The sequence below is a fragment of the Lathamus discolor genome, chromosome 1, assembly GCF_037157495.1.
Source record: "Lathamus discolor isolate bLatDis1 chromosome 1, bLatDis1.hap1, whole genome shotgun sequence".
Lineage (NCBI taxonomy): Eukaryota > Metazoa > Chordata > Aves > Psittaciformes > Psittacidae > Lathamus > Lathamus discolor.
The window spans coordinates 100,191,578-100,331,505 of record NC_088884.1 but is presented as its reverse complement, the minus strand read 5'-3'; the positions used below and the strand labels follow the sequence as shown (position 1 = coordinate 100,331,505).

The following is a 139,928-nucleotide window of genomic DNA, read 5'->3' as shown; positions in this document are numbered from 1 at the left end:
TCTCTGCACTTTGCTGGACGTGCAGGGCCTGTTGTGGGTGGAGGTGAAACACAGCTGGAAGGGGCTGATTCAAATGACACTCATAAGTGAAGAAGGAGGTTCTAAATCTGACCCACCCTGGGGAAAAGGGGCTGAGGTCATAGGAGGGCAGAATGCAGAGTACTATTATGATGAATAAGTGAAAAAAAAAATTACATCAAATGTTTGTTTAAGGATCAGCCCCTTCGGTTTGCCAAATATTACATGAAGCTACAAAAAAACCAACTCTAACCTCTTACAGCTCTCCCATTAGGTCACATTAAGCTTTGGCAGGGAGGATGGTCCTACTTGGTGGTTTTCTGATTTGTGGTTTGAATTTGGCCAACCTTACTTATTTAAATTTAGTTTACTTTGTAAATGCTCAATGATAGAGTAAAACTCTAGAGTAAACTTGTTCTGGCCAACATTTATTGTGGAAACATTCTGTATTATCAAGAGATCCTTGCAGAACAGCTAACAAATTAAAACAAAGCGTTTCAAGCACATGTTGAAGTTCTTTTTGTAAATGAAGAAAATGTACTGATGGCTTCAAGCCATCACTTCTGGTGGTTATCCACTTCTAGCCCTCTGGGCTTTTATAAAACTGGTGTCTTTTCACTCTCCCCATGAGGACAGCAGTCCCTTTGGCTGTGGTGCAACCAGGGGAATGAATCAAAATATGTTCTCGTTCTCTTAACTATGTTAAATTTTTAACAAGTTTGTCTTTCCTTCCTTTATGAATAACTTGGTGACCCTGTTTGTTCACATGGAGGCCCAGTTTGACTGTTGCGATTAAACCATGAATAGCTGATTCCAAGTAGGGATTTTCCTAATCTGAAAAATATTAATTACACTATATGTAAGTTATATTTTGTCCACTGGAAATAAAATTTAAAGTGTGGGGAGGATTACCTACTCTTTATGTCTTCTGAATGAAAAAATTGGTTGTTCTATCAGTAATGTTTTCTCTATAAAAAACACCTTAACAGAAATAGGAAAAAAAATCAGTTGCATTTTCCTTCATGAGACATTTTTGATGTGTTAAAAACAATAGAAATGCTTGGTAGGTGACTACTTGTGGTACAGTAATAGTCCTGTTCTTTCTATGATCTTGTGACATACAAGATGTATCTTTATAGCTTTTTTTAGTGCAGTTGCCAAGTATAATTGAAATATAATCTCACCATAGATAATTTGTACTGCATGGAATGCAAATAGCAAGAGCTGTGAAGCACTTGAAGAAGCCTTGCTTATGAACCTCATGCTTTCTAACTTTTGCAACTTGGGAATGTTGAAAATTTCATTTAGATGAAAAACATGCAAAGAAACCATTTGAAGTGTTTGTAATATTATTATTTTTTCTTCAGAACTTCAGGATTTGTGAACTTTCTTGATTTGCGGGGTAAAAATGGCACATTGCTTTTCTCTTTGAAAAGAAGTTTTGCAGCAATTTTAAAGATCAGTGACAGTAGGGCATAGGGACTACTAACCTAATTATGATTTTAAGTTTTATTTCAGAAATATCTCTTAAATTGTTTTAAGGAAAATGCCTTCAGTTTTGATTCAGCAATTACAATTATCTCCTGCCAAACTTTATGGTTTTATTCTGTGTATGTATCTTGTGTAGACCAGCTTTTCCATCATTTTGCATATGAATTTAGGCTCTGTACGTAGCTGTCTGACCGCCCTGTAATCTGGTGATTATACAGAATAGGTTCAATACACGAGGCAGTGTTTGTACAATGCTCCCATATTTGGCACTTAGCAAGGTTAATCACTGCTTTTTGGCAGGATAATTAACCAAATACCATGCTCACTGATACCTCAGCAGACTTGCTTCTCGTCCTGGAGTTAGCTTGTTAAAACAAGTTTAATGCTCTTATACTTCAACTGTAGTGCCGTCAGCAGTGTAGGTTTCAAATATATTATGAAAGTCATTTAAAGAAATATAATCTCTGGGTTTTTTTATGCCCATGGAATCTTTGAACTCTTGGCTGACTTTTCACAAATGCTGGCAACTAGAGCAATAACTTTACTGATATGGTTGATTATCTGCTAGTTACTGTTAAAACACCATTCTGTTCTACAGGAGTCGCTATCACACCAGCTAGTGATGGCCTGACTGGAGGTGAAGAGTAACCTAGAGATGAAAAAATCCTGTATTCTCTGAAACTCCTAAAACATTCGGTTCATCTTAACACTTTTTTCTCTTGATAGTGCATTTCCTGTGAGAGTAAAACCACCTTTAAATACAATGCCATATTGTGATAGCTGTTACTGACACTACAGTTCAGAGTTGGAGACAAGTTTTTACAAGGAGATGTGTCAGTAGCATTTGTATTGTTGAAAGGATGTTGAATTATTAAAAAATTGCAAAGCTGAATATTGTTGCAGGGCAAGTTTTCCAAAGCTATTCATATGCTGTACAAATTGGCTGCCATATCACATTATTTCCATTTGTTTTTTAAGTAACAGGATAAAGTTGGCTATGAAAAGGCCTGTGCAAAATCTCAATAATTTTTTGGATGGAAAGTGCCTGTCTTGTTTGTTAGCAGTAATCTTCTGGTTTTGTTTATGATTTTGCATTTATGAGCTTGTAGGGTTGTTTTCAGAAGTGACAAGAAGAGGTAGTACATGATGTTTCTTATTACAGGGTCAGTCTGTAAATACATCAATTTGTGATTAGTGATGCTTAGTAGCTTGCCAGAGGTTCAGATTAAATACTTAATCACCATTATGCTAAAGCTGAGAAGAGTCATTCCTTCCAGTTGTATGAATGAGTAAAACTGAAGAATCTAAATGAAGGTTGTTTGGGTCAATACTCGGTCAGTACTGGTGACTGCTCCCAAAAACTGCTACAAAATAAGTATCTTGTCAATCTGCTTATATTTGGTGTGGTTTTGGCATAGAAAGCTGTATACTTAATTCCCTCAAAAATTTAAATAGAAATCAAATAGGGAATTATGCAGTTTTTCCTCACAAATCACACTACTCCATTTGCCTTATTACACTGTATTTTGTTTTCTCAACAAGCTTCTATAACAATAGCATTTATACTCATGTTGGCTTTTATTGTGCACTGGCCAGATTTATTAGACACTCTTGCTTTGCTGAATATAGACTGGCTGATCTCAGAAACAACTATCACAGTATAATGGCAGTATCTGTAATTTAGATTTATTGTCACTCCTCATCTGTGATACTCTGCTGTTATGGAGAGCACGTTATGCTATGTCTTTGCCTGCTCGCTTAAAATTCTCTATAGCTAACCTTTGATATTGGTTGATAGGCACATAAGAAATGTATTATAGGAGTAAATCTGACCAATAGAAGGTTGCAATGCTAGAGCTCCCTTTTCATATTTGATTCCAGGTTGCTTCACAATATTCAAGTTATATTCATATAAACATGTAGCCTGTATATTTAATTTCATGATGCTGAACACAGTATAAATCATTCACTGAAAGAAGCTAAAAGAAGTCTCCCTAAATTATAATTAATGTAAAACATATAACAGCAATTAGTTGAACTGGTTGAATAATGCTGAATTTGGGAAAAAGGACTTGAAGAGTTCACAAAAAAAAAAAAAAGCCACTCATTCAAGTAGAAAGCCACTCATTCAAGTAGATGCCAAATTTTGCGTTGTAATAAGATAGACACAGAAGTATTCAAGCCGTTGCATGGATACGTTGCTGTGATGATGTACATCCATGATTTGAGAATTATCATAAGAAGTCCTGGTTTGTTTACGCTGGAGCACTTTCATGCTTTTCAGCTTCAGGTACACGTATCAGTTCAGGTACATGGTACAGTTCAGATCATGAGTGTGCTTTTGAAACAAACCTCACAATGATCTCCACTTGCTTTGTTTTTAGTGTGTATCACAGTGAAGACCCAGAGGCCAAAAACTGGATTCCTTTCAAGCAAAACTTGTACTCCAGGAGTGCACCTAGTACACTTCAAACTCTACTGGTGGTCTATCCACAACCTCAAACTAGAACAATTCTGAAACAGAAACCCTCAAAGGGTATATATGTGCAGGAATGTCAGGTCATTGGTGCTGTCAGTATAGTCACTGCTACTTCAAGGGATACTTCAATGTTAGATCCACTTCTATTGTACCGCATAGCTTCCTAATTCAGACAGAGTTGTAGTATCTCTTATCTTTTTCCTCTTGGTGTATCTGATTTGTTCATCATACGCTCAGTGAGGTAGATACACTGACAAATGCACTTTCCCGTGTAATAGTATTTTATTCTATCTGTCGTCATTCTCGGCAATGATGAGATACCTGCACAATGCTAAGAAACAGCTTGACATCCTACTGAGAAATATTTTGCTCTTATATGAGTTATGTATGGTAGTATTTGCTTTTCCTTTGAATGTCAGAGCTACCACTTTTCCCTTTTAAGACTCCCCTGTGGTGACAGTAAGCATTGCCAGTCACATGGCTAAGATTCAGAGCTGGGAGAACTGCCATAGTAAACTGAATTTGAACTCTGGTCTTCCCATGCCTCCACTGGGATCTATAACTGTCTAAAAGGCAGGTCTGGCCAGAAATTTTTTGTGTTGCAAAATTACTTTTGATGTGCAGCTGGCTGTGTAAAATGCTGCTCATTCGTTTGTCCCAATTCCAAAGCTGATTTAAGCCACACAGTCTAATCGATACTGCAAGTTCTTTTTAAAAATAAAAAATTTTATCTTTTTTTATTAGTTGATTTGATTATAATTGAACACAAGTGTTTTTGAACACTGGATGCTACTGAAGCTCTCTAATTTATTATAGATCAGCTAGCAGGCTGGTGAATTACTGTACAGCCATGTTGGGGAAGTGGCAAGCCTCAGATCAGTCACACTTGTCAGGATTTTGTATGTAATCCTTAAAAATGTATATAATTTCCATATTATCATTTACTTGTTAATTTACTTGTAATAACATTACTTCTTAAAGCACAGTATTTTGTGCACAACATATCTCAGATCTGCTGATATCATACAGTGGAGCTTTACTGGAAGGACAGGTTGGATGGGGCTTTGATCAACATAGTCTAGTGGAAGGTGTTCCTGCCCATGGCAGGGCAGTTGGAACTAGGACTTTTAAGGTCTTTTCCATTCCAAACCATTCTATGTTTCTATGATTCATTGCATTCAAGCATTCATTTGTTTAAGCTGAAGACCCTGTCTAAGCTCCTTGTTTTCAGGAACCTTAACTTAGAAACCAGCTAACACAGCAAGTGAAAAAGTGTGTAGGAAAATTTAAATCAATAGCATATGTAGTAATTTTAATAGTGGATTGGTTGGCCTAATTTTATAATATGTATTCTTGGACAAAATGTGAAAATCTGCTGTTAAAACAGAGGAAAACAATTGAGGTTATTTTTATTTTGGATGTGTTTTAGTGTTCACTATATATTGGTTAGTATACTGTCATTTGAAAGTTGTGAAAAGGTTGCCAATAGAGTCTCACAGTTCAAGGAGCTGTAAGAATTAATGTTACATCATGCAGTCTATTCCTGAAGGACTGCAGCCCACTGAAGGGACCCATGCTGGAGCAGTTTACGAAGAACTGCAGCCTGTGGGAAAGACCCACATTGGAGAAGTTCATGGAGAACTGTCTCCTGTGGGAGGGAGCCCATGCTAGAGCAAGGGAAGAGTGTGAGAGGTCCTCCCCTGAGGAAAAAGGAGCAGCAGAGAAAATGTGTGACCAACTGACTGCAACCCCCATTTCCCTCTCCTCCTGTGTTACTGCTGGGAAGGAGGTTGAGAATTTGGGAATGAAGTTGAACATGGGAAGATGGGAGGGGTGAGGGGAAAATGTTTGAAGATTTAGTTATTATTTTCTCATTACCCCACTCTGATTTGATGGTAATAAATTAAACTAATTTCCCCAAGTTGAGTCTGGTTTGCCTGTAACCTGAAATTGCTGAGTGATCTCTCCCTGCCCTTATCTTGACCCACATATATTCTCTCTCTCCCCTGTCCAACTGAGGAGGGAAGTGACAGAGCAGCTTTGGTGGGTACCTGGCCTCCAGCCAGAGTCAACCCACCAAATATCTGTATGGCCCTTAGGTTCTCAATATCTTTTACTTGTCTTCAGCTATTTCAGATTTGGGGATGAAAGACAGGAGAAGGCTGCAACCATTTTTACTCTGAGAAGATATTCTTGGAAAATATGTTGCACACAAAAAGTAGCTGGAGGCAATTTTAGTTTCCCTGCATTACTATAGGTGTCCCTTGGGCTTTCAGTCTAGATTTTAGACTGGTCAACTTTACTGGGGAGAATGAATTAGAGGTCAGAGTAAATGTGCCTTCTACAGTCAACCTTACTATTCTGCCACAGCAGTTTTGAGCTTTCTGGTTCAGGTATTTGTGTAAATTAAAATGCTATTTTTGATGGAACTTTATAATTTCCCAACAAAGGCATAATTTTTTTCTAGTTTTAAATGGAAAGATCACCATAATACTTAAGCCAAAAAGCATTATCCTCTAATTTTCTCTTTCCAGTTGCTTTCTTACTGATTTTGTAGGGCAAATATAGAGAATCAGAATATCTCTTCTAGAATGTTTTTGTTAAAACTCCAAGGTATCGGGCAGATTTAGGATCTGATTTTGACTTGCTACAATGCTGTGGCTTGACTTCTAGGTTTTAGTTATATTTTCTTTGAATATTTTCAGAATTTTGTTTTTAATTTGAGGCCATATTAAAAAGGGAACTGTGGCAGTTAATACTGTAATTTTAAGGTAACCCAAATGATTTTCTAAATAATTATTTTATAAACTATGCAGGTTGAGGTGACTCTAAATAAAAAGAGAAACTTTCCCCCCAGGGCTGATAAAACTCTGCATGAACATGGGCAACCTCATTTTTTTTTCCCAAACAACCTCATGATTCATATTTTTTAAAGCTTTTTATTTATTAGTGCATTTTTACATTTAGCAAGTAGGAAATAATTGGTGAGCCACCCATGATAGTATGAAATACTTGATCATGTTATTCATAAACTAGTTTTCCTTTTAAGTTTCCAGGGCATCTCTCTTCCACTTGAATACTGTACTACATCATTATAAACCTGACCCTAGTAGGACCCCTGAAAGGTACCAGCATGACTTCTGAGCTGGTGTTGGAACTGACTGCAATTTGGTTCAATACAAAACTTGTCCAAAGAAGGTAAAAAAGACACACACCCCCCAAACCCTGTAAGTATGTGGTTGAGAAATGCACACAGCTGCAGGAAAGAACTGCCAATTAATGTAATTTACAACAGGTTTCAAAGTCTTGACTTAGATTGCGAGTTGAATAGTGGGGGAAAACACAGAAGGGAATGGTGTAGCAGTTCAGGCAAGGGATGCAATGTGGCAGGGAAAAAATGGGTAAGCAACAGCGTCTGGAAACTTGAAAGAGGAAACAACCAAAAGTGCAACTAGCAAGTGAGAATCCAGACTATAACAGATTGGAAAAGATCAGAAGTAGCCGAGAGGAGAGCTTTGTGGTACTGTGGCACACAGCAGGACGAAAACATGATTGTTTCTTTTGACTTGGAAAGCGCTCTTGCTTTCTTTAAGTATGACTCCTGTGTAATTAGTTTGGCATGTTACACTGGTTGCAAGGTATGAGGTGAATAAAGATTTGTTTTCAAAGGTGGGAAGTGAGTAAACTCCACTGCTTTCCTCACAGTTCTGCTATCTGCGATTGCCTCGTGGCTGTAAAAGTTCTTTCCTTACATGAGTATCGAGGTGATTTTATAATCGCCTTACTAAACTATGTGTTTAACTACCGTGTGATGTGCCTCTAGAGGAGCATCTCTGGTTGTGTACACGTAATATATTGCTAGATAAATAGTTTTTTTGGCAGGTTGCTCATAAGTCATGTTATCATCACCTTTACTAGTCATATGGAGCCAATCACAGCTTTCACTGTTCATTGGGAAAGAATGCAGAGCAACCCATTCAGAGCAGCCCATGAGCACTTGCTTTAACTCTTACCAGTTGCCTTGCTCATCTCTTGTTCTTTACTAATGGATGCGCTGGTCCACGTTTACTGTAATGTGCGTGCATGTGTCTCTCACAACACATGCTGACTGTGGGGACTGACAGTACTGGGCAACTCAGGACAAATCTATATGAGGAAACATCACCATGATTGATTTGGTGATTCTTTCTCAATAAAATTGGCTTTTCGTTTTTGATTATAGGTTTTTTTCAGCTCTTACAAATTTGAGGAATGTGTCATTTCTTGTGGGAGAAAATTGAGATGCACTAAATTCCAAAATACTGGGGATCTGCTTATACTTATCAAACCACTGAATATTCTTATGAAAAGAGAAAACCACCATTTGGCAGCCTGAAAGCAAAGGAAGTTAATCTTCATGAGACTAGTTGGGTACTTTTGCAGCTGTCATGATATTATATTCATATTTGCATTTGCCTAAGGTGAAACCATTTTACCTTTTTCATCTACAAGTTATGGTCCTGGCAACAAAAGCCCATAGGCCTTTGAAGACAGGAGGAAAAATAACAATCTGAATTTATTTTTTTACAAGAAATGGCAAATTATTTTTTTTCAAGAAATGGCAAAGATAGGCTGGTTTTGTTCCCTAGAACATGCTGTATCTTGTGGGGGGAGGGTGTCTTACCAAACAAAACTGACCTTTTTCAGGGGTTTTCTTTTTACTTTGGAGTGTGAAAGCACTCCCTTGCTTTTCACTCACTGGAGTCTTTTAGACTATCTGCCTGCATGGCAAGAGTAGGTTTTTTTTCTGTTTGTTTGGAATAATGTAGCTGCAAATCAAATTGAGTGTTTGGGCTCTACCTTAGTATAGATGGTAAAAATCTCACTTATGTTAATTTTCCTCAGCAGGTGCTTAATATCCATTCCTGTGATCTGAACACATGGATGTTTTCTCAAATGCCTGTTTTTTCCTGTTATCATCAAGCCTAGTCTGTTTGCTCTGGACGAACTACTCCTTATCAAAGCGCAAACAAGAAGAATTTAACAGAGCCCTGACAGGGCTTGGATCTGTGTTAAAAACTTGTGCACTGCAGTAAATTTCTGACTGGTAAAGGAAATATCTATACTTATGTAAGTGTATAGATGCATGTGAGAGTGCACATCCACATACATGTGTACATACTTACACACCTTCTGAAAAGTCACAATTACAACAATAATGTGTTGGACTGGAGCCCCAGGTGGTTTCGTGTAGTGCTTTGTAGAGGGTAGATTATGTTCCTTAGCTTCTTCACTGCTTCTTCCTTTGCTCTCTTCACTTCCTTTGCACTTCTCTTCTTTTTACTGACAGCTTATTTTGAATAGGAGGGGAAAAAAATGATCTATAAGTGGCTATTCTAAGGTCTATATGGATCCTGTTAAAAATGCACAGTGGTACAGCTGTGAGAATCTCAGTATGTAACTATTTTATATTTCTCTGGACTTCTTTTGTTACTTCTATTGAAATTTCTTAGATTTATTGTGTACTGTACCTTCCACTACACAAAATACAGATACTTAAGCTAAGAAAATTCTATGCAAAGAAGAAAGTGTGGTGAAATTACACCTGACCATCAGTTAATTTTAGTACCCTTAAGTTCTGCTGTAGTTATTAAAGTGGTAAGGGCACACAACAACTTTCAGAGTCTTTTAGGGTCTATGAACATCTTACATGTATTGATACAGCTCATAACTTGCATATTTTGGGGTCATGTAATTTTTGTTTATTCCTATATGCCCTCTATGCTGGTCTATTCCTATAATTTAATACAATTACACTTTATAAAAAAATCCCACTGTGAAATTACAATATGAGATTAAAAGAATCCATGTGATATAGTATTAAAATTCAAGGAAAAAATCAATTATTTTTGTTGAAAGGTGAATTTGATTTGGTTTGCGATGTAGATTTATAGGAGCAATTAGCTAGTACTAGCTGAAAAGCTGGGGGGTTTGTTTTGTGAAAAATAGAGTAATCCACTGGTAAATTACATATTGAAGTAGACTTTATACTCGGAAGTTACTCTTTCTAGAGAGCTGAAATTGGATGTTATTTGGTCTCAGCTCTCTTTTTCATTTTCCAGATTAGTTTTCCCGGTTGTTTCCAAAGGTGTATGAGTTATGTGTGTCTGTCTTGTTGCTTAGCAGTGGGTAACTCTTTTTTCAATTGTACATTGCTGTTGGTTTGGGGTGGTGGCGGAAATCAATAATATCTATATTGGAATAACATCTCATGCAGATTCCATTCTTAGCTAGACAGCAGAGAAAGTGCTGCATTTAATTTTACATGTTTACACATTTTCTGTACTCAATTATTTTTGGTTTTGTTTTAGGTTTATGTTTTTAGTCATGAGTATTAGGTATTTTAGAAGTCTACATCTTAAGCAAAGCAAAGTTTTCAGGGTGGGCTAAGGAGAATGGGTGATATGCAGTGTGAGAAATGGTAAATGTAAAGCTATTCTTCCACGTGAGAGCTGGAAGGTTAGCAGAAGACTTTACTAGGCGACAAAGCCTACACTGGCACAGAGCTGATTCCTTCTACATTGTAGAACTTACTGATATGCTCCACTAGGTGGCACGTTTTAGGAGACTTGGTGACATGGTGGTGTCAATACACCTATAAAATTGTATGGAAAATTTTTTCTTTAATCGATGTATAGCATGTGTTGCATGCTTTTACAAGTCATAAATTTTATTCTGGGAACAAATGTTCTAATCCTTTCTTTCCTCCTGTGCAATGGAGGCTTCATTTTCAGAGGAGTAATACATTTAGAATGTGCTCATACTCTTCAGACTGTAGGACACTGTCCAAATTAAAATGCCAGCTATTTTAATATCTGATCTTCAGCGTGAACCCTCTTTTCTTTACAAACTTCTGCGGCTCCACAGAACTTTAGCAATGCTCCATTTTAGCTTTTCTTCATTTGGAATTTGTTTGGAATGGATAGCATGCACAATTTAGGGTAAAGAGGTACAGTGCTTGTTCTTGGGTTTTTTTTTACCCTCAGAACTTTTAAAAACAGAATCATAGAATCATTTAGGTTGGAAAAGGCCCTTAGGTTTGACTATTAACCTAACACTACCAAGTCCACCACAAATAGTCCTCTTGAACTCCTTCAGCTTTAGATAATTCAGTAAATCTTGTATATGGCATAGGAATTATTGTTTTAATCACATCAAGTGAAGTTTTAAAATTTTAGAAATTAGGATGATTTTTTTTTTAACTACTTCTGAAGGCAAGAAATTTGTGGATTACTATTTGCAATTAATCTGAATGGAACTGCTTGCTATTAAGTATCTTTTTGAACTCAATCTCAGTGCCAAAGTGTCACACCATCTTAAGCATGAACTGATATCCACTGTTTTGTTGTATATATATTAAAAGTCAAATATCATGATCCATGATATAAGAATGTAATTAAATAATTACCTTAAAATGCATGCATCTTTTTAGGAAGTTATACCTCACTGCAATTGTTAATCAGATAACTGAGAGTAAGTTTTGTTAAACAGGTTAGCTGTTGGGTGGTCTTAACAATATTAATATTAAAAGATAAAAATCAAAGAATAGAAGCAGATAGAATGAAACTGGTTAACCTCCCACTCTGTTTAGAGAAGGATTCTGTTTCAGTAGAAGCTAGTTTATTTTAAGACCATGACAGGTTTTGGATATTTTAACAGGCAAATAGTTTGTGGACATAGGTATGACAAACTTCCATAGATGTTTAGAAAAGCCTTCTGGTTCACCTGAGGTTTCATATTAAACTTATTGTGAAGATTACCAAGGTGTACAAGCACAAATTAATAAATACCTCAAACCTTCTTCCGTTAAGTCATGCAGCTGTGCTCTGGGGAACCTGCAGAGTGGAGTGGGACAAGTTTCTGCAGAGAAAATGGATAATTGTCAGATAAAGAGGGATTGTACCACAAAATCTGTATGTGAGTATATATACTTGAGTATAGAGTAATGATTAAAATAACACAGAGAAGGAAAATGTTACTGGATAATGCCAATCATGGTTTTTTTCTCTATTGAGTATATTTTTCAAACTTAGAGATTGTTATTCAGAATCTGTATTCATAATCTTCCAGTAACAGAAATGGCATGTTTTCAGAGGTTAGAACACTCAGCACTGAAACTCAGGTTCAAATTTGTTGTGCCAGCTTTCTTTTTGGTTCCTTTTCTCTAAGATGTAGCTAATATGTATTAAATATGCAGAGAATTAATTACCCATCTCAAAGTTATCTGCAATGGTGGGTGGAGGGTAATATAAAAGTACAAATTATGAGTGTGAATATTTAATTTTAGAATATCAGTGTTGGCCAAGAACTTTTTTGGTAGCCAAGTACAAGGGAGCAATAGCAGAGAGACAGGGTAGTCTTAATGGCCATACTGTTGAGGAATTGGTCCAGAATGGATGTAATGTTAACTTAGGGGAAGAACGTAATATTACGTCAGGAAGTTGCAACACTACCTTGACCATTGCTGAGTGAATTCTTATTTAAGGGATGTTTTATTTGATGTACATCACTATTTTTTTGGTCTATTTGTGAATGAGTTCAAAGTAATACTCAAGATTTAAGATATCCTCAAGCTTAGTATTTGAGGTAATTTAATAATTTTTATACATTTAATTCAATTAACGTGGTTAAATAAGGGATATAGAGTTAAAGATAATCAACCAACAGATCAGTGCAATACCTATTTGGCATCATATTCCAACTTAGTTCTGGCAGGTGATATAGCCAATAAGAGAAATTTCTAATCTAATGGATGAATAGAATTCTGAGAATCTGGTTTCTTGTTAAAAACACAATTCACTTTCTGGGTCTGTGCATCAGTATCTGCTTAATTATTGTTTTCTCTAAATCACTTCTGCAAGTAAAATACCAGAATATTTGCATCCAGTATCCCCCACACACTGTTGATGAAGTAAAATTGGGCAATAACATTTATTAGTTTATTTTGAAGTTTGAGTTAATGATGTGGAAATGTTGAGCTTTTCCTTATATTTGATCTCTTCTGATTTTGCCCTTTTTTGTATTGAAACAGTACAGCTATTTAAAAAACAACAACAAAACTGTCACAACAAAATTAAAGCTTTGTTTTCATCAAGATGTAACGTGTAAATTGCAGCACTTGCTTTTCTGTGTTCTGAGCCTGCTGTTGCTTTCTCCGCGAGTTGAGACTCCAGTACTTAAAATGCTCCTCTTTTTCATACATAAAAATGTGCGTCCAGCCCATCAAACTATTTCCTTGGGAAGTTGTGGTTCACAGCAGCATGACCAAGTTCGTATTCTAACCTGGAAATGAAAGGAAAGCAGAAGCTGAGCTGTTTGAGAAACCTTGGCATGGCAAGGGATTACCCTGTCTCATTTTCCCCAAACCGCATTTTTCTGGAATTACGCTCCCTGTGAGAGTCCCCACCCAGGCAGTCCTTCTCGCAGATGAGGTAAAGTAAGCCACCATCAAGCTGAGCTAGGAGCTGTGTTCGGCTTCTCAAAGTTGGAAACCTCTCTTCATTACATCACAACTGGCCATATTTCAGAGATTAATGAACAGCGTCTTGTCAGTTTTAATATATCGCAGTGCTTTAGTTTACATTGACGATGTAATCATAAATTCCCTGAGCCGTGAACTACACCTTAAGGACTAGCATGGAGTTCTAAGAAGGCAAGAAAAAGAAATGACTATGAACTAGAGAGTGTGCCAGTTTTGAGAAAAACCTGCAGATTTTCTAGGACATTAGGTTTCAAAAGAAGGATTACACACAGACTAAACAGAGTAGAAGTCATAAAAACTTAAAGACATCACAAAAATAAGATCCTTTTTAGGTATGACAGAATACTAAAGGAAATTTATACTGAATTATACCACCCAAGCAGACCCATTAATTAACGTAATGAGAAAATATGTTCCATTTCCATGGACCTAAGCGTGTCAGGAAGCATTTGACACTTTTAAAAGGAGGAGAGGTGAAAGCATGCACTTCACCACTCCTGAGATTCTCAGATTTTAGCTTATTTATTAACATTTATGTTTGGGCTGCTGAGGCATTCGGATACGTACTAATCAAGAAAGAGGAAGAAAAAATTACTGTAAGCGACCAGTAAGCCTAAAAAAATGTAAACACACTTTGTACTATCTAACTTTTGAAGTTCCATCTCTTATCTAGAACACTGGAGGGATTACCATATCACACTAGGAAATCATGAGTGAAAAGAAGCTTTCTATTGCTAAGATGTGGTTCTGAAAATGATATATATGTGAAACTTTTAAATCCATCAGCAGATGCTATGTGTACATTCCAACTGCTTATACTCCTAAAGCTGGCAATTAGGGCATTTTGCAGGATCAGGAAATAAAAGCCAGACTTTCAGGATTGTTGAAACGTCAGTTTGCATGCAAATGATTTTAAAAATCAGGTTCTATTTCCTTTTCTCAGAGTTTGATTCCCTTCCTGTTGTTAAAATATTCCCCTGAATATTGCTTGGAAATTCTTATGGTCATTCCTTAATAAAGCAAATGGAAAAAATCAGTCTGATACTTAATTCTCTTATGATACAAAAAGTCCCTGTGATATATTCTTTCATTTCATACCTGTGATGTAATAATGGCCACTTGAATGGGATGTTGTAGGTATTGTCTTCTGCAATGTGTATGTGATGTCACTTTTTGATTTGGAAAGCACCTCGCACAGGTTTCCATTTCTATTGATTTGAAGAATTTTTGACAGATATGACTGCCTTCTGCAGATACATTCTTAGACTTAATATGTTGATCCAGCTGGATTCAAGTGAGGTATTGCTGTAGTGTATTTAATAAATGTGCTAATAATCCCACTACAGATAATTACTAGAAAACTCCTTCTGAGCATCTAGCTTTCAAAATAGGCAGAGGAAGGAATCTGATTTGTGTGGGTTCACTCTTTATAAAGGGTTTAATGTTAATTCTTTGTTAATCCCTCTTAATTTTCTGACCTGTGGAAGGTTTTACTTGAGCCAGTACTGATACTGAAGATGAGTCTTGGGCTGTGACTGTGCTGCAGTTACTAGTGACTGCAGCACATAGTACAGACTTCTGAATGAAGTGTCAGTAAGCACTTGAGGAGACTGGTTGCAGTTACAAATGGTCATGCAGAGCTTCATAGGCTCTGAAAAGCCTGTTTCAAAGAAAACCGAGATGTTTCTTTGCTTCCCTAGACTTCCTGATGCCACTACTAGATTGCTGCTGACACTCAAGCTGACTAAAAGCTATCTTCCAGATTTCTGTACAGCTCAGTAGTCACCAAAAGCTTCAGCAAAGACATGTCTTCTCATTATTTACTTTTGTAAGGTAGCGAACGCTTCAGCACTTCCTGTTACTTGTTCAGAAGATGCATGCCAGGTTGGATGTGGTGTTGAGCAACCTGGTCTAGGTGCCCCTGCCCATGGCAGGGGGAATGGCATTAGATGATCTTTAAGACTCCTTCCAACCCAAATCGTTCTATGATTCTCTGAAAGGACTCACTGAATCTTGTGGGTTTTAATGTCTCAATGTCATAATATAACAAATGTTTTGTTTTGAGCTTTTCATAGGGGTGTTCATTTGTCAGGGAGGTGAAGCTTGACACTCACAATGGTAAGCACATGCTTCACTGAAGCCCATTGCTGCCTGAACTTGCCTTCTTAAAGACTCTCTTAAACTTCATCAGACTTTAATCTCTCCGTGGGTTGATAGGCTGGCACCACTGAAATCACAGGCAGAGCTCCTGTGGACATCAACAGATCTGGATTTTCTCTGTGATCTTTTTTGGCAGGTGGACTTTGAAAAAAAACCCAATCCAAAACCTAAAAGAAATAACTTCTTGGATGGTAATTTTCATGTTGGGGCTGTTTTCTTAGCAATTTGTGTGATAGCTTTGTGCTTCTTCTGTTTAGTCTTCTCTTCCTTTTAAATCAATGCCTGCAACATGAACTGAGGACTCTGTCATTTGTAGCATAGAACCAATTAAAAAAATCCATGATTATTCCATCTGAAGAAATACTCTGGGTCTTGTTCCTAAGTTATTTTATAAAACTTCCTGGAGATTTCAGAGGTGCTCTGCCACAGTGAGGGGTAAGGGAAGAAGTGCAGAAGAGGAGGCATTCTCAGTGCTGCCTGTTGAGAATGGAGCAGTTGGAAAAGCATGGCATAGAGGCAGAAAAGGTAGTCTGACTCACATGAAAGGAGGAAAAACTGGAGCACTGGGTCCTGATTCCTGGAGTGTGTATAACTAAATTGCTAGGCAGAGCTAATTTAGTGGGTCTTCCCACTTTCAAATGAGCTTTCTAGGCCAGAAGATTCTGACTCCGTTCTTTTTTCTCTTATTTTGACCCACTGATTTTTATAATTTTTGGTTGTATCATAGCTTGGATTTAACTAGGAGGACTGCAGTCAAAGCGTTTTCTTGGGAAGTAACCAGAAGGGTTAGATCCACCTTTTTCTGAATCGTAATAGTGTTCTTACCATTACACTGGCACCACCACCCACGAAGTTAATTGAGGAGCTGACTATGACTAACTTTTCAGGATTCTCCAAGGTCTCAAAGTAAGCTTTGGCAGTCGTATGTCTTATCCTGGATTGCTTTTAGGAGATAAATATCTATCTCCATATTGTTCAGATAATTCTGAGGATGCATGCCAGCCAGAAAAATTTCTAGCCAGATTAAAAGGTACGTAGTGAGTTCAGGTGCCAGGAAATTTAAGTAGTACTGGAAAGTACTGGGTAGGTGGGATTGTTGTTTGTGACTTGGAAAAGTTTTACATAGCTAGGATGTGCTTTGGGTAGACATCAATACCATGTAGTTTGAACCTGCTATGTTCTTGGAAGAAAAAGTGATCTTGAGCAAAACAAAAAAATCCAGTCCAATCTGTGTCTGACAGACATTAAAGGGAAGATATTAAGAGTGTTATATCTGGGGTAATTTCAGGTGAATTCCGTAACAGGTTGAACTGCAGTCTCAGCAGTCACTGCTACCTGAGTATTATGTGATGTATTTTTATTTCCGGGCTAATGAAGGAAGTGAAGAATTTGCAAGACAATAATAAGTTTAGAAAATATTTAAGCAGCAGTTTATCTGCATACTGAATATCTGATAATGCCATAGAAGTTCTGGCGTAGACGAAAAGCTGTAATTGTAAATGCAAAGTAAATATGACTCTGGTAATTCACAGGGGGCCTCTTAGACATGCATTCATGTTACTACTAAGGTATTTGAAGAAGAAAACTCAGAAAATCAGACAGCTGTTTTCTTTGGAATAATTTTAATGAGCTAACGTGGTAATTAGTTCACTGGTTGGATCCAGTTACCCATACTCAAGTCTCTGCAATTCCGTCACTTCACTATAATTTTTCTCTTGCATAACCATCTTAAAAACTGCCTGATCTATTGTGTACCTTTTCATTCCTTGTTTGCATTGATCTAGAACCAAATAGCTTTGAATAAGCATACAAATAATGCATGAGGTATTATGCGCATGTGTGTAACTGCAGGTTTCTGTTACAGATATAACAAGCAACAGGTATATGTAGTCTGTACAGTTAGACATCTTGGAGAGCTCAGGGTTAGGCTGACATAAGTGCCTTTTGATGGCTTGCTAGGTAAGATCTAGCATGAAGCTCTCTAGGGATGAATTTCTTGGAAAAATAAAAGTGGGTTCAACCATGTTTATTTGATATTACATTCATAGGTGTAAAATAGCAGTTTATAGTTTCACTTGCCCATTTCCCTTGCTTGGGATCTGCCCCCCTGATCAAGAAATTCAATAGCTATTAAAAGCTGCAGCTGTACTAACAGTCTTATGCTTTATAGGAGGCATTTTGCAGCTATTACTTTAGAACAGGCGTTCTGTGCCAGTACAGATGTTGCATGCACCTTTTTCATAAGCACTTTATCTGCACCATGGGCATTGCATTTCTAATGTTCGCTTGAAATTGCTAAACATGCTCCATAGCTGTAATTTATTTGGGCTGGTGTAGTTTAAAGACCTGAAAGTTTTATCTGCACCTGTTTTATTCATCTGACCAGGAATGCACTCATTCCACTGCATGAAAGTTTGGCTCTCTTCTTTATAAAACTCCTGAACCAAATGCAGCCTTTTGATTCACACGTATGTTCCCCTTCTGTGAAGTGAAAATAGCTCGCATATGTATTACCAAACATCAATTTTCTAATACTGAAAGGAGAATATCCCCCTTGATCTAATGGAGGACTGGCACATGACTCCTCCATTCCCACCCTCAGTCAGTCCATCTCTGAGTAATCAAATATACATAGTGAAAGGTGAAGCATGTAAATACTGTGCATGTGACTGGAGTAAACTCTGCTAGTATGACAGTAGTTTCATTGTAGAACAATATGACAAACACTTCTGAGTGTAATTTATTTAAAGTGATATAAAATAAGTGAGAAGGAAAAGCAACTGCTTAACACAACCTGATTCACCTCCCAAAAAACGCTGATATCAGTGAATTTGTACTAATGTAAGGTAAGGAACAGTTGGAAAAGAACAAGGCAATAGCCTAAGGAATAAATGATAGATTTTAAATATTGAATGGTGAACCAGTATAAGAACCATTCATTCAACTGTTTCAGGCCAAAAGCTTGGAATTCAGGCAAAATCCAGGAATCCTAGCTTTGAAGGAAAAAAAAAAAAAAAGCAACAACCCAAATGCTAAAAAACCCCACCAAACTAAAAAAACCCAGAAGCCACCCCAAACCAAGCAAACAAGAAAGCCACTGTTCAGTGAGGTTTTTCAAAACCAAAGCTATGTCCCACTTTGTCCAATTCTGCCAGAGATGTATGTCATCCGTAGACATGTCATCAAATATGACTCAAACCAATCCTTTCCCTCAAAATAAGTAAATACAACCACACAGACCAAAATGGTTCTTTGGCATTTAAAAGATTCTACTCTACTTACTTGTGGTGCATTTTTAATTTAGAGTTAAACCAGAGGCTGAGCCCTTTCTTAGTTTTTTTGATAAAACAGAAAAAAAGCACTTGTGCCATAGTCTGTCTTGTTTAAAACTTGTAAATATGTGGTAAATTCAGGGCAATAGAACGGAGACACAGCATCTCTATACAAATAAAGAACAAAAGACTTGAACAATAGTTATACATGGAAATAGAAAAGGCAATAAAAGGACAGAAGCTTATTTGAAGTATATATTCTGGAAAAGGTGGTTAGATACTGAAGCTAAGTAAGGATAATACTAAAATAAAATGCTCCAGAATTGTGCATGAATTCCTTTTGAATGTTCTGATGACTCTGGCAAACCACACGAGCCTCATTCAAGAGGCCAAGGGTACCTCCTCTGATTAAACTAAAGACAGAGCAGAATTCGGCTCCTCAGGTTTAGGATGCCATTAGATGCTTTAGGCAGAATTACAGTCTTGCTGTACACAGCTGAGCATATATAATACTTTAAGTAAAATTCATGTCTTATGTGTTGTAAAATAAATGAAAGGTAGCTGTTAATTCCAAGGCTTATAAATATGTCAGTGGGTTTTCATAATTTCTTAATAAATTACAAGAACAAACTCAATGACTCATAGTGTCATCAGAGCCACATGCTGCGCTGTATTTATTCTAATTATGTACTATACCTCACAGAGCTTCTACTTTCATGAATATAGAGGTCTCGCTAGAAAAATCAAACCAGTCCTCATTGATGTCTTCATTTTATTTGCTCTTCTAGTTGTTTTCTTGTTCTGAGCCCTTCCTCAAATGAGAATTTTGAAGAAAATGTATTTAAAAGAACATTCCTGCGATTGCTATATTTATTGAAAGGCAAAGTAAAATACAGTTTCCAAATATCCTCAATTTGGGTGAAGTTCAAATTTTCCTTGGATCCTAGTCATCTGGCTGGCCACCAGCCCATATCACTAATGGTATAACTAGCTGAAAAATGGAAAAACAATTTCATGAAAATTTTAAGATTATTTTGGCTTAGATCTGAAACGTAGAGATAGCATTAATATTGTAGCGTCAGTGATGCTTCATTCTTTAGTCTAAAAAATAAACACAGGACAGGCTAAACACTTCAGTTAAATGTGTAAGACTAATTCAACAGCATTTCAAAACCACTAAGGTAAACTTAGTGTGTGAAGAAGCCCTTGGTTCTTTAGGGCTCCCTGTCCAAACTGGTTTTTACTCTCACGGATGGAAACTGCAAGTGTAGTTTGCATTTATGTATCATGATTAAATGCTCTTTTGTATTAAAATCCATAGTGAGGTGATATATTGAGTTGGCCCTACTCCCATATATATGGCTAGGTGTTGATTTCCATGGAACAGAACCTTGTTACTTAAGATGGGGAGAAATGGAAAGAATTCCATGCTACATCCTTTCTTATGGCCCTTATTTAAATCACTGGCAAATGTATATCTGAATTTAACATATGTTGATTTGATGACATGCTTCTCTGAAGATATTAAATAAACCAAAGAAATGTCCCCCAATGTTTTTCCCATTGCTACCAAATGATTCTCCAAGCTATTTATACTTGAAATGCCTGTATATGAAATTCCCTCATTCAGGCTGTAGTGCAGTCCTGTATTGCTTGCAATGAAATAGGTATCTTTTCAATATGGAGATCTTAGTTTTCACTCTCACTTATCCAGAAGCAAACAGGAAACCCCATTCCAAACTTTCCATTCCAAAAATAATAGCAGTGTTCGGTCACATTTTATGAAAGCATCTTAGAATTTATATAAATAAAACTAGCGTACATTTCAAAGAATATACAAAATGTTGGCTTTTTTCTTTGACTGCAAAGATCAAAGAGCTGATTAAAATGTCATGATTTTTAAACTATGAATTTAGTCATAACAAAAATATTTTTAAAAAATTAAACCAGCAGGTGAACCTTATATAGCAAGATAAAGTTTAATATATTTTATTAGCTTAAGGGACACAGAATAGCTATCTATCCAGAACTTCAGGCATGCATTTACATAAATATATTAAATTAAGAAAAGCAATTATACACTTAAACATCCTTTTGTCTAAAAAAAATCATTAAATCCACAGATTAACAATAAATCCAACTCTATGCATTTATCACTTCCAGATACAACTGTTCCATTTTCAGATATTACACAAATACATTTGTTAGAATTTATATGCATTATACATATATTATATATTACATAATAGTGTGTATACATACATGGTCTTCAATAATATAATAATAATTTGTAGTTTTTATAGCACTTTTCATTTGAAGAGCTCAAAGCGCTTTACAAGGATTGACTTCACTAATTTTCAGATGGAAAGTGGAGGCACAAAGACGCAATTATTTCAGGTTATATAGGATTTGTGACAGGCCCTAACTGAATTCTCTCATTGTGAGCTTCAGCCATGTCTCCCTAAAAAGAAATACACATATAGCATGTGTAGTCTACATAGGTAGACTTGCAAAGACTTGTAAGGTCTCAAACTAGGAAAGCACTTATATTAATAACATTAAGCACATGACTTCAGTGAGGCTCATATGCTTAAAATTACTTGTGTGCTCCAGTGCTCTGCTAGATTGGTGCCTGTATATGCTTAGTAGTATAATACAGTTTATAGAAGATACTTAAACATAGTTTGAATGATATTTCTAAGCTATTTCCTGACATTTCAAATGTACATACAGTACGTGACAGCTACTATAACATAAAATTATTGAGCAGAGGAATATCACAACAGTAATGTTCTTAAGTGTGAGAATTCTGTTGTTTCTTTTTCCTTTTCTGCTTGGCTCCCATTACAATCTAATTGTTCTCAAAGGGGAATTCTCAAATTTCTCAAAAGAGAAAAAGTTGTAATTCTGCTGTATATTTTGTGGGCAACAGCTAATAGCATTTCTGGATAATTCACAGAGTAGAGTTACTGCTTCTGGTATTAATGAAGATCACAACAAGATACATCTGGTGACTTAATACCATATGGTTTCTGATCTCAGTATATCTTGATAGGAATTAAGTTCATTCTGTTCACCAGTTGTGACTCTGCCTAGAACATTTTCCTTTTAGCTGTTCCTCCTAGGAACATTCAGAAAGTAAGACATCTTTGTTACTGCCTTGTGATGCAAACCACCTTTTTGTCCTACAGCAAAATACATCCTACATTAAAAAAACCCAACAAAACCACAAAAAAACCCTTCCAAAACAGCCAGATCTCTGCCTTCTTTTCACCCAAGAATATTGTGAACACAGCCACTGCATATTCATGTGCTTTAGCTTGTGCCTTCTTTCTTGAATTTCCTGGGAATTTCAGCATTTTTTTTCACTTTTTGCCTTTTTTTTTTTTTTGTTGTTGCAAAATGAAAATAAATGGGAAAATCTCACAGAGTGTAAAAGGAACTTAACTATACAGGATACATGGGACCCTATTGATTACTTATAACAGATGGAAAGTTGTTTATCAGTGGAACTAAAACTCTCCTCCAAGAATGCAGCTTGCTGTTTGTCCACATTCTTTCTGACATTTTGGATTGTGTGGGTACAGTAGGCAACAGGTGATGACATACATTAAATGTGTATAACACAGAATATTATTTTCTGGTGAATTCCTGTAGTGTGAAATGGTCACTCGAATGATGTGTTTTCAGTACTGAGAGCTCTGGTAGGCAGGTGTGTCACTTGGCTTTTAAATCAGTGTAATGTCAAGAAAAATTTTTTATGGAAGCCCATGGGAGTTTTCTTTGGGTTATGGGACAGCATGATAGTCCTTTGCTAATATACAGACCAAATTAGTAATTATTAATAAACTCATGAGTGAAATGAAGGAAAAAGGTTGATGTGTCTGTCAGTTGAACCGTTTGTGCAGTGCTATAAAATAGTAATGTTTGTCTTTTCCCAGATAAGGCATTAGTCATAGTATCTGATTAATCATTCTGCCCAGTTGAAGTCTATGCAGAATTAATTGCTGTCCTATGATTTGATGTTGTGCATTTTATAGCACAACAAATTCTGTGTGCAGAGTCATAACTGAAATCAATGAGTGCAAAGGCAAGCAGATATCCGTTTGCCTAATGCAGGTCTATAGAATGCTTGCTTATGTCCCACCCCATAATTACTTTTGTCTGTCATTTCACTACTGAGGAGTCTCATCGCTTTCAGTCTTACTAGTCTTATTAGGAAGGGTGGCAACAATATTTTTGGATTAGGATATAGTCTTGATTGAAATATTACACAATCCTTATTAAATACAGGAAGAAAGGTTTTGAAAATGTGCCTAGCTGCTGAAATCAGCCTTTGTGATACTGGACTCCGAACAGTTGAGGGAGCCCTTCTGTGAATGTTTGTGAGCATATCTGGGGACAGCTATGGGTGCCGTCTTACTATGGCTATTTCAGAAAATGGGACAACTGACTTGGTATTTTAATTACTTTACTGCTTAGTGGCATATGCTTACATATTTGAAATAGGCATATATATGTGCGAAAGAGAAAAATGTAAGCTAATTCCTCAATATTGAAGAAGTATCAAGAAGCCTGGCTGAGTTAATAGACCCCTTGTATAACTGTTGGCAGTACTATAAGGCAACCCAAGAGGATTGGATATGCTCTGTACATCTTTAAGTAGGATATACTCAGTAAGGCTTTATGCAGGGCTGAATCTGCAGTCTTATTCCAGAAACCCTTGGCATGTCTAATGACTGCAGATGCAGACACAGAGAGGTCATGTGTGCACTGATGTCTGAAGTTGAGATCTTCTGCCAACTAAGTGGATATCTTTTAAGGACTTAATCCTATAACTAATGAAGTCAAGAGGAGATTTTCAGTTGACATCAATGGACTTGGAGTCAGGCCCTCAAAGATTAAAGTAATCCTGTACTAAGCTTTCAGGTGGCTTCTGCTGTCTCACACCTATACCCTAAAAAGTACACGTGTCTTATTCCACTGAATTACTCTGCTGTTGAAAACAATGAACATTTTAGCAAAACAGGCTTAAATTTTCTCAATGTTTCTACAACATTTGCCCTGAAACTACTTATGGAAATATTTATTAGGATTTTTTGTAGCCAGAATCCAGATTATTTAGTACATACTTCCTGCAAGTTTGGGTTAGAATAAATTTAAAGCATTGGTTGCCCTTTTGGTGAGATTCTTATGTTTGTGGGTTTTTTTTTTTTTTGTTTTGTTGGTTTTTTTTTTTTTTTATGACAAAAATAAAATGTTGGCAAATTTTAATATTATAAACAGGAAAAATTAGTTTTTATTTACTTCATGACTTCCTTTGTTTTTTCTGAAACAAAGATCACTTTTTTTAAGTAGGACAGAAGATCAAATGGCATAATTCCTAATTAAACTGATACACAGTTAAATTTAGTATATCTGTGTATCAGGATAGTAAATTAAAATGCATTAATGTCTTTTAAAGGATTTACATAATTAAGGAAAAACAAGCAGAGCAGGATGTCCTTGGAGTTGTTTTTTCCTTATGGCTTGAGTCTTATAACTGTCTCTTTCATGGATGTAAGTAAAATAACATGTATGAATATTTATTTTTACCTTAATGGGACTTTACATCTGTGAAAAATTGCTTGTTCATGTTTTCAGAATTTCCATTTTGCATATTTATACCTGAAATGTCCTTGTTTCTAACCCTAAATTAGAGAAAGTGTATACTGAAAAGCAATATTTTATCATCCTAGGAATATTGTTCTGCTTTTTGCTTCAGACATCTGATTGTTGGATTGAATTGGTAACTTTCTGATCAGCATAGTGACTGTGTAGTGACCAAGTGCTTTCTCCCTTCTTTCAGCTTTAGTCTGAGCTTAACATCCTGTGGCAGAGCTTCTTGAGGCTGTAAACTCCTTATCTGTAAATGTCCACACTAAGATGCAGTCTTAGAAGTCACTATAAAATAACAAAGCTCTGTGGAATGATCAAGAGACAAAAACCGCAGCCTGCTGGGAACCCTATTTGATGCACAAGTCTATTAGGCAGTTTCAAAATTCATAAGCATCACCTGCAGCAACCAGGGATTATAGACATTTGCTGTGGTTTTAGAAAGGATGGAGCTGCAAAGCCAAAATGTGGGGAAGTGAATGAAAGAAGGCGATAAACAGAGGTGTCATGTTGGCGACACAGTTATGTCTAACTTGGACTTTGTTTGCATGAAATATAAAAACCAGTGAGGATTTAAAGGTACAAAGGGCTTGCGTCCGTGTCCCTGACTGTTAACGGAAGGGATTTATTTCCTTGAGGGTAGCAGTTTGAGTTAATATTTCTTATTGGACACATTAGAAAAATGAGTTTACTGTTTTTATGAAATGGAGTGAAGCAATTTGGAGCTGATTTTACATAACATCTTTTTGTCTCCCTACATATTTATGGAGTAAAAACTTTTCTTGTATTCTAATCGTATGCCTTCTTTCTGATCAGTGGCATTTAAAAAGAGAAAGATGAAGGTTTTATGTCCCAGAATAATAAAATGAGGGTTGAAAACTAGCAGGCATCAGGAATAGAGTTATGTTTCTTGCAACAGGTATGTTTGTTCTCTTTTAACAGTAAAAAGCCTCAAAGAATGCTTGAAATGTACAATGTGTTGGGAACAGAGAGGCAGTATTTCCGAATAAAGGAAGAAATGAATGGAATAAAAGATTAGGGGAGAGAGAGACAGAGACAGAGACAACTTGAACACATACATAAAGTCCCTTCTGGAGGCCCTTATCTAATTGCCTCATTTATCTAGTTTCATTTATAAGCTCAGTTTTATTCTGGGACACTCTCGGAGGTTGTGTGAGAATGGCTGCAGAATGACCTAACTGGCAACAGGCTTTCTACAGACCCTTTTTTTTTTTGTTTTGTATGCCAATTCTCAGGGCAATTACTGCAGTTGCCCTTTTTATATCAGCATCTTGGGTGGCTGGGCCTGGGGTTTGCTCACTCTTTTTAATAGTGCAATTTCTTTTGATAAATAAGCAGCTAGGAGGTTTTGTGCCTTATTTTTTTTTTTTTTTTTTTTTTTGGGAATACTTCTTTTCCACTGGGACTTCCTATGTACCCATGTGGGCTTACTGCAGAGGCTTGCTTTCACATGATATAAAAGATGATTTAAAAATGAAGCAAAACACTTTCCACGAACTATCTGTCTCCCCTCTCTCTCTAATCTTCACTTAAATTACTTCTTAGGTTTGAAGCTTTGGTGGAATGACTCAAACATAAATTCTTTTTTTTTTTTTTTAATAAACTGAAGTATTTTGCTTAAAAGCTATTTTCTGAGTGCAGCACTGTCGATATGAGTGTTTTCCCATTGATTTAAATGACACATGGATTTAATTCTTAGCTTTTACTGGAGTTCTATTTTCTGATTTCACTAGTAAACTAAATTGTCTTTATTATTGAGATCAAAGCTATAACATCATGGTTATCCCTTCTCTACATGGCTATGACATATATATTCCTGGGGATCTTTTCAAGTCTCTAGGAACTAACCAGTGAGAAAAGAACTATCACATCTCCCCAGCTGTTGAAAATAATGCGTCACAGTGGAGGTAAAGTTGGGTTTATTTTAAAATGTATTTCATTAAAGAAAGTGTTAAAGATATTATCTCTGTCAGATATTTAAACGTTGCTGAAATACTTCAGTGACTTTCTTGCTTTGCCGATTATGAAGAGTGTAATAAAGCTGTGCTATGTGACAGATTTAGACAGCTGGCTCATTCATGAGAAGTTCACATTTTTGTCACCCACGTTGAATAAGGAAAGATTAGATGCTAAGGTCAATTTACAAAAATGGTTGTCACGACATTTTTTAATTGTAAAACTTTTTGTGATGGAATTCAGGGGAAAGACTAAAGGCAGAAAGCAGCGGAGACAAAGAGCTGCTATTAACCTACAGATGCTACCGCAGGGTTCATTTTAAGATTGGTCACACTGCTTAGCCAATGAAGTGTTCGTGTGACTATAAGGGACCACCCTTTTCTGGGGTGAGAGGGCAATTTGGTCTTCATGCTCATTTAATCCCAAGATGTCTTTCAATGGACTGTCAGTTGAATCTACATTGTGCAAAATTATGCATGCACTTTTTAATGCAGGCCATTGTTCACTGAGCACTTAACCAAGATTTCTCAACCAATTTCCATTTGGCATGAGGTCACTCAAAACCCAGGCAAACATATATGGAAGGCAAATGTAATTTTCTGTTCCTCTGAGCTGGAATGCCTAAGACAGGGAAATGCAACTTTCTGTTATGCTGTACTTTAAGATTTAATATGTCCTAAATGAAGACTGACAACTTTCTGTAAAGGAAAACGCATGGCATGTCACTGCCTTAGAGAGGTAACTTTACTACCGGAGAGTAATATGGTTAAAGCCTTTTGGATCTTATTGCCTAAAGTGTTGTAAATCATTGACGAATGAGCAGCTGCTGATAAGAACCATAGGATGCGCACACTGGGGCTACTCTGCTTTCTTTTTGTAGGCAAGATTTTATAACAGCCAGGTAGTGCAAATAAAATCTGTTAGTTGGTAAGTAGTGAGCAAAGAGACTGCCAGTAATGCCCTGGAGCTGTAGATAAAGAGGGCACCAGTTTTGAAGATACATCTACTTAGTCTGGGAATGCTTTAGAAAACCTGACTACAGCATGTACCTGTATTTATTGATACATTTACAAAGACTCAATTTCACGTTAGCTCTTCAAGTAACATTTACATTTGAAACTGCATTTGGTGAGAATCATATGTTTTGTACAAGTGACATCTTACACAGCCAACACATGCTCATGTGAGCTCTCATCCAGGGATGTTCCGTTCACCGTGAAATTGGCAGCAGTCTACTCGTGTATAATCTGGCCTGTCCTGTTACGGTGTGAATCACTTTATGAACACTTTTAACATATGCTGGAATTTTATTATGATTGGTTGGCAGTTGTTTTTTCCATCCGTCGTAAATGAGTACAAGTTGACACAAGGATACATTTCTAGATTAGATCCACAACACATTAAAGAGTGTGATTGCTCTTTCTTTCCCCGTCTTTCCAATTAAGTTGGTGAAAAATGTAACTTTAGTATTTTACAGGATATGGTAAAGCTGTCTCATCTAGGTGATGTCTATATTATAAAAATAAAATAAAATAATATAAATATGTAACATGAACCCAGTGCCCATCGTTAAATAAAATATATGATAAAAAGCAGACCTTCTAGGATGACTGGTTTTGAAATATGCGAATATAATTTAATTATTAAACACTTGAAACAATCTTGATATTAAGCTGCGATAACCAGATTTTTGCATCTATGCTAGATAAAGAAATGCGTAACATTCTGTAATAGAGTTACATTGATGAAGGTGAAGGTTACAGTCTTACAATGAATTGCCTCGATAGGAATGCATTAAGGAGTTCTCAAATATTGTTTCATGATGGAGTTCAGTTCACCTTAGAAACCGTTACAACTGGATTTTATTAAGCAGCAGCTTATACAGCGGAGCTTGAAAACTGCCCTCTCATCGCCATAATCAGATAGGTACAGACATAAGATTTCTGGGATGTCAAAGAATCCATTAAGACACCATGAAAAGTCCTTTGACAGAAATGTGTTTTACAGTGGAATTACTTCGTAAACTATTTCTCATGAAGAAATAAATATTTAAAAAAATTCCACTAGCCATAAAACTGCATTTGTGATAGTGCGTGCCTGTGTGTGCGCGCATATTGGCAGTCAGTACGTCTGGGGAGACGTACAGAAATATTGACACACACACACAAAGAATTTACCTGCACATTTGTGGATATTATACTTAAATTAATAAAGTAAATCAAATCACCAGTATTTGTTGCAGGACAAGAGTCTTTTAAAAATGACAGGATTCAAAACAAATGCCCGTTGAAAGTGTAGTTTCCAAATAGTCCCAGAAACTATACAATATAGCTGGTTAGATCCAGCAAATAGGATGTCATGTCTAGGATCTGATCAAGAATACCTGCCCTTGTCACTCTTCGGATGTTTCTATCCACTTGTTCGCACTGGAGGCCGAGATAGCCTTTTTTACATAAGCATTTATTAGGCCTTACACAGACACCTCCATGTCGACAGGCTGGGTCACATTTTGCTGTGGGTAAAAAACAGTGATTTTCTAGTTTGTTTAGAGCATCACAAACCAAAAATATACAGTACACATTCATTAAAGCCTTTCTAAACTTAAAGTGATAAAGCACATAAATTAAAAACAGACTGAAAAGGATGAAATATTACAAGCTTTGGAAACATATTTTTTTAAGTTTAGAGTATTAGGGGGAGGAAGTAATTTAGATTGTTATATCATTAAAAAAAAAAAAAAAGACATGCAGCACATCTAGATCTTTAAACAGTGGTTGTCTAACATCCCATTTCTAATGCTACCAACACAAAAAGCCCTGGAGTTGGTGAGACGCTTTAGTACCTGACCATCTCCAGCCTAACAAGTACTAAATCTCAGGTCAACTCCTTTGTACACGCAGAGAGTTCTGCACTACATGCTGTCCTTTGCAGAGCAGACTACAATTGACCATAGAGGTACACTCCTTTGGCTCTTGAATCACTTATGTGTGGAACAGAACTGAATTTCCTTTAGGAAGAAAAGAACCAGAGTATTTCTAGAGATTTTAGATTTTTAGAGTTTTTTAGAGATTAGACATTAGGAAGAAATTCTTTACTGTGAGGGTGGTGAAACACTGGAACAAGTTGCCCAGAGAAGATGTGGCTGCTCCATCCCTGTAAGTGTTGCATGGGATACAGTCCGTAGCTTTCTTGGGCATTGCGTTTATTAAATCATCTATCATAGAGCTGTAATTTTTTAAACAAGCCAGATTATTCAAGACCCATTTATGGTCACACTGGAGATCTTTTTTACTTTTAAGTTCCACTTGAACAGGGGCTGTAGAATGAGCTTCATTCTCTAAATGTAGGAAACCTCTGACTGACAAGTGGGAACAACCAAAGTGGCACTATTTGGTCAGATTACCTCATCCATTGCTTTTGTTGCACAGTTGCATGATGGTCAATTCATGAATCTTGCCAGTATGATATATCTTGAGTGATTTAATTAATTTCATTTAATTTAATTCCAAAGTCACTCCTGCTCATCACTAGAAACCAGGAGATTGCTGAAATTTACACTCCAGGCTATAAGGACCTCATAGCTGATCCTGCTTCAGCAGGGTTCTCCTGAGTGCCCTTCCAACCTGAATTATTCCTGATCCATCATTTGAACCTTGCTTTGTCTTACTCGGTAATCCTTTTACACTTGAGTTCTACTGCCACTGCATTAACCTTATCTCTTTGTATAGGCATCGGCATAAACTCACTGGGCAAACATGCTCAGAAGACTGCAATAGTGCACTAATAGCAATTTCTGGTACCCAGGCTTGCTCTGGAAGACCTCCATAGGCCAGAATTATACAGCTCAGACATAACCACAGCCTCTGTGAGACAGTGATAGGACAGCTTTGGCACTGTATGTTCATTCATCTCACCCTTTAGTGTCATATCCAACACCTAGTTTGATTACAGTCACTTTTTCAAGTAAGTGACTTTTTAAAGTTACACTATGGCAACAAGATAGGACTTAATAAAAGCACTGTGATTAATAATAGATTACAGTAATGTTCTGGTTATTAGTTGCTTTGTGATAATTTCTGCACGGAATTCTCATTAACAAACTAGAGCGATTTTATTCTGTAGTATCAGAAGTAAGGATGTACCAAAACTAAAGTATTTACATTACCTTAGCAAAGTGCAAAATACGCAATAGTGACCTGAAGGTCTGATTTGTCATCTTTCCTGACAAGGGACTCCTATATGCCACTGACAATGCTAATACTGCAGGTGAAAGCTTAGTGTCCAAACAGGGAACACATATTGATTGTATTTCCTTTCATTTTACAGTCTTGGTGAAAAAAATAATACTTTTGTCTGTCATATTTATGCTGTTAATTGCATTTTATAATGGTTCACACTGCATTAAATGTTTTAACTGTTGCACTCATCCAAACTTACAGTTCCTCTACAACTCATGAGATCAGTACTCCTTTGTCATTGCCTTAGAACTGGTGGTCAGTGACATACATTGAAAATTTCTCTCAGCAAATAATTAAAAGCAATTTATAACATATCATGGGTTTTTTTCACTTATTGCTATAAATCTGTATACACACCAGTTCTGCAGAATTCTCCTTCCCAGCCTTGATTGCAGCAGCATTTTCCTGTGGGAGTGCAGTGCCCGTTCCGACAATGCCTTGAGCATTCAGATGTCAGTATCTGTGCAGGCTGAGCTGTTCTTTTGCATTCTTCAGGGACTAAAGGCCTGGAAAAAAAATAATGAACCAAACAGTTAAAAGTTGGGGTCAATAAAAAAGGCTTTGGGGTTGTTATTACAGGCCTGAGTCTCTTTTATTGTACTGTCAGGGGGAGAAATCCGTTCTAAGGGGGTTGCTTTTTTTCTCAAAAACACCAGGAAATGTAGACATAGCATGTTACATTAAAGAACAATACAGTGTGATTTTCTGTTCTTTTGTATAACTGCCTTCAGAGGTCTACAAGATGAAATAATAGTCCTTGAGAATTCTTAAAGCATAAACCTAGCGAACAAACTTCCTGAAGACCTTATCACAGGCAGCATATATCTCTGGATAATATCATTATTAGACATGCTAAATTCTACTGATTGTGTGCAATTTCTTCAGCAAGTGCAAATAGTCATATAATTCAGTCCAGAATCTGATGGTGTCTTTTTGCTTTTCTTGCTGATTTATATTTCTGTTTGTATCCTGGAAAGAGTAATTTGAACAGCAAGTTTTATGTCACACGTTATGCAATGCATAATAATTTTGCAAGCGTATTGCCTCTGTCTATGAATTCAGTTTGATATGGCAGATATTTAATTTCCATATTGTCATGAAATCATATTTGGATTACGCATTCTGGATGCTTACTGAAGCATCTGAACATCAGGAAAGACTCTCACTACTGGCACAGGTTGCCCAGAGAGGTTGTGGAGTCTCCATCCTTGGAGATATTCAGAAACTGGACATGGTCCTGAACAACTAGCTCCAGGTGATCCTGCTTGAGCACAGGTGTTGGGCCAGGTACCCCCCAGAGGTCCCTTCCAGCCTCGAGCATTCTGTGGGTGCTTCTGTGAAATGCATGTATGAAGGAAATAGTTGTTCAGTTGACAAAATATTTCTGATACTGTTTTTTTCCTGGGCTTCTTGGTATCAAGTCTTACATAATGCAATTTTTTTCTGTCAATGTCTACAAAATATTTTGGATATCCAGCCTTTTTTATTTGCAAAAGCACAACATTGTCTTCCTTAACAAAGTAGCAACTGTAGTGTTCCTTCTGTAGTGTTAAGTGTGTAAAACACTTAAGTGTTTTAACCTAAGCATTCTCTAACTGTTGATAAGACTTCCAATGCTTTTTAGATGTTAATTGTTTGGAGTGTTTTTGTTTTTAATTTAGCTGTATAACATCATATTGACCACTTACTTGCTGTCTGAGTTCGGCAGCTAGAGACTGATTGGATCATCACAAGGCTACAGGCTCACGGTAGAGGTACCATGTTTTGTCTCTGCTGTAGGTTTGATTGCACAGCAGTAAGTTTTGAAAAGAACATCAGGATCTCCTAGGAGATCTAAACAAGCAATTGAGTGGGAGCATCATGGCAAATGAAGTTAATCAGTGACAAATAAAAATTTTTTTATTCTCAAGCAGATAATCTGAACTACTGCCATACATTCCTAAGCTTGAAATTTGCAGGACAAAGATTGTAATAGTTTCATGGAGAGCTCAGAGAAACCATGGCTAAGTGTCCAACTAGAATCTAAACAAGCCAAAGCAAAATTGTATGAATGGAAATAGAATAGAAAATAACATTGTTCATTATGCTGACATCAGTATTAAACCCCCAATTATATGCAAATAGCTGATACAGCAGCTGATGCACTGATTATCCTGTCAAATATTAAAATCCCAGACTGATAATCCTATGGGGAGAAAAGTATAGTCTTTGAAGTCTGAAGACGGGATATGATGGAGATGTGGAAAATAGCGGAAGAAAAAGACAAGGGAAATTGGGCATTCTTGCCGTTTCAACATCATAAGAAATATTGAGGGAAAAAATAAGCTAAAGAAAACAAAATTGACTAGTTGAACTCATGGCTTCTAAGATACCAATGAAGCCCATGTTCTAGTAGGGGTTTACAAAGATTTTTCTATGCACAATGGGGCCATTCAAAGTAATATTAGATAGAATAAAAATAATTTTAAAGAAAAATAAGTGCTCGTGCCTAATGTTATAGAAGTCCCTAACTAGCTGACTGGGCTTATATTCTCCCTAACCCACCCATTTTGGCATGCAGCTTGTTAATGGTACATTACACGGTTTCTTGCATTTGTCTTTGAAACACACTAGTAGAGTACAGGCTCACTAGTTCGGTTCACTGTAGCATTTTCTCTGCTCAATCTTAATTGCTACCATGACTATTTAAACATCCATACAGAATAACTGGTTCCTCAAAGATGTTAAGGACAGAAAGAATGTGTAGATGCATCTTTAGTGTAGCAAAATTTCAAAAGCATTTCTGAAAATCAGGATTAAGGTCCTGTATTATTTAAGGGCTTTGAAACATTTTGACGCCTTTCATGCAGCATATTTGAAACCCTTTCAGGTTTTATGTTTACGTATTTCCACAGCTGTCTTTTAAATATAATGCATTAGGTTTTTGACCTGTAAGGAATTCCAGTTCTGTAGTAATGGTTAAGAAAGTTCCTACACTTAAAAATTGTGAGATTCACAGGCAATACTCTTTTGGAAACAGTTCTACAAAATGATATGATTTTCAGTGGAGACTTATTCAGATATAAAAAGATCTTTCTCTTCATTCCTATCTCTGGAAAAAAAAAGAGAAAAATTTAAATTTGAAGTGATTTCTTTATAGCCAGCTGCATAGGAGACAACATTCTTTCTTCATCTGTCTCTGTTAAAGCCCATTTCTTTCAAGTTATTTTAAATGGGAGCCTTTTTCTTGCTCAAAAACAAGTACAGTACTGTGTTTAGCAGGAAGCATAACCTCAGGCTCCTGAAGCATCTCTTGGAAGAGAGCTCCAGGGGCATATCTTTAGCAAAGAATGACCTCGTAAGTCACACAGATATTTTATTTGTAAAGATAATAATTTATTTTATGAATAGTGATATAGTATTTATCTATGATAGTGTTGGAATATATGGTTCTTTTATTATTTGTATTTAAGTAAGGAGGTAGAAATAATACTTTTTGTACCCAGCCAAGCATGGCTGGTCACTTTCATGATTTGAAGTTTTCTAGTGCTCTTGGTACTTGTGAATATAAGCTTGCCCCTTTTATTCTACCATCAATCAATAATTTGCTCTCATCATCCTCAGACAATATTTATTTATGGTGGGGTGGAGTAGATACAAAGATGGAAAATATTCTGGTTGGCAGAGTGCCTTAGGAAAAGAGGAATACAAATGCAGCTGCAGCAGAATCCTTGTGTGCGAGAAGAATTACTGGCTTTCCTTGGTTGTACTATGGGAAAAGCCACATGTCTCTTTCAGGATTTGAATGTTGTTGTGGTACCAACATGTATCAAGAGAAAGTCTTTACCCCACAATACTTCCACTTTGCATTCCTAAGGTTTTAAAGAGGTGGAAATTTTCAAGCTTGGCATAAGTTGAACTGAATCTCACAAAGATAATGTAAGTCTTCAAACTGACTGTTGGGATCTGATCTTTCCAGCACTTAGACAAACCTATGGTTTTGTTTATATAACTAGTGCTTCGCTGTGTCTCCTGATGTGGAAAATGGAGGGGAATAGATGGAGCCACGTTGTGGGCTGGAGAGAATTTTTTTCTTGTCTCCCTCAATCTATAAAACTCAAAAGGGTATGGCTTGATTACGCTTACAGTAAGCACTACTTGGTCCACAGAAAGTCAGCCAAAAATGTAGCTGATAATGACTATTTATACGGTCTGTACAATTCTAGTTATCTTAAAGAGCTGTTCATATATACAGTACAGTACAGTATATCTTGCTTGTTAAAACATGCTTTCATGAAACTGTATAACAACTCTAAATGTATGGAACATGGAGGAAAAGTTGTACTGGGGGCTGGGGCCCTCGCTGGGTCCCTTTGCTGACGAGTGCAGTGAACTGGGAATTCTTGGCTGTAGGATGTGTAAAATATTTTTTGCTCCATTACTGTCGCCAGTGTAAGAAAGTAGCTTCTACTGCTAGTTTAGAGGCACATAAAAGTCTAACATGCTTTAACAGATTAAAACTCATGCTGGAACTGCTTAGGATTTCATGCTTTTCCTTAGTGCATCTCTTCAAAGTTCCACTAAATGCACAGAGTGATTCAGTTGCTATATGTTCTTGCCTGTAACTCAGACATACATAAATCAATGCAAATGGAGGGTCAAATTCAGCAGTAATACAATGGTACTGAAAACAATTCCTCCTTCGTGCCTTTGACACAATATCAAAAATCTCCTTTTCTCCCAGTAAAGTGACAAAACCCCAAACAAAACTCCTGGATGTTCACAATCAAAGAAGGGACATGGCCACAGAAATCCTGATTGTGATAAAAGTATAAGGAAAGAATGTTATGCTTCAATTAACTGCTCACAGGATATTAGGTGTAAGAATGATGCTGAAGTATACCACCAAAATTTGTGCACTAGTTGTTTGGGTTTTTCCTTTATAAGGGAAAATGTCAAGAAAAAATAATTTTGTTTCACTACTTGTCACAGACTAAATTTACTACTTGTCATAGAATAAATATAGCATCTCTTCAGGTACAGCTTCTAAAATTAAAAAGTATACCTTTAGTCCTGGGAGAGATGCCAAAAGCTCGTTACTTGTCTCCAGATTTACTACATGGGAATAATGTGGAAAAAACTCATGGCTTTTAAGATTTAAACTCAGCAGCATATCAAATTTATTCTTATATGGTATACTTGTTCATGACCTCTAGTCTTAAGAAATTCTGTCATGTTTGAAAACTAGTCCCTAGTGAAGCCTGTATCAATGTTAATAGCTAAGAGGTCAATGCAACTGCTAAACAGTTTGTATTACTGTCAGGGTGGTCATGAAAACAACACCTGCTGCATGAGCACTTGGCAGCTGGGTCAACAGGCACTGTGGGAATTTATCAATTTAGGGGGCCACTTGCATAACACTTTGACTGATGAATTGGGAAAGACTGGCTTACTGGGCTAAAGCTGCTCTATTATGTGTGACTTTCTTTAGGATGGCAGAGGCTTCCTGCAGGCTCCAGAAAATAAGCAAAAGATAAACTGAGCTGTTTTTTCCTTATAAAGCGATAGAAAGTGAGAACTCCTTAATAGCCAATGCTAGAAAGACTAAAAAAAAAAGGGAGGAAAAAAAAAATCCCAAACCAAAACAAAAACTGTTACAGTCAGTGAGCTGTGATGTGATTGAAAAAAATCCTTAGGTTTTTCCATTGTGGTTACAAAGGAGTTTTTGTGAAGTGCTTCTGTAAAGTGAAACTCTCTAGACTGGTGTTTGCAAAAAGCTCTAATTTCTCTTTAGTGTCTCTTATGGGAATAGTAACTGCATGTGGGTAGGTAAATGAGATAAGAATTTTGCATGCTCCGGCTAAACTAAACATCATTAGACATTAATTCTGGCTTTCCATTCCCTCAAATGACTAAAGGGATAGTAACTTTCTGAACAGAAAGAAATCATAGGGCCCACCTGGGTTGGTGAGAGCATTCACCAACAAAATTGGCTCACTTACAGAGAGTTTCCAGTAGTAGCTTCAGAGTGTATCCATAACCCATCAGACCTAAGTATCTTGATGCAGATTAGTCTAATACTGTATGTTTCTGTGTTTCCATTTCCATAGTAATTAAAGCCTTGCAGAGGGCTACGCTTTCATAAATGCTATTCTTCTATCATAGCATCAAACACTCTAGGCTCATACTAAAAAATAAAAACCACCAATGTTTTTGCAAAGAGTCCGAACAATGTCAAAATGAGGTATGACCTAGATACTGTCCCTTAGTGTCTGAAATCAGTCTGTTTGGAAATACTCTTTGATAGCAGAAATCCCAGAAGGTGATAATGGAAAGGATGATAAGTGGAAGTACATACTCTTGGGGGGGCATGAAAGAGGAGTGAGGTGGTTTGAATCAAGTTCAAGTTTCAATCCAATGGAAAGCAGCTATTCTGGCTGATGATATGAAACATATTGAAATCCAGATCTGTAAGGTGTTAGAAGGAGAGGAAGAGGAACTCTTAAGTGTGCAAGGACACTTAAGCTCTGCCCTCTTTTATAAAAATCACCTGCTGGCTCCAGTGAGCCATCCCGAGCAAAAGAATTATTCCCTTTGGAATCACCGTATCAACAGTGGCAAACACTTAAAACTTCACAAAACTATACAGCACTATAAGCTTTTCTAAGTTAAGTTTCAGGTGTTAAGTGGAAATCTTTTGCATTGTCCATCAGTTTGAATACTCCTCTCTGATTCTTTAATTTTTTCTAGAATTTGTGTGGAGATAAAAGTGATCATAATATATGTATCCTAAAAGAAGGCTCACAAAGCCACATTATGGCTGTTCTGCCACCTTCGAAAGTTTATTTTCTTACTTCTTGGCCTGTTCCCGTCTATGGTTTTCAAAGAACAGCTGGTAATAATGTTTGAAGTACAGCTGATATGAACCTATCAACAGATCTTTCTTATTTAAATACACATTTTTAATACTGTCGACAGCTGATTTTCTCCTCTCGTCAAGGTTTTGTTTTCTAATGAGTTTGTCTGCTGTTTTCTCCGTTATTGACTAACTGTAATATTTGGACCTATACACATTTTCTACACCACTGTTTACCTAGTTATTTTTCCTATGCATTCATCAATGTGTTTTTGATTTATATTATTATGTATTTGTAGAAACAGAAAGCCAGATAGAAAAATGATAAACCAGCAAGTAGAAATATAGAAAATAAAAAGGTTTTCTTTTTTGGTCACAAAGACAATTTATAAAGTGCTGGTATTTGCACTCATCTTCAGGACATGAGCAGCCCTGCCTTTTAGGTGAGAAGTACGTAAGTCTTTCTCCGTGTGTTTTTTCATGAGTTCCTAACCCTGGAAAGCAGTTTACTTGTGATAACTTTTTTTTATAATTATCAAAGAATAGATATATTTTTCAGAGACACAGTTTTAACTTAAGAAATTCTTCTTTTGTCTGCTAGTTTAACTAATTTACCTAAAGCTGCTCTTCAGTGTTTGTAATTCTTAGGGTTTCTCACATCTTCTCCAATCTCAAAGCTAACCTATACTATTGCCTATCCTCTTCACTCTACCTGATTTTGGTAATAGGTAGTAAATGTGCATTTTGCAGCACCTCACATACTTGGTTTTAACATTCACTTTAACTTTCATGTTTCTGATTTATCGTTTCGTTGTCTAAAAGCTCCAAAGTACTAATGTATTATTTTAAGAACCTTGTTACAATGAGAAGGATTATGTAATTCTGTGCTTTTGAGGGGAAGCTATTTAGTTATGGACATTAAGTATTTGGAAGACCTGAACAAAAGTTTCCTGTGGTAACTTGAATGCTATGTTTCAAACTGCCTTGATGATGGAAGGATTCAGAACCTCTGTGTTGATCATATTTATCAATTTGTTATATATCACCTCAGCTTAACCCTTCATTTTTGTTACATGTGAAGGGTTTTCTTAGCAAGCAATGAATTTCTAAGATGTGACAAATCGGTACCTTGATGACTTTATTTATATCTGATGCTCAGAGCCCACTCGTAGCATCTTTGTGTTCTAGAGAGCTTACTAGGGTTTATACATATTTGATATATTTGCATGGCACATACCATGAGGAAGACATGAAGGAGCAACAATATTAGTATGCAAAAAAAAAAAATATCAGCGCATGAATAACAGTATTTTGTTAACAAAGCATTACATGAATATTTGCCAATGCCGTGGAATTTTAAAATTGTTTACATGTGCAATATGAAATTAGCATTAAATGGTAAATAGAGCTGCAGTGCTCTTTTGTGGAAGTAGCTATCTGTCTTTTAAAAGCCTGCATTGGTGTGAGATTGAAAACCAACAAAACTCAAAACTGCCTGAATGAAAATTATCTCATGTTTCTAAAAAGTGTTACCAAAACCTATGTCCCTTTGCCACAGTCTGTTTAATTTCAACTGCGTGCCAGTTTACCGAAGTATTTTATAGTTTTCTGGTTGCTTTCATCAGTAACCAAACACAGTCTCAACCCTTTTCCATGCATGAAAACAGCCAACCGTGAGCACAGCAATGGGAGGTCTGGCCTTTCAGGTATGTCAGCTGAAGACCACCCTACTGGAAGAGGTAACAAGAACAAAAAGCCGAGGTCAAACAAGGCAGCCCCATGTAATTAGATACTAATAGTGGATTTAGGGTGTAAAATTCACTTAAAACCATACACCAACAGACTAAACAATCCCAGAAAGAATGGCAAGTTTTGTTCTAAAAAAATGTTTTTAATACCAGAAAGCATAAATAAAACACACGTACTAACCTTGACTGACAGACTGCACTAACCTGCAAGTAACATCTGCTTCCAAATAACTTGCTATAGGTTTGGGATAGTATAATTATAGAACACTGAAACTCTACTGTAACTTATAATACAGTGTGCATGCTGTTTTACATATTTATTATTTGCTTGTCCCAGTAGCAATTTTTAGAATTTAAATTCTTACAGGAAAATAGACTCCTCACTGAAGCAGTCAATAGCAAACCCAAAAAAGTGAGTCTAACTCTGTCTGATGCTAATGGGAGAAGGTGCTGACATAGATGCTGCACAAACAGGCAATTGGTTTTTCAGGGTATGATAAGGTCAAAGTAACTAATATGACAAATTTCTTTTCTGTTGCCAGCTTCATTTTGTGTTAATTTCTGATGCTTTTGCAGGATGGATGTGGTACCTTTACATACTACAGAATTGCTCTGATAGAGCAGCATGATCCACCAGGAAGAAAATGGTATTTCTCCAGCAAAAGTGAGTATCTACTACTCATTTGCTCTTATTGTTTCTGGGGCCCCTGGGTCATGTTGGAAACTGGCTTTTTGCAGTCTTTCCAGATCCCCTAATATTTTAGTAGCTATAGCTGCTCTGCAAAGATCATATCTCAAGAAAGTCTGGTTTGATAATTTTCATTTATCCTCATTTTACAACTAGTTAATTAGTTTAACTAGTGAAGCTAATCATAGTAACTCCATGTCTCACAAGTCACTTGAGTGGGATTTATACGCCTTTTGGAAATGGTGCTTTAAGAACTGTTAAAGAATTTAATATATTTTTGGCACACAGTTCAAGAGAAGAAGGTTTCGTTCCTTGGTGCTCCAAACCTCCCAGGGAAAGACAGGTAAATGCAGGGATATGGAAAGATGCTGAACAACTGAAGAGATGTCTGGGAAAGACTGGATTTGTCCCTTAGCAATGCCCCTGTGGCAAAACTGAAACTGAGGAATTGAGATTAGCACTGCCTGGGGATGGCTTGTCTGCTGTCTAGTACTGTGAAATTATTTTCTGTAGTAGCTTTTCAGTACACAGAGTAGGTATTGTCAGCCAGTACTAACCTTTTGAGCCAGCTCCCATTGTGCGCTGTCCTACCACAGTGGCAGGTAAGGAAGTAGCAGTGCTGGGGAGAATTCTAGCATCTGCCTTCCATTGATGCTGCTTAGCCTCTGTGGTACCTACAAGTCAATTGCTTCAGAACTACCAGGAGCATGTTTTAGCTGTGCTGGTCCACATGGTTCCGTATTAAATATGTCTACTTTTCTATGAAAGCATGCAAAAAATGTGAATCTAGGTGGGAAAGTGGGCAGCATTTAGGATAATGATGAAGAGTAAAAATTTCCAGAAGTTAGTGTTGGTTACACCTCTGTGCTTCTCACATTCACTTTCTATGAGACAGTGATTACTTTTAGTGAATCTGTTCTGCTTGCTGATGATGGTGCATTTGCTTTTAGGAAGCCCCCTGCATTGAGAATTTCCTTTCTTACTGAATGTCAGTATTGCATAATTCAGCTACATGTAAAGAACTACATTTACATTTTGTTTTCTAACCTGTTGAAGGAAAGGCTAATTTTAGTGTTGCTCACCTTTTTGGGTCAATAATCTTATAGAGTTTCCCGCTGTGAGGCTGTGTCATACTTTTACTGCTTGATAATATGTAAATCTCACCTGTTAAAGAAACCAGTGCAATAAATTAGTTCTTTCCTAAGATGTCAAATACAAGACTATTGTGATCTAGCTGTATTTGCAAGATGAGATTAAAAACAACTTCAGAAGAAGTCTGAAATATACTGAATCACTGAAATATACAACAGAATCTTGCTATTTGGAAATTCAAAATAGCACTTTCCCAAATTGATGATAAAATGTGAGAAGCATTTTATCATGAATGTGTTTTGTTTCGTATTTATAGAATTGGTTAAAAAAATAAAATTAGGAAGGGACAAGAGGGGGATCGGCCTGCTCATGCAGTATTTTGCCTCTTAAATCTGTAATGTTGAGAATAAAAGGCAGTATGTGACACATTGTGTCATACTGAGGAACACATTCCACAGAATGTGAGAGACAGTAAGGACCTTTGCCCCTTCCAGCAACCCATTCTCTTCTTGGTTCTTCTTACAAGGCTGCTAAGGGGTACATGAAAGCAGCACAGACATCTTTGGCAAAGAAAACATATCCTTTAGATTCCTTCGTTTTAGACATTGACTATGCTTCTGAGTAAGTTTTTGAATAGTTCAGCAGGCATTACCAATAAAGCTTATGATTTAACAACTTTTATTATTTATTTTATTTACCTGATTCATCTTCACCAAATCCCAAGACAGGGCCTGAAAAGAAACCTCTACATGAACCAGTGTTGCCAACACAGAGGGGTTTCTCTTGCCACTGTTTGGTTGCCGGACTCTGTTGCAGTGTTAAAAAATTTCTATATTCAAAAACACATAAAGCATACTGTTATATTACATTTTGAACAGAGAGTTTTCAAGGTCCAGATAAAAAAGTAAACACTTGCTGCAAGTAGCTCCATAGATACATCTGTGCAGTTCATCACCTTATGATTTCCTGCCTGTTGTTTTTCAGATGCTTAAAACGCACAGCATTTCCCTTCCTGTCATTCAAACAGTGCAAAATTGGGTTCAAGCAACCCTATATAGCCATTTGTGAGTACTGAGCTATTTGGCATGGGAAAACTACGCCCATTCACTTTGCTCCATCAGTGATGTTTCCATAACACCCAAAAGTTTTCAGTGTCTTAACAGTTAGACCTGTTTGGGAAACTGTTCCACAATTAACATTTATTCCTATCACAATGTAAATGATGAATCTAAGTGTTTCTAGAACTAAAATCTGAAGAGTGCTGTAATGTGTCTTTGTCTGTGCTTTTTTTCAAGGATCAGATACGTTACCTATGTCACCATTCATTAGGATACTGTACTATTTTATTTCCAAATCTAGACTTTAATCTGCACTGTCATATCACTAAACTGGCAAAGTGACACAGTATAAAAGACTGTTGGTGTTCCTTTATACAGGAAGCTCAATAACTAAATATACTTTATACGTATTTTTGTTTAGAAGTGCGTTATAAGAAACCTACCCATTGCGGTCTCCAAATACATAACTTCCATAGAGTCTTTCAGACTGGCAGCCTCGATAGACAAATCCACCAACCAAGGATCCACTGCTGAATGGTTTGAATTCTAAAAGTGAAGGCTCACTTTCTAAAAAGGAACTACCGTAGCATTAGATCATATGCAGAATCATATTTTGATTCACATTTATGAACATGTTATTACTTCAAAAAAACCGATTAATTCCATTTAAACGTTCTTCAAAATTCAATGTCTTTTGCTGCAAATGAAACATGAAAAAAAATCAGAAAATTACAACAAAGGCTGTTTGTGAAACAATCAGTTAGGGATATAGATAGGAGAGGCTGTAATTGCTTTCTTCCGTGTTCACAGGCTGGGGGAATAAAACTATATAAGGATTAGGTCGGACTTTCATTGAAGCTGATGTAATTACTACTGTTAACTTTAACTGTTAACTTTATATGTCAATACAGTCAGCATAATGGATCTCCTGAACTTCAGGAATACAATTAAACCCCCTTCACTGTAAAGTCCTTCTAGTATCTAAGAGCAGAAATTTCAGTGACTTTCAGCACAATTTGTTTTCAAAGCCTTTCAGTGGTTTGAAAAACTCTTTCAAAATCAGTTTCAAACACGGTATGTGCGTTACATGCCACAAAACACTAGTATCGCTGCCCATAGCTTCTCATGGTAATCTATTACCATGAAGAGAAGGCTGTGTGGAGACCGCACAGCAGCCTTCCAGTATCTGAAGGGGGGATATAGGGATGCTGAGGATGGACTATTCATTAGGGACTGTAGTGACAGGACAAGGGTTAACGGGTTAAAACTTAAACAGGGGAAGTTTAGGTTGGATATAAGGAAGAAATTCTTAACTGTAAGGATGGTGAGGCACTGGAATGGGTCCAAGGAAGCTGTGAATGCTCCATCCCTGGTGGTTTTCAAGTCCAGGTTGGGCAGTGCCTTGGGTGAGATGGTTTAGTGTGAGGTGTCCCTGCCCATGGCAGGGGGGTTGGGAGTAGATGATCTTAAGGTCCTTTCCAACCCTAACTATTCTATGATTCTATGGTTCTGTTTTATGCTGCTGTTGTAGTTGCTAGTTCCTACACATTTTATTTTTCCTTTCTTTTTTCTTACAAAACTTCGAATTTAGTCATACCAAATAATGTCTCCAAGGAAGTTTCACTGGAAATGTTCCTATTCATTCAATCAAATACTGCTTAGGGCAAAAGTAGGCTCAACTTGACATGCTAACTGCATAATTTTAAGTTAAAGCCATAGCCAATAGACCTTTTTGGTTTATAGGAACTTCTTTTAGTTGGAGGGCTATCTGCAAGTCTTTGATAGATTAATTTCTCTGATTATTCTACAAGAGTAAGTGCTGAAATTTTATGTGGGAGAAAAAGATGATGAGTTCCTTCTATTGAAGCAATTGACCCAGAGCCTAGTATTAATACTGGCAAGCTGTTTTGGATAGACAGAATATTGCTTAGTTTACTCTGCAATAAAGATGCCGTCAAAATTCCATTGGAGCAGTGGTTTACCAAATATTACTGTTTGGTTTGGCTTTTATAAAATGAACACAGAAAATACATGCAACAACTAAAGTAGAACAATTGCATTACGCTATTGTGTACTATTGTATTAGCTAGCACAACTGCTTTGCTTTAAGTAAAGTACAGGTGGGAGGACTAGGGATGTGAATAAACCCAGAAAATGCTACACTTCAGGAGATAGACCAGCTCTTGATGCTTTTACACACCTTTGGCACCTATCACCTTTTACCACCATGAATTTGCAAGCTGCTAAACAGTCAACCAAGGTAGATGATAGCTCAGAGTAACTGTCACCTGGATTGCCTGAGCAAGCAATCTTAACGAGTATCAGAGTTAAACATTAAACTAAAATTGTGACTGACAGTCATATTGAGTCAGAGAGAGCATGCAACACTTTAAAATTTTAAGTCCTTAATTGTGTTTATCTTTTTGCAATCTAGTATAAACGAGTCATTCATTATGAAGTAGCAGCATCATGCATTTTTCTAAGGTTGTCATTTTTAAACAGAGCTCAATCATTTCCCTGTTTGGTTATGATCTGTTGTCTAGCTCACTTTTTCCATTATAGGAAGTGCTCTACATGAAGTTTCCATTCTGTATCTTAAAAGGTTATTTGTGAATGGCTGAGAACACATTTTCATCAATTCCCGATATTCCAAAATCTTCCTTATGAGCCATCATAGGAAGCAACAGTGAGATCTTTGACAGACTAGCAACTGACATATTTCTTAAGTCTTATTTATATTATATTCTACACCAACAGGAAAAATTTATGTCATTTAGATTTTGTTTTGTCTTGCATTGTTATCTGCTTGTACCATACTTTCCATAAGTTGTTTTTTTTTACGTTACCTATCCTGTCTATGGTGGAAACTGCCTATGCTGGATATACAGTCCTGTATCAGTTTTCTTCTGCTTTTTATTTATGATTCCATGGGCATAGAAACTGTCTCTTCCCAGCTTTACCCTGAATGGAACTTACCATAGTCTTTACCCTTTATTATTTGTAAGATTCTTGCTGAAGATCTGTTCTTTCCATTTGAATCTGAGCAAAGTATTGTTAAATTGATGTTTACATCTGTTGGGTGGCGGTCCACAGCACATCTGTAAAACAAAAAATGTAAGAAAATCCATGAGATAGGTGAGTTTATAATGTATAATTCTCTATCAATAGTATGACATCACATTTTGAAGGATTATTGTTTCTTTGTGGTGCTTTCTCACTTGAGGGACCTAATTCATACTGAGCCAAATTTATATCTGAGAACTGCATCAGATTTGTATACAAGAGATAACATACCTTTCCCATCCCTGCACCATTTTTTATGTAATGCGAAGTAAAACTGTTTTTTCCTAGTGATAAAACATACTCTGCTGAACAGCACCTGAAATGAATAGTGCTTTAACTAAGCTAAATGAGCTGATTTACGTGGTGTAGGAATTCTGGACTGTTAAAAAAAGTCCGAAAATAAAACTCCTTATCTGAACAACTCGACATACTGAATTTTTTCAGATCATGACTTTAAATGTCACTTAAGTGCTACCACCCACCTAATTTGCTGAATTATGTGTTGTTTAGTTAAAACATTGTTCTCCTCCTTGTTATTGTTTAGATATCACCAGATGTTCTGATTTGTTTTCCGCATGCCTTGTTTTCTCAATCAGTATTCCCATCTCAGCTGTGCTCTACCAACTCTCTGCTTTAAGTTTTCTTCATTCATAAAGGTAATAATTTTATGTTTAAAATAAAAATCCTGTGCTTTGTTTCTGTCTCTTCAGTCTTGACTTGTAATAGTTGTGCACACTCCTCTCCTTCTCCTTTCCCAATGTACATTTGTTTCTGACTGTGATGTATGTGTGAAGGTGAACAAGTGGAAGTTTTAAAAAGTTCATGAGAGTATTTAGTATTAAAATTTTGTTACCCACTCTATAAAAGATTCCTGGTTGAAAACAGCATCTGCTCCAGAGTAATTCAGTTTAACTGTGACTTACTTACCGGCCTGGATTGTGAAGTCCATGTGCAAAAATCTCAGGAGGTTGGTTTGTGCTATTAAAATGTGGGTTGCTCCGTGGTATGGAGTAAGGGACATTGCACAGGTCAGTGTTTACATCAAGGCGCAATACAGAACCTGTAAAATCACTGAGAAAGTTGGAGGATAAAATAATTGTTTTTTTAAAAAGTATTTTACTAATAGGTGTAATCCAAACCACTCACTTTGCTGAATAATCACATATAGGTTGGTTCTATGGTACATGCAAGTCCAAAGGGTAGTAGCAGAGCCTGTCAAAGATTCAGTGTGGCCAGTATGTTGCACTGTTAAGTGCATACTAGAATGCCTCTGACTATGCTGTTGGGAAGCAATGTTGATAACAAAAGCAAATTTCCATACATTATTGTTGTTTTATGGCTTCAAATATAAGGCTGTTAACTCTTCTACATTGTTTATCCTCTGGAGAGATTGTGGGCATAGTAACTCTAAAAGTACATAATGCTTTTTGCTAACACTTTGAATACTACTCTTAAATTCAATGATTTGTAGTCACAGTACAATCCAAAGATTAATTATACATGAATTAAAAAAAAACCCAACCAAACAGACAAAACACCAAAAAAAAAAAAAGCCCCAACAAACAACAAGAAAGTAATGGTACTGGTTAAATGGAGATGTTGGTATTTACTGTTACATGAAACAGGACAGAGTCAATACGTTTTGCCTTACATTCATGATTGTAATGAAGGGAAAAGGACAGAAATATTGAAGAAGAGTGTCAAAACTCTGTTTACAAGCATCAAAAGATGTACGTAAATTGATTTTGTTCTCTTTCTTCATCATGAATATGTTTCAGTCTACCCTTGCTTTACACTAATTGAAAGTCAAGTATCAGAATTGCTCTCTGGTCTTGGTTTTAAGTACATTCTCACTGCAAAGGGCCAGAGTTCCTGGTATTCTGCTGAGCCAAAAAGGCCTTTGAGCATAGCAACTCCTTTTAAGTCTGTAAAGGCCCAGTACTGCACTTTCTCTAAATTAAGGTAAATTTTGCAACTCTAACAGAGGACAATGAAACAGAGGGAAAAAGCAGGTTGAGCAAATTGTATAGGTAGAACCAAAGTAGGATTTCTTCATATGTTTTCTAGCCATTTTTGTGAGTGGTATATTGTTATTGACTGGTATGTCTGTAGGCACGTTTTTAGAATGTTTTCTCAATAAAGGTTTCTTGTTCATAGAATAATAATTTGGAAAAAAGAAGTCTAATCTGTGCTTAAATGCAATTGAATCTAAACACTATAGATGCAATTAGATGGGTTGATAGCACACAACTACAGGGAAATGTATTTAAGCAGTAAGACTGTTATGAAAATCAGCAGTTTACTAAACTCAGGCACTGAAAATAGTATGATTATGTACTAAAGGAAAATGGAGTAGGATTTGCCTTGACAACTGCTGATCACTTTTGATTCTGACCGCAAATAGTGTGTAAAACCTAAAGACAATATAGAAGTCAGTCCATTGGTAGTTTTTGTACCTTAAGCCATCCATCTCTTCCATATCATCTAGAGTGATCATGCCATCTCCAAGAAAAATGTATAGGAAACCATCTGGGCCAAACAGAAGCTGTCCTCCTAGGTGTTTTCGATGTAGTTCTGCTACTTCTAAAAACACTCTTGCTGTTCTCATATCAACTTGGTGTGGATTTTTCCTGCAATAGAAAGATTATCAAAGTTATCATGGTTTACTATCACTGTTCTTCCTAAAAATAAGCTCAAGTCATTCAAATTATACTTTAAGATGTGGATGTTGTAACTTGGTGAAAAAATGTCAAACAGTTATTTCTGAGAATTTTCATTTTTCCAGCATTCACAGAAAAATATTTTGCTGCCTATACACAGTAAGTAGGAATAACTGTAATTTAAAAATGACAGAATAACAACAACAACAACACAATCTTAAAAAGAATAAACTTGTGTACATACTGGCATTCCAAAGCTACTGTTTGAAATAAAAGCAGCAATAATTTTTCTGCGAGTGTGCAAGTATATACACATTGTAAATCTGATAATTTATTTTAACAATGGCAAAAACTAAAATGAAAAGGTTGCTAAGAAACACGAAACTACTGAATTTTAGACTTCTAGTGATACCTGGATACTGTGTATTCTACGACCCTAAGGATGTGGTCATGAGGTCCAATAGCCCACCGTTCTTGGTTGGTGGTATAAGACACATACAGCTTTCCATTTTTCTTGTAATTGGGATGGAATGCAAGGCTTAACAGTCCTCTTTCATCTCCTCCCTGCAGTCAAATGAAAAACACAAAGAATTGTGAAGTTAATTATGTTCTTTATTGTGTTTCAGCTGGAACCCAAAAAAAAAAAAAGTTTCTTTCTTGTGGATAATCTTTGCCCAAACTCTTTCATTTCTTTCCTGACTACTGCACAAAAAGGATTATAAAACATTTCACTTTGGGGAAGTCTTTAAGAGTTAGAACAAGACAATTGTCTTATGTAGTTATCTATGCACAAGTCTCTTACACCACTTTTGTGGAGTGATTTGTGTATGTAATCTTTGGGAAGCCATGAAGACAAGTTTAAGTGCTGCAAAGGATTCTTTGCTGGGTTACTAGGTTGCTTGTAATTCGCAGAAGACAAATAAAAAGGTCTATAATCAGCAGTCACTTCTAATCCAAGTATCCAAAACCTAAAACACAGTGCTGGCTGCCAACTCCCACTGTCTTGGCAATATGTTTAGAAAACAGTTAAATTGCTTGTGTAATATGTAAACCTTTGTTTTACCCTGGAGGCAGCAACATCAGTTGTCACAACTATGGTGGTCTGTTCATCATAGCTAGTGTACTGTAGGTAATAAGCAGCCTTGGTCTCTGTGCAGAGAAACCAAAGTTTTACATGTGGTCCTTCAATGGAAAGGTTTTTGTTATTTTTTAAAACAAAAATAGAAAAATCTCCAAACAACTTTCTTTTGTTATTATGTTTGCCACAAAGATTAGTACAGTTATATGTTAAGCATCAAATCCATGTAATGTACTGTGACAATGCAAATACCCCATGTACTGAAATAGAAGGCAATTTTCTCTTTGGCATCTAAAAATGTATGTAATATTACTATGCCTAAAATTGTATTTGTATAAATGAAGAATAAAACTTTGATTCATTTGATGCTCTTGAGGTAACACAGGGGAGAGAAGCTGAGGCACAGAAATAAACAGAGTACATAGTTAGCAATTCAAATTAAATTTATATATGTGATTATTTGCAAGCTGATAGTCGTTTTGGAGTTTAACTCAGGGTTTGCCAGTCTTTCAGAACTAGCGACTCTTGTAGATTCAAGTGCTTCAGCTCTGCACACATAAGGAGACAGCATTTTGCAACTCTAACCACACCCATGATAACCATTTATGAAATTTTAAATTATAAGAGAGAATGAAGCTTTTAAAATGTATTTGCAATTCCAAGTGATGGATGGGCCCGTCTTCCTGTTGAAAGACATCCCACAAAAGGCCTACTTGGGAAAGTGCACAGTTTAATTTATCTTAATACAACACGATTGCCATATTTCCTTTTTAATCACAATCACCAAACAGAAACCTGAGTCAGAAATGGAGATGTAAATAGGTCAAGAGATTTCCATACAAAGGTATTTGTACAATGAAATCTGGATCCTGCTCATTTAGAGGCAGCCAAAATTTGCCAGTCTGTTTGCTAGAAAAATTTAGTTCCAGGAGGTTATCAGAGAGGTTAGTTTTGAAAGTCTAGTTTGAGCTGCCAAATCAGTTGCAGTCATCATGGATGAAGGGACTGGTAATCTAGCTCTTTCTCCTTTATGAGCCAAAAATAATTCTGCAGCTGAGTCTGAACTGATTGTAGATATTATTGTATGAGTTTCTAAGAGTTTTGACCAAGTTGCTCTGATAAAGTCTGAGGCAAAGGGAGGCAGATTAGTTGCTTTGGGAAAAGTAAGGCATATTACAAAGATTCCTGATGAATGATTCTATCTGTTGTGCCCAGACAAAGACAGTCCTATTGCTTCTCCTGAGAGATGAGTTCAACTCATTTAAGGTCCCAGGAATGTCTATGAATCACACTAGGCCTGCCATTCAAGGTGAGTTATTGAAAGCATTAGTGAGAAAAGATCTTTCTGTTACTAAGCTGAAGATTTTATTTAGCACTTGATGTCATGGGAGCAGTCTCAGTGTGAAAGTGAAGTTGTTGAAAGCATAAACAGGTGAAAATTAAATTAAGAACTTTTAATGAAGTACACATGAAGCAAGAATTTGACGAATGAAACACAGGACCTGCAAGGTAGTAAGTATGGCAAGTTGTATTCATAGGATCAGGCCATTATTTCCACTAATTGCTGTCTTGCATGATTCCATTAGACTGCAATATATTACTTTCTTTGTTTGTGGAATGTATCTATTGCTTCCTGAATAGTCAGGCTGCTTTCTGTTTTTCAAAGTAAGCCAGACACACTGTGTTCTAAAAAGTCTGTTTACTCATGCATTTAATAAAAACTTTGGAAATACCCCTCTAATGTATTGAAAACAGTGCAGCATCAAGCCATTAACTGGCTTACAGTCAACTGGAAATCCAGCTGAATTTTTCCGTAGTTATTTTTTCTTGTTTTGGAAAATAATTCATGTGTACTTTCAGCTTTATCACTAACTGGCAAACCTCTTGTTTCCAACTAGATCACTGCCATAACTTCCATAGCCTTTGAAATTATCTCTATGGTGCCAGAAAGTATATAGTTTTCTGTACTGTTGTCTCATATGGTGTGGGGTAAATTGAGAGCTATCCAACAAAATCCCTTACAAACATTAATTTTGGTACTGTCAAACTGAATAATTATGTGCCTAATCTGAAAATTTCCCATTTTCCATATAGAATGACCCTCACTTTCTTTTTTGTTAATCAACAGACTTTTGATGTCTACTGTGAAACCAGCATCCCAGGCTTTATAGTATTGTCTTGTAGATACTATGAGTCACATATCTGCATCTTTTTCTTGGCAGCTTAATAATTTATTGACATCCTTTACATCCTTTTCTTCTTAAGTTGTGCTTGAAGATGAGACCAGCACCAACAGCCTACAGATGATGTAGTAGCTTGTATTCTGCACTATTTAATGGAATGACCATTAACGCTTGTCAGTTGAATAAAGATGAGCAAGAAGAATGAGACAAATCTTTGCATTCCATTGGGATGGTTGGTGGAAATGATAATTAATAATCTAAATATTCTCTGGTCTCGGACCAATATGAGGTCTCTGTCGTAACTAAACCTGGAAGCTCACACTTCCTATGTCTGCCTATGCAGCTCCTTAGGTGAACACTCTTATCTTCTACTCATAGTAATTGCAAGTTTTACACTTTTTTCAAAACTGCTTTTCCTTGGGCCAGATTATAAGCTTCAGCTATGGAGTTCTGTGAAAATCATTCCATTAAAAAAGTTTGGTCTAGTTTAGGGCCACAAGCATGAAAATAATTTGATCAGAATTATATCTTAAGTATAAAGCCAGGTAAAGATTAATTGCATGCATTAAACTTAGAGTGTTACTTTACTTTTAAATGGTTGGTTAGGTACCTTATGTCAGTTCTGAAAGTACATTACACCAGTATGTGTTTTCAAATTAAGTATATTTTTAACATTTCTTTTTGTATTGTAATTTCTGTCATAATATATTTACACCTATGAAAATGTGAAATAACTGCACAACATGATCCCTTTTGTATTTTGACTAACATCAAGAAGAATAACTGTTGCAAGTGAATAGTGGATTTTTATAGAAAGGTGCTATTTTCACATAAGCCTTCCTTAGAAGTGGGCTTACTTTCTAGCTACATGTTTCCAAATGCACTCTGGTATATCTCTGATGTCTGAGTTTTCTGATATATATACAAGTATTATATTATCAAGGTATGATACATTTTCTATAATACAGAAACATATGCTGCAGTTATTTTTAAGATATGCTGCCATTTTATTATGTCAATATATGTATTACTTCCTACAGTAAGTACAGAGAAATACATGGGAATGCATTAACTGGTATTGTTAACTATTTCATTAAAAATAGGTTATATTGTAAGCATGACCCTTAATTACGTAACTTTAATAACAATTAAATTCTTTCCTGTTAGGATGGTGAGGCACTGGAATGGGTTGCCCAGGGAGGTTGTGAATGCTCCATCCCTGGCAAGTGTTCAAGGCCAGTGTTCAAGGGTGGTATGGTTTAGTGTGAGATGTCCCTGCTCATGGCAGAGGGGTTGGAACTAGATGATCTTGAGGTCCTTTCCAACCCTAACTATTCTATGATTCTATGATTAAATTTAGTAAGCAAAACCAGACATGACCATTTATTTCCATTACTCTGTGGCTTAATAGTAAACAATATAGGTAGCAGATTCTGAGTTTTCCTTTAAAATTGATTTTGCAATTCACTCGCCTATATAAAAGAGTCGTATTTATACTTAACAGCTTTTTCATCTGGACAATCCCACTCTCATGTTGGAAATTAGTAGCAGCCTTATTAAAAGAGGCTGTGCTTAAAATATGTATACTCAGTGGTCATTTGTGACTTAAAATATTACCTCTAATGTAATGTCTTTGTATAATTTGTTTTCATCTATTATTACAGAGCAAATGCTGGGTAACTTGTTGAGGTAGTTATGATCCCCCTTAATTCAGTTTATTTCCTATGTAATAAATACCGTAACTAATATGCATTACCATGTATTTGATCTTAAGGAATTTTATTTGTGAAAAACATGGGGGAAGAGGTCATGAAACATCTAAAATCTCTTATCAGGCAGTACCATATGAACTCTTCAGAAAAGGATTTCTGATTAGGAGATCCCAAAAGAATCTGTGCTTATTTGAACCTTCCTTTATCGTATCTTACTGTCAGGCTGAAGATCAATGTCAGGTATTTTTCTCAGCGGGAACTGATTGCTTAATGGACATGTTTTGGAAATTTGGCCCCAGCACAGGATAGAAACTTGACTACAGCAGAAGCAGAAGCGAGCAAAAGGTCTGCTGCAAGGGCACACCTCAGCTTTTAAAGCTGCAGCAACTGTTTTGAGAAACACAAGAGGGAGATGCTTCTGACAGGTAAAAGAGGATAACAAATACAGAAAGAAAACCAGAAATTGATTGGGCTGTAAGCATAGTATAGAAATAGAGCTCCTAGAGACCTCTTGGGTGTTGAGAACTCAAGTGCTTTGTTATCTGAACATCTGTGGGGCCTGAGGCCTCTGTAAAGGGAAGAATTTGTAACATAAGACATTTACCTTAGGGAAAAATAACTGCCCTGATGTCATGGCTCAGCATATTATACATACGAGACCATATCTCCAAAGCATTTCCTTTTTCCTGTGTGCTGCAAAACTTCATTTTTTTTTCTTCATTTATAATGGGCTTTGCAGTTATCTAAAGAGGGGTGGTTTTTTTTACATTTTCAATATTTTTTACTTACAATATTTTAACAAATACACCATTTTAATACTTGATTTAAAAATAAGTTTAGATACAGGAATGCTTTATAGTTAAATTTAGACAGGAAAAATATCTGAGGGCCATACTCTTGGAATTTAAGCACAAATCCTACTTAAGTTAGAGGTGGGTTTTGTTGTTATGTGCAGGGCAGCATTTGGCTGAAAACCATTGATGGACAAAGAGCACCCATCACCAGTTGTCTGTTCTGATGTTTGCAGTGATATTTAAATGCTCTTATTTTTTTTTTTCTGAACTGAACTCACAATAAGGTAATGATGTCCCATTCCTTTAGTGCTCAGTGGGTCCGAAAGTCAGACCTATCAAAAGGTAGCAAGAAGGTGGTAACAAAAGGGTAGTAAGAACTCATAAGACCAGTTCTGCATGGATTTTGAATGGGGCTTCTCTGCACTTGGGGAAAAGTCAGAGCACCTATTCACAGGAATCATACACACATATTTCTTATGCAGCATAGTTTTCCAGCAAAAGAACTCAGAAACAGTCATAATTTGAATAGAAACAAAAATGCTTTGAGATCTAAGGACAGCACTGGAACTTAAAGCCTAATTCTTTCTTTCTTCTTACTACTGTTGCAGCAAAGACAAATTTTGACATGCCGTTGATAAGTGTTTTCTTTTCCTTACCTTCATAGTCCTTTGAAGATACCAGTCACTAAATGCAGGACCTTTCACTTCTAGTCCTAGTCCTCTGTACTTATTTTTTAATTCCTCAGCTCCAGATTTTGCTGTTCTGCTGGGCAAGTCTTTAGTTTAATCCAAATGACAATCCTCATCCCCTGATAATACAATTCTTTCTTCCCGTCCTCCTAAAGAAAGTATATGAAACTTATAAATGCAGATACCAACCCAACATAAACCCACAGCTTGCCTCCATCACACTCTCCTAGTAAGACATGAATCCTGCTTTCACAACTCTCCCAATTATTGGCTAAAAGCAGCTAAAAGCCCTGAGACTGCCAAGAGCCAGCCAATAATTGAGAGGTTTTGGGCAGTGTGACATATGACTGCGAGTGTGCTTGCAAGGAGGTGGCCATGAGCCCATGTGAGGTCTGCATCTGGACTGAGAAACTTTATGTACTGCACTACTTCAGGAGAATTGGAATAACAGAAGACAGTGGAAATCAGTCCCGGAAGAGGGAGATTCAAATAAAGACCAGATGATTATTGCATTCAGTAAAACCGGCTCAAGAAGGTGTGAATTACACACTTTCCTGCACCACAGAGGCCTCTTGAGCTCTAAGCAGCATTTATCCTCTGGGAACACAGGTGGTGATTCCACCTCTGTCCCCAGCTGGATTTATTTTCAAGGAAGCTTTACATTCCACCAGCAATTCAGTGAGTGGTTCACCAGCGGAGGCCACTAAGGGAAGGTAAAAAATAAGCATGCTCCTTCTTATTTCCCTGGCATGCCTCCACTTTCTGGTATGTAAGTATGTATGTATTTATTTATTTATCTGCTCTCCTATACTTTTCCTCTTCAGCATTCTTCCGCTATAGACTACCTTCCCCTGACAGCTTTTCAGCTGCGTTGGTTTGAGGTCTATTGTGTTGTAGAATTTTGCCTTCTAGGAAAGCATGAAAGCTTCCTTCAAGTGAATGAGAATGCAGTAAGTGTTAGGAAATTTACTGACCGTGGAAACCTTTCATTAATAGGAAGAATAGACCTGATGACCCTTGTATTTTTGATTCTCCTTTCTGTTGCTTTTAAGCTTTACTCACCTTTCCATGCCACTTCTGTGATAAAGGCAAATTTTACAACTCTCTTTCAGTGGGCAGCCCAATAAAATTGGTCAGATAATGCCCCAAAGAAAACAGAGTACATTATATTAACATTCAGAAATACATGACATGATGACAAAAGCCTAAAAATACCTTTTCCGTTCACTAAAACCATGACTTCTCCTCTTTCAATAAAGAATGATTTTTTTTTAAAACTTAGACTCTATTTTAATGCTATCTAGCATTATTTTTCCATAAACACACAAACCCCACATATTAATCTTCCTAGTGATTTACTGTTCTACCAATGTTCTAACTTGACCATGGTCCTCTCAGACATCTACTCTGTTTTTCTCATGCTCTCATTCCTTAACTATGTATATAAAACTTATCTTGATTTTTCAGTAGCAAGTTTCTTAATTTCTTTCTTTTTTGGTCAAAATACAGATCTAATGGCAGAGTTGTCAAAAGAGTTCACGAACTGTAATGCCATATTTAAGTTGCTTTTCTATGGCATAACTTTTCAGCCAGTCACTGCTGCTTTTGCCATTGCTAAAGACAAAAATATGCTATGGAAAAATAAAAATCTTACTATGGTGCAAAGATCTTCCTGGGCTGCTAAATTAAGACTTTTCATACATGTCCACAAAAGAGTCTACAGCTCTTTAGAATGAGCTGTAAGATGGTTTTTTTTTTGTGGTGAGAGAGGGAAAAAAAAGAGGATGTATGGCGACACATACCAAATTTGACAGTGCTTATGTAAAATGAACCAACCTACAACAAATTCTGTACTCCAATAATCAAAAACAAATTCATGCTGTTTTACCGTGACCACTTTATATGGAAATTTAGGGATATAATTCAGAACAGAATAGCAGTAATTATCATACTCTTTGCATTAAATTAAAACCAGAAATGTTGATCTGTCTAATTGTAGGCATTAAAAAATAACTAGTCTCAAAAAAGAGAGATGGAAATGGAAAGATGCCCTGATGACATTACTCTGTCTTACAAACAATTCTGCCTTTCTCCTTTGGCTCTCACTACTGAACTGCTGTCTATTAAAGCAGATACTTGCGTTTTCTGGTTGCGAGGGGAATGTTAACATTCACATGAACTATGTATTTAAATACTATGGGGTGGGGGGAGAAAGCAGCAAACCTTAACCAGCTTGAAGGAAAAACGCTACGGATTTCCTCTTAGGTTGGTCCTCATGTTTTTACTACTGTTTATATGCTAATGGGTAATCAGTCATATCTGCAACATAGCCTACATTAAACTGTGGGCTTTATGAGCCTACCTCTGTCACTGTTTTAAGAGTGGCTTATCAAAATGATGCTAATCTTCACTGTAAAACATAAAGGCACTCCAAGAAAGGTTATTTCTTTATCAGATTTCTAGCTTTAGTCATTAAAAAGTACTCTGAAAGCTCTGAAAGTACTTAGCAAAGGTTCTAAAGTTTTTTCTGCAAGATATTTCAAATTGTCTTCTTACTTTAAGAAACAGGAAAATCATATTATGTGAATAGTTTTTGTTAGGGGAGTAGGAGACAATTTGAAGGATAGAAGTTCATGTGACACAAAAACACAAGACATGAAAGGTTAACTGTTATTGATGCTTATATTCCACCTATCACCTTGTCTGGGATTCTCTCCTGAAGGCAGAGCCATCATGTAGAGTGTGAGGCTTGCCTGCAGGCACAGAAAGATGGGACCATGTCACCATTTTTCAGTTGCCAAAGAATGTGTGTGCAAATTCTACTAAAGATAAACTAAATGCTATTCTGTTCCCTAATATCTGAAGAACTTTCAGACTCTAAAATCTGGATGCATGGAGAGGCATATTTCAGCCTATATTTAGCATAAACATTCAGCATAGTTTTGATAATGATGTGTCATATCTTTAAAGCAAATGCTGGTTGCATATGGGGCTGGATTTTTCAGTAGATGATTATGCTAAATGTAATAATGGGCAAAGTCAGAATCTGTGTTCTTAGAAGCTCTGTAAGTATTCTTCAACATTTTACCAGTAGACATACAACAGGTCTACTCGATGAAGGCTAGACAACTATGTCAATTTACTCCAGTATTGAAATTGTTTCTTCCTATGTTCTTTCTCCATTCAGTTGCTCCAAAAAGTAGAGTCTTGTCTTACGGACACAAACAGAAAATCGATTTAGAGGTCCAACTACTGAGTTTTAAGCTTCCACATCTCAGCATGAGCACTGGAAGCATATTTGTTGTCAAATCAAACTGCTTGAAATATAAGGATTGTACTTGTAGGAGCCTTGATACAAAGCTAGCGAGAAAAAACAACAGAAAATGCTATATTGGCATTTTTTTTCCACAAAATCTGTGCATGTCTGTTATGTTTGTACCTGGGTCAGAAATACATTTAAGCACTGCAGCCTCACATTTCTGAAAAAGCACTGAATGGGAGCTGGGAAAAGTGTTTGAATTCTCTGATACTGCCCAAAGTTTTTTCTCACTGATACTTTACCAGTTCCATCAACCTTGAGCTGTGTAGCCTGAGGGCAGAAAGGCTGGTGTGCAGTTTACCTGCACTGCTGCAGGTAAGCAACAGCTTCGATTTCAAATACGGACTCAAGTAACCAAATAATTTGAGTTCTTTCAGTAAGTCTTTGAAAATATACGTAAGTTGCCAGCTACCTGAAAACAAGGGGTAAATAGATCCAGAGGAATACATTTTTTTCCATGAGACACTTTGCAAACACCAGAGGAAGCTAAAATAATCAAGCATTTTTGTAGATCACTCGTATAGATCTCGTTTTTACCTCCCAACTGAAATAGTGAAAAAATATTAATAATTTGAAGAGAGACATGAATATTTTTATGAAATGTGCCAAGTGGAAAAACCAGGGTGGTGGAGGATATACGGTTTGCTCTTCATGACTAGAATCTGTATATAAGAGGAGAATGATGGCAATCCACAGCCGTGTTGACAATTCAGACATACAGGAAATACCCTTGTAGGAAACTAATACCATCTGGGTTTGGCCCAAGATGTGTGAATGAGAAATATGTTTCTTGTTGAGAATGCAAAGATAGTTTTGGACATTGCAAAGAAGGAATGTGTTAAGCATGCACAGTTATAAAAATGAAATAGGGTGAGGCATTGCATGCATATGGAATAATTAGAGGAATATGTGTGCGTCAATAGCTGATGCAGACTTAGAACTCCAGAATTCATTTGTCCTAAGACAACCAGTAAATCAGTATGAAAAACTTCTTCAGTATAAATAGCCAGGAGCTTTCTGAATAAAGACAGTACTTGAAAATGATGATTTGTCTAAGCCACCGCATTCTCTGGGAGGTTTGCTTGGGACCCATGTTGTATTTTTGGGAAAAAGTAAAATAGTTTTGAAATTGTTGAAACATCCATTTCCAGTATTTGTAAAACTTGGAATTTTGATTATTTCACTGAGCTGTTTTCAGTTTAGGAATTAATTTTAGTTAAAAGAATGTCAACACTGAAATGGAATATTTCATTTGGCCCTTCCTGAGAACCTCTCCGTCCACACTTGGTGAGAGTATGTTTTCAAAATCTCAGAATATTCTCACTCCTCTCTATCCTGTTCTTGCATTAACTGTCTGAGATTTTAGTGTCTGTTCTTGGCATAGGAAGGCTCTCTGGTTTCTAATGAAGCCATTGCCAGCATTCTGAGGTTCCTGAGACTCGCTGCCTGCGGGATGGATTTTTGCCTCTCCCTTGACACCCTCATCTACTTGTGAAAGCCCCAGCAGTACTGATTTTCCTGTTATTCGTGAGGCTAATGAATGCCTTGCATGGACAGGAAAAAGTTCGAGGTTCACTTTTTGGTGCACATTTGACTTCTCAAGATGAGCTTTTAGTACTATCTATGTAGTTTAGTACTTCTCTATGTTCAAGCTCTAAATGCTCTTTTTGAAGAAAATTACTGAGAAGATAAAAGGTTTGCTGGTCTTTCATGTCTGTCAAGATCCTGGATTAACCCTTTTCCATGTTCAAAGACACTCATACAAATTAACTGTTCCTTAACTGAGCCATGCTCATACAATGACAATAAACTCTCTGTTATTGTATCTTGGTCTTCATTTGTTTTTCTGCAGATTTTTGGCATACCTGGACAGATTATTTTTATCACTGCTAAACACTGCTGGAGACATTTATTCAACATGTATTAATTGTTTTAGTACTTACCTGGAAGGCACAATGCAAAAAAAAGATGGAAAATTAAAGTGATCATTTTGATTCTTTTATTTTCCATTCTTTTTTAGTACGCATTGAATCTGCATAGCACCTGAGATTTTTTTATCAAAGTCTATTGAATCAAATATTATTAATGCAGTGATGGCACACCACTGCATATCTTTGATTGATGGATTACATTCAGGTTGACATGGGCTATCTGAAGAAGCAGACAGGCTAGAGGTATGAACAGCAGCCCATTGCAGAGCCCATTGCAACTTGCAAGTTTGAGCAGATTGTCCGCATTGAGTTCTGTGCTTGCTAGCTAATAGACCATGAATATATGATTTGATGGTAAATCCATTCCTTGATCTTTGAAAATCAATCATTAGTACCTGTTTCAGCTTCATTATGGAATTGTGCTAGGCTGTACACAAAAAGCACAGCTTTCATTTGCATCTACTGTGGAACACACACAGCTGCCTTTCAGGTGAGAATTTACGACTGTGAAAGGCTGAAATGTTCCAAGTTGTTTATACACTTATGTGTTATGCATGTACTCACTACACAGACATATAAACATGCACATGCATCCAGCATTTATGTGAATGCGGATTTCCTTGTCTTTGGACTTTAAATTCTCATCAAATTTAATTCTTTTTTGTAGTCCCAAAAGTGGAACATGAGAAGATATAAACAGTGCACACATGCTTGATTTGCGTATCTAAAGGTTTAAATAAATGGTGTTTGAACTACCTTGATGAATTTATTTTATAGTATAAAGTAAGTTAATATTGCTATGCCTACAACGTTCAGTCGTAATGTTGGGGAAAAAGGGGTTTGAAAAATGTGCATTTCATGTATGTGCCGGTGTTTTTTAAAGAACTCAGTAAATTATGGTTGTACTACGTATTTTAAATATTGACATTTCTGAGTGGGGTTTAATTTTTATTCTGCCAAGCGTTGTAAATTCCTGTTTTGGATCCTGAGGATTTTGGTGGAGGTGGAAAACCACTAATAATTTCTTCTTGTTCGTGCAACTTATATTCACTTGCATGTTTTAACTTGAAGCGGACTTTTTCTGTTGATGCTGATAACACTGTTCTGAGTATAAACCAAACTCCTTTGGAGTAGGAAAGAGTAAAATTTCCTCTAAGTAATGGCAATGATAATTACCTTATTGTAGAATTTTGTTTCATAAGGCCCTAATTCAGCACGTATTTAGGCACCTGCCCAAAATCCACTGATTTTTATTTTTTTTTTCTACTGCAGAACAGGACTCCATGAAGCAGCTGGTTCTCGCCACTTCAGAGTTCACATGACTTTTGGAGTCAGTTAATGAGATCTAACACAATGGTGATGAGGGAATTTATCAATCAAAAATGCTTCTGATTGGGGGGGTAGGGGAAATGACTGGAAAGAATGGAGACTTCTCTCTTAATGAATATGACCCTGAGATTTCATAAAGATTTTTTTATGGTCTGTAGCTAATGTGGTGGTTATGCAGCTAAAGGCATTATCTTCACATCATTATAATGAAACATAACACTGGTATCCTTGACTTTATTAGCCGGACTTCATTGGTATCTGACATTATATATTTCCTATTATAAATCTAAATAAGAACTTACACTGACCTGCATTAGACCAATCATTAAACAATTTACTAAGATTACGACTTTGAAAGGGATTTTTTTTTTTTTTTTTTAAAAAGCAAGTCTTTTAGACCACCAAGAAACAACCATAAATTTAAGGAAATATGAGGTTTCCACCATGTGACTTCCCCTGCAGAGTTATGCAACAGACTGCTGTTACTTAAAGGTCATACATAAAAATTTATGGTACATTTTTTAAGAGATTTATAGTGTTTCTATTTATATAACTTATATGTCAACTATTTAAAGGTATAGTATACTAAAACACAAATTAAAGTCTAATGCCTTTGAATTCTTGATAAAATAGAATGCTCTAATATAAGTAATATATAAAAGAAGTTTAATAAATCTATTAATTGATGTGGTATGTGTGATGTAATGACTAGCTGTTCATTATCTATCATTTGTTCATTTTTATCTTGAAAATCATTTGCAAATGGAGTTGATTAGGGGAGAGCATTCTTTGTCGCATAGGCCCATTACATGGTGGTGTAACTCTCTTCAGAAGAGCTCTGCAAATCAGTCTCAGAACTAACTTTCTTTGAAGAGTTGAGATGAATGATGCCATTGATACTATCTGGAAACAAGATACTATCTAGACCTCTTGTTTCCAGATATCTCTGAACTCAAATATATGTCATTTACCCAAGATCTTGTTGGATTCTCTGGAAGTAAAAATTTGTAGCATTATATGAAGATACCACCTCTTAGTTTTATGCTGAACTTCATTTGCTTTGCACTGAAATGAAGTTCAGCAGTTACACAGTTATTCAGCCTTAGCTGAGGCAAGAGGATAACAAAAGAAGACAGAGAGGGAGTAATTTCTCAAATCATTAGAGCTGCTTTACCACTAGGGCTTGAACTCAGCCATAGGAGTAACAACCTTGCTGTTGCTCAGTTAATCCATATACTTATGTATATTTACATGGGAGTTGATATCGCCAATGCATCATTTTATGCCAGCAGCCAGAGCTGGCTGTAATGCTGTCTGGCATTAATTATTAATGCTAAAATTCATCCCTGAACTTCCCATATTAAAATAATGCATGAATACCAAGGCTCCATTAAGGCACAATATTTGAATATCCTAATGAGTGTAAGCACTTTAACACCATAAATATTAATTTCTCATGAAAACAGGTCTTCATGGATAAACAAAGATCCTAGTACAAGAAACACCTATGAACATGCTCAACCATAAAAACTTTGATAATTGTATTGCTTTTGAGCACACCTTATGACGATTTAAAAATGTTTCAGAATAGGCATGGACTCATTTTTTGTTGCTTCTGCTTTGAGATGTTAAGCATTAAAGGACTTTTCTAAAAGTTACTCCTTGTTTTTAAGTTTTAACTTAGAACCGCTAAAAAGTGTATACACAGAAAGAGCAATCAGTGGTCCCTCAAAACACAGTGCTGAATGGAACAATGGGACAATAGCATTTGGAGAAAGATATTAACATTGTTATGGGAATTTGTTTCTACCTGGCACTGTGGCCTAATTTTGTCCTCAGTAAAGAACCCAAGAATGCAGTCTGGTGGTGCTAAATTCTTAAAAATAGGGAAGGAAATTCTCCACAAGATTTTCACCTTTGGATTGCTGTGTCACCCACCAGGTTTTGGTTACAGAATCTCTACTGCCTTCGGTGATCGTATCCAGACCCTTGATGACTCTCATGGTATTCCTGTATGGATCCTCTTTGGGCTTAAAAAATGTTTCTTGCCTTGCTGTGGGAGATGCTGTTGGTTTCCTTGGCTACTGCTTTCTCCAGCTCTGAAGACAACACACAGTACCTGAGCGGCCCTTCAGAGCTGGAGCTGATAAAGTACAGTACTTCTTACTAAGAGGTCTTCAGCAAAATTACCCAACAGACCTTTGCAAAAAGTACTTGCGCTTGCCTGGATTACTGTGGGGTTTTTTGCTGTAAAATAGAGTTATACTGGTTCTGTGGATTTTAGGTGTTTCTAAAGTTGTGGTACCCTGTGATTTGCTTTTGCTGACCGAAGAAATGTATCACAATTCCTAGGCTGGTCATCACCCCTTCATCAGCATAATTCATTCCCATAGTATGAAACTGCTGTAAAGAAATTTGGCTACAACTATTCCAGCAGAGTTTATAGGTTCATAGGCCAACCCAAGCAGCAATTAATTTAAAAGAAGATGTGATCATTTCCTATCTTTTATGAGCATTAAATAATACTTTTTTTTCTTTCTTTTCTTTTGAACAAAAATTAATAGACATGTCAAATGCCTAGAACAAGAGCTGAGAGCACCTATGGTATTTTTAAATATTAATATATTTTACAAATAAGAAAATCACAAAGTGTTAGAAAAGAATAACAGGTACAGCATTTAAAAAGCTGTTTTTCTTTGTAACTCTAAGTCTAGAGTTTCAGAGAGAAAACACTAATAAAAATTAGTCAGTCATCATTATGATGTCATTCTCATAATTTCCCTTGAAGTAAACTAGCAAGTACAAATAATATTTGTAATGTCTGACATCATCTATGTAGCTTTCCATTGCTCAGACTTTGGGTTAAATTTAGTGATGTTTCCCATTTGTCAGAGAGAACACCTTCTGCGTGGAATGGATGCCATCACGAAAATCTCTCTGAAGTTAAGCTGTCTTTGTAACTTGCTTGAAAGAAAACAAAACGGAATAGAACAAAACCACCCTAAACAGGTGAGGAATAATAGTACAGCAGTAGCAGTCAGACAAAACATGATCATCTGTAAGAACCAAAGCTTCAGTCCTCAGTTGGAATGCTCACATGAAAAAAAAAGGAAGCATGAATTGTCAGTGATGCTCTCTTGAAAATGAAATAAGCGTCGTAATAACAGTTTTACTCAGGAAACAGTACTTCCTTCCTTGTCACATATGCCCATTTATCGTAGTTTGACCTGCAAAGGCTTCTTAGAATCACTTAAACTGTAAAAAATGTTTCAGAGTAGCCATGGACTCAGTTCTTGTTGCTTCTGTTTTGAGATGTTAAGCATTAAAGGGCAATTCTAAAAATTATTCCTTGTTTTTAAGGTTTAACTTAGAACAGCTAAAAAATGTATAGGAAGCACAGAAAGAGCAATCAGTATTTCCTCAAAGCTAGTCTCAAACTGACCACAAGCACTAATTCACATTTTAAAATCTTAGTCTTATATTTACATTAATTAGACTATTGTCTATTAGGTGATAATTTGTGCATATAGAATGGCCAGCCACTGCCTGTCATCTTTGTTCTTTTCATTCTGAAGTTTTCTGCAATTTTTAAATGGCAATTTAATTTCATTATTGCTGTCTCTTAGTGACAGGAGATAAGTCAGTACCACAATGTTATCACAATATTATGCAATAGCATATGATAGTAACATAGGTAGAAGATGAGAAAGTTGTATTTAACATGAAACAAGTCTTGTTCCCCTTGCGGAATACACAGTCTTGTTTTTTCTGTCTCTTGCCCACCTTGTCCTTTCCCAGATGTAGGCCAATGATGTCTGAGCCATTTCTCCACTCCCAGGAAAGAGTAAAAGAGCAGGAGAGAAGGTGGGGAGACATGATCCCCATTGCCTTCTCCAAACCATCTGTGCTGTTCTGCTCCACAGCATGACTGGCCTCTCAGCATCTTTGATCTTAACATACTTTTGATCTAAGCAAATATGTACTGGTTAATTTTTAATGAAATTATCAAGTGGAATTATATTTTTAATTTCTAGTAATATTTCAAGGATATGGAGTACACAGATTATTTGGACTAATTTAATCCTAAAACCACTGATAACTTTTTTGATAATACATTGTATTACTTAATATAAACTTGAAATTTAAGTAATTGTTACTCATTATTCCTGATTTTGTTGTTGTTGTAAGGCTTAGGCATCTGTTTTAAATGGTGTTTTTTATTTACACATGGTAACTTCTGAATTTGATTGGACATAGCTAGATGTGACAGTTACTCAAAGTAGAAAAAATGACTAAAGTTGTCAGAGTCTTGTGATACAGTGATTCATTATTCCTTGATAAATGCCAACATTTTCTATTACCTTCCCTCCCCTAAAAAAATGGAATAAGGAATGGACCCATTTACAATCTATACTTAAGTACTGAATTGAATATTTCCTGAAAGAAAAATGGCTAACATAAACATAATTTCTCTAGAAATATGAGGTATGTAATAATTAGCAGAGCCTCGCTGAGCCACAAAACCATATCCCCTTAGGAGAAAAAGAACAATAACTACTGAAAAAAGTGACAGGCTATACACAATTTGTTAGATCTGAAGAATACAAGTATAACTGTTTAGACACATTTAAAAAGTGGTAAATTCACTTCCTCTACAAATTCATAAACTCACAAATGTTTCCCTGCAATTCTTCTTGGAACTGATAGAGGAAAATCTCCCAGGGACACATGAAATGAGCTAAGTGTAATACAAAGATTGCCCTTTCTTATATGAATATTAAAACAAAGCAGATGCTCTCCAGAAAACCAGCAGGTTCCCCTATTCTCTGCTCATATGGGCTCTTCCCACAGTCTCACTGCATGAAGGACTCACAAACTTCGTCAGAGCTGACTGTATGGAAGGAATGTGGACTCAGACATTTGAAGACATGCCACAGAACCCTAGCAATCCAGTCTCTTGTTAATTACAACTAATATTTCATTATGTTGTGGAATTTTCAGCTACATGGCTGTGTGTACACATCTTAGTATGTTGCGTAGCCAATGTTTGCAATTATATTACAAGCCTTGCAAAGTAGAAGAGGTGTATTGAAAGCTGAAATTAGTAGAATAAAACATTGCAGTAGGTTTTCAGCTTTTTAATTTGAAATTTTTAGACTTCATGATTGCAGGAAAAAGTTTGAGAACATAAATCAAGGTAAAAAGTAAGGAGGCAGTGAATTTCCAGTCTCGTTTCCAAATGGCTTTTTAAAGCTCACGGCTTTTAAGCCAATTTCGCAGTTTTGGAGTCTGCCTTATAGGAGTCTGAATGGACAGGATTGAAGGCACTTTATATGGCTTACTTAAAAATAACATGCTAACCCAAGCTATATATCACAATAAGTATTTAATGCCTTATGTATATAATAAATATTCAAGTCTAAGTATCTGGTTACAGCCATGATTAAGAGTTCTGAAAATCAGCCCCTTAAAAGATGCTCTTCAGTGGAAATGCTGTTAGCAGTGAGGCATCCTTCACACCCTTCTATGCACTTGTGCAGTTTGCTGCCATGAATTCAAGAGTGACAGCATCTGTTATTTCTGAGGTGCTGTGCAGGTCTGTACACTGGCAAATCTCATCTGAATATTGTTTTTTGAGACATTTCAAAAATGCTTATGAGAGAGAGGAGCCAGCCTGGTATGCAGCTCTGTACCATACAGAGATTAAAGCAACTGGATGGGGTTTATGGTGTGAAGACAGAGAGAAGGGTAAGAAAGCTGTCTCGGGGAAGGCGCTCTCTAGATTAAGGTTTTAATGAGAAAACTTGATCTTCATTGAGTTGGAGAACTTCTGGCTGGATAACTGCAGTAAAAAGGAATGAATCAGAACTACAGACATAGATTACTGCACTTTTTCTTTTTAAAATCTTCCTACATTTGCAACAATACAGGCAGGGGATTGACTGGCTGGGGACAGCTCTGCTGAAAGGGACTTTGGTAGACAGCAATCTGAACATGAGCCAGCAGCGTGCTCTGGCAGCAGAGAAGTCCAACACCATACTGGGCTGTATGAACAAGAGCACAGGCAATGAAGCAAGTGATCATCCTCCCTTTACTCTGCACTCACAGGGCTACATCTAGAATACTGCATCTGTTTTTACAGGCCCCTCAGTCCCAGAATGATAGTGATACACTAGAGTGAGTTCAGTGAGGGGTGGTTGGGGGCTGGAGCATTTGCCCTGTGTGGAGAGCCCAAGAGAGCAGGGCTTGCTCAGCCAGAAGAGAAGGCTTTGAGAGCTTGTTCAACAAGTGGCATCACAACAAACTGAGAAGTGCATCAGTAATGCAAGCCTAAGATTTTTGGCAAAACATTTCTATGGAAGTTATTGCTGGAAAATCCAGATCAGTAAAAAATCAGTTCACACATCCCATACAAAGGTCTAACCTACCAAGCTATTTGTTTTGTTGTTGTGGACTTTCTCTCATTTTCTTTTTCTGCCTTTTTTATTTTTACTGTAATTTCTCCTCTTGACCTGAGAAGGTTTCCAAATACCAGTTTCCTTAAAATCGAAACGGGAATTCTGCACTTGATTCATGGCAGGGACTATAATCTGTAACTTTCATACCCTGAATAACTTGCCTAATCATTTATATAGAGCAACGAGTCTCTTTTACCAAACAATACTTAATTACACACAGTAACACAGCAGGCCTGTTATGAGCAGGCACCATTGACTTTACGTGTGCCTTTGGAGCTGCTTCTCTGATTTTCATCTGTCTTATTGTATATTCTATCCAATATTTTGCAGTTTTATAACTACTCCAGAAGTGTATCTTGACAACCCTTAGTCACTGTTGGAAACGCTTACTGTAGCATCCAACCCCTGATATAAAGAAGACTTTACATGTGAGTCTGACAACCTAATAAGTTCCAAGTCACCTAGCTCTGCAGCATATTCAGAGTTTCAGATAAAACACAATTTTGAGATGTCTCATTCTGCTTCACACAGAAAATAAAGAAACAAACATTAACATTAGGATATTTCTGGATAAGGAATCTGAAGGCAAGATTAAAGGCAATAGCTGTACAGGCTACACCACCAGCAGAGCTAGGACCTGCCTGCACCCAGTTTTATTGACATATGATCCAATTCCCCATCAGGAAAGCTACATGGCTGCTGTGATGTTTGTGAACAATTGGATAATAAATTATAGTAGTAGGAATGCTACAGGCAAATCTTTCATTAACTGGTGTTGAATCAAAACTATCAAAGCAGCAGCATGTAACACACAAGTGATTATGTTGCCCAAATGTCATTCCTTTTATGTGTGACAATTCAATTTATTAAACTTTTTCAGCAAAGAAAAAAGGAGACTGAAAAGGCAATATTGCCTTCTCTGAAATTTCGTACTTCACCTATTTCTGCTAGATCTTATTTTTTCCGCATTAAATATATTTTTAGATGCCAAACAAAAACACTTTTCAGCGCTATTTAACCTAATTGTACCTGGGTGAACTTCTGAGGATGCTGCTGGGCTATACAGTGCCAGTGTTTGTTCTCCAAAGTCCTTCAAACCCTCTTTTAGATACTGCATAATACCTGCTTCTTTATAGTTGAATAGCTACTCTGAGTTGTCACTGATGCTTCTTAAGTATTTTTCAGGACAGAATAGAGTAGGGTGAGAGCTCTTGGTGTGTTTAAAGATTCTTCCTGGGGTATGTTATTTGGAATTTAGTGTGCCATTTCATTGCCTAGATTTAGAAAATTTCTCTAAATTTCTTACCAATATACAAATACTTTGTATTGCCAGCAAATTCTGCCAAATAGTTATCACGAACTCTTCCAAGTAACAGCTGATTCTGGAAGCGATACTAGATTGCAGATTTTAAATTTATTTTCAAGATACTAGTTATTTATTTCATCTATTAAACTTTTACCTCCTAATCTAGCAGTATACCAGAGTCACTGGTATAGAGCTATTTTTTCTCCATTATCCTACTAATTCTTTGACAGAATTCTGTTTGTGGCAGCAAATTAACACTTACACAAGATGCTTTTTTGACCTAATTTTACAATTCTCTATTTTTCTCACCTAGGATTTTGCTAAGTGGCCTGTAATTTGCAAGATGAGCTTCAGAGCCCTTTTATAGGCAGGCTCACAGATAATAGTTAAAATTTGTAAAAATAAATAGTACAACTTCATTTTCTCAATTATTCCAATTTTCAGTTCCTTCAGAGCACTTATTTTTAGGGTAATTTATGCTGGTGCTTTCCATCATCTTTTTTTCTCAGCCTACAGGTGGAGAAATGGAAGATGTTAAACACCAACCACAGGGCGTGTCTTTCCCAGTCTCTCTTATGCAAAGAAAGCAAGCGGTTATCTTTTCCTTTTATACTCTACTGGTCTAGCTGACTGGCCTCTGACAAAGGCCATCACCTAGCTTGAGGAAGTACATCTTTTATCACAATGAATTAAAATTTTCTTTGTATTTTTCCCTATTTGTCTTTTAAATTTCCTCTCAAATCTCAGAATGTTGTCCTGCCATGAATGTTTATGGGAAACTCCTACTTACTTTGCCTGTGAAACAATGGCAGGATATAACCGTTACTCTGCTGTTCTGAATTTGTATTCTGCTCTATTAGTGTCACTTGAGTTGGATTTCCATTTTATTATAGGATTATTAATTTTGGGGGCCTGAACATTCCCTTGTACCTTGCTATATTTCTCACCTTCTTGATTCCTAATTGTTCCAGTTTTTACATACTTTCTCTGAGTCTAATAAGGTACTTTTAAAGAACCTCCATGCTGCTTCCATGGATTTTAATTTCCTAACTTACCCCTTCAGGCTATTTCTAACTTCCTCAATATAAAAATCTTCCTTTTTTGAAAAGTACTGTAATATTATTACCTCATGGTAGGATCCCATGGGAGGATGTTGAACTTCATTATATTATGGTCACTTTTGTTTAGTGGCTCAACCACGTTAACTTCCTGAATCAACTCATAAATTTCACTCAAGACCTGTATCAAGACTAGATTCTCCCTTTCAGTAGTCCAGAAATCTTGAAACAAATGATTGCCTCTAGTGACTACACACTATTCAAGTGTTATACTGAGAGGGCTTAAAAATATGTGCCTGTGACATACATGAAAAAGTTACCAGGAAATACCTGTTTATTCAATGCACTTTTAAGAGTGCCTAAAGTCTAAAGAGCTTAATTGTCAGTGAAACCACATGGAGCTTTTTAAATTCAAATATTCCTTCTATGTGCCTGAATCAAACTGTATGTTTGGGAGGTCAGTTACACGTCTTACTCTTGAGTGTGCTGAAATTCATGTTTGTGCGCCATGAATTCCTGCAGGTTAAATATCCTACAGTTATTTAAAATCAGCAAATACAAATTACTGGCTCTCCCATGGCTTGAGCGCCTAAGCCCATCGAAACAGCAGTTGGTTCCTTACGTTATAAAAAAAAACCCAACCTGAAACCAAGCTGTTAATTAATGATTTTGGGACCTGTAGTAAATAGAAACAGTGACATTTTACAAATGAAAGCACCTTACAATGTACAGTCATGTATCTCAAATAAGCAGTTGTCGTTAGGCTAAGATTCAAGTGTAAACAAACTGTAGTAAAGAACTATATACTAGTTTTGAAAAGCAGATTAAAATATGGTGTGTCTTTGAATTAGATCCACTGCTTCTCTGAATTTATAAACATGACTTTGAAAGTATTTACACTGTTTTCTTGATTAGAAGTTCTTTTTCTTTTTTTTTTATTACTCCTTTATTTCAATCCCAGTTTTAAAATCTAGCTCATTAGAAAAGCATTCTCAGTAACAGAAGCTGAAACAAATATAGACACATATCCTTATTCAGCATAATGCAAGACAGCTATTGCTATTACATGTTGTGAGAACACTAGTATTTGTCTGTACTAGACTAAATTTCTTTATTCTTTTAAATCCCAAAGTGACTACTCTTGAGTCTAAATTTGCCAAATGGGAAATGTTTGCTTCAGTAATAGTACAATTTGTGGTTCACATTTTGAAAGAACACTAGAAATAATTTCTGAAATAGTTCTTGCTGACATAAACAGTTAACTTATATTTTTGCAGTTTCCAGGATTTTTTCACTTGTATAAAGCAGTAGAAGTATTCTGCTCTTTCCATTTTTCTAGTACTATAAGAACCAAGAAAGCAGGAATTTGTTTAGCTCATTGGCTCCATTTATCCTGAGCCAAGACCATGATCTTGGAAACCCTGTAACTTGGCTGAATTCAGTACAAAGTTCTTTGCAAAAAGCCCATGCAATTAGAACAACACAGTGTATGCTCAGTATCAAAATTAAGATGATAAAGTTTCACACTGCTAAAACTGAAACACAGAGTTGCATGGACTCAGACCTTTCATCAGTTAAACACTCCTAATTCCACTAGGTTTTGGTCAAATGAAGAATTGTGTGGTTGAGGACAGCATTAAGAAAACACTATTCTACCTTTTTGCAAATGGGCAGAATTAAAACAGAAAATAAGGAAACATAATGGAAGTAGTGTAAGTTTTAGGCATTTCAGCCTCAGAAGCTTCTCTACACACTCCAGACAGAGTGACACTATAGTATGAGCAGTACCCTCTGCATTTTATCACTGGTTACTGCTAAGTGATAATTCACATTTCTAACCAAACTGGCACACTGCAGTCTGTTCTGAAATCCAGTGTTTCATTTTTGAAGCTGTTCTTTTTCAGAATCATCTCCTTCACTGCATATCTAGTACATCAAACACAAGTAAGATATTCACTTTCTATGAAAACATCTGTAACTGGTGTTTTGATGAATTACAGCGCGTAAGAAAAGCGAAGAAATCAAAGTCAGTAATAAGGAGTCTAGTTCGTTATATTTCATTTCACCTTCTAAACTGCTCACTGATTGTTGAAGGTACATTTTTGTTTTATTGAACACAGGTAGGAATTCTCAGACCTTATTAAAAGCTAATTTTAGCAGTGCTCAGATCGAGAGTAGAGTACTAGTTTCTTTCATGCATTTTGTTTTGGGGATCTTTTTTTTTGACTATTCACATAAAGTTATTTCAAAAGTTACTACTTAGTAAGTAGCTAATTAATTTCCCTTAGTAATTTGCCACTGTTTTTTCCTTAGAATATGTACTCCTGGAAGCTCAAATATATATGCAGACAGTAAAATATTATAATATTTATACACACTTGATAAATTGCATACAAATTTTATACAAAATAAAGGATTAAATGAATTGTATTAAACTATGTTCCTTTTGATCTTTTAGTTTTGCCACATACATATTCAACATACTGTTTCAAAAGTGAAATTATTGAAAGGTTCATATAATTTGTAAGGAGAATGTATCTACAAGAAGGGAAAAACATTGCAAGTGGCAAAATTAAACTACAGCAAAACCATAGTTTTGAATGCTTCTGCTTCAAGAACTGAAATTGCTTTTAACTTAAGTAATTAATTGCACATTTTTTTACCAAGCATTTGTAAACACAGAGTTTGATCCCATTTATCTGTGGCCTTCCCAGCCCCACAGGCCTTTGGGGAAGCACAGATACTGTCTGTGGAATAGTTTTGATTTGTCTCAAGAGGGGCAACCTAACAGAGGGGGTAAAACCTCACAGAAGTTAGTTTCTGCTGTGCAGTTCCCTAATATTCTCTGCTTTTGGATTTATCTGTTGCTTCAGACTTTTGATACGGTATCTGGAACCTGTTTTTGTCAGGGCAGTTACAGTAAGTAACTGTAAGGGCAAATTTGAGTAATGTCATAGGTGGCTTGTTAAATTTTATTCGATCTTACTGACCTGTTTGCACACACACACACATGCTTGTTAGATGAGACCACTGACTTCTTGCTCTTTCCCCTCAAAAAGTCACTGCACAATAGTGTCCTATCATACCCTGGAGGTGGAAAATAGCAGTAATGGTAGCTGCCAATGTTTTGCATTGCCTTTCTTCTAATTTGAAATTCTATTTATTTGCCTAGATGTTTAAAGCGTTCAGTGTTTAGTGCACACATTAACACACCTAAACAATGTCAGATACTTGATAAGGAGAGTCATGAACAAGTGCATAGTCACATCTTCAACTAGGCTCCTATGAGGTACAATATTATTTTGTTCTCATTTGTCACAATTAAGCATTCGATTTGTAGTGGAAAGGCATGTGTTTTCTTTAAGAAAGAGCTTGAAATTGTGTCCTGAGAGGAGCTAATTCCTTTCTAATGTGGTTCCGCATGAAAACTGATCAGACTTCCAAAAACTGATACAGATACTTCAAGTTTAAGTAAGGATTTTTCTTATGTATCTTGATTTATATATAAAAAAATCTCTTCTCCACGCTACAGTGCCACTCAGATCTGGTCATCTACTAGCACTTCTGGTACGTTGTCTCTAGGCTGTTACAGTGATTGAGAATCTCACTGATAGAAATTCACAGAATTTTTAGGGATATCCAAAATAGAAAAGTTTTTGGTGATTTACTCCCTCTTTTATTTCTTTGCAAGGCATTCAGTTAGCATAAAAATAATGATCATTGCATAAATTAAAGTTGTTGCAATTCAGCTGTAGGGACTGCAATTCAATGCCAGTGAAGATAGATCAAGGTTTTAAAAAGTATCTGCTGTAAATTAAAAACAAATGGTTGAAAGTATTTTGCAGACCTCTCTCCCACAGATTGTATATTCAATTTTCCAAATTAAATCTAAGAGAGAATATTACTTTATTGAGATTTATGGAATAATTTCTTTAAAAATTCCAGCAATATGAGAATGCAGGCAGACACTGACAGTGAACAAAAGTAAGTGTCAGCTACTAAGTGGTTTCATCTTTTTGGAGTTTGGGGTTTTTTTGGTAATGGGAAAAATTAGTTCTGACTGCTTTTTAAAGCTAAAATTATATATAAACCATTAAATTAGGGAGAGATCATTTGTTCAATTTTAACTGCAAAGGGAATAAAATGGGTGGAAAACATGATAGTATAGCTGTACTCAGTTGGAGGAAGTGTTCCTCCCTCAATCCAACTTGCTGATCCTGTCTAAGGAATAGGACTTAAGAGCTTGTGAGAAAATGTGTGTAAGAGGATATAGGGGAAAACTGTTCTGTGGTATCTGGGGGAAGTATATATAGGAATAGCAGTTGGGCCATATTAACTATGAAAGTATGTATATTATTAAATTTTTCATCTCTTTCAAGACAAAGACATGACCTATTTTCTGTATGGCATAGTACAAGGGATATAACACCAAAGGAAATCATATAGCTGTGATGGAGAGGAAAACTACATAGAAGTGTCGAGGACATGGTACTGTTTTTGAGAGCTCCAGTACTTCATGGCTTCCCTGAAGTATTCTAGGACCTCATTACAGATGTTGGGGTATCCAAAAGCATAAAGGGCTGATGAATGCTGGAGCCTTAGTGGACTGTTAAATCTCCTCCCATTAAAGAAAAACATGTGGTTGAAACTGTGTTGGCTAAAAACCATGGAATTTTCTGCGTAACTTTATTCCTTCTTTGCCATTTTGTGTTGGATATCATGATCTGCCTGTTATATTTCAGCAAACGCAATAATTTCCTTTTAATTAGATAATTACCATGTTATTCATTGGTTTTGATCACTTCTAAATTCAGCTCTTGGTTTTAACAAATGCAGTTTCAGAAGATGATAGATTTTTACATCTTTAAAACCGCTAAATGTCCAGAAAGGATTTGTACACATAACAAAATTAAAGTAGGGATTATCTAGCACTGTGTGTGGGATACAGCTATAATCTATACAGTGCATGGAAAAGAAACTGGCATTCTCAACTGCAGTGCACACATCTCAGTAATAACAGGGTATGAGGCATACAATTTCACGGAACACCCACAATGAAAATTATTCTTTCCAAACAGAGAATTGTTTTGGAATAAGTTAGGTTAATTGGCACCATGGGATTCTTCTCAAGGAAGCACAGAACATTAAAATCTACACATGTGCATGTAAAATGATAAAGTATTATCTTCTTTCCCCTCTCAGCTCCTCAAATCTAAGACACGCTACCCAAAATCAACAGAAACTATTATGTTTTGTTGATTCAAATTTCCTTAGAATAAACTGGCAATTCTTCATCTGGTCAGCTTACAACCTGAGAGTCACTGTTCCACAACTGCTAGCTGGGATATGGTTATCTAGTGCAGTCTCTCACACAGAACAAGGTCTCTAGAGCTTTTGGCACATGTTTTTCAGAACTGTAAGGATCTTTATTTTTCTGTGCAAGAAACAGAGCTATATGGCAGTAAGGTGCAGTCAAAGGACTGTTGTGCCCCTATTAGGATTAGAACCAAAATCTGCAAATGATTAATGAGAAATCCAGGCACATTTCAATGTCATACAGTCCTCGGTTAAAACACTGATTTTTACAGTTTCTGAATACACTTGAAGTATTATCACTCTTCCAAAAATCATTAAGAACTTATCATTAATAAAGAAAAAACCCTCTCCTTTTCACAAAGAAGGCTGATTTTCTCATGCATGCTGTTGTGCTGTCTACATTTCATTAAATGCTGCATCTATTTCATTAAAGTTTAAGGTCATTACAAACCTTCTACTTGGTTTATCTCTAAAATGCCCTGGACTTTCACATTTGGCCATTTACACACCTTAACCCATATTTCTTTTCCAGTTTTCTGCCCCAATTACATCGAGATATTTAAAACTAATTAATAGTGATTCCTAGTAGGCAGGTCACAGGTGAGGTGTGGCCTCAGGAATGACATCCTTTGTGCTGCAAGTCTGACCGCAGCTCTTCTGGCATCTCAAATGAGTAAGAAACTCCCATGTCCTGTGACCCCATGTGACTTCACATGTAAGTCCTGTGCTAAAGAACAGTCCTTATCACTTCCCTCTCTGCAGTCTCCAGTGGAAAGCTGAGGTATATAGTGGTTGCCTTGTCATTTTTGCAGCAACATAGCCAGCATTTCAGCTTCTCACCAAAGACATTCCTAGAGTCTCCCCTTTCATTCCCTGAAACAGAAGATCCAGGACACCAAAGAACACCCCAAAACATATATCACTGTTAACATGCCAATAATTTTATTTCCCTTGCCACTTTGCCTGGGCCTATGCACATACCTTAAATGGACTTACCACTGAATCAGTGTTAGTTAGAAGCACAGGAGCAAGATAGCAAACAGAATTTGCACTCAGCATCAGTGGAATTAATTGTAGAATAAAAATTAAATCTACAGTGTTCATAATAGAATAAATGTCATATTTATATACTATACTATGATGTTGTTTTAGAGGACTATCTCTAGTCCTCCAACACCTGGGTCAGAGCAATCCCAGGCACAGCTACAGGTTGGGCAGAGAAGAGATTCAGAGCATCCCTGCGGAGAAGGACTTGGGGGTGCTGGTCAATGAGAAAATCAACGTGAGCCGGCTTCAGTGTGTGCTCGCAGCCCAGAAAGCCAACCGTATCCTGGGCTGCATCAAAAGGAGCGTGACCAGCAGGTCGTAGGAGGTGATCCTGCCCCTCTACTCTGCTCTTGTGAGACCTCACCTGGAGTATTGTGTGCAGTTCTGGTGTCCTCAACATAAAAAGGACATGGAACTGCTGGAACAAGTCCAGAGGAGGTCCACGAGGATGATCAGGGGACTGGAGCACCTCCCGTATGACGACAGGCTGAGGAAGTTGGGGCTGTTCATCCTGGAGAAGAGAAGGCTGCGTGGGGACCTCATAGCAGCCTTCCAGTACCTGAAGGGGGCCTATAAGGATTGTGGGGAGGGACTCTTCATTAGGGACTGTAGTGATAGGACAAGGGGTAACAAGTTAAAACTTAAACAGGGGAAGTTCAGGTTAGACATAAGGAAGAAGTTCTTTACTGTGAGGGTGGTGAGGCACTGGAATGGGTTGCCCAGGGAGGTTGTGAGTGCTCCGTCCCTGGCAGTGTTCAAGGCCAGGCTGGACGAAGCCTTGTGTGGGATGGTTTAGTGTGAGGTGTCCCTGCCCATGGCAGGGGGTTGGAACTAGATCATCTTAAGGTCCTTTCAAACCCTAACTATTCTATGATTCTATTCTTCATAGACAGATGGGAGCCTTGTCTGGTAGAACAAAGGGGGTTTACCTTCCAGAGTTTTCATAGACAATTTTTCTGAGTAACTCTTCAGAGTTGCAGGCCCATTGGGTTGAAAAAGGAAGAAATTTAGATCAGATCTCCCAATTTTCTTTCCAGTCTTAAAGCCTGGGGAGAAGTACGTCCTTCCACTGCTTCCCTGTCTCTCCATGCATCAAGATAATTCCCTCTTTGGGAGTAACTGGTCACAAAATTAGTAGCCACTAAAAATTTGGCTTTCTAGGGAACACAGAGGAGAAGATAACCTTTGCCAAGAGTATAAACTGGGGCTTAGTGGAGAAGAGCCCAGCTTGCTCTGTGATGTCAAGGCAAAGAAGAAGTTCAAGAAAGGTTCATCGATTTCACTCTTATCCATGTACAAATCCAGAGGAAAATAAATAGATTGAAATTACTGGACTTAGAAGGATTAGCATGAACTGTGTGAATTGTCAGTCTTTCGTCAGTAACATAAATGCTGTTGGTATTGATGGACAGTGTGTGTGTTAACTTACATATGTACATCAGCATGATGCAAAACCAAATGTACATATCTACTGTCAAGAGGAATATATATGACAAGTTTTATTGGTGGTATATCTGAACATACAATTCAGCAAATAACACAATCTGATTCTATTCACTCACTAAGTTTTAAATAGAGTTTTATTGCTGGTTTCTTACAATTTTCGGCAGCAGCACTCCTCAGTGCAAAGGCTGCCCCTTGAAACATGCTGTGCTAGTAGTGCAGGGGGTAGTGGTATTCTTTCATTGTTTTAATTTGTATTTTATCTTGACTGATCTGAGTAATATATATCCATGTGATTAAATGTTCTGTCATGATACAAACATGAAGACATAGTAGAAGCTTCACTACTAACCCTGCATTCCTACATAAAGGTGCCTGTGATGACAACATGCTCATTTGACCCTAAGACACTCTGGAATAACTGCTCATGGCAGCATAGTTAGCATTTTTAATACCTGACGGTCTATTTTCATAGTCTTAGACTGAATATACAAATTGCTATATTCCACAGCACTCTTCATGGCATCACAGAAGATTCCTACCTGAATCACTGGGTCACTCATGAATAGGATTCGTGCTCTGATATAAAAGCTAACCAACATGCAGTATGGAATATATCTAACTTTTAATTCTTCTTAAGACTATTCGAAATTTGCTGTGCATACACTTAAAATAATGGTTGTCAGATATTTCTGTCTCTTTTTCACCGCAAAGAGAATTGTCTGTTCAAAATGTTTACAAGGAATTATGTAGGAATATAGCATTTTAAATCCTTTGGGCATTAAAAAACCACAGAAACTAGTCCTACTGATTAAATTGCAAATAAGGTGAAATAAAAAGGTGATTATGGCTTAGGATTTAGAGGAAGTTTGTGTTAGAATTTGTTTCTGATAAGGAAAACTGTAGTCTTTAGAGTAGAAAAGAAGTTGACAGAGGTCAAGGAATCTAACTCATGTATTCTTAACAGTGATCTTCAATACTATTTCTTTGAGATTTTCTGTCCTTTTTCCCTTCCCTTCCCTCCTCTGCCCTGCCCTGCCTTTTCCTTCCTCAGAGGCTTTGCCCTTTAACACAATATTCCCATGAGATGTACTAAGAATATTTTACTAGTAACTCAAAAATCTCTATTTAAGTACAATGGTAATTCCATAACGGCAGTTTTAAGGATACTTATTTTGTAGGGGATTATACTCTAGGCACTGTGTGAGGCAAAGTGCAACAGAATGCCACCATTCTTGCTGGCTGCACAATTTATGACCCTGTAGTCAGCAGATAGATACACACCAGAGCCACACCAGAGCCTGGCCACAATCAAAAAAGTAGCAAGGAAATGGAAATACTTTAAGGATCAGAGATGACAAGCAACAGAGCATGAAGCCCAACTGCAGTTCCATACCTCATGATCTAATTCAGTTTGTGGATTTGTAAGTAGAAAACTACCATGTAACTACAGGGACTTGATTTTACCATTGGCAATAGTAAGATGTAAACTTGGCTACTTTGTGCAGTTCTGAGGTCCTTCATTTTAAAAGGATGTTGGGAAGCTGAATGATTGCAGGGAAGGACCACAAAAATGATTTAAGGACTAACAGTTGCAGCCCCAGAGCTACTTAGCTTTTCAGAAAGTATTCTGAAAGCTGATTACAGCATTTAATTCACAAGAGAAATGCTAGGCTCTTCCTTTTTTGTTGTTGCCAAGTCATACCTTGATGCCTTCCCTTCCAAGCAATATGTTTTAGACTAATGTATTTTAGACCAATACCTGCTTTTTGGCTCAGGAGACAAGAAAGTGAGTGAAAACTGATGTAACAGCTTGTGCTACATTAAATGGTAGCTGCTGCTAATCTAGAGGTTTCCAAATCTTAGGAAATAATACAGTTAATAAGATAAAATACAGCCAGAGGAGTAAGGAAATTTGGAGAACTGCTAGGCCATTCAGCATTTTTCTGTAAGTTAGATACAATCTTGAGTATAAGGTGACTGATGTTGTAATAATAACATATTCAGCACTGCTACATCTACGTGGGTACTAACATTTTCATCAAAAAAAAAATGTCCTTGCTACATAACTTTGAAGGAAAAACTGTAAAATATTGTCCTGTAACTAACAACTCTCTTCACCACAACATAATGGAGCAGTAAATCATCAGAACAAGGATGTAGACTTTTAGTTTTGTTTTTTTTTTTTTTTCTGGTAAATGCTTTTTATTTTCTTCTACATACATGCCACATAAACAGGGTACTTTGTTATATTAATGGTACAGGTGATGGCATCAGTATTTTCTCCATTCCACTGGGCTATATACTCCTAAATAGTTGAGCCCAGGTGCATGTCCTGCATCTGAGGTTCATGTCTCACTCATGTCCTCATGCAATTTTTGGCCAAGACTGAGGTGAATAGCTTCCTTCTTTTCACCACATTCTTGAGATACGGAAGTAAAGCCTAATACTGGCAGGAGGGACTTGGCCAAGTACCCAATCCATCCACGCGTACTACAATACTTATGTACCCAGTGTGACATAAAATAAATTGGAGAGTGCCACAGATGTTTAATTAGCAACTTCTTAATTAAGATCTATAAACGGTTTCCAGCAACTAAGTTAAAAACTAGAAGGTGAGAAAGGCATTTTCCTGCTAACTGTGCTGTCAAAGAAGATTAGACATTGGGAAATGTGCAGAGAAAACTATTTCTTAAGCTTTTCAGAGTTTTGGTTGGTTTTTAATCTTCAGGAATCTTGCATCTAATTTTCTCTTGAGTAGGCCTCCAGGAAGCACACGGTACCATCATCCATTCATAGCATCTCTGTTACAAAATACTTCTACATGCTTGTGCTAATTCCTTCTGTGATACTGTCAGCATACAAAATTATCACTTCTTCTCTTTCATTTTAATGTCTTAAAATTAAATAACTGTAAACAGATTTTACAGTTTTCAAGCAGAGCCCTCAATGACTTTACTTAGCATTAAAAGCCAATGGACCAATAAAACATATGCATCAAGTTGTACCACTCTTCTTAATTTCTATTTATATCCACAGACTGACAAGAAGCAACTCCAGATAATCCTGCGTATATGCTTAGGAGAGCAGGACCAGTGAAGAAGCCTTACGAACTCACTCACAACAATGTAAGGGGCTCCAGATGAATCTCATCGACACAGGAATCATTAGTTCCCTTAGAGGAACAAAACAGCATCTTTTTAGGAGGGTATCATGGCTGACTGCTGTACTCTTCCTCTGTACAAAAACTCTTCCTCTGTTTTTGTATACTGCTTTACTCCTCATCTGACTGCCAGTGCTATGATGAGTGAGATGATATTAGTGAGATCAGAACTACAGCCCCGGACTATATTTTTAAGAAGAAAATATGTCGCCTCTGTTTCTTGGTTATAATAGCCTCAAGAAAGTTTTAAGTATATTATTTGCAAAGTCATCATGCAGCAGATTGGCTGCTTTGTGACAATATAATGATTTTATCACTCCTAATTTTCTCTTTACATTGCAAAAAGAAGAGAAAATCAGGCACCAGTATTTTACTCCATCTATCAGTGTTAAAAATATCTTACTGGCAGAGCTGTCCAAAACACTTTTCAGAGGCATCAATTTAAATTACCTTTTATTCAACCACAGCTGCGTAATTATTATCATGTACTGGATACAACATATGTCTATAAAATTAAAAAAAAATATTTTTACTATTGTCACTAGAGTTAAGTGTTTGTATTTCAGATACAGACAAAAAATTAACAGAAACTGCTGTTTTCAGACACTTGGGTGTAAGAGAGGGTATTATTTTTAGGGAAAAACAGTTGTTTGCCTTTTCTTGCTAATATTGCTCCAAGGTCAGAAAAGAGGTGAACAGGTTTCGTTTATTTCAATTTAAAAAGCTATGTTAATTCAAGAATAACATTATATGGGTGAAGTTATACAGGAATTAACCAGATATTTGGGTTAACATCTATGAATCTGTGTAAAATGTACAGAGGACTCAAGGCAACATGTTACCTTGTCAAAATATTTCACTGGAACATATGTTTGATCAGGGACAATTGGGTATTTATTGATTTCATTTTCTTTTTCACTTACACCGCTGTATGAGAAGAATTAGGCACGTGGAGCAAAAGCTATACATACAAATTCATCCACCTGGTGCTACAGCATTCCTTGAGTTAGGACAGAAGACACATTCAGCAATTCTCACATTCTGCATGTGGATGCAGTGGTTTAGGTAGTGGTTTGTTATGGGTCTTTTTTCAATTGCTGGCTGTACACTGTCTGCACTGCCTGCTGCAGAATTGTCTATCCATCCACACAATATTCTCCATTCTCTCTGATTTCTATTTTCAAAGTGTATACGGGTGAGTAAAACAAATACACATGAAGTAGTCTATTTTGATGGAATAATTGCTACCATCGTCACAGTCATCTTCCACCCTTGTAGGTAAAGGACCTTGAACAATGATTACAGGAATCAGTCAGCAGCAGATAAGCATAAAAATGTTTAAGAATCTTTGTTTTAAAACTACCATTTGGATTATGTGGGGTTTGTTTTATTCTATTTATTTATTATTTTATATAATGTACTCATTCCACAAATTCTTTCCCCTTCCTATTTAAGAACTGGAGTATTGCTTCTAGGCACATTCCCTTTCTCCTTACCTGTGAAGTATATAAAGCCTCCGTTCTTGCCAGCCTGTATTAAGCACTGCAATACAATTATCCTCAGTCAGTGGACTGTTATCTCAGGAAATTGAATTAGACTTTCTAGCTTAGAGAACATCAAATTATTTACACAAAATATTATAGTTGAAACAGATCCAGATTAGAGTATTAAATGATGGTTAGGGTAGTAAAGACTAAAAAGATCAAGTGACTGATTTGAAACAGAACTAAAAGTCAAATCTGAGGGTAGCTGTTGAGAGTCTTATCAAGTTGGCTGCTGCCTATTCAGAAGCATGGAAAATTAGTTTTCTATTTAGCCTTTCCTCTAAATTCCACCTATAAAAGTTTCCTCGAGGAAGGTTTGTTTGGGACCAGTAGCAGTTCTGAGGAAAGTTTCAATGTCAGTTTTTCACAAGCACAAGCTATCAGAATTTTCAGTTAAGAAATATGAAACTGAAAAAAAGTGAAAAAAAAAAAAAAAGATTCCTTAGACTGATGTTCAAAACCCCCCTAGTAAGTCCCTTCTGTTTTGGCATCTTGAACATAACGGTTACCTATGGAGGCAGAAAGGGAAGTGTTCAGCAAATCACGGAATCATATGAATTGGTTCTTTTCCTGAAAAAAGGTGTAATATATTTAATTTCTCTCTCTCTCTTTCAACACAAACTACAAACCTCTGACATTTCCTTTCAGAAAAAAACTATCTTAATTGGCTTACTGCCCTTATAGCTGAAACACAAAATGATTAGTTAGCATGTGCTATGCATTTTAAATCAATACAGTTTGTTACAACTATTATTTAAGATTACTCTGTCAAGAGTATGTTCATGTATCTTTCATCCATGATGGCTTTATCATATATATTCCTGACTGTTCTAGGCAAAACCTGATTGCAATTTAAATTTGCTTTATGTATTTGATTTTACTTGGATTACCACTCTAAAATGTGACAAGGAATCAACATGGAACAATGCTTAAGACATTTTCAAGGTAAAAATATTCCCCAATAGATTTACAAGTTTTCCATTAGTACTTACCCCATATCTAGATGTAATTTCTTGCCTCCACCCTCCAACTTATTCCCATCAGTTTCCATTCACCATTCACTCCCCTGACCATTAAAGTCTCAAATACATGCTGGTTTAAAGCAGCCTCCCGCCAAGGGCAGCTTGTGCTGCATTTGAGATTGAGCCAAGAGGGAGAGAGCACCACTGCCCCTCTCCTGGGGGTCCCTGAGCACTTCCAGGCCCCCTCCTGTGTCCAGCTGCCAGGGCATTGATGAGCACCTGCAGGTCAGGGGAGGCCCTGAGCCAAACGTGCTCCCACTGGAATCACAGCAAAACTCAGCTGAATTCAGAGGGATGGAAATGAGCCCAAAGGATGAAAATATAAAAATAATGCTGTGGGATGCTGGTGTTGGATAGTTTCTTCTGAATTTAAAGTGAGGAAAAAATGAAACAGAAAAAGGTGATGACAGGTATAAGATGCTGAGTTATCCCTCCCCAAAACAAGTAAGTTTTTACTTCTTTGCCAGACAGAACTGCAGTGTCTGTTGTCATTACTCTCCTTTTTCATTATTTAAATTGAAATAATTTCTGAAAAACGTTTCTTCCCTTTTTCCCTATATACAGGCTAAATTATAAACAGGTAGAGGTAAGTATAAAATCCAACCTTTATTCCACTTTGAACAAGCTTGTGTATATCCAAAAAAGGTTCCTTGAGTATGTCTCCTTCAGGACTGAAAATCTTCACATATCCTTCTTTCTCAAGAATAAAGAGGCGATGGGATCCATCCCCACAATGTACTGCTCCAACAGGCTGCCTCAGACCACTCACAACCTCCTGAATACAGAAGCAGTTGTGCTTGTGTTTTCTAAAATAAAACAAAAAAAATAGTAAGAAATGTCTTCTTTCTTATAACTGTGACACAGCAATGACTCTAAGAGATAAAATAAGTGTTCTGTAGTGATATTAAAAACACAGTTAAACAATCCAGAGTAAATTATTTCCTTAAATGTAGGTGAGCAGATAATACTGAAAATCACATTAAACTTCACTTAAGCAAAATTTGGTTTCTACAAAAGAAAACCAATTCATCATATCTGAAAAGTAGAGGAACAGGAGAGAAAAAATTTGGTAAAAAAAGGAGAACAATTTGTAAACATAGAATTTCTACTGTACAATAAATACAGTAAATTCCAGCAATTTCATAACATTTGGCTTCTAAACCCCATTTAAAAATAATGGCTTATGATGGGACAACTCTAATTTCATTATTTTCACAAATAAAATTACATGAATGAAATAAACTGAAAATTGTGAAATAAATATTTTACTAATAAACTTATTGTAGTTGTTTAGTAATATTAAATTCAGGTAGAAATGACTTCCTAGAACTACGTATGATCCAGAGGGTGGACCATAACCAAGATCCACAGGGTGGGTCAAACCAGAATTCTAACACCTTTTCAGCAATGCAAATATCAAATGGTACTGAAATATTGAAGCTAATGTAACTTTCTCTTTGACATACACTAGCAGCAGCGAAAGAAAGTAACATCTGGAAAACACAGCTGCTGAGCGTAAGCACACACTGAGCTGTTTCACTGTGAAAACCACAGGCTTTGCTAGGGTTTTTTTTTCAGATTAAACAGCATTTATCTTTATGAACCTGCTGATCTCTTCCTCTTTGTCGTATTCTTCCATGTGGTCCAGGGAGTTAGAAGCTGGCCCTCGCACTTGTTTTCTTGGAAAATCTGGAAAGCATACACCACCATCCTTTCTTGCATAGTAAAAGCAAAAGTCATCAGCTGTAGTTTGCAGAAAACCTTCAAAATGCAAAAGAGCATACAAATATTTACTGTGTTGTCATGTCTGCAGTTTCGTGCCGTCAAGCTAATCTTTAAATAGATTATATATTGAATGAAAAAAACAAGTAATTTTAAACAAAGTGCTGTCTGCAAAACACGCTTGCTCTGAATAAATGCAAACTGAGTAGATTACCTTTTATAGTTTATTCATCTGTATTTGTATTAAGCCTTATTTTCAGTGTGCTTAAATAAAAATACCAATTCATTCAAAACGACACTACAGTTCACTTATTAAAATATTAAGAGACAAAGTTCAAAGTTGAGGCTGTGATATACTTTTCCCTGATTTTAACCCTATTAAGTGTCTTATCAGCTGTAAAATAGCTTGAGCAACTTTCATTTAACCTCTTTTTTTCTAAAGTGGCTTGGTGTAGTAAAAATTTCAGTTATGACTTCAGAAAAAGGCATGCAGTAAACACTTTGTGGAATGCTGGCAGCAAAGGACGTCAGTTGGAGAGGTAAATAATTAATTGTCTCAGAAAGTGAGAAGTACTGGTGAAAACTGCACTGTGCTGACATGCAGTTGGCCTCTGGTTAACTCCCAGCACTAGAGTGGGTGAACACAGTTCCCCATGCTGAGGTCTCCTCAGCTCCATCCCCTGAAAAGCGTGCTATGTTTCATGCTGCATTGGAATTGACTTTAAGCTGGCTTGGATGAAAGGTGGTCTTTAGGTTTTAGGTTAAAATGGGAAGGAGTTTGAAGACCCAGGGAAGCAAGAAGTTCATAAAATGAGAGCCTCTGAGGAAAAAGCCTACCTTTATACTGATACTACACTATGTTTAATGACAGCAGAAATATCTCTTTTTGTCCACAAACTTATTTCTAGGAATTTCCATCCAGTTTTTAATCTTTAGTATTAAATCTAAGAAGATAGATAGAATTTCACTAGTTATATACATTTACTATTCTAATATAACATTGTTAAGATAGTATGTCTTATGCTACCTTCATTCCTTTTTGCATTATTGGCATACTGTGTTAGGAGGTAGTATGGTCCAGGACATAACTCACAGGATACCTGGAATTAGCACTTAATTGGAATTAGAGGCCTAATTTATGCATGGCTTTACCACTCATGAATAAGGCAGTAATCCATAGATCTTGGCTATAAAACCTCTGGCTTACAACGTACAATAAGAGCTGATCAGGGACAGCTGTGTTGCACTGAAAAATGCCAATTTCTTAAAAGAAACGCTTTTTCAGAAACATTATCAGTTTCGACAAAATTTCAGTTAACAGGATGTTTCTGGTCCAAACTCAAACTTCTGGTCTAAATGAAAAAGAGAAACAAACAGCAAACCTCACATCACTATACTCCAATGTCTTGTAATTAGGGTGTTTCATTAGAAAGAAGAATATTCAGGTCAATGTCCCTCATCTGTCAGGCAAGAGGTTGACCCTAAGTCTCCCATTTCCCAAGTAAATGTCCTAACAACGACTTTATTAGCTATCCTGGGGTGGTCTCTCTGTGGCTTTCTTCATGGAAAATTTCGAAAGAGTTCAATTTCTTCCTTATGTGGAATAGGAAAATTTTTTAGATCCCAGAATTTTTGTGGAGTGGAAAGCCTTTCCCACCCAACTATACTTCTTTTCATATGCATCTTCCTTGAAAAATATTGGAAAAATAACATGACAAAGCCTGCCTTTGGTTTCTATAAAATAATATCTGGAAACACATGGTAGTGCGTTGTGGTGTAAAAGTTTAATTACCATGATTTGGAGCTTCAGTAAATATCATCTCTGAGGAGCTGGTTTTAATTTATAGTAGTTATTTGGAGAAAATGGGAGATATAATTTCAAGTGGAACAACTGGAGAGGAACACTGATATAATCACGGAGTAGTATTCCAAGGCTTGTAGATATAATGCCAAAGTCAAAAGTAATCTAAAATCTTACTGTTGAATTATTTGACTTAAGAATACACAGTTTTGTCCTCAAAAATTTATTTCTCTAGGCACAGTGGGTCATTCAAGAAAATGCAATAACAAATTGGAGGTGTACATTTTCTGTGGATTTCTAGAATTTTTCAAGTATACCATCTACTATTTACTGATGATCAGCTACTCTTGGCTTGAATGTTATCTTTAGTCAGAAAAGCTGAGAGCACACTATGATTGTATTGTTTACTTGGTACATGTTCATTTCAAATAACAATCAGATGCAAACCTCACTTGACTAATGCCTTATGCAATGCATTATCTTACATGTAAGACTAAGCCTTTTTCTTCATGAAATATTTTGTCATGCACGTAAGTACATATTGCACTGCAGTTGCCTTTCACTATTTAGCAAACCCACCAGCAGGTTCCCACAAAGGAGAAGGCTTATATTCATTTTCCTTAGAAATGCTCATAAAAAGTGGGGTGAAATTGTAAATACTGTAAATACATTTTCACCTGTGTATTAGGGATGGAATTTTGTCCTATAAAAGCCACAGTAATTTACCAAATAAAAATAAATCTGGTTGTGTTATATAGGCTAGAATTCAACTTACTAACAGCTTCACCAAAGACAGTTAGAAAAGTATTTGCTTCTACTCTCCTATCTGCTTGTAGCCATTTAATGTTCTCTTTATTGTGCTAAAATCCTAAGGTCTTTAGTGTAGAGTTTGCTATTTTGTTCAGGATTTGTACAGTGTCCAGAAGAATGGTCCCTGACAAGTGCCCCTAAGCACTAGAATTGTTTGGAGAAAAAAGAAAGACCATTTTGCTCAGTCTGAGTTTATTCAAATACAGCTCTGTCACTGTCTTCTATGAGAACTATGCCTAATAAGGACTGCAACGTTTGGTCCTGTGTGAATTCCTGTACTTATTACTTTATTTTAAAAGACTCATACACATCATTACAAATTTCCTGCCAGCTGTGTGTTGACAGAGCCGTGCCTGTGTTAACCAAGAAAACTGAAATCACAAAGGAAGATTAAACATGAAGTTTAATTGATTTTGCACAGGCTTGCATTTCTATGCTTTTAAAACTTTCTGTCTTGCAAAAAAGAAACTACAGACTTTTCAGTTAGGCAGTCACAGTGAAGGATTTCTGCATTCACCTTTATTAAAAACTGTCAGAATAAGTTGCATGATTTCAAGCCTTTTCAAAAGAAAACTGCTCTCAGCTGATCCTGACCTCCTCTCTCCACTCTCATTTGCAGTCAGTTATTCTTCACACTCTATCTTCCTTCCTGTCCTACCTTCACCAAAATTCACTTCACCGGCTTCCCTGTTTACCCACCCTCCCTCCTCTTCTCTTTGATACACAACTCAAATGTCATGGTAGCATTTGTCCTGGTCTTCACAGCAAGTCAAGTTCCTATTCACTCCCTTCCTTGTTTGCACTGCAGACAGGATTATTATCCACTGGTCTGAGTAGAATTAAACTGGCTTAGAGAGCACCTGGAAGTCAGGCTCACCTGCCTTATTCCTGCTGCAATCGAGCATACAGTTTAGTGTTGTGTAAAAGAAGCATCTTCCTGGTTTGACTGGGTTGGGTGGTTTTTTTTTCAATTTTGCACTTTTGACAGCTAGATGTGAATTTGTTCACAAAACCCACATTCTCCTCACTCTTCTCAGCTCTCAGTGACAACTAAATCGAAGAGATGATACCAGGCTGGTAGTTTCAAAATGTAGTAAGTTCAGTGTAGTAAGCTCACATAATTTCCTACTGGTTTTCAGGTGACTAGTGGCCCTCTTCTCATACTCACACACTGCATATTCCTGCATAAACACAGTGCCAGGGTTAATCCTCTTGATGCTCTTGTTAGCAGCAGTGTCATTATGAGCCACTACTATATCCCTGCAGCTTGACCATGTTATCTGTGACTTTTAGTTGACTATGTCAGAACTTCTGGAAGTGTTGCGTGACTTGCAGAATTTCTCAGATTTCCAGTATTTTGGGCCGGGGTGCCTCTGGCATTTAAAAATTCTTATCAAGCATCTATTCTGGTAATGCCTGGATTCAGATCTGGGCCTGGACCTGAATTCACCCACAATCACCTGGAACCCATTTCTTCAAATGAAAGTGATGGAGAACACATTGTCCGAAATCTGTCCGACATCCTTGAGTAGGCAGAACGCGCTGTGACTGTGGTTTGTTCCTTAGAATATGTCACTTCCACTGACATGGATCAAGTTTCTGCTCATGCCTAAAGGGAGAATCAGACGTGCCTTTCTTTACTAGCTAAATGAATAATAAGAAGTCTTCTCTTTTAACCTTGGAAAACCTAAAATTCACATTGATTGAAGATATTTCATTAAGGCACTTAACACCAGTGTCTCCATCAGTAATAACTTTAACTGAAGCTTACAGTAAAGATCACATGAGAAGTAATGAGAACAGTCATCTGGGATGAAGCAGGAAAGTTCTAATCTCATAGACATTGTGAAACGTTACACACTTTTGTGTTAACATATCCATAGAATCCTAATTATTGTTATAGTTCTGCTTGAATAAAGAATCAGGTCCACTTTTTCTTTGAATATTCCTAAAGAAGACAATGGAAGTTCTGATAAAAGCCAGAACTGGTGGGTAAACTGCTGTCTTCAAAAAAATTAACCAAGGATCTGTTAAAAGTTTTCAACTTTGCAAAAAGAGACCAAACAATAAATGAATTTCTGGGGCTAACTCAAGAAAAAACCTGATGTGGAAGCCCCCAGTCTTCTTGCTTAATAGGTACCACTATATTTTCAGTTCCAGAAAAGATACTTGCTATCTTATATCACAAATAATATTTCTCATTTTTGCAGGACTTAAGGGATAAAATTATTTTTGTAGTCAGTAATTTCCTTGACCTCCTTTGTATTGGCATTCAGAAACAGTTAGCACTCCCTAATGGAGGAAGAGTAATTATTTCACTTTTTAACAAATGCACTCTGAATCACTGCCAGAGACCTTGGGTTTGGGGGCCTGTTAATTTCCAACTCTTTGTTTAGTCCTCTAGGCTAAGCTGAAAACACAGCTTCCACATTTTGTGGGGTTTTTCTTTCTTTTGCTATAAATGTTATTATGGCTATATGGGTCTCATAAGTAAAATAAAACAGAAAATCCAAATAAGTTGTTATTTTAATTATTTACATTTTAGAATTTGTAAGACTATTAAACCGTATTAAAATCCTACAGGCCATCTTCTCAAAAAGAGGGACCTAAATCTTAATTGATACCTTCAGGAAATCCTAGCATAGGTTTCAACTACCATATGTACCACCATATGTATGTCAAATCACCAAATTAACCCTGTTGGTAGGTGTAAATATGCAACAACTTTTTGTTAGTACAACCTACTTTCAGAACAAGTATTTAGAATGATTATTAGCATCTGACTGATGTAGGAAAAATCTTATTTTAACTGATGCTAAAGCATGTAAGCTCTTTTCCTGCAAAGCACTGTGCTCTGCCCAGTGCTAGAGTTATGCTTTCATCTGGTTATCTTTCAAGGCAACCTGGGTGGTCACAAAAAGCACTTGACATCTTGATGCACTTCAGCAGTTTTACATATACACAAACTTTGTAGAAAAATAAATTTGTCATTCATCACCACATATGTTGATCTGAGGAGTAAGGTTCCTGTGGCCATAGCTCCTGTGCTGCTGAGCCCTTTCTCATTCTCTCTCCTTCCACCTCCTCCTTCTTTCTCCCTTTTCCCTCTTTCACTTTTTCCAATTAAACAAATTGTTTTTCATAAACACAGAACTTAATAAAACAACTATAAGGGACTTGCTCTGCAGAATATACTCATCATTTGTACCAGTTACAAACTCATGTCAAAAAAACTCTGGTGACTTCTTATATGGGTGAAACATTTAGAATATCCAATCTGTTATCGCTGTTCAGCAGGCAGTCTTGGCAACTATGATCTATGCTGCTTTGCTTTGGGGAATGTGATAAAGAGCGAGAAACAGCTGGTTTTAAGAAAGCCTTAGAAACATCTCTTAGTTTATAAAGACAATAATAATATTTTCATATTTGAATGGGTTGAGATACATGTTAAACCACAGTAAAGGAAAAAGTAAGTCAATTCAAAACGTTTTCTCAAGTCAATAAAAGAACACTGCAAAAAATCTCTGCAGTCTTGGGGTTTCAGAGAAAAAAAGTACACAGCATACACATGCAATTAAAAACCCCTTCTCCAAATCTCATCCACTTAAACTATCCCCTTTACCCAAACATGTTTATATTACATTACAAAGCTGTGTTCCTATGTCAAAAATGACTATTCACAAATTCATTTTTCATATGGCTATCAACTCTTTTTTCCAGTCTGTGTTGCTAGTGACAAAAAAAATCTTAACCGGTTTAATTATTTTCTCCTGTGTGGCATTATTTATAAGTAGTGTTTGGACAGGGAAAAAAGCATAGTTTAAAAATGACAGTCTTAAACATATAAATAATTTACTATTGAGAATACCAAAGATGTTGTTTAATATAATAGCGTATTAAAAACAGTGTTTCTAAAAGAACCATCTTCTGTGGTTATTTTGTTGATATAGTTACAAGTGATAGTACACATTTGGTGATTGCGTTAGGCAACACAGGTCAAATTCTGGTTTTGGTTAGGTCTAGCTAAGTCTACTGGCTATGGTGAGGAAGTATCAGGTTAGTTAAGAATTTAGTTGTTAACAGCTTGTTGGAAGTGATTCAAAGATCACAGAAGTCTATCAAATAGCTCCCTTTGATTTCAATGGGCTTTAAACCCCACAGAAAAAACATCAGTTTCTAGGGTAACAAAACCAGAAAAAACACTTTACTGATCAGCTTTTAGTCTACAGCAAACAGCCAGCATCCTTTATTTCTTGCATGTTAAAGCTGTCATTTAGTATAGCCTTTTGGATGGCCAAATGCTTGTTTACATGATTCGAATGAACACAGCAGTATTTCAGCTGAGGTAATGGTTTCAGGTGCTTCTGACAACAAGCCTGTGTTTCATGAAGAGTTTAATAGGAAGGTGGCAAGAAAGCGCTCAAAATATTTATCTATCTCACTACATAAGATCCACTGTGAAGTCCCATATTCTGCCTTTGGTTGGGCAAAACCCACCCATGTTATCAATGGGTATTTTACCTAGTGAGGAGCTGGATCTGTAACCCTTCAGGCCGTATCAACACTTTGAAACAGACATCCTTTAACCCCATAGTTGTTTATAGGTTTTACCTGGTATGTGACCTCTGCAAGTATAATAGAATTCTTTACAATAGTCTTTGCACAGGTAGGGAAGAGTTAGTTCTCTTTCAGGCGTTTCCCCTTTTTCAGGTGAGTGGAATAGGTTCTGAGCGTGAGGTGAGCAGTGTGCACACTTGATTTCCTCCAGTAGCTTCGCACATTCTGTGTTGTTGGTAACAGAAAGTATCTGCAAGCCACAAACCAGAGACAAATAAACATATGACCTGTTTCTCCATCTTACACTAAAAAAGATTGCACAATCTAACGTAATAAATAATGCTAGCAGAACCAATAGAGTACTATAAATGCATAGTTTCATGTCACTGTTCTGGAAGTGCAAAAATTATTACTATGAAATGTGCAATATGCCATTAGTACAGTGAGATTTTAAGTGCTTGCCTCTTTCTCAGATAAGAATCATAGTACTCAAGTTATTTTATGGACTCATGCCAGCAATCTCTTAATCGCATAGGCAATCTCTGAACTAGAGGAATCATTTGTATCAGGAGGAGCTACATGAGCAGGCCTTTTTCTTATGAGAAATACTTAAACACCTAACTTGTAAGGTGACCTATTTAAATATTTACAGACTAAAAATCAAAATTCTACCATCAAAACACACCAGGAAAACCATATTTAGGTATTTGTTAGATAGGTGTATCTTGAACGACACCGCAGTTTGGTTACTGAAATGACTGCTGCCTAGTTCAGCAGGTGCCTTGGATTTTTCATCTTTAAATGCTGCTCTGCTTTTTGCTCACTCTCATGTAAACTCCTCGGAGGTGGGAAAAGCTGTATGTTTTCAAATATTTATTTTTATAAGTGAAAAAAGTGGAATTTGAAACTGTAACTTTGCCCTGAAAAAAGAGCATACATTATGCGTAGAACTTAAAGAAGCACAAAACCACGACTGGTGATGTGTTTAAGTAAACACTGGAGCCTAAGGAGCACAATGTCATCAAATCGTGAAAAATAATGGAAAACAGCATAGTTGTCTTTATTAGTCTTTGAATGCAGTGCACTTTGTTAATCTGTTGTTGACCACATGGATTATTTTTTATCATTCATCCCAATGGTAGGTAGTGGGAAATGTGTTCGCAGTTGAGAGGGACTGAATCTGATCCAATGCAAAATGAAAGCTCAGGTTCTTTCTGTTGTTTGTTTAACACACTTATAAACAAAGACTGAGAGACACTTGTGTTAAGAAATACCAACACGGTAAATATTTCTATTTTGTGAAGTTTGTAAATATTTGTAAACAGCTCATTTGAAAATACCGCCACACTTTTGCTCCAGTTCGTCTGAGTTAATTTGCAGAAGGACTTTCCAATGTCGCTCCCTTGCAACATAACATGGAAGGAAATTATCTAAATTACTTTTGATAAAATGATAAAAGAAGTTATTTGGTGCATGAAGACTCTTGATACATTTGAGTATGCTGTCTCATAGGTCAGTTCTCTTCTAGGATGCACTACTTTGGTAAAACAGTTCTGTACTCAGCATTTTATTTACGCATATAATTACATAAACCTCAAACACTTAAGAGAAATGCACTCTCCATCGTTTTAAGCAGATAAGTTTTCAAAATATTACACAACATACGGCCTGTACAGGTGCACAAAAACCTATTTAAAGGAACCTTAATTTAGAAGACAAACTCTTACCAGGAAAATTTGGTCTTACCATATACATATTGTCAAAAGGCCATCTGAGTTTAGTGGCATAATTGGACCACTGATTAGAAGAACACCATTTGGCTTCTACCCTTATTCTGGAAGAGCTGCCATCAGCTTCAAAAAGAATTCCCTTAGCTTTGCCAGAATCATTAAATGCATTAAATGTTCTGTTCTTTAGACTATCTGTTCTCAGACTGTCCTCAGCTTCATAGCACCTGCAATTAAGTAATGTCTCTAACATCTGCCATGCATGGTTTATTAGCTCTCTTCAGACCATTCTTGGGAATGTAGCTGACTTACATCTTTTTGAAAGGGTTTATCTTCTTTTTCTTTCCCCAAACCTTGAAGACAGTCATTAATTGACTGCCTGTTGCATGTATGGCAAAAGATTTGCATTGGTCCTGAATTCCTTCCATAGCCCCAGCCCCTTCTTTCCTGAAGAAGTTTAGATTCTTTTTGCTAAATTGCTCATTTGGTCATAGCAGCAGAACTTGTTAACCTTAGTCTTCTTTCTTCAATTTCAGATGTTGTTCTAGATACGGTAGATGTAGGGGAAAATGCTTTGAAGACACGAGCTAAAAATATATTGATAACTGCAATAGACTATAACCAAAATACAAATTTACTAAAACTCTGAACTTGACTTAATACTGCCTAGGAGTGCAATCCAGGTAGCAGAGAACAGGCTTCGTATGCTTGCAGTAGTCCACACTGCTAGGCTTTTTTCAGTGATATCCAGTGATAGGACTAGGGGCAATGGGTGTAAACTGGAACATAGGAAGTTCCACGTTAACATCAGGAAGAACTTCTTTACTGTAAGAGTGACAGAGCACTGGAACAGGTTGCCCAGGGGGGTTGTGGAGTCTCCTACACTGGAGATATTCAAGGCCCGCCTGGACAAGTTCCTGTGTGATGTACTGTAGGTTACCCTGCTCTTGCAGGGGGGTTGGACTAGATGATCTTTTTAGGTCCCTTCCAACCCTTGGGATTCTGTGATTCTGTGATTAGCTGGACTTTCTTAAGGCATGGTAGCATCCTGACCTTGGTACTTTGCATTGCTGTGGTTCTGAGGGGCAGTGGCCTGTTATCACTGGGTCAAGTTGCTGTATGTCAAACAGAACAAAGTCTGAAGTGAACAGGGGATGATCAAAATCACTATCCATAAATGCCACTTTTTAAGAACATTACATCACCAAGAAGCTGGGAGCTCCCCTAAAGTAAGGATGAAATGACCTATTTTGGTGTTTCCACCAAAGGAAAGTGTATCATGACTACAGACTCTTCAGAGAACTTGCCTATGTAGTGTCACCTGCTTTGCAAAAGCCTCAGATGTCTATCTCAGGCAGTAGGCTGTGTTGCATATGATGGAATGTTTAGAAGTACAAGTAAATACGAGATATTACTAGGTAAATATTCAGAGTGTTTATTGAATTAACTCCACAGTGATGCAGATAGAAAAGAGTTCTACTGGAAGACTCCAGAATGCATGGTGAAGAGAGGAAAAAAACCCCTAAAAAAATTACAGGATAACAAAGCTAATTTACTGTTTCTTGTGGAAAACATAATTGACATTGCCTGGTGATACAGGAGAAGTAATGCTTGCCAACATTTCAGTCCTCAAAGTTAAGACAAAAGGGTCCTAATCCCCCTGAGCAGCTGCTATCCAGGAATTAACCACAGGAATTCACCCCCTCATGTCATTTCTGAAATGAATCTTGGTCATATAACAGCTAATCGGAAGATTAAGGAATGAGAGTCAATCAATTATCTGAAAATCAAGTACAATGTTATTTAACTTTTAGAATGCTCCAGCAAAATAGGGTGGTAACATTTGCTCTGTGTGAGGTCTGATGTATAACTCTGTCCTGGCTGGGAGATAGGACAAATGTTTTATTCTGAATTTCAGTAAATCAATAATGTATTTATCCTGGAGTTTATTAAACCAGTTTCAAGTGAAAGCTGAAATACTTATTTGAATTAAGATTTTTTCTGTTGGATCTCTACTTTGAAAATGACCCTAAAGTTGACAATGGCTTTGGTCTTTTGAAGAAATGTAAACTAATTTCCTGCTTCAGTTTTTAAAGTCATATGTGAAACCATCAAACTGCAGTGGTTTAAACTAACTGTTCTCTGGAAAATATGTAAAACTTCCAAACATTTATTGCAACATGCCTAATAATGATTATGCCTGCTGCTGACTAATTTACAACATCTGTAAGATCATCCTTTAATCTCTAACCACATGAAAGAAAACCGGGTAGACTTAAGGTGAGATAAATCCTGGAATGCACAGGAAATCACAGCATACTAAATTGGTTTATCAACAAAAAGAATAATGCAAAGAAGAAGAAACAGAAGACAAAACAATAGATAGAAATTCTGTACATTGAATATTGTCAGCTGTTTTGTGTACTCTGTCATATCTAGTTTGAGAAAGGCAGTATAATTTTGATGTTAAGATTTAAAAAATCTCAACAGTGAAATAAGTCGTTGCATTGAGCTGTATTTGATATACAAGCATTTATGGCTAAAAATCATATGCTTACAAGATTGTTCAGCTGTTGGGTTGAACATATGCTTCTTCTGTATTATAGTGCTGGATTATGTCATTAAAGAGTTCGGTTTCAATTTTAGGGTAATATGTAAATAGATCATTGTACTAAGGCAGCTGTTAAAGGGACCCCAAGATGAGTTATTTGTTTAGTTGGATGTGTTCAACAATAGCCTTTGTTCATGAAAGAGCCAGAGCAAACAAATGATTGTAAAAGGGCACACTTGAAAACAATTACTTTTCACCCATTCCTTGACAGCCTTGGCTGTGAAACCATCCAAGGTAGAGAGGACTTCTGTGCCTGTCAGGCTGTCAGGAAAGTTTTAGAAAAACTGATATTACAGTGTTTGACCGGGATGTAGTAGCCTTTCATAAACAAGGGGACATTGCAGAAAACTAGAAGACAAAGAGTTAAACGTCAACAACAGGAGGCAAAAATCTTACTTGCACCACTGCAGTGTTGTATCTGCTCATCATGGTAGCTTCAGTTTTGCTCCCCAAACCACAGGCAACGGTAGTGTTTTCATTAGAAACACAGATCAATAAGTTTGTGAGAAATTCTCAAAGACTGGTGTCTTAACTAAGAAGCTGTTACAAAAATCTCTACTGAGCATGCTCAATTCTTTTATTTATTTATTTATTTTTTTAAAGAAGTTGGCATTCAAATTTATGCCACAGCCACTCCATCCTGTAGATATATGATGGAGTTTACAAAACCTGCTATTGGAACTGTAGCAGAATACAGTTTAGACAATGTGGTTTTAGCAAAGTTCCATTCAAATGCATTCCATAATCGTTTGCCATGCCTTTTATTGTGGAATGACCACCTCATTCTGCCAAGTATAAATTAACATGTATTTTGACATTTTTTGTAAACATATATTAATATGATAAAGCTGATTTGTGAGTTTCATAAACGTTCATCTGTGGTGAAAACAGTCTGATTTTAAATCCCTGTAAAATAATGTCTGTTTAAAAGTGTAATCTCTATTTTAAAAACAGGTTCAACAGCTCAAAAATAGCTGCTGTGACATATATGGTCCGTTCCTCACATCGGTATCAGGTTTTTACTACCCTTAGTAAAAAAAACCACAAACCAAACCAAACACCAAAACAACAAAGGTAATTAAAAGATATTTTCAAGGAATAGTAAGAGAATAAACCCTTCAACTGAATGGGTATGGAAAACTAACCAAAATTCAACTTCCAATTCACTGCATTCAGCCAATTACTACAAGGCTCTCCAAGCACTGAATAATCTTGGTAGCATATATGCCACTGAGACATTCAAACAGGGTGAATTAAGGACATATTTTCCAGTCCTTATTCTTTTTCCTTTTTTTTTTCTTCCCTTTTTTTCTTCTTTTTTTTTTTTTTTTTTCCCCCAACTAGATCTTTCAGGTTATCTGTGTGTGGTTAGTTTATAGTTTAATTCAATTATCACACAGGAGCTTAATGACACTCTCTCTAGACAACATGAAGAAATCTATCTGCCTTGAATCTCAAACTGCTGCTGCATATGGTATGAATAAAGAGAGATCTGCAGCTGAAAACCTGCAGTAAGACAGTTCTCACTCATCTGGGAATAGAGGGGGTAGGACAAATGCTCCCTCAAAAGGCATGAACATTTGGACAGAGCTGGGGACTGAAGGAGAATGATGTTCTCCAGTTTCACCCATTAGTGAACCAACTAACAAACACAATGGTGTTGTTGTTATTCTTTTGCCATAAGCAACAGGACTCTGTGTGTGGGCAGCAGTTTAGTGGGGAGGAGGATAAGTCGACCCCTTTTTGTCCTATTGATTTTTTCCTATTTGCATGACTTGAGCAAATTAAATGATGCAATATGGCTTTTTGTTACAAAACAAAGTGAGAGATACCACCCAGACACATATGTTGATTCGTAGAAGCTGTTTACATGAGAATGGAGTGAAATCTACCGTGAACTGAGCATAAAAATTCGATTCAGGCTGGGTATTTTTTTTTATTATGCTTGGGCCAGCAAGACTGAAACACAAGTTTTCCAAGAGTCTCTCAGACCTTGACAACTACAGAGTTGTAACTGAGGAATTCTTAATTAAACCTAAACCAGGATGTGGGGAAAAGGGAAAAAAAATAATAAAAAAAAAGAATAAAATGACACCTGACTCTTTATTTCACGTGCAGTGATTCTTAATGACATTATTCAGCAACCTCCCTCCCTCCCTGAGCATACCCCTGGATGCAAGTAGCCATCACAGCAGAGCTTATCAAACACGGTCCTGTGGGGTTAGGTACCAGCTCCTTTGAAAATCCAAGCAACAGGCTGATAAGCAGGATTTAACTTGCTAAACGATGCTGAGAACTGACAATTTTTAAGAAATCGGTGAGCAAACAGGAGGTGCTTTCCTTATAACATGACCGCAGCTTGAAATTGGGCAGGGAGGCTGCCAGGTGATGTGAAAAGAGAGACGTAAGTCACAACACCCTGGGACAGAGAAAGAGAGCCCGGTCATAGGGAGAGCTGCTAGATCAGGGTCCGAGAGACGAAACTTCGGGGGACTTCTGCAGTTCACACGGTATGGGTACCCGTGAGACGTGCATGGGCCCGGAGCACGCTGCACACCACAAAAGTTTGGTACACCGGCACCGTCTACTGCTACCCAAAACCCTCCCTGACCAAACACGTGGAACAAACTTGACAAGGTTTGTCACCCCAGAAAAAAAGTAAACGGAAAGCACCGCTAGTGACTGTGCAGCCCCGCTGCTGCCGGTCCCCGGACGGCAGCTGAATCCCCCCTCCAGCTCGTCCACCTTTCCCCGGCACGGGTACCTGCGCCCAGCCCGGCCTTCGGGACCACACCGGGACCAGTCCGGCGCCGGTGCCAGAAACTGGCAGCGGACAAGAACTTCCAGGCAGAGTCGTCGGCAGCTTGCAAAGCGCTCCCCCCGCGGAGCGCCCGTCCCCTCCAGGGCAGCAGCTCTGCCGCAGCCAGGCTCCCCGCGACTCCCGAGGACATGTATCAGCACCAGTGTCATCTTTCCGCTTCGCCCTCACCTCCCAGGCAAGAAGCTGGAGGTCGCCCCCCGCCGCTGCATCTCCCCCGCCCGGGAACGCAGCAGGTTAGCGGCTGGTGCACGGGCTCCACGCGGGAAAAAATAAAAGCAACCCAAACCCCCAGAACACCCAATAGGGCCCCAAAGCTCCCGAAAGCCCGAGGCAGGCCCGGGGGTGCCTACCTTCGCCTCGGCGTGCAGAAGCCCCTGCGCGTCGGAGCGGGAGCAGCAGGACAGGCGCGGGTAGAGGCCGCGGCACATCGCCTCCCCGCCGGCCGGGGCCTCCGGGGACAGCACCCGCCGGTCGCGCTTCTTCAGCCGCCGCGGAGGGGTCCCGTTGAGGCACCTTCTCCTGCGGGCGCCGCTCTCCCCAAACTTGGCATCCCCCTCGAAGAAGCACAGAACCACGGCCACCAGCAGCAGCTTGAACGGCAGCATCTTGAGCATCATGCCTGAGGGAGCGTGTGAATGCACCAAAAAAAGGGGGGGGTGGGGGCAGAAGGAGGGGAATCCCACGGACTTCTCTTTGCACTTCAGCTCAGGAAACCACCTCCCTCCCCCAGAAAGGGAAAAGTCTGGAGGGGAATAAGAGCGGCGGCAAGTAAAAAGCACTTCGGTCACCCCCGCTTCCAAAAAGGCGGGCGCGGAGAGGCAAGGAGCTGGGGCAACGAGCCCCCGCGCCCGCGGCGGGAGGATGCTCGGGGCCGGCGAACTTGTGCAAGCGGCACCAGGTTTAGCAGCTGCCGCTGCCGCGCCGAGGCGCCGAGGCTCGGGGCGGGCCGGGCAGCGGGCGGCGGCAGCCCTTCACTTGTCGTCCCATAGGAAGGGTGTCCCCGAGGCGGGACGGCGGCGGCCGTGCCGGGCGATGCCCCCTCCGCTGCGGCTGCGGCTGCTGCTGCTGCCGGCGGCGGCCCGCGAGGGCTCTCATGTTTCGCTCCCTCTTTTCTTCTTCTTTTTAAGCCGCGCGCGGGGAGGTGCTGCCACCGCGCGCCCTGCACGTCACCCGGCGGCACCGGCCGCGCGTGCCGCCCGCGCCGCCGCGGGGGCCCCGCGGGAAACGGCGGCGTCGCGCCTGGAGGGCTCCCGCCGCGCACCCCCCACCCCCAGCACCCCCCCCCCCCCCACCCCCCCCCAAACTCCGACCCGCGCGCGCGCGCGAGCCGCAGGGGCGCGGTGAGGCGCGGGGCACGCGGCGGCGCCCCGCCCTTTAGCGTTCCCCTTGCGGCGGCGGCTGCTGACCGGGAGGTCCTGTGGTGGCCTGGCCTGGCCTGGCCTCTCCTGGCCCGGCTCGGCCCGGCCCGGCCCCCTTCCCCCGGTGAAACGGGAGCGCGGCTCCCGCAGGGCCGACGGAGAGTGTGGGCGCCTGCCTCGGCGGGAGCCGGTGGAGCCGCGTCGCTCCCCGGCGGAAGGCGAGCGCTGTAGGTGGGTCCCGCTCCCCGGCGGCTGAGGTACCCGGCCCGGGGGCAGCCGCCATTGGGCCAGCCTGGCAGCAGTGCCACCCCGGGTCTGCGTGGCCGCACCCTCATATCGGCCCCGCGAGTCATCTCCAAATGCCAGGGAAGGTTCCAGACCCGCGGGCAGGCGTCGACGGACCGCCACAGTGGAGAGCGGAGGGACGTGCCGTCAGCTCAGGTGGCTTGGAGCGGAGCTCCGGCACCGTTGCTTCTGCTGAAGGTGCAGCGGGTTTCTGTCAGTGCAGTGATGCTCGCTCCTTCACCCCAACTCTGGTTACAGAGTTCAAAGCAGGACTGGTTGGTCATGGCGGCCATTGCTAATGGTAGGAGGGAGTGAGGTTTGGAGGGTGAGCGTCCTCCTGGAGTGTGGGGAACAGGAGACCTGTGTGTGGGAAGAGTGATGGACCAGCCGGGTGTCTGGCACTTGGTGGCAAGGAAGCACCTGGAGCACCAGGAGCCGCCAGAAAGGGAAGGGCCAACCCAGTGTGAGGCAAAGTTGGGAAGGAGAAAAGTGCAAACCCAGGGTAAAGACCAAAGTTCCTCTGGGAGGTGGTGCTACAGGGTGCTGAGGTGGGAAGAGGGACTTAGAGCTTAGCCAGGAGGTGTTGGCTTCTTCCCATGAGGGAGAGGAGGGGATGGAAATCCTCAGAAGCAGCTGTAGTGCGGGTGTAGCTACAGCTGCTGACTGGGGGGGTAAAGGGCAGCTGGACAAATAGAGCCCTGAGGTGTATTTACCACAGACTTGCTGCTAATCCCTGAAATAGAGGAAAAAATAGCTTACTCTCCTGCATAAAGAACCCCCTTAGGAGGGAAAAAGGGAAAGAAGTATTGCATGGAGTTCTTGATCTGCAGCACTGTTGTTTCTAAAGCAACTAGGGCCTGTTACTGCTCTCCTCACATTTATTTTTAACCAAAGAAAATGAGTCTTCAGATTTACATTTGAACTCTTGAACAGTCTGCACTGAACTAAATAGGAATTTGGCGTGGACAAACAGTACATCAGATAAATTCATTGCGTAGACATAAAGACTGTTTCCTCTGCCTTTAAGTGCATATCTTGAAGGCGAGTGGTCCCTAACCTCATGACCACCACTTGCCTTAACCACAGACTCTCATTTGGCTGGAAATGATCCCAGCCGAGGCTTGAGCTACATCAACATGAAGGAGGGAGGCCTGTAGTACAGCAACAAGCCCCAGCACTCGCACTGGTGAGTGAAATAAGGATGGTACCCTTGGGGTATCAAGAGTGTTCGTGATACAGCTCCTTGCTTTGTAGTCTTGGATAAAAAATAATGCTCTGCAATACGTGAACTTGTTCCTTGAGAATCTGGCTGGCAGAACTGTAGCAATGAAGTTAGTCTACAACAGGTATGCCACTTTTGTTAGCTGTGGATTATTACATAGGTGATTCTGAAATAAAAGCAATTCTGGTATAAAGCAGAATGGTGTATCAGAATAAAGCCACTTTTATTCCCAAGCAGACTCCTTACAAAGGGTTAGACTGGCAGAATAGTGGTGGCGCGAGGACACAGCTGGAGGGTCTGTGTGCCTCTTTCCTTGTGTAGGCAGGTGCTCATACTTTCAAGTAGGTTGCATAATTCTGCTCTGCATCTCCCTTACCAGAATAGGGAAACTGAAACTCAGTGGAAAGACGTGGCTGTGGGGCAGACACCTCTTGAAAAAACAAATGTTCAGTGAAAATGTCTGTTGAGCAATTGTGGCCCAGTCCTGTCAGTTCCTGTCTTGCTAAAGGAGAGAGGAAGTGAGGAATATAAATCTATATGATCAAAGTAGTACAGCTATTAGTAAATAACCTTTCTTCCTCCTTCAAGTGCTGCCTGCATAAATATCTCTTTCTATGTATACCTGTACCAGTTCTCAGAGGAGGTGAGCTTGAGGTGTATTAATTAAATAGAGAATGATTTCCTGAAATGGGATTTAGATCAGGTTGCCAAACTAAGAAAGAGCTGACAGTTTGTGAAGGTCAGTTTCTACACAGAAATTTTACACAGATCTGTGATGGGCAACATTTCCCAGAAATTCAGTGGAATGTACTGTTGACCTTGTATAATATGAAGTGCTCAAAACTTCAAGCTGTGTAGTGATAGGGTGATATAAAGATATGTAAGCAAGTCTTGAGGAAGGTTGAACATTCTTTAAAACCTCTGAATAGAAATTGCTGATTTTTGCAGTTTTGTGCAGGAAGATCTGAGTTAATCTTATGTTCCTTTCCACACTTTCAAAGTACATGATGGCTTCTTTAACAAAGTTGTTGGTGTTTTTTTCCAAGCTGGTTGATGCAGGGTATTTTTGATTAACCTTTTTAATAATGCAAAGTTAAGGTCAGTATTAGTACATGCTAGTTCAGAGTGGCAACTTCAGGAGACCTCCAGCCTTTGATAAACAGAGATAAGAGAATACTTCTGAAGTAAAAACGTATACATAGGAAATATGGTTAATAAACACATCAGTCTTTTAAGGCAACCTGGATTCTGTCATATAAAGCTCATTACTTAGAAATGATTAAACATGGTAATGCTGCGAGCTGAATACATTCTGTAATTTGTTCTCAGTATGAAGGATGTAGATGAGAATCTTTGGGCCACGGTGCCATTATGTGTGAAAGGGTTAGAAAGTTTTTAAAAAGGAAGCTATTGCTGCTACAGTGTTTGAATGTAGGTAGATTTTCTTCTAGTTTTCCCTAGGAGACAAGCAAACTCTGATTACTTATGCCATAACCCTCGTTATCTGTATTATTATCTATAGCATGATATGTCATGGTACCTGTATTGTGTGTATTGAATGTGTCAGAATACCTTTCCTTCAAAGAGTGTAAGGGTGATTGTGGCATGCACTTGAACTTACTATCTCGTAGATTATTTTATGTTTGCTGTCAGGCAGTCATACATATTTTGCAAGGGAATTTAATTGCTTTAATGGTTAAAGTCAGTTAATTCCTCAGTACTTAGAACAGAAGAGGAAGCGTGTAGCAGCTAGTGTCAGTTTGGGGAAATACAGTTATCGTGAGTTTGCAGATAGGAACAGAAGCTGGGCAAAATGATCTCTTGGCATCAGGTTTGATAGAAGCAAGCAGTAGCATCAAGTTATTCCTAAACTCCCAACAGATGTTGTCTGACAGCACGTGTTTACATGTTCCTGTGATTCACAGAAGAACTTCACTTGTGATCACCTCACTTTGACAGCGAAGCCCATGCAGTGTGAGATGTGTCTTCTCAGCAATAATATCAAGGCTAAATTCCATCTTTCTACACTGATAGCAAGTACCTGGCATGCCATGAGGAGGAATGTTGCCAGGGGACAAACCAACACTCACCTTGATCTGCATCTGGGAAACTGTATTTAAGACACTAGTGTGGGAAGATCACCCCTCTGTATCAGGGACATTTCACTAGGTGAAGCAGGTGGGCTTCAGCTCTTGGGAGAGTGTCTTTGCTTTTGTTTTAGCCAGCATTTGAGTTGAACTTCTGAAAGATGCTTTTGCCTTTGCCGTTTATTTTGTTTCAGACCCACTTTCTTGTCAGATGAAATGAGAGTGAAGCCTTTCCTTACTACTACTACACTTTTCACTGAATGCCTTGTAACAATGTACTTGTTATTTGTAGCTCTGTCACTAAACTGTGGGATGTGTTGTGAAACCAATGATTTTGTTTATTGCTTTGTTTTAGGTAGTCCTGCAAGGAGCAGGGAGTCGGACTTGGTAATCCTCATCAGTCTCTTCCAACCCAAGATATTCCATGATTCTATGATTTTGTTGCTTGTTGGGGTCACTCTATGTCATAGACCAGCGAGGAGCACTCACAGATTCTCCACTGTAGATGTTCAAAATGAGAGCACTCCAGATTGAATCCATTTCCAGATTCAATTCTGGAGGGAAAAAAAAAAAAAAAAAAAAAAAAAGAAAATCCTTTAATTTTCAATCTTGTCTGTTTCATTTAGCAAGAAAAGAAAAAATCTGTCTAAAGTAGTCAGTTCATTTAAACTACTTTGAAACAAACTGAGCTTCAGAGTCCAAACTCTGAGGCTTCTGCCTCAGTTGTGGCTCCTTGAAGCTTAGAGGTCCCATCTCCCTGTTTTCTGTCAGCTAGATGGACAGAGGAATCTGAAAATTTGGAATGAGAGCTTGAGCAGGATTCTCAGGGTTTGGTAGTCTGGGCTCCTGTGCTTCTGGCTTTTTTTGGGTGAAAGCCTGACTGTCCTGAGAGTCCCATTAGAAGTGAAGCTGAGAGTTTTTTCTGGCTCTCTGCTGCTCCACTGGGGCTAGGGTTCCTGTGGCTTCAAGGCAGAGAACTGGAATATCAGGAAACCCTGACTCTGGGACAGTCTTTATGGCAGGAGTTCCCCACAGCTGGGAACTCTGCAAGTCCATTTGCTATGGCAGCTCCTCTGGTAATGAAGAAGGAAAACTGCTGGAATGGTTTCATTAAAGCATCTTGTGGTTAGTCAGAAGTTTGTAAAACCATTATATTTTTTGCTTATATTTCTGTTTGTGATGTAACAGATTTTTTTCAGTTTGGTCAGGACATTTCAAGTTGATTCTATCCACCATATACTATAGCCCACATCACTTCATGGGGTTGAGAATAACATGTTGCTTGTCTTTGCATACCACAAATACGAGGTGTGAAAGCTGGTATAACATGAATGAACAGGACTTGTTAGGATATTTTTTATGGGAAAATAGGTGCCCAGACAGTCACAGACAGGTTTTTAGGGTATGTCTCTACCACAGAGTTCCCCATGGCTCTTAGAAATCCTCTAAACCAGCTGAAGCCACCTGGACCATTTGGGACTATAAACTAATACGTCTGCCCTCTAAACATGACTTTAAAAAACCCTGAGTACCACCTGGGTACAAAAGCAGTACTGGGCTGATATTAACTCCACTTGATTGTCCCATCAGCAAATATGAACCACAGATTATTTTAGCACATCGAGTCAGCTACTAACATAAACCTTCAATTACGTGTTACATAGCCTAGGCTAAGAAGGCAGCAAAAGCAAGCTATTTTGCAAGGGAATGAAGACTCAAGAGGCACTCTTGCCTATAGTCTGCATACTTTCACTACCTGCTGTAATTCACCTCATCAGTGGGTCTCTATGTGTGTTACAAAGAGACAAAGGAAACTGCTGTGGGAAAATCTTTCTTTTCTACCAGGGACTGTAGTAATCCACTCCCTACTGCAGTTTACCAGCCACATGCGTGCTATCCCTTGCTCCAGTGTTTGAAGTATCCTTAGCTTGCTATAGGAACAATTTGTATAGGATGTCATCAAGGGAACTCTGAAATGCTTATAATAGTTCCCAAGGAAAAAAAGGTCTTTTTGAATAAGATATTGTGCATGCCAGAACTGAATAATGGGTCTAAATATTTGTGCCTGGTATTCTTTGTTGCGTGCTAAGTGTGGGGATGGAAACTGTAGCCTGGCAGTGTTAAAACTAAATGGTCATGAAGCTCTGCTTTGAGCTGCTGGATGACGGGATGTCTGATAGAATTCCACAGGTTTTCTCTGTGTTGATGCACTGCATGTGTGTCTCACTTTGTCACATAAATCAGTGTAAGTTATTTCATATTTGATATGGAAGCTTTGGTAAATTCTTTGTGGTAGCTTTCATATAATACATGTTAAGGTGCCATGTACAGCGCAACTGCAACTAGAGCATATGTGCTATATGAACTGGGCTATTTGAGACTACTTTCCAAAGGGTAAAAAAAAACATTTTTAGGTGGAAAATCATGACAGAGACAGCAATCTTTGTCATATATTCTCCTAGAATAGCATGTGTCTAATTCATACGTGTAATGTAGCTTTCAGAAATATGTATTTAATTCAGTAGCATAGTTTATCTTTCAGAAACTAGGGAGTTAATCTCAAATATATATGCTCCTCAACACATCGTTCTCCGAACTATTGAGTGCTCTGGCATATGGAGGAAAGTACCAGTGTACCTAACAGTCATTCTCAGATGCATGCTAACAGTGTGCTAAAAATCAGTCATTTTGGCCTTTTAAGTGACTTCATAATGGTGCTGAAAGCTGCCCCACATTTCTGGCATCACGCATGCTTCTGCAGGCTTAATTGCACTTCTGTGGTGTCTTTTTTGTGCCAGTGCAATGTGTACCTAATACCATCTCTTTGAAGTGTCTGTTTAGCCTTCACTATCCTGAGTTACAAAGTTTACCCTTAGTAACTTTTTCTATCTTGCTTCCCTGAAGGGGCATTGGAAGCATTGTGTTGGCAGCCTAAATTCTGACCGAACGAAAGAAGTCTGGAGTGAATTAAAGCTATAGTCTGAGTTCCAGTCATGCAAAGAAAAAGTTGGAAGAAGCAGGTGATTTTGTAAACAGTTAATTCTTACAGAGGCTGTTCTTTGGGAACCCCTCATTGAAGTGATTGGGTTTGGCCTCCTTGTCTTGCCTCACACCCCCGTGATGCACAACAAATCTCAACCATGTGGATCTTAGATTATTTACAATAGTCAACCTTTAACTAAAAAATGGTGCTCAACTTCACTGTAATTAAAATGGAACGTAGACACCAGCTTGGCTAGGAGTTTACAATGCGGCCATGAAAATACTTCATACACATGGAGCACTGTCAAATGATAAGGTTTTGGGACTCCCTGCTTCTGCAGGCTGACAGCTATTTTGCCAGCAGTGTCTTCAAAGACAGGTTGGACCATGTACGTTCTTCTAAACCTCGAGCTGAAGAGTCCATTGACTTAGGTGAGAAATAAATCTAAGTAGGTGGTAGGTTCACACACAGGTGGCAATGTGTGAATAATTTCTTTCATTTGACTGAAGATGCATGAACAAAGAAGATCCTTGGATAAAGATGTAAACTGATGTGGATGCCAGATGAACTTTGACTGAACTTAAGGCCGAAACATATTTAAAAAAAATAAATAAATAACCCAGGATAAGGAGACACAATAGCAGATGCTGGGACCATCTGTTCTGGGACAGCTCTAATCAAAAGCTGCTTTTGGTCTATTGTATGTTTCCCCATTAGGTAGTGGTATTCTCTATATGAATGTGGTCTGCCTGTGGTGAGATATGAACAATAGTGGCCCTGACCTCCAGGTGAGTTGCCCTCAATCCCAGAATTTTAATATGCAGCCTGGCTTCTACAGCAGTTGAAATTCTGTGTGTAATCAAGTGATTGAGTTAACCACTCCATCCTAACCTTAAGGCATGTATTACAATCACTATCAAATGAACTTTAAGGATGAGCTGTACTGCTCCACGTAATTTGTTACAGATGTGAGGGAATCCCTAATTTCCCAAGGAATGGTCACTGCAGACTAGATGTTGTTTGAATGAGGTAAACAGACTGCACTTAACCCTTACTGCAGAGGTTCGGTTCTGATTCTGGCAAAACCATCATTTAAAGTGGTCGTGATTCCAGCATTTTGACTTTCCTACTCCCCGTATAGTTTTTTAGAGTAGGACCTAAATTATTATTTTAAATAAGAATCACAGTGTTCCAAGGATGGTATGAAGTCACAGACTAGTTTCTATGTCTGGGACAAGATCAGTAGGTATAGGTCACCACTCAGGTATGATAGAGTGTTGATTTCCATAAAACACAATAATCAGGACCAATTTTTCATACCCATCCACTGGGATAATGATATTTAATTATTTTTAACGTGGAAATACCTTGTTTGAAGGACAATGTGTATATTATGGACTAGCTATTGAATTTTGCTAACAAATCATCAAGTATGGGTGGGAGTTGAGTGAGTTTCTACTGCCATTCAACATTTTTTGGAAACTCAAGGGTCAGTTAGTTGTTCAGGAGGAATACTTTGTTCCAGCAGTCATTTTTTGCTAATACAAAGTCTGGGATGCTAGCAATGTACTTGCAGTGGAACTGTTTATGATAAACTTCTCTGAATATATGTAATGGAGGAAGGCCCTGAGGACATTCAAATCTTATGCCTCTGTCAGCTTGAAGGAGCAGAGGGACTGTGTCGGCTGTTCTCTTTGGGCCTGTGTTTTTTTGTATAACCTCACACCGAACGTTCAGTTCTTCTGGGAGGCTTGTGTGTTGCTTCACCAAGCATGGCTTTCCAAAGGGTTTGAACTTTTAACATGAAGGGCACTTGTGTGTCTCAGGAGTAGGTAATCTGTACAAACAAAACTTTGGGAAACACTTCTAAATGACAGCTGTATGTTCCCTGAGAGTCCTGTTCTATCAAGAAGTCAGTGAACTAGTCTGGAAGTTTGTGGAATTAAATTGTTTTGACAGAGCTGAGTGGACAGGTAATAATCCTAAAGTTTCCTGTATTTTGGGGTAGGAGACAGAATTTTTAAAGTTTTAATAATATTTTTTAACATGATGTTAAAAATGTAATTTCAAACAGATAACATAGTAATTGTGAGTTATTTGTATTTCTGGTTTCCTACATGAAGGGAGTCAAATAGAACGCTTCCAAAAAGAAAGAACCTCATGGGGAAGCAGTCTGTGCTTCTCTTCTTTCCTACTGATCCTTAATGTAGAGATTTCTCACATAGGATTCCACACTGTATCTTGAGATCCACCTTCTTACAGCCGTCAGGATGAGATGGAATTCTGAAAAGATGGTAACATTTAAATGGGTTAATTATGATTTTTACATCCTTTCTCAAAGGTGGCAGCAATTCACCCATTGATGGATAGATCTAAGTAAAGATCCTTTTAGTTGAAGAAAATAAAAATTTATTAATAAAAGGAAAATGAGGCTATCGCTAAAACATAGGGGAAAAAGTCATAGAATCACAGAATAGTTTAGGTTGGAAGAGACCTTAAAGATCATCTAGTTCCAGCCCCAGGGACACCTTCCACTAGACTAGGTTGCTCAAAGCCCTGTCCAGCCTGACCTTGAGTACTGTTAGGGATGGGGCAGCCACAGCTTCGCTGGGCAACCTGTGCTAGTTAGTGATAAAATAGAGATGGAAAAGTAAACAATGAAATCAAAGTTCTTTCAGATATGCTTTATCCTCTCCACTGGGGCTTGATCTAGAGCCCACTGAACAGGTTCCCCTAAATTTATGAGTTCTCTCTTGATTGCCCCCTTATGATATACATTCTTCTAGCCCGGGCCTGAACTTCAGCTTTACAATGCCTTGATACATTATTTCTTATGAGTTCAAAGATGTTAGCTAGCTATGTATACAATGTCTGTTTAGGTACATACTGCTGTTTATACTTACGTTATTAATATTACATTAAAGAGGTCCATTTCAGTGGCCTTACTTGGACAGTGTGCACAATACTTCCATACTTGTTTGAGGCATATTATGAAGTTACAAAGCACTTCATAAGTTCTAAGTACTGTTTATAATAGGATTTTTTTCTTGCATTCCCAAGCTACCTAAGATCTTCTCAGTAAATTATTTAACCAGACTGGAGCTTTCTGTGGTATTTAAATGAGAAAAATGTTTCATTGTGTCATTTGGCGTGTAAGATAGAGTCATCGTGTATGGTGATCCACAAACTAGAAAAGAACAGTAGGACTGCAGTTTAGATTATTGAATTGTTACATGTGATAAAAATGAATTTTTCATTGGTATCAAATGATCTGAATAACTGTTTTAACATAAAGCAACAAAAAAGGAGAGATTTTGTGCTTTTTTATATAGGTTTAATGTTTTATGATCTGCATGTTCATAAACATTGTGGAATATTTATTATTGACCTATGGAATAAAGCTGATGTTTTGTTGAATCAATATATGTCACAAGTGTGCGAATACTCAAATAGTCTTGTTCAAGTGAATGATAAAAATTCCTTCTTTTTCACAGGTATAGCTTTACGTTTTCAAAATGTGAAATATTCTGGAGTTGCTATTTCTTGAATTTGCTTTGCTTGTGGAATTACAGCTTTGCAAAGAGCTATATTGGTTGATGCTATGATTTTGTTTACATGTCTTTAGAAAGGAGACAATTGGAAATGATGATATCACTGTTTTACAGGTAGCCAGCACCCTTGGCTGTGTGAATTTTGGCTGAGAGGGCAAGGAGTGCTGCAACCCAAGTATGATTCTACCGCCAACTCCATAGATGTTTCATACTGAGAATGGGTAATTAGTTTTCACTAAAAAACTTTAGTAGACACTAAAAATTGTAGGTATTGCTACAGAACACTATTTGTGGGACCTGTATTGAGTTTCTGATAAAATTTACATAAAAATTAATTTTATTTTCACATGGTGACATGCCTAAAACAGTCTCTGAATCACTGAGCTTTTGGAAATTTACTGATTACACTGGTAATACTCGAATGAAACAGAAAGCTGAATGCAATTATTTTAAGAATCTTTATTATTTAAATCAATTTAATATATCTCTACTCATTTAAGCCCCTTGGAAGTTAATTTTCGGGGGTTTTTTACATGTATTTATATGTTGCCCTGCACAGTGGTAACCTACATTTGATTTTGTCATCTAATTCATATTACAGTAATCTGTGGAGTAATATTAGAGTGAATTTTAAAGAAACTATGGAAGTATAGAGATTGTAGAAGGAACATTTATTACAGTAGCGTTGTATATGGAGAAAATGCATGCTTGATTCTTTTATTAAATTAAATATCTGTAGGTAGTGATCAAGACTTGTTGAACTCTGAGCTATAGATAATAGTAAGAATGGTGACGTCCTGGTCTTGTCCTGTCTATAATTCTTAGTAAATGAGTAAGGACTGTGTGTTACTAAAAAAAAAAACCCAAACCCAGAAATGTTAAATTAATAAATTTATTCATTTACTTATTGGTTGTATTAATGTAGATTTTAAATTTGGGAAAGGAAAACACAGATCATTACTTCTCTAAGAGATTGAAAATTTCTAAGCTCCAGAAAAACTGAAAAATTCTAAGCTTTTGAAGAGTCCATGCTCTAACAATTCAGTAAAAAATAGCTGAGCTTCATTAAAACCAGTAGCACATTTGCCAGAACCTGTGGTGGAGGCAGATTTTTGTCCTTGATGTCTGAAGCATGGAAATTCTGTGATGGCCTTTTCTGGCCACATTCAAGACTTGCTCGTAAAACAGAAGAGGAGGCTCGTCAGCTGTTTGAATCTGTAGTGTCTCTGTTGATTTTAGTAATGATAATTTCTACTGGCTAAGAATCCGCCCCAAGGTCTTTCAGTAAAGACCCTTCTGTGTTACTTTATTTGAAAGGCAAAAAAACATCCCCACAAAATAAAACCAGAGTGCTTTGTGCTCTATGTTGTGCATTATAGTTTTAGAATATTAGTGTAGCGGCACTTACATAACAGAAGAAAGGAAGGTGGCCTCCTAACTAAAGCAGGATGCAATTTCTACCCTCCATCTTCTACGGTCTTATGATGTCCTCTTTGCTAACCAGCCTCTCTGGTATTGAATTACTGTTTTCTCCTCAGTATTTTAAATTCTAAATATAGAAATATTCTCAGTACTTGTAAGGCAGAGTGAACCAGAAAAATATAGTATCATTTTCAGATTATACTTGCAGCACTGGGACTTAAAATAAAAACCCAAACAAGCAACCCCCCCAACAAACAACAGAACCCCCAGAAAAACACCTAGTGCTGTTTTACCTGCAAACTTATGAGCTTTGGTACACATGCACAACACTGAGAGGTCATTTCTATGGTGCCACTTCAGAGACAGCCACTTAAAAAAGTGCTGTTTTGGATGCTGTGGAAATACCAAAGATTCTGACTGTTGTTGGCCTTAACTGTAGGGGGAGTTCACCAAATCCAAAGAACTCTGAAGCGGTACTTCTCCAGTTTGCTGTCCTAGATGCTTTGCATGTGTCCTGCAGAAAAGGAATATCTCTTTTTATTGTTGATGTTTCCCTGCCACCCCTCCCCAGAACCAAGTGTTACTCAGTGGAATTCACCTTGCGGAACAGGAAGACTTTTTAAGGCTCCCAGCCTGCTGCATGAACATGTGCTGCATATGTTGTTTTGGTTAGCAGTTCAAGTATCCTAGCAAGTCCTACTTAATAATCTATCTGATAAGGCTTGATTGTGCTTCACTGTGTTTAAATTTTTTGGGGAACTGTTTAGATAATGAAAGTGCTCCAGGGCTCGCATTTGTGTAAAACTCCAAAATTAGAAAACACAGCCTTTAGCGTCTCAAGGTTTCAAGATGAGTGAAATACTGAAAGTATTGTAGTGTTTAACTCAATATCCTAAAGTTAGCATACATGATGCATGTGTAAATAATGTCTGTTTATACTTTCTGTATTATGTTTTACTGGTGTGAGTGTTACACGAAATGGTCAGAAAGCAGTTTCATAGCTCTGTGCAGCAGCAGAACCTGCAGAAGGAAAAGGTCGTGTAGACCACCTAGGTTTCGTCATGGCAATAGAGAATTGTACCCTGGATTTTTTTGAAGATTCTTCTGACTTTTCCAGTGTTAAACAGTACTATCAAATTGTAGGTGGTGCTATTTCTCTTTGGCATTATGTTCCATTAAATAAAGCTTATTGAAAAGAACATGTCTTCCCAGACCGACAGTCTTACATCCATCTGGAAACAAAAATATGCATTAAATCCTAAGAACTGATCCTGGATAACTAGTTTTCTTGTTGTTGTTTTTATTGTTCAGTAACATTGCAAAATTCTATTTAATTGCTCATGCTTATGCAGTACAAATGATAGAATGCAAACTTCCATGATGTTCTCGGCCTGATTTTTAATATCTCAAAGCTGTTACTTAAAGGAAAAAAAAATAATATTCAGACTACAGACCATAGCAACAAGTAAGGAATTCCAAAGAAGGTTACAGGAACCTTGTTAAAGTTAACATCTTTCAGACCTTCAAAATCCCATACTTCTGGGCACATTCCTTTGCCTCACATCAAAGATATGCATGTGTGGTTGCAGTGATAGCATTGTTGTAGCTGTCGTTGTTTAGGATTTTTTGTTTAAATATAACTCTTCCTTTCCCTTCTGCCCTGGCATTATTTTCACTATTCACAATGTTTTTACTTAAATTCTCATGTAGAGAATTTTGATAATTTTAACTGGACAATTCTATTTCTTGTACTTATGGCACTTCATGTGAAACAGTTCTGCCTTCATTTCCTGTTTATTTTTAGTTGCTAATTTTCAGACTTTTTCCATCCCCTTGGGTTTTTTAAAATCCTGTTTGGTACAAACCAGGGTGGTCCAACTGGCAGCCCAAGGAACAGTTCCATCTGGCCTGCTGCATTTGCCAAGGAGGAGCTAGGAAATGCCTGTAAGGGCATGCAGTGCACTCACAAGCAAATGTTACCTATTGCTCAAATACATAACTATGCTTAAAGCCCCACGGTTGTGCTATGTCCACCCAGAAAAAGAGATTGGCAATAGACATTGCTTTTACCAAGCACAGCCAGATGTCTGGAGGGGCTAGCTATCCTTTCAAAACAGTCTTTAAAGAGGATGCTACAAGTGGGAGCTAGCACCTGTCCCTAAAAAAGCTAGGCCACTGTTGTTTTTCCTGGTTAGTTTAGTAAACTAATAGACATGAATGACAGGAAATCTGTGCGTAAGCCCCAAAAGTTTTGGAGCTATTTAGAGTTTTAATAAAGTTTTAAAGAAAGCCAATGTTATTAGTTCATGGTATCGTTTCTGGCTTTGCATCTGACTTCCGCAAGTACCCTCTGTCAAGTCACTGTATCTTTTTTCCCTTACACAAGATACGCATGACGATAATAACCAAGCACCAAGCATTGAAAGCACCATAAGAACCAAGTATATGTTGTCAAGTTGACAACATATCAAAGGATTTTGTTTGGCTACTTTACACATTTCTTTTTGTTGGGGAATGTTCTACATTCAGATGCACATGGGCGCCTCACTTGAGATCAAGGCACCTGCCAACATGAATTCCTCCTAAGAAATTATCTCAAAAGCTGAATGTATCCCACATACTCCATTATGTTGTACAATGATATCCTTTATGTAATAAAATGAACCCAACTAAGCATGAGGTATAAGCAATGCCTCATAAAACAATAATATCAGATCTTTTGTTATGTATTCCATTTCCGTTAAAAATATTTATAATGACTAGCAAGAATGGGACACACCACAGCTTGGCAAAAGGATAAAAGAAGCAGTCAGTAGCAATATACCCAAATGTGCATTTATTTTACCATATAACATTTTGTGGTGACAGCAGAGCTTTGCTAGTTTTAGTATTGTTATTCAATATACTGTAACGCGTAGACTTATCAAAGAGCATATACTGAAAAAAACCACCATAATGCATCGCTTAATTTTATGATAATGCCTTTTAGTGTCCTGCTTACCTTTTAAGTCATAGAGAAACACCAGATTAGTGTTCCTAACATATAACCCCTTTCTTGTTTAGAGTATACAGCAGCACAACTGCTCTATTCACTCTGTGCTCATTTATTTAAAAAATATTTCTTCTCTTTATTGTCCCACGCCCTCTACTCTGGTCTGCAGTGTTCCCCATTATGCGGTGTATCTCCAATTTTGGTTAAAAACACCCCTTATATCTGATACAGATCATCTCCCCAGGGGTTTGGGTTTTTTTTGGCCTTGATTAATCTCTTTTGTTTTCTGCCTCCTCTTTGTTTTTTCTTATTGTCTACTCTTTATGCTGTCTATAGCTATGGTGTTTTCTCCAAGTCTTTCTTTCTTTTTCCTTCTTTCCTCCTTTCATGCTCAGCTCTGCATTTCACATTGATTTACCCCTGTCTTCCTTTGGTGTTTCTCCACACTCTCCAATTTTCTCTCCATATCCTTCAGTCCATCTTTTCCCTTTTCCTTCTGCTCTGTTAACTTTACTACACTATCCTACACCCCTCTTTGTTTTCCTTTCTCTTCCCTAATGGTGTCTTAAATCTGGGAGATGACTGATGATGACAGAAAGAGGAAAGGAAGACAACTGCTGAAGGAATTAAGGCACAGGGTAACTTTCAGAGAAGACTTTTGTTCAGGATTTAATTGAATGGAAGCGTCATAGAGGAACAGCAGCAGAAAAGCCTGATTATTTATGGTTAATTATTCATTGGTGAAACTGAATTTTACTCGAAAATTACAGTCAGCAATGTTAGAAAAGGACTATGTGGCAGCATACTTAAAATAGATAAAGCTCAAAGAGAGGCTAGATATAGTAGGTATAGTTATTAATATACTTATTAAACATCTGTAGAGTGCATGCCACTGAAAATGTTAATGGAGAAAGAAATGGCACAGGAGAGTAAGGAGAGGCTATGGAAAGAAATAAATACAGAAATAAGATAAAGAAACTATGCAGTCATACATGAAGTATGAAAAGATGGTGAATCAGAGGCAGTAAAGACCAGCATGTATTTGGAGCAGGTTGAAAAACCAAAAAAGTAGCACAGAGTTGGGAACTGAGAACAAGCAGTGATTATTCTGTTACACAAGACAGAAAAAACAGGAACAATGAGGTTACCTGACACACATTATTCATTAGAGTAATTTCAAGCGGGATGCAAAACTTTCTGGATAAGACAATGAAGTGCTAGAAAGCCAATGGATGTGAAAATGGGTAAGGTTCATCCTGTTTAAATTCTTCCTTGTTTCTATAGTAGAAAGTGCTCAACTAGAGGAATTTAGGGCATAGCTACCCACTGGACAGTGGTTTGTCAAAGTTTTTACATTTTATTGGTGAGAATATCAAAGTTTTTGCCTAGATTTTGGTACTTGTATTCATGTTTTCTAACATACATTTATTCTCAAAGTTGTTACCCTGATTTAGTGAAATCACAGCCACAGGTAGAATCTAGTCAGTCACTGGCATAACTGGAGTAACGGTCCTATAAAAATGTCACAAGCTTTTCAACTCAATGTGTACAAAATGAAGGATTATTTCAGTAGCTTTGTCAGAGTTTCTAAAATGCTAGTCATCCCTCATTGGCTGTCAGAGATTATTATTAGGTGCTGTGTATTGTAACAGTATATTGCTTGCTGAAAACCTGATAGTAACAATGAATCCTCGGTATTTTCCTAGCACAGTGAATCACTGGTGTCATGGATAGCATAACCTTTGTGGGCAGAACATTCTTCTGCTTGGAAGTCACATTTCCTGGAAGTATTATGCTAAGAAATGGTATCAGAAACCTGACAGACATGAATTTTTTAAACGAGGGTGAAGGAAGAATATCCTTAACATCTTACAGAAATGAAATTGGAAATGGCAGTCATGGCTTCACCAAGGGCAGATCTTCACAAGGGCAAGGTGCATGAATGATCTGTGGCCTTCAATGGTGGAGTAACTGAATCAGTGTACAAAGGAAGAGTTATCAGTATCATCTATCTGGACTTTTACAAGGCCTTCGATACGGTGTGTCTCCCCACCCCAGCATTCTTGCCTCTAAATTGGAGAGGTATGAATTTGGTGGATGGACTGTTAGATGGATAAGGAATTGGCTGGCTGCATCCAGAGAGTTACGTGCAGTGGCTCAATGTCTAAATGGAAACCAGCAACTCCAGTCTCATGAGACCCCACCCAGAGTACTGCGTCTAGTTCTGGGGTCCTTAGTACAAGGAGGACATGGACCTGTTAGAATGAGTCCAAAGGAGGGCTGAAAAAGTTATTGAAGGTCTGGAACATCTCTGCCATGAAGAAAGGCTGAGCTTGTACAAGAGAAGGCTCCAGGGAGACCTTATTGCAACCTTTTAATACGTTAAGGGTGCTTATAAGAAAGAGAGAGACATTTTACCAGGGCCTATAGTGAAGGACAAGAGGAATGGTTTTAAACTGAAAGAAAGGATATTTAGATTGCACATAAGCAAGAAATTATTTACTATGAGGGTAGTGAGACACTGGAACAGATTGCTCAGGGAAGTCATAGGTGACTGGAAATGTTCAAGGCCAGGTTAGATGGGGCTTTGAGCGCTCAATCTCCACTCTTGGCAGTTGCAGTAGGTGTAAATTGTCTCAGTAACTGATTGAGTCATGCATGTCCCTTATTACTATAATGTATATACCTAAACAGTTTTCATGAAAAGTTAATCTGTTCAAGTCAGTAGCCACTTGACAAAACAAAAATCCATTCGTTAGCTTCCAGGCCATAAAGTGACAGGGGCAAGTAGGACAGAGAGTGGTTACAACAGCCTGTGGATTTCCGTACTGTTCTATCCCCTTCCTTGATATGCATTTACTGTTCTTTCTGGGTATATAGGGAGTGAAAATTACTCCAGCATGGTGTTGTAATCTTTTTTTCACATGTAAATGAAGACAGAGAAAATTAGCAAAATGTAGGCTTATCTTTTTTTTTTTTTTTTAAATATCTGTTCTATTACATAGTCATAATTATAGGGAAGAAATGAAGGGGATTCTGACCCCCAAGTGAAGCAGACGTTTTACTGAGCCAAGTCTGAGATTTTGTTCTTTGTAAGGAACCAGAGGAAATGCCTATTTATGGTATTTTGCAGCTCCACTGAAGAAATATTCTCTTCAGATTAAGATGCGTGACTCCATATATACAACGCTTGTGGTCCCTCAGCTGAGCCAAGAGCGATGTAAGCAACTTTCACACAGACTGGACCTTAAGGATCTGATCCTCAGACATGAAGACAGTGCTTCATAAATTTAATATTCTGTGAATTCAGGACTCTGCAATAATCAGAATTTACTCCTGACCAAGTAACTTGGGTTACTAAATCTGTTCTTGATTGTGCTTTTCAAGTGTAACTCCTATGAGGAAATGACATGTCATTGCACTTCTCCAAAACTGTTTGAACACTGTAATCCATATTGTATCTCTGAAGTTATTCAAGGCATAAGTAAAACATGTTTCAGTTTCATGCTCTGGTGCAACAGATTATATTGAAAGGCAAAGAGTTAAGGGTTCATCTGCTTCCCAACTAAATGTTCAGAAAAAGGGGACACTATTTTCTGGCTATTTTTGAATTGACATGGGAGCTGGGGATGTTTTAGACCTCTTTGTGTTCCTGTAGCCCTACATCCTAGTTCCTAGCATGCACCTGTTATTTACAGAATGTGAATATATTCTGGACAATAAGTTGATTTTAATTAAATCAGGAATCTTTTATCTTCATAGCCCTACTGAACAGTAGGGTGTTTTGTCCCAGAGGAAGCAGTATCTGTCATTCAGAGCAAGCTTGTCTATCCGTATATGGTACTGTGTTGCTCCAGTTAAATATACCTCAATTGAGCTGACTACATAGCATAGCTTCGTGATTGCATAATCAATGTTTTCCCTCTTTGTTTTGTTTGTGACCTCTAGCCAAACCCTGCTTTGAGTAACTGATTTCCATGTGGGTTTTTCTGTGCAATTATTGCTATATTAAATGAGTTCCCTGCAAGCAAGAAATTATTTTGTGAAATGAGCTGCTTTTTATGCACCCACAGAAATATCTGTGTAATTGAAACACTGAGAGAGCAAATCACGTTTTGTCAAGAATACCTAATCCTCAGAATGTAGGAGACTTTAGGCCTGATTGCTTATATGGTTTGGAGTTGCTCATAGAGCTTGAAGTGTGAAAAATAGAGCTCTTCTTGATTTCAGCTGTGGCTGTAAGAATTCGGGTCTTCTGGCAGACTTCAGAGACAGAACATAGCTCCAATAAAACAGCCTTCCTTTGCATTAGTGAGACCTTGCTTTCTCTTCCCTTACCTTTCTGACGCAGTCTGCTCCCTCAAAGGCTATAGTGCTGATCCTTCCATTTGGGTCTCCTCCTATTCAGCTCAACACAGACTTTTAAAATCACATTCAGAAGAGAAGACCAACCTTTCAATTTGCTTGGTCTTTCTAGGGCACTATGCCTTCTGGAGCAAACGAGGCAGAAGTCTAATGACAACATCCTTATTCAAAGCGTAAGCCTTAATCATTCCCTAAACACTGTACTTCCTGACTGTTGAATGAAGTAGGGATTCAGGACGGAATATATTCATGTAAAACAAATTAAAAAAATAAAAGAGAAATAGAATTATTATGCATGCAGGAAGTGATTAAACATTGCACAGGTGAGCATAATCCTGATATGTTCTAAAGTTTGAATAATACTTGGCAGCATATATTGGATTTTATCCAGATTTTAATGTACTATCCTACAAGGTAGGATCCAGTAAACAAAATAAGACCTTTCTGAAAAACAGATTTGTTATTAGGTGGAGCTACACAGACTGCTATATTGATATTAAATAGAGATTTCACAGACTCTTGCATGCTTCCAAATGAGGTATTTAACAAAAGCCATAAGCTGTCATTTCTTTTGAGGGTTGGCCACAGCATGGAGAAGATGCATGCAGTTTAGCAGTGACTTTCCCACTAGTATACTTAAAGAAGAGGAATCTTAAATATTGAGAACTGTGTGTCCTATTCCAGGCTCTTGTGGGAAGTAGTTGTACTTAGTAGTACTAAATTGTAATTAGTAGTTCTAATTAAATTTTTGCACATTTTGCCCACTAGTTTTTCCCCTTCTGCTCTTACCCATTAGTATATCTAACACAGCCAGCAGTGTTTTCTGGTGGTCTTTTTTCTCCTGTCAAGTCTTCCCATCCTCTTTTCACTCACTTTTAGGAGCAGAGTCTTCCAATCCAAGTAATTCTTTCTCTGAGCTGTGTGCACAACAAGAAAAACATTGAGAACACAGGAAGACTGTTTGCCTTGTTTCTGTTCCACTGCCCAGTGCCGTAATTGTTTCTGGCAGCCACAAGGAGCTATTGCAAGGAAAAGCTCTGTTCAGCTCTGGAAGACAAAATGTGAGAACAGACTGTAAAGAAAGTCGCTTGATACCCTCTAAAAAGCTTTCATCAAGCACGTGCAAACTCTTCTTTTTTGTCGGAAGTTTATAGCTTGTCCAAACAGGGTAAGACTGTATAATGACAGTTAAAAGCATCCTACCAAATTGTAAGCCCTTTCTTCAAAGAAGGAATGTTGAAGACTCAGTAAAACAGCTTTAAGAATTTTTTAACACATGCAGAAATGTATAATTAAGCTTCTTTATTGGTTCTTTTACAGAAATGAGGTTACATCTGTAAATCATAGAATGGTTTGGATTGGAAGGGACCTGAAACATCATCTAGTTCCAATCCCATGCCATGGGCAGGGACACCTTTCACCAGATGTGGTTGCTCCAAGCCCCATTCAACCTGGTCTTGAACACTGCCAGGGATGGGGCAGCCACAGCTCCTCTGGACACTGTCTCACCACCCTCATAGTGAAGAATTTTTATCTAATATCTAACCTAAATCTACCCTATTTCGTTTTAAAGTCGTTATCCCTTGTCCTGTCATTACATGCCCTTGTAAAAAGTTCCTCTTCCAAATTTCTTGTTGGCCTCCCTTAGGCACTGGAAGCTGCTCTAAGGTCTCCCTGAAGCCTTATCTTCTCCAGGCTGAACAAGCAGAGCTCTCTCAGCCTGTCTTCATAGGAAAGGTGCTCCAGCCCTCTGACCGTCTTTGTGGCACTCCTGTGTCTTTCTCAAGCAGGTCCACGTCCCTCTTGAGTTGAGGACACCAGAACTGTATGCACTACTCCATGTGGGGTCTCACAAGAGTGGAGTAGAGGGGCAGGATCACCTCCTTCGACCTGCTGGTCATGCTTCTTTTCATGCAGCCCAGGTTCCTGTTGAGCTTCTCATCAACCAACACCCCCAAGCTCTTCTCCTCAGGGCTCTCAATCCATTCTTTGCCCAGCCTGTATTTGTGCTTGGGATTGCCCCTACCCACGTGCAGGACCTTGCACTTGTCCTTGTTGAACTTCAGGAGGTTGGCATTGGCCCACCTCTCAAGCCTGTCAGCATTCCTCTGGACGGTATCCCTTCCCTCCAGCGTTTTGACTGCTCCACACAGTTTAGTGTCATCAGCAGACTTGCTGAGGGTGCACTTAATCCCACTGTTCATGTCACCAACAAAGGTTATCTATTCAAAATATGTAATCACACACAGGTTTAGAAGGCTCCTAGGGACAGCACATTTTTGCCTGACATTACAGAAAGTTCCAGATTCATCCATTAAACAGGAGTTTCTAGGAAAAAAAACACACCAAACAAGCAAAAACAAAAACCCCAAAGCTTTTCTGTGGAAAATAAAAATCGGTGAAAGTTTTTAACATGTATATCTGATTCTGCATGATAGAAAGGTTGTCAGGCTAGCTCTCCATCTTGTGTAAAAGTAGCATAGTTCTGCTAAATGCTAGCTGACACTTGGTTTCATTTCAAGAAAGAAATTGAAAAGGAATGACTTACCCTGCTCTTCAATAAGTGCAACTCTAAATTAGTTCTTGTATAGCAATGGGACTTTGGCGATTCATAGTGTGGTCAGCTTCAGTATCTGCAAAGAATGTATTAGATCTTGAGTATAAAGCCCCTCTTTCCCCAGGAGAGCCATATAGCACTTAGATGGTTTGTTAATCGCTTCCATGGTTGGCAGCTGTTCTGAAAGCTATCTATGATAGCTAGGTTTATTGAGGAATGGTACCAAAAAATTTCAAAGAGAACAGAAAAGCAAGTCCCTGCCTATCTGATTAATACCTTAGGAGAATGAAAAGACAAATTAACGGCCTAACATCTGCTGGCCATTCTGAAACCAAACTCATTCAAGAAGAGACAACAAACAAGAGCCCTGCCTACCTCATCTTCTGTTTCTTCTGGGAACACTACAGCATTACAGTAGCCCTAAAATGTATGAAGGGTGGGAAATGAAGATTACTGAACTCTTTACCACAGTATGACCCTAGTTTTTCTTCACACCCCTGTAAATTGCATCCAAATGTTTATTATTGCCTCCTTTTGCTTGGAACTCTTTCCTTTTCCCTATAGTGTCATATTATTTGCTCTTTGGACTCCAGGTTCAGTCAGCTCAGTGTGCAAATGGTTCAGGAAGTCATATGAAAGCTATGCGCTCATTACTACCATGTAAATCAGCTCACAGTTCACTCTGCAGATAATACGGGTAACCGGGTTCCTCCCTCTCTCAGGTGCTAATAGAAAGGTATCATTTTAGATTAGCTGTCGTTAATAAGAGTATTTATTCTTTCTTTGATTTTGAGATGTTTTTAGTAATTAAACACTCTTGATTTGAAGAGAAATTTTAACTGGATGGAATTGAAGCCAGATTTTGATGACTAGCAGCAGCAATCTGTGAATTACTGACGTATACATTTAGTATCTCCCTTGGGAGTAGGAAAGTTCTTCAAATGTTGAAACTGGCTTAAATAATTTAAATTCATATGAGTGGTGAAAATTCATTGGCTAATAATGTTAGCCTGATTTCTTCACTCCCTATTTAATCTAGTGTATTTGGAATAGTTGTTAATAGTATGTTGATTTATTTGAATCTCTTATTCAACAGTGTGGTTTGCATCCTTATACTCACACCTTAGAACCCATTACATTAATATTCTCAAGTTGCTTAAAATAAACATGTTTTTTTTCAAGAAAATGATTATGTTTCTTGACATACTCGTTTTCTTGGTGCAGTAAGAGCAAGCAAAATGCTTGGCTATTTTTCCCCTTCGTTTCTATGAAAGCTGTAGCGAGTGATTGTTTTTGGGGAGGGGCTGGAAATGAAATTCATGAACACTTTCACTAGGAATGAAGAGGAAAGAAAAAATCAATGAAAGATATGAAAAATGGAGGGGCACCATGACTGGGTTGCAGAAGGGTAAGTTTCAAATTTGTGCTCTGACTTTAAAATAAAGGCACTGACAGCAGTGCCTTTTGGCTGTTCTGGATTCTCTCTTCCTTGTTTTTATGTGGAAAAACTTTGAAACTTCCAGGGTTAATTCTAATGTGGGGAAGAAATATTTTTGAGGCTTCAGAGTTTCACAGGAAAGGAACTATTTACCACCCAGCTACAATGTCAAGAAATAGCATGAAGCAAAGCAAATTGTCAGCAGCAATCATTCTAAGTGATTTCTTGTCCAGGTTTAAAATTCCACGTTCTTACCCACAAAATACTCAGGTTATTAATAGAAGTGTTCTTCTGATTGCTTTACATAAATTGAGTCTCATGATAATGAATACAAAACGGATTTTAACATGAAAACTGTTACGTAGTAGAGACAGTATAGTAAGCTTTCAAATTTTTTTACCTTAGACTCATCTATTTTCTTTCTCTATAATTTGAAGACCTAATATTTCTATACTTCAATTTACATTGAATATTGTTGTCTACCTCCTTGCAGAGAGCAACAAGCAGCACTGTATCTCACAGCCATTTGATTCTGATAATTTATATTCAAGTTCTGCAACAGCTTCTTTGAGGACTTCACTTCAACCTCTGCACTAGCTAGCCATAGCAGCCCTCTTTGACTTAAGTCAGATCCTCCTCCCTTAGGCAAAGAGAGATCAGGTCTTTCTGTTCTGTGTTATGGTCAAGGCACATAGCTGCAAGTTTGCTTGACTGTAAATATTGTAAGGAGGACTTCTACAGAAGTCTTCTTCACCTGCTGTTTTCTTCTTTACAAAGCAGTTTTTCTTATGAACACAATCATGTTTAATATTTAGCCTCATAAAATAATATGAATTATACTGTTAAAGGGATACTGCAAAATCAAAGACATGGCCCTGTATTTTTCTATTCAAAGGAAAAGATGTGAGAAGCCTCCCCCAGTTTGCAGGATGATACCCCAGTAATACACTGGTGTTAGGTACAGTAGGGGAAAAAATGTCTTTATAGTGTGTTCATCAACCTTAATTGTATATGTAATCCAGATATCAGGATTGCATACTGGGTATTTCCAAGAGACAAAGGAATCCACTTTCCAAGTGTATAGGAGCAGCAACATGGCAAGTGCTGCCAAATCAAGAAGTCTGGTTAAATTCAGTCAGGGCCAGAGATGTGTAAATGTAACCTGCATGTTCAGTACAATGTAGAGGTACTGAAATACCTGTATAAACAAGAAAGTTTAACCACTGGAAGAAATCTTGCTGGGGAAACATGGAAGTTTTCCAGAGAAAATAAGCTATTATGTTCCTTCATGGCCATACAGCAGGATGGCTTCTTGTAGCTGGCTTAAAGTGAGCTGAGACAACTGCACTACAGTCTTTTGCACAGACTTTTCTGTGATGTAAATTAGCAGTGGCATACCAGTCTTAAATGTTACTTTATTGATGTGTAAAAAATAATGCATTAGAAGATGACCTCCAGAAAAGGTGCAGTAAATAAGTGCTTCTAAAACAAAGCATAGTTTATTGCATATTTTGATCAGCAGTTGAGAACACTGTAAAAACCAGAGTTAATTAGATGCAGAAACTGTTAGATAAAACAATTCTCATGAGTCCCTCAAAAGTCATAGCTATCAGAAAGCTTCTAGCTTGCAAGATTCTATGCCTTTTCAGTAATCAGAGAGGCAAAATCAAATTCGACTGCTGGGAATGATGGCTTTTGACATTCAAAAGTAATGTAAATGCCATGTAAATCAGTATTTTCTGTTTATTTTGTGTTGCTAAAAATATTGTACATTAGGGTCACTGGTTAGTAACTTCTTTGAGAACCATTTTTCATGTCTTATAATGCCGTACATGATTTGTGTCATAGTCTTTAGTTAGCTGCTTAAGGCTGCTTAGTTCCAGAATGGCTTTTAATAAATATGGCAGAGACTATCACCTTCTGACAGGCAGCATGTGTCATTGAAATAAAGATAGTCATGCAATAGCTTTAAAAGAGGAGTGCCACAGCTGAACAAGCAGCTTTTATGTTCTGTTTTCTGTCGGACCCCCTCTGGGGGTAAGGGGCAAGTTTAGTTTATTGCCTTAGTTTAGCTTTCGGTTTAGTGCTAAACTGAAATATTCTGGCAGCAAACTTCAATGGGATCTTAGTAGGATAATCTTCTAGAAAACACAATAGAACAAATGTAATCAAACATGGCCATACACAAGCTGTAGTAGATATAAATTGCTTTGTACACTCTCTTTGTTATAATGTCTGGGTATGCAGGTACATTTACATACAAAACTGCATGTATAAAACCTGATGTATGCATGCAGGTATTTATCTGTATGAAAAGAAAGTAATTTACTGTCAGATTAATATGCATCAGAAATAACTTCATTGAAATCAAAGTGGTTTTGCAGTGTAAAACAGTGTGAGAAGGAAAACAAACCTCTGCATAGCAAGGACATAGATCAAATTCAGTTTTATTGTAAAATAAATCACATACAAATGCAGGTACATGTATAACACAACCTGTATTAAAAGAACACTGTTGGTGTTGTCAAGTTAGCAATCAAATAAGAGGACCTGTGCAGCTTGATTTGAGCTTTAATATATACACCGTGTTTAATTACATGACCTCACACATTTTGTTGGACAGTGCTCAGAACACACACATACTAAGGCCTGGCTTCTGCTATTGTAGGCAAGCTAATAGTATTGTTGAAGTATTACTGAAGCTGCTCAGTTTAGCATATGACAAAGTCAGGTTCTCAGTTGTGTTCTTCTTTAGTTATAATATCCTTGAACAGAACTCTTGCTTTGTACATGTAAGTTCATGTACTGTTTTAAACTGGATTGGAGCTAGGTGCAGTCACTGGAACAGATCAGGGAATCTGTTTTGCATGTGTTATGTGTTACTCCCATTGAAACATAGAGGAAGAGTCACTTCTGTAGAATGTGGAGGGGAAATAAGTGAACATATATGAATAAAAGGAATGAATTGGGACAAGATGAAGAGAGGGGTGGACAGTGGAGGTAAGAGCTGTGATAACAGATAGGAAGAAGAAAGGAGAAAAAGCCTGGGAGGTTTTGATGGAGTAAACTTGGTCCCTCATATGTTTACATTTAATTATGAGATTACACTGTTTTTCCATAAAATTCCTACCTCACACAGGATGCACTTAATGAGCAGCTATTAAATATATTGCCTTGCCCTTATCATGCATGGCCCCAAGCCCTACTTACTGCAGACATTTCAAATTCTTGTCCAAAGACAGGATTATTAATTTTTGCAGAGATTTTTGTAAGGCCTCTGTCACTCTTAACATTTTAAGTAGGGTTGCATCAGCAACACTAATCCCAGTATTTACTAAATTTTTAGTGCTTAAAGGTGTAGTCTTAATATTTTGGGGTTTGTTTGTGTAATTTTACATACGCAGTCATATATATGCAATATACTGTGAGCAAACAAGTGTTACTGAAGGGCATAAAACAGCCCAAAATTTTATAAGGACACAAAGTTATGTGAGGGCATGAAGAACTCTAGAATGACTGTCAATAAAAGAAAGCAAAGATACTCCTTACTATTTTTAACCATTGTGTTACATCATGTAGTTCTGCAGCAGGTTAGTCATCACATCAAAAGGTTGATGGAAATAATAGTGAAAAGGACTTGGCAGACTTTGAACATCTATGAAGTAATTCAATAAGAGTGACAAATGACTTCTGGCATTATAAGGTGAAATGGAAAAACTACAGCCAGAATACTTGACTCTTTTATGATTTTTTTTTTGTTTGTTTGGGGTTTTTTTCCCTTTTTTTTTCTTTTTTCTTTTTTTTCTTTGCCTGGGTTTGTTTTGGGCTTTTTTCCTGTTTTAATTCCTGATCGCAATATGCTAATGTCAGTCCAAGTTGTTTGGATCTGTACAGGAATTTGGTAGAGAAGGAGGATGCTAGTTACAGTAAAGTAGTTTTGTGATTTGAAGTATTTTAGATAGTGTAGTCTAGAGGGTCCATGGGAGGAATAAACAAGGCAAAATTCTGGCTGGAATAGCTAGGAATGTTATATTTGAGAGAAGGAAGCTAGTGATTTCTCAATCGCATCAGTATATTGGGACAAAATTCTCTCTAGTAAAATGTAATAGCTGACAGAAGACTTCAGTATTCTTTGAGAAAACTCACTTTAAATTTTCAGCAGAGCTCAGCAATAACATTTTGCAGTGCTGACTTAAAATTACTGACTGGCTAAGACTGATAGTCCAGAGCCGAGCTGAAGGGTCATTACCAACAGCCAGTAGTGAATCCCAGGAAATGCTTTATGTCCAGCATCATATAGTTAAAGTGAAAGGGATGAAAAAAAAAAAAAGATTTTGAGTATTTTTTCTTTTAGAAGCAAAATAGTTTCAACAGTTATAAATAGTACATTTCTAGAAAATCACTGCCATGTGTCCTAATAATTGCGTTACTTGATATGTCTTTCTTATTTCACATATGTAACATCCATTTATGTCTACCTGTTAGGATCTTCAATGGGGCTAGAATTTATAGAAATAAATAAAGGAAAACATATGAACAGTGAGGAGGTAGATAAAACTTGTTCATGAATACATGAGTAATTACTGGATTGATGAAAGCAATATGTATCCAGTTATTTTTATAAGATACAGCTGGTATGTGTATAGTAACTAACAATTATTTTTAAAGGAATGGACTTGTCCAGAGACAAGACTAAATTTTATTTAACATTGTGATGAAAGGGTAATGCTGGCATTTTTGTTAGTTGCATATTAGTAAGAAGATATAAATGTTAGTGTTTGCAGAAAATACAGCTGAGGAACAAAAAGTTATCTAAAAGGGCCTTTTTTTCAATGAGATCCTAAAGTAAAGATTAGTATAGGATAGAATGCATTTTAATGAACAAGGCATATAGTGGTTCATAAAGTCATATGTTAGTATCTAGTGTGTATGGATTTGCCCTGACCCTTTAACAAGTGTTTAATCGACAATGTAGCAATCAAAGTGCTCTTTTGCTGGGATCAGTGTGCGCTCCCATGTTATTTATTCTCCCCTTTATTGAAGAAGATGGTGATCAGTATGTTCAGTTAAGTTACTTGTGATTTTAAGGCTGCAGTTTCACAATTGGTGTAAACCAGTTTAAGTTTATTCTGCTACTGTCCCACCACTTTTCTGCTCCGGGCAATGGGTTTTAATGCCTTTCTTCTGCTGGCACCAACATTCATGCAGCTGTGTAATTGGTTGAATCAGAGAACTGATCTGCCTGAAAACTAATTAATTAATTTTGGTAGTTCTCAGCTGAATGGAGTCAATCCATCTGATCCCAGCAATCCAGTGCTGGCACAAAGGAGAGGACAAGGGCTTTAGGAAATAGGGAGAACTTTCCCTTTTGGTGGCAACATGGACGTGGATTGTGAAATAACTAGTTGTGAAACTGTGCCTGAATTGTGATGAACAGCATGCTCTAGAGAGGATGGAGAAATAAAAAATGAACTAACAAGTTGTAAATGGGTACTGCATAACCAGTGGAAGTGCTTGTAGGAAACAGAAAATTCATTTTTGAATCATGTATCGTAGGGTGACAGGGAATAGTTCTTCTCTGTGGGCCTAATCCAGTTCTCTTGAGAGTCCACAGAAAAATTATCATGTTTTCAGTGTAAGATGGGTCAATTCCTGTTTGATGCTATCATGATTCAAATTGAATGACTAAAAGGAAAACTGTAATGAGAAGTTTACAAGGAAAAAAAATCATGACTGAATTTCCATAAACCAGTGAAATAATCTTGAATATAGTTGGTTGAAACTGAAACTATTAACATTTCATAAATATGGGTATCATATGGTTTGCTGTTTGAAAAAATATTTTTAAAGTTTATTTTATTTGGCTACTAGTGGTCAGAATACAGTATTACTACTGTGTCCTGGTCAGTGCATGCTGTAGTTCTCGTAAATTCCAGTTTCTGATACAAATGCTTAATTTTGTTTTTCACTGATACTGAAATTTAAAATTAGTTCATTGGTCATTAAGTGGAAGTACTTGCTGAGATGAATGCTGTATTGATGTTACCACAAATAGTTAATTTCCACATTGGATGTACCTCCATGGATGTAGGGAGATTGTAGTATTTCTTTATCCCAGGAAACTGCAGCTTACCTCTAAGCACCAAATTTGGAGAAACCATAGAGAGTGCAGTAAAAAGACTAGGCTATGAAATGTTTTAAAAGATACAATTCTATATTTTCAGTACAGTTGGGCGAGTGATTTGTTTTCCTCGCAAGGATTTTTGAAATTTCTCAGTTAGCTAGTTAGGTGAAGGTCAGTAGCTATGTTTTGTTGTCCAACTCATCTGCCTTCTTTTCTCCTCTTTTCCTTAACCCCACCTCCCAAAGATGCACTACTCATCTAAGTCAGATAGCCATCCAGAATTAGGTTTATAAAGTTCTCTGGCCTTCTAAGTTGCTTTTCTCACATTCATACGATTCTTTCCTGCCAACTTAGCCTTCTGTCCTCCACCCATCCCTGTTTTGATTCATTTCCCTCATGCCGCGTGCCTAAATATTGCCCAACCCATGTGGAAAGTCCTAAATTCTTGTCAAGACAGGGTCATGACTAGCCCACCCAGGAAGATCAGAATCAAGGCTCCCAAACTGGGAGCAAGGCTTGCCCACCAGTATAAAAGCCATTATTTCCTCATGCTCATCCAGGCCTTTGGGTTAGCAGACAGTTTCAGCAGAGTCACAGAAGGTATGTGTTAGGAGAGATGGCATAGACTGGGAAATAGCAACAGATTTGTCAGGGATATGAGGGGGATGATGCAAGGAAAAAGTGGGGTGGTAAGATTGACTGTGAGACTGGATACGGGAGCGACAAAACTGACATTAGAGGTATGAGGCAGGGAGGGTCAGAGGGTGAATGGTGTAGGGGAAAGCCTACTTGGTAAGTTATTCAGTATGTTTTCTCTTAGTTATGTCTGGGCATTTGGAGGAGCCAAGGAAACAAGCTTGGCAGAGGACCAGCAGGCCACCTACTCCAGCTTTCTCAGCCCCATGGGGGAGGCTTGAATTGAAAAGAATTACTGAGCAGACTGAGGCTATGCAGTACTTAGTTGTGGAAGAGGCCCACCCTGTTCTGTGGTGCCTTTGGCCACTTCCATCCAAGTTTTTGATGAGTATTGCCCTTGGTCCACTGGTTTCTTTTAACTTCACAGCCTATCAATCCATTGACCAATCCATGCCCTATAGGATACTCAGAGAATTAAAAAAGCTAGTATATAATTAGAGGAAAAAGTCAACTTCCTTGGGGATTTGGAAAACTAAAACTGAATTTTCAGGAAAGGCAGCATTTTGAGGATAATATGAACATGTAGCAGGACCTGAATAAATACTAGGAAACTCCATTAATCGCAGATGTGCCTTCATCAGATGTTAGTGGACACATGGTATTAATATAATTACCATCTCTGATACCAACCTGTATTTTACATACCTGTGTCAAGTTTCTGGGGTCTGTGTACAATCTGTTTCTAGCCCAGCCTTGACATATGCTTGAGCCAAAGACAGTTCTCTACTAGCTGGCATCTTTATTAGGGCTTTCCAAGCAACAGACATTTCCAACTTTTCTGCTGCACTATTCATAGTGGTATAATTTCTTAAGCACATTTTGCTAGCTAGCTTTTGTGGCTTATCCTGAACATAGTATATTATCCTGATCATATTACTTATCCTGAACTTATCATCCACCAGAACTCTTCTTTGCAGTAAGCTGCTAAACACCCACTTTTCTGGAAATGAATGGGAGGAGGCAATAGTCATGCTGGGGAAACTGTCCTTACTTTGGCTTACAGTATGTGGCTACCTACGCCTGTGCTGTTTTGCAGTTATTTCTGTTGTGACCTGAGAGGGAAGGCTTGTAAAACATGGGAAAACCTCAGATCCATAGCCTCAATCTTTTTCATGTGCAGCTTTCAATTCTGTGGTATGAAGAGTCACATTTCTGAAGCCTAGCCATCACAGTGGGCTTTACACAGCATTGCAAATTCCAAAGGCAGTCCTTCCACTCAGGCTATGCTATTTACTCCTTTGTAGTGTACTATGTCCTATGGCACCTGGCCAAGTAGGATAAGTTCCTGTAACACTTTTTCAAGTCCTTGACCTTCCTGATGATTGCCATACAGTATGTAATTAACTGGACCGGCTGGCCCTAAATATTTGTCTTTCCTACATGGTTTTTGTGACCTAAAGTAATCAGGAAAGTGTCTTATTTGTCTATGAAGTGATTAATCTCAGTTTGTTGTCGTTGTTGGACAGACTCTGGTATGGACCTTCATTTTGGTCATCTTATTAATGGTGTTTGTGGAGGTTGCTCTTAGGACTTTGTGGATTAGGAATTTACTTCAAAAACACTCTTATGAGAATGGCTCCATGTACACCAGAGATCTACTTGTTTCCTCTCGGGGCTCATTGCTTAATCCCCCAGATTCCAAATGGAATTGCTGTGGGCAGTGAACAGCATAAGCCAGAGCAAGAGAAAGATGTATGTAACAGCTATGCATTGTATAAGTGTAAAGAAGGGCTAGGGAGAAGAAAGAGTGTCCATGTCTCTGCTCGGAAGTAGTGGTGGGGTATGACTCTGAGTTGACTAGTGGAGTAGCCTTGGAATCAGACTCTGGTAGTGATTCATCTTGGAAGTGGAAGAGTGGGAAATAAACTGTGGGTGAAGAAAACAGGGCAGTTAAGAAACAGCCTACCATCTTACCTCAGAAGGCTGTATAAATGCATAAATCAGTATTCTGTTCAAATAATCGATCCAAACCATCTTGAAGCCTTCAGTCCTAACTGTACAATTAGAATGCAAGACACTTTTCAGACTCTTCATTAGGGACTGTAGTGATAAGACAAGGGGTAACGGGTTCAAACTTAAACAGGAGAAGTTCAGGTTAGACATAAGGAAGAAGTTTACTGTGACGATAGTGAGGCACTGAAATGGATTGCCCAAGGAAGTTGTGAATGCTCCATCCCTGGCAGTGTTCAAGGCCAGATTGGACGGAGTCTTGGGTGACATGGTTTAGTGTGTGATGTCCCTGCCCATGGAACTAGATGATCTTAAGGTCCTTTCCAACCCTAACTATTCTATGATTCTATTTAATCACTTTGTTATAGTATTTTTGTCACAGTGACCTGAGATGCAGGAGAGCCCATTGCCTCTCCTGTGTAATGAAAAATAGTTAATGGTTTGATGCAGTCTGGGGTACACATGAGGCAGATACTTGGTAAAGTTCATAAGGTCATCAGTCTTGCTTTAGGCTACAGATGTAAGTGTATTGAGAGAGGTATATAGAGAGTTGTGCTTGCCTGCTTTCCTTAACACCCAGATCACCAGGAGAGAATCCTAACATAGTTGCGTTCAAAAGTATCATGTGAAGTAACGATCTTATAACGTGGACACTTACGTAGAGAAAACATTTTGTAGCACTTTCAACAAAATGAGCTATAAAACGTAGAAGTTAATCATAACACACGTGGTCATAATGGTGAGCAGAATCGGAAGAATGAACAGAAAGTTAATGTGACAGTGATAGAACAAAATGCATGAAGAGTGAAAACATCAAGAAGAAAATAAAATGCTTCCTAGGACCCTATAGAATGAATTTCCATGGGAATTAGGAGAAATGCTGTTGCTTCAGGCTACTTATGGCAGAGTGTGAGTGAAAGGGAGGGAGAAAACAATTCTCAATGGAAAAGGGCTAGATGAGGTGACCTTGTAACTCTGCCAACCATTAATATCCAGCTCATACCTGTTAAATTTTGGACAGAAACACTTGCAGAGTAAAAGCAAATGTGCTAGACCAATGTTTTCGGCATACTCAATGACAGTACCAAAAAAATGTTGCTCTCCTTCATTGGAGTTATCTGTAGTATATTTGGAGCTTTTATTATATTTATAGTAGAACTGAACATCCCGTATTGTTTATTTGGAACTAGGATGTGAAATATATTTTAAGACATGTTTTAGGATGATACTTCTCCCAGTTAGACTAGAAAAATCAACGTAGAGAACTTTTGTTCAGAATTGGTTTCAAGACATGAATGTAATGTCTTCCATTCTTTGGCATGCACCTCGAGCTTCTCTGTTTATGTCATAGGACACACTGATACTGGTTTAATTGTTATCTGGAAAACTAATTCTTGTTTCTTCTGGCTGAAATTGAACTGATGGAAATTACTGCTTGTAATGTCTTGTGATTACTGATTTCTGATGTAGATCATGAGATGACATTTCTCCAGGAGCTTGATGTATAGTCTTGGAGAACAGTAAGAAATGTTTCTCTAGCGTGACTTGCAATTTGATTAAGACACTTGCTAAAGCAATAACATTACAGTATCCAGGAGTTTTTAATCTTTTACTCTAAGTCTTTATGTTATGATTTTTAATTAATTTGGAGTAACAGAAAATGACTTACCATTTCTGTTTCTTTCATTTCACTAAGAATGCTATTTTAACATGAACGTTAAAATTTTTAATACTTGCCTCCAGAAAAAGTATTGTATGATATTCCAAATTATTTAAAATGGGTGGAGATGCTATTTCAATAGACAAAAATTAATATAAATATTTATTTGGTTGTATTGTAAGCAAACGGGTGTATTTCTGTACAACCTGTGGCAGGACATAAACTGGTAATACCATGTCTTTCGCATCAGTAAATGCTGCAATTCTATTTCAGTCCTGTCCCTGAAAACTTACCATTATTTTCTAGAACATTGGCATTTAAACAAAAGGGACATGATTTCTTTGAAATGCAGCATGTACTTTTGTGGGTAGCAAGTTGGAAGTAAAATCAATTGTTTATGTGAATGATGACATTCAGCAGTGTAATCGTCTGATTGTAGTCATATGGTTTTAGTTTTTAGTCCAAATATGAGCATTTGTACCCAGGTGAATCCAGTATGCAACATGGTGCTAACTTCAACAAATTTAATCTTAAGGCATTAAGAAAAAAAAAAGATAAGAAAAATTTTGATCACCTGAACTTGGACCATGTTTATCAAGCCTCCTACTGAAGCCAATCCAATTGTTCAAAGAAAGCAGAATATTAAAGCTATAGAATTAATCATGGAATCATAGAACATTTAGGGTTGGAAGGAACCTTAAAGATCATCTAGTTCCAAACCCCTCACTACAGGCTGGGACACCTTCTACTAGACCAGGTTGCCCAAAACCCCATTCAGCTTCCAGGGATGGACAGCAGCAACTTTGGGCAACCTGTTCCCATGTCTCACCACCCTCACAGTAAATGTCCTTATATCCAACCTAAATCTCCCCTCTTTCAGTTTAAAGCCATTAACCCTTGTTCTGTCATTACTTGTCCTTGTAAAAAGTTTCTCTCCAGATTTCTTGTTGGCCCCTTTAGGCACTGGAAGCTGCTCTAAGATATCCCCGGAGCCTTCTCTTCTCCAGGTTGAACAAGTCCAGCTCTCTTAGCCTGACTTCACAAGAGAGGTGCTCCAGCCCTCTGATCATCTTTGTGGCTCTCCTGCGGACTTGCTCAAGCAGGTCCACACCCCTCTTCTGTTGGGGGCCCTAGAGATGGACGCAGTACTCCAGGTGGGTCTGCTTGATCACAAAGACTGAAGGGATGCCATCACAGGAACATAAATAGCCATTTATGTTCTGTGACCTACATGGGAATCACTGTTACTTCTGAAAGTCACCTCTAGGCGTGTATAGATGTAGTTATGTAGGAGACTGAAATTGTTTTCCCCCTTCCCCAGAGTGTACAGTAATTGTGCCAGTAAGCATAGCATTAAGCTATGAATCGATAGTCAGAGACACCACTGCCAAAAAACAAATAGATTTTATGTCCAAAATAAGTAAGTGCATACACAATATATGTCTATGTGTTTCTTCAAACATACTTCTGCGGCTCTGCTGAGTATTTCTTATAATCTGCTAAAGCTGTGACCCAGCTATATATGGCCATAGGAAAGGCTCTTTGTGTAAATTTTAATTTTGGTTGCTATTGTGTTAGCCTCTTTGTATCTGATTGTATTTTGGAGCTATCTATGAGGGAGCTAGGAATAGTTTTCTGAAAGTGCTGAATATCTTTAACTCGCATTAGAAAAGCTGGCCCAAAAGAATGTACAACCTCTGAGCTCAAATAGAAATATACACGCAACTTCAGGCATTCAAATAAAGTATATATACAGACCAACCAAAGTAGATGAAGGGTAGACTTCAACAACACATGCTATATATATGAAAACATGGAATATATACAGTGACGAGTTAGTGGTTTTTGTTTTGCAGAATAAGTGCCTTGACTATTTCCTAAGGAAGAACAAATCTCAATATTAAGAAGGATTTCCTGAACCAAATGGTTGCAGGTGGCAAGTGAGACTCATTTGCTGATTTAATGGCTGAGATCATTAGCTACATTTACTTGTTGTAAGAAGAGGAATTAGTATGTCTCAACTGTCACCAATACACTTCAAATGCAGTTGCGAATGGAGAGGCCAATCACAGGTAATTTTGGTTGTACTGATGTTTTCCAGTGAGAGGAAAACATTCAACAAACTTGTAACTACTGTACTAGAAGGCAGTTGGGGGGGTAACTTTTGATACCTACCTCAGACAAATAGAAAGTAGTGTAAGGTGTTTAGAAACATCACAACCCTTGTGAAACCCATCACATTTGCTCAAAAACATTTTCATTAAATGTAAAGTCGCATTTTAAGATAAGCTGAAGAAATTTTGTGATTTTCATTTGCAATTAAACACTAAACCATATTTCCTGTATTCTGATGTCTTAAATTTTCTAGTTTGGTTCCTTATGATTGTTCTTTTCCTGTTGATACTTCACTGAAAAAGTTTCGATCCTTTATTTTCATTGTATTTACATTAATGGTTTGAATGTTTTGTAACATTCTCTAATAGCTTATTTTTTTTAAAAGAGTCATATTAGCTTAGAAGAAGTATCACTGAAAAAACTTATGATAGAAATAAAATTAAAAGATATGTCAGCTGTACTATTTTAAAGCCACGTTCAAATATTTTTTTATAGGCTGTTGAAAATACAGTACTAAAATACATAAACAATTAATAAAATGTGGGACATACCATGAACACACATCAGTGAAACTCTGGAAAATGTTAGAATGAATTATTTTTGTGCAGCTTGGTGTGGCTTTTGCTTTGGAAATCAAGCATCAGTTTTCTAGTTTTGACTGAAGTAAGGGCCACCCTGAAGCCAAGCTTAATTGAAATAAATCCCTTAGGAGGCTCTATTTATAACTTTGTTATAAATTTGGCAGCTAAAAAGACATAGCAAAATATGCAAATTAGAGATAAAATAACTTTTACATTAAAACAAACACTTTAATTTTGGGTATTGAATTCATCAGTGACAGCTGATTCTTCGGGGAGACAAAAAATCGCTTAATTCAATTAAAAATAGTTGTGAAAACTTGTCAATCTTAACCAGCATACGTGGTACTAGGAGATGCTGGGCTTTACCTCACCAAATTTTAGTCATTTCCTCATAATGAAACACTTCTGGAGAGACATAAATATAACTAGAAACCTAAATCCAGTAATATTTACCAACATGCAAAACTCTTTTCATCTGTTTCCTTGTGTTGATAAAGGAGATACTCTATGAATAGAGTATCTTTTAGGAAAACTCTATGAATAACTGTCCAGTAAAAAAATACTGATGACCCCAGTGTGTTTAGTATCTGCTATTAAGAAGAGTTTTGATATGCTGAGCCAATCGCTGTCTTTAGATTAGCAAATGATATGGAGTATGATGTTAATCTCTGTTGGAATGCCTTTATAATGAATAATTGGAGTTTGGAACTGAAGGATAATGTTATTAAAAGTACGATATCATTCTGACTAAATATAAAGGCTATGGTAATACATTCCAACTTCTGTATCAGTTTATCTAATGGGTGACCATGGTAGAAAAAGGGTTCTTGCTGTTGCTTGTACATAGTTGGTAGAAGCAAGTTGTGAAAGCATTGAGTGTTAGTAGGAAAATATTTTTAAGAATGAAACTTCACATTTTGTTTCCTTGTGTCAGCAGAATTTGGCATATCTGAATACATTTTACTGATCATATATGCATTTTGTGTTTGGCTTTTGTCATGTGAAGGATATGAAGCAAGGTTTTCCACCTCTTTATGACTCACAGAGCATTAATATAGCAGGTAACTTGAAAGAGTACATGCACATAAGGAAAAGCACACAGCTCAAGTGCTCTGATCTCATTGTTCTGATCCTCAGAGAGGTTCAGAAGATAGAGAAATTCTTGATCTTCATTTCTTGGTAGTGAGAGAAAATGCTATATCCATGCAGCTTTCAGCTTGCAATGTGGAGTTTTAGTTTCTTCTTCTTTTTCTCACTCATCTTTCAAAATTGTATTGCTGTTCATGACAGTATTCTTTCCTGTTATCTGACAGTTAGAATAATCTTCCTGTGATTCTGCACCAACCCCTTTTCAAAGACGTGTGAAATATTTAAATGGGTGATCCACGTATAAGTACTGAAGGTAACTATTTCAGAGTACTTTCAATGTTTCTTGGCTTTGGCTGGGCACAGTGTTTTTCTGCCATGTGCTGTGTTATGTATTGTCATGTTTTGCACAAAGCTATTTTTAATAGCACTACGTACCTGCACATTTGTTTGCTTGCAAAGTGCAAGTTTTCCTTACAGTTTTGATCTATTGACTCCATGGTTACCTAGTAAAAAATGCTCACATTGTATATGATTACTCCTATAAACTATTAAAGGGATTTAGTAGCTCAAGAAGAAGAACTAAAGTTGGAAGAAACAAAGAAAATTAGTTGTATTGACGTAGTTGCAACATACATAAATAATGCAAGTGCATTATAAATATCGTATGATGAAATACCTTCTGAAGTGCCAGTCACAGAAAGAACAGTCACAGGAACATGTGGCTTCAACAGATACAGTGATGGTCAATATGGTAATAGTCCTGGGTGTGAAGAATCGTAACAGATAAGGTTCTAGGCCTACAAAGTGACAAGTTACTGCTTACTTGTCAGAGACAGATAGACAAAAGTAGCCAGCTCTGCAATGTCCCTAAGAAACATACATGGCATGGTTTAAGAGTTTGATTTATAGAACTCCCTTGAATTCTGTGATTAATATATTCAGTACGTAGAATCATAGTATGGTTAGGGCTGGAAAGGACTTTAAGATCATTTGGTTCCAACCCTCCTGCCACGGGCAGGGACACCACACACTGAACCATGTTGCACAAGACTCCATCCAACCTGGCCTTGACCATTGCCAGGGATGGAGCATTCACAACTTCCTTGGGCAGCCTGTTCCAGTGCCTCATCATCTTCAATATAAAGAACTTCTTCCTTATATCTAACCTGAACTTCCCCTGTTTTGATGCAAACACTCTATTTATTCTAGTGGTTTCACATTTAAGTACAGGACTATGTAATTCTGAACCACCTCACAGAAAGAAATAGCAATTGCACTTGATCAGATGTCTCTCTGGGGGCAGGTGTGATATAAGGAGGTTGTATTGCTAGGGACAGGTTATTGTGAGTATAATGCATCTCCTGAGATGTGTGGTAAATAGTATGGTGAAATGGCAGGCATTTTACAGCCTACCCTTGTAACACTTGCAGTTGTAATTTTTGTGATACTTCATGGCCTTAATAAAATGGCAGGATTAATCTCTTCTATGCTTCTCATTTCTTTCTTTTAGAAGCAAAGCGCTACACATAATAGTAAATCCAAATTACTCACTTGAACATCAGCCATGTCAGATAAAATTCTATGCAATGAATAATAACTATAACTCTTGTCTATTTTTAATGTGTAAGAGCCTGAGAGCTGCTAACTATTTATTCTTATGCTTGGGGGAAAAAAAGTTAGAACTGTACTACAGTGATTTTAAAATTGTTCCAAGGTCTATGCTCACTGAAATTACAGGAGCATTTTCAAGGAAGTCATTTGCCTCTAGAATCTGCAGTCAGTACATCCCTGGAGTACCCTGCATATATCACTTTTTATTCAAGTGACAAAACATTATTTGATAGTTTATATCAGCAATAAATTAAATTCCTATGTAATTGCACTGCTACTTGACAGACATTGTTCAGATAAACCAAGCAAAGGAGTGAGGGTGGGCTCTACTCCTTAGCCAAGTTAAAATAGGAAGTCAATCTATGTTTGTAAACTTTTATGATTATTTTCCATTCCTACAGTTCCGCTAGAACTTTAATTTATTAAGTACAGACTTAGAAATGAAAC

The 139,928-nt window shown here is 37.6% G+C and overlaps 1 protein-coding gene across 2 annotated transcripts; it reads right to left on the bottom strand.

The window, feature by feature from the left end:
- Positions 1–27,859: 27,859 nt before the first annotated feature.
- Positions 27,860–100,241, bottom strand: HHIP (hedgehog interacting protein). Of its 2 annotated transcripts, XM_065687966.1 has the most exons (14): positions 99,746–100,024; positions 92,291–92,486; positions 84,951–85,107; positions 83,951–84,152; positions 48,367–48,518; positions 47,751–47,924; positions 46,222–46,365; positions 45,208–45,329; positions 42,675–42,798; positions 41,872–42,002; positions 41,164–41,245; positions 31,168–31,316; positions 28,956–29,084; positions 27,860–28,081 (listed from the first exon to the last, which is right to left on the bottom strand). In XM_065687966.1, the coding sequence occupies exons 1-14, from the start codon at positions 100,010–100,012 to the stop codon at positions 28,071–28,073; spliced, it is 2,040 nt and encodes a 679-aa protein (XP_065544038.1). In that variant the 5' UTR covers positions 100,013–100,024; the 3' UTR covers positions 27,860–28,070. The 2 variants fall into 2 exon arrangements, with proteins under 2 accessions (XP_065544038.1, XP_065544048.1); XM_065687976.1 differs by having other exon boundaries at positions 27,860–29,084; positions 99,746–100,241.
- Between the last annotated feature and the right edge of the window lie 39,687 nt (positions 100,242–139,928).

What these genes read in the sequence shown, in the direction of transcription:
- HHIP (XM_065687976.1), bottom strand. Translation starts at nt 100,012, where the DNA reads ATGATGCTCAAGATGCTGCCGTTCAAGCTGCTGCTGGTGGCCGTGGTT. An exon ending in GTAGAATACACAGTATCCAG is followed by an intron (nt 47,925 to 48,366) that starts GTATCACTAGAA and finishes TTTCTATTGCAG; the next exon opens with GAAAAATCCACACCAAGTTG. An exon ending in AATAAAGGGTAAAGACTATG is followed by an intron (nt 42,799 to 45,207) that starts GTAAGTTCCATT and finishes GTTCCTTTTTAG; the next exon opens with AAAGTGAGCCTTCACTTTTA.